The sequence below is a fragment of the Loxodonta africana genome, chromosome 16 (assembly GCF_030014295.1).
Source record: "Loxodonta africana isolate mLoxAfr1 chromosome 16, mLoxAfr1.hap2, whole genome shotgun sequence".
Taxonomy (NCBI): domain Eukaryota; kingdom Metazoa; phylum Chordata; class Mammalia; order Proboscidea; family Elephantidae; genus Loxodonta; species Loxodonta africana.
Window position 1 is genome coordinate 11,563,726 of NC_087357.1, and position 142,567 is coordinate 11,706,292.

A 142,567-nucleotide genomic window follows, 5' to 3' on the forward strand; every position below is an offset into this window, starting at 1 on the left:
CGTGTGACTGAGCTAAACGCTCAACCAGGAAAAAGAAATTTATTTAGAAGACACAGGTATTTCACGTATAGGGCTGGTGGTGCTGCTCTAAATTTACCAAGTCAACAGCTGATTTTTGCTATTGAGTGGGTTGTAGATCTTATGACAGCAGCCAGTAAGTAAAAAATGCTATCCCCGTAAACTTAGCTTATTGGCAAAATGTCTATTATGCAGCCAAAAACATCTATCTAATAGCGCTGCCCTTCAACCACTGGTCACAACAGAGTCTTAGGCACTGATAACAATGACAGTCGATCTTGTTTATCGGCGGAGGTTCTTTGTGTGGCCAATTACTGGTGATACGTTCGCCTGGGCCTCAGAGGCTGTGGGATAAAGAGTTGCACGTTCTGAGGTTGCTGTCATCACTAAAATCATTTGGGGTCCTTGTCTGGATTTTCCTTTTGAGGCTTCTGCCTGTGCATTTAGGGGGCACAGTGGTTAAGTGCTCGTCTGCTAACTGAAAGGTTGGTGGTTCAAACCCACAAGCTGTGCCTCGGGAGAAAGATGTGGCAATCTGCTTCCGTAAAGATTACAGCCTTGGAAACCCTATGGGGCAGTTCTACTCTGTTCTATAGGGTCGCTATGAGTCCGAATCAACTGGACAGCAATGGGTTTACGGAATTTCCATTGGAAGAAGCCTAGGTGGCACAAGCGGTGTGTGATTGGCTGCTGACCTAAAGGCTGGCAGTTCAGACCCACTCAGCAACTCTTCAGAAGGATGCTCTGACGATCTGCTTCTGTAGGTGATTATAGCCAAGAAAACCTATGGAGCACAGTTCTATTCTGTAACGTGAGGGGTTGTCATGAGTCGGAATCAACTCAACGGCAATGAGGAATCGTCATTGGTGGAGAGGACATTTGATTTTAGGAAATACTGAGTCTGATGGACAAGTCTATTGTCAGGCCAGGCAAGGCCAATGGGTCATTCTCCAAACATTGACTGTCTTCTGTTCCAGGCTCTGAGCTAGGGGCTGTGAAAGCGGGGACTCACGAGACCCTTTTCCTGCCCTGGAAGGGTTTACAGTCCAATAGGTCGGGCCAGACCCAAAATCCAGGCTGAGCCTCTGAAGCGAGTAGTCTTATTTTCTCACGGGATTTCTCGGGAGGGAACTCCAAAACTGGATTCTGGAAACTTGAAGCTGTGACAGTATCTTTGGAAAAAGCGTACTTCCCCTCAGGGGGACCCCGCTTGGGTAGACAGTTGTCACATGAACACGCCAGTTCTGATGCTTGATTAAAACCGGCCCTGTTTTTTCTTCACTGAAGTTTCAATGCAGGGTTAAAGCCCACGGTTTTAAGGACCCACTATTGGTTATTATCCTAAATCTGGTAGAGGTTTTGGACCGGGTGTAGGAAATTTTCACAAGAATCGAAATTTCACATTGATTTGTGATGGATTAGCATATCAAAATTAGCTTAAAGTGCACTTAATGGACGCATTACTGCAGATGGGATCTGCCTAACCATAGTATTTCTAAATTTATGAAACTGAAATGCACTTCAGGTTAGCGAGCAGTCTAAATTTGTCAAAATCACAGAATCAGAGGCAGGGTGTTCCTGGTGGCAGAAATCCCAAGTCAGGGACACCGAAATGAATCCGAGAGCCCATGCAATGACCCCGGAGGGCCCCTGGCAGCCAGGTACAGCCCTACCCAGCACAGAGAACTCTGTGAGCTCCCTTCCCCCAAAGCTGTCCCCTTGGAAACATCTACAAATCTCAGAATAAGGGGAAGGTGAATTGAAGCTCTTCATCCCAGCCCTTGCTAAAATGTTAACTGAAAATTAAGGTATCAGCTGGTAACTAAGGTTTTTTTGGGTCTAAATAGGTTTCGCTCCAGAGCACTGCATTCTGATTGGAGCCTCTTAGGGGACCCCAAACCCTCTGGTCTGGAAGCAGTGGTGCCATGACGGTGGAGTGCTGTTGAGCTGGACCTGTAAGGGGTGGTGCTCAAGGTCTGGCCTTCCCTCCTCTCGTCCTCTGTGGCCTATTCTCTCTGGGCTCAAATTATTGGACCCGTTCCCAGAACTGTGACATCTATCCTTTAGCTGCCTCAAAATCGGCTACCTCCAGCAATTCTCCTAAATTCACAGCTCTATAAAATACCAGATCTGGAGCCTCTGAGGTCATTCCCTCTAGCTGGGGAAACTGAGGCCCAGAGAGGGGCTCGAAGTCTCATGGAGCTGGTTGGCCGAGGCAGAACCTGGGTCTTGGGGGCCTCGATAGTTACAGAGCACCGAGCGTGTCTGAGGCACAGAGAGCAACATGGCTATGTCAACCTCTATTCTGCCCCAGTGCTTTTTCCTAACCTGTTTGCCACCACTAACTCAAATTCACTGACGTGAGTGTACACTAAAGGCACAGGAGTGGCCTTTAGCCTCTTCCTGTGTGTTTTGGTCTCTGAGCCTCGGTCTCCTCACCTGTAAAATGGGGATAGGTCATATTGACCTCAGAAGGATGTTGTGAGGGCCTGATGACACGGTATGGGAAAATGCTAGCTTGTTACATTGTGTGTGTGGGGGGCTTTGTAGGTCCCCTTCCTTAGAACAGGACTGAGTCTTGGTCATTTTAGTGGCTCCAACATTCAGTCCAGTGGATGGCACATAGCAGGTGTTCAGGTAATGCCTGCTGAGTGAATGAATGAAGGAATGAGTGAATAAACGTGATTTCAAGAATCATGGCAGGTTCCTGGTCTTCCAGCTTCCTTATGTCCTTGAACTGTCTCTTACAGAGTCTCTATTCAAATAATACTTGTTCACTGACTCAGTTAATCAATTAACATTATGTGCAATTATTACGTGTAACGCTACTATCAATAATAATAATTACTAATAATCACTAATGTAGCTAATATTAACAATAAGTGCTAATAACAGCTCTTAGTCTGCACCAAGAATTGTGCTAAGTATTCTTCAAACATTCTGTCATTAAGCCTCACACCAGTCCACAGAGGTACAGTATCCGTATCAGTCAGCTCCTGCCACAACAGAGCTGTGTGACAAAACTCCAGCACTGAGAGGCTGACAAGAAGAAGCGTTTTTTTTCTTGCTCCTGCATCTGCAGGTTAGCCAACGCAGCTCTGAGTCCAACTGTAGGTGGGGTGACTTGGCGTCAGGCTGCGTGTTGAGCACCAGTCTGCTCTGTGTGTGCGCATTCTGGAGCCTCACCAGAAGAGGCAGCGGCTACTCTGGGCACACTCTTCTTATGGTGAACTGCCAGAACACTAGAGAAAGCCCAGCCCTGAAAGTACATTGTAGGCATCTGACCCAGTTTCCCTTCCCTAATATCCCACTGTCCAAAGTAAGACACATGGCCAAGTTCAAAGTCAAAGGGTGGGGAAGTATAACCACACACCATGAGACTGTGACATGGGTGTAGCTGTGTAAAACCACCACAGGAGAAAGAAGAACTTAGGTCAATAATTCAGTCTACTACTGGTAGGTACTCTTGTAAGCCCCACACTGAAGTACAGAGAGAAGTGACTTGCCCAGGGTCACTCAGGTAGTAAGTGGCAGAAGGCGGATTTGAACCAAGGTAATCTAACTCCAGAGTAATGGAGGGCTAAGAGTGCATGCAAGGAACCTGGCAGTGGCGGTGGGTAAGCACTTGGCTGTGAATCAAAAGGTTGGTAGTTTGAATCCACTAGCTGCTCCGTGAGAGAAAAATGTGGCAGTCGGCTTCCGTAGAAAACCTGTGGGGCAGTTCTAGTCTGCCCTGTAGGGTTGTTAAGAGTCGGAATCCACTCAGTGGCAATGGGTTGGGTTAAGAGTGCACACAAGCAGTTCTTGGGTGGTGCAAATGGTTATGTGCTCCACGATTAGCCAAAAGGTTGGCGGTTTGAACTCACCCAGGGGCACCGGGAGACAGGCTTGGTGATCTGCTTCTGAGAGATCACAGCCTTGAAAACCCTATGGAGCACAGTTCTACTCTGACACACGTAGGGTTGCCATGAGTTGACTGCAACTAACAACAACAGCAGTAAGAGCGCACAAACAGGGAGGGTTATTTGTTTTCTTAAATTTTCTCATTTTTTCCACCCGTTAGTTGCCAATTCCATGAAGGCATCAGCCTCTCTCATGGTTACACGTCCATCTGTCCATCTGCCCATCCATTCACACACACTCCGTATTTGAGGGCTCTCTCGACTCTCCAGAAGAACAGGCCCAAGTGCAACTCTAAGACAATTTTTTGAAATTAATATTGAGGGGGAAAATATCTTCTTCCTGTTAATCTTAGGCACGTGTGTAAATACATTTGGAAAATCCCTGATGGAATAGATATCAAAGCAGCTCCGTGGTTTTACTTAAAAACAATTTGCTCAATGTCAGCTGTGACTTCTGACACCTGAACTTGAAAGTGATCTAGGTGGGCCTCTGGCCATCTCCATAAGCAAGTCATGTGTTTACTTGGAAGAAGGAAAGGAAAGACTGCGGTATGTGTGGCAGTGGAATAACGCTCCATGCACCCGTACAGGAGGGGGATTTCCTTTTTGGTATTTCCACAGAAGCTTCCCTGTGTTTGTTTAAACCTTTGCACACTCTGGTTTGACAGCTGCCTGGCCCAGGGCCTTCTCTGCAGACGCCCGTACAACCAAGCCTCTTTAATAGCACCCTGTGCTGTGTCCCCCGATGCAATTACTTGGGTAGACAGTATAAACCTTACTGAAAGGCAGGCTTTTCTTGGGAGCTAATAAATAATGCCCCAAAGCCACAATGTATGTAAGACCTTGAAAAATGGCATCATCATCTATTGGGAATTGTGAACCCCTGCAAAAAGCCGCTCATTGTATGTTCAGAAAAAGGTTTTTGTTTAAAAAAATAATAAAGAGTGAAATTACCCACTGGAGTCTATATGGAAAAAAGCAATCTAGTCTGAGAGTCTAAGGCTGGTCTCTTCTGCATTAATCTTCCCTTTTGTAGGTTTTATGTAAGAGGTATTATTTGCAGGAAAACAAGGCAGGGTTTTGAACAACGCGTCTCTCATCCAGTTTTCCCATCTGCAGCTGGAATCCTCTGATTGTGACCTCGGCATTAGTTGCCATGGATGCAGAGAAGTTTATGACCCCAGGGCAGGTTGTGCCTTCAGGGAGGTGAGATGAAGCCTCAAGCAATAAAGAACACGGTCTCAGGATAAGAGGAAAGGTAATGGCGCTGCCAGGAATCCCCTTCATACACGTCTGCCAGCACCCTGCGGTTTAGAAGTGCCCTCAGCTCCACTTCTGGTTGCTTCGAGGAAGAGGGTGCTGGACCCGCCCACGGGGATTTGGGCAGGCACAAGACTGCCGACCTAACGCAAAGATACTTGTCTGTCTCTTGGACCTCAGTTTCCTGACAGGCTAGGCTTGGGGCTCCAAGCGCCCCTTGAGCCCAGTCTTTCGAAGGGTCTCCTCTGGAACTGATGGCATCTTCAACCCAGAGCTCCGGGAATGTTCCATTGGTGCCGCTTCCTTGTCCTGGGTTCCCAGGTGTTTCTCTGGAGCAGCCGCCTCGCGGGACTCTGCAGCAGGCGGTCGCGCTGAGGTCCCGCCTAGCCTCCCTCCAGCAGAAGCGAGGAACATCCAGGGCCGAAGAGCCACGACCAGCCTTGGCGGGATGCAAAAATACAAGAGGGCGCCGAACCCACCAGCGCCGTGGCCCTGAATACCAATGTATGGGCTGGCTCCAGACCGCCAAGTTCCTTCAAAATGTCTCCTCCAGACTTGGGGGTTTCGGTTTGCATTTTATTCAGAATCAGCGCATCACCCAGACCTTGTTTACTCGGAAGGGCAGGGGGCGGGGACCCAACCCCCAGCTCGGCGCACTCGCCCTGATCACACATTCCAGACCCGAGCCGCTGCGTGTCAGCGCGACCTGGGGCGGGGGAGGGCTTTCTTCGGGGTGTTGCGTTTGCCATCTGCACGTCACTGCCAAACTTTTCCTCCCTGCGCTCGCTCGGGGAGTCAGGTTGACGCGTCCTAGATGCGGGGCTCGCGGAGCGGGCTGGGCGCGCTCCCGCGGAGTCGGAGCCGCAAAGGCTCCCTGGCTGGACTCGGCTTCTCAGGTGTAAGTTGGGTGCTAGGAGCAGGGTGGAGGTGGGGGCGAGGAGCGGCGGCGGGGGTCTAGCTCGGGCTCCCCGCCCGCGGCAGGTTCGGACCAGGCTGCGCCGGCGGCAGCTGGGCTGGGCGTAGGGAGTCGGGCCGGCGGAGGCTGCGCGCAGCCTCACTCCCCGCGGCTCCCCCGGCGCGGTGGCGGCGGCGGCGGCGGCCCAGGCAGACAATGAACTTGCGAGCACGCCGAGCAGAGGCAGGTTTGGGCCCCGCACCCCGCATCCTTCGGCCCGATCTCCTCGAGGCCACCAGCGTGGAGTGTCCCCCGCCGCCGATGGTGGTTGCGCTCCCGGCCCTGCGCGCCGGGAACCCCGCGGTAAGGGCTGCCGGGTGGCGACGCCGGGGCTCGCACGCCCGCTCCCCAGCCTGGGAGAATGCGGTCGGAGCCCGGGACCGGGCAAGGGGGGCGCTGCAGACAGCGGGAGGCCGGCGACAGCGCACGCCTCTGGGCTAGCTCAGGCCGGCTGTCGGGCGGAACGGCCCAGCAGTCGGAATCCAGACGCCCCGCGCTGCCCTGCTCCTGGAGCTGAAGGCGGAGGAGGGACCGACAGACAGACAGACAGGCGCTTTCCCGGTGTGCGCGCGCGTTAGGGGGAGGGGACGGGAATCCCTCCAGCCGCGCGCTCCGGTCCTGGCGCACTTCGGCGAAGTTTCCAGGCGCGGCCCGGGGCAGGTTGGTGGGCATCCGCCGTCCGCTCCCCCCGCCCCGGCTCCGAAACTCGGCTACAGCACAGCGCCGCTTGGGGCAGGGAGGCGGGGGTCCCTGGCGCCGACGTCTGCGTTACCAGGTTTCCGGAGGAGGACCGCGGGGCGGGCGGGGCAGAGCCGGGGCGCGGCCGGCCGGGCGGCCTGAACTTTTGCTCCCGCCCCCTCCTCCTGCGCCCGACCCTTCTCGCGCCGGTCGCTCTCGGGCAGCGGCGGGACTCGGAGGTGCCCGTGCCTCCCGGCGCTGCGGCGTCCCCAGCGGTTTCCCCGGCAGCCTGGCCGCGGCGAGCCGAGCGAGCAGGTCAGAGCTGGGCGGCTGGGGCGGGAGCGCATCGCCCCGCGCGGGGGCGATGGTGGCATGTTGACGGCGCGCGAGTCTGTGGGCTGTGGTTGTCGATGGGGAAGACACTAGAGTGTGAGAGCGGTTGTGGTTCACGGGACGGAGGTGTCGGGGCTCAGGGAGCCTGGCCTTTGGGGAATGAATGAAGCTCTGGCAGAGCCTTCCGACTCTCGGGGCGAAGCGATCTGGCGGCGCGCTCGTGTGCGTTTGTGTATAGGATCCGGAGCGCTGGGGTCTGGGCGCGGCTGCCTCGCCGCCCCGTCGCTTCCTGGGCCCGCATCGGCCGCCCGCCCTGCGCCCGGGGTCGACCAGAGCGGCCGGTGTAGTTGCGGAAGGCTGGTACTCGGTTGCCGGCTGCTGGCGGCTGGCTGGGAGTCCGCGCCTGGCGTTGGGAGGTTTGCGAAGGAGGTGCCGAGGCTGGGAGCTCAGGACTGGCTCCTCGGGCCTCCTTCCCGCGTTCCCGGGCCGGTGCGGGGCCGCGGTGACCGATGGTGGCTCCTGAGCGGCTCTTTCGCCGTCGTTCACATTGGGTAAGTTAATGGCGTTGAGTTTTCAGGAATGAAGTTGTGGCTTCCGGAAGCCTCAGGACTCCCCGCGAAGGACCGTGAGTGCCCTTCAGTGAGGCTGAGCAGAGGGCTGGCTTCCTCGCAGTGCCCTGGCCGCTTTTTATCAGCTGATTCCTGAGTGCTTCTGGAAGAGGCGCTGGGGTAGGGCACTGAAGGGTTCCTGGAGGAAACTGAGGCCTAGAGGTGTGCCCGAAGTTCTCAGAACTCTCACACCAGCCTGCTTCCTCCACCCCCAGCTTTCCTACCCTCCCAAAGTTGCAAAATCAGGCAGCTGCGCATTCCAGAACATGGCATTTATCAATATTATAAACTGTATGTTCAGTCAGGACCTCTTCATTGATAAATGCATATGAAACTCACTGCTGTCAAGTCAATTCTGACTCATAGCAACCCTATAGGGAGAGTAGAACTGCCCCATAGGGTTTCCAATTTTTTTTGTTTTTTTAATCTGTACACAGTTTTTTGTTCTTTTTTTTTTTTTTTTTAATATTTTCACAAGCAGACTGCTACATCTTTCTCTGGCAGAGCAGCTGGTGGGTTGGAAGAGATCTTTTAGTTAGCATTTTGGTTAGGAGCTGAGCGCCTTATCCACTGCGTCTCCCAAAAAAAACCAAACCATTGCCATCCATCCGATTCCGGCTCATAGTGACCCTATAGGACAGAGTAGAACCGCCCCACAGAGTTTCCAAGGAATGTCTGGTGGATACCAAAAAAACCCTAAATACTCACCGATCATATGTAACTGTGTTCAAAATAGCATGGGGGTAAAAATGCCTTTTAATTCGGTAGTTTTTACCAAATAACTTTCCTCCCCAATACTCCTGGAAGGTTGATAGAAGATGCACTTCTCTCCACCCCCTGGATGGGGAAACTGAGTCAGGAAGAGAAGCAGCTTGCTATGGTCTCTCCCCACCAGGCCACAGGTGATGGGAAGTGGAGCTGCAACCTGGTCTGCCTGTCGAGGTCCCCTAACCCAGGAGAGCCCATTCAGGGCCTCTGCAGCAAAGTCAGTAGGCGTGTGTGCCTGCGCTCTCTCGGGCATTGCCTGGTGGTGGTGAGTGTGTTGTGGGTGAAGTGTACAGGGTTAATTCACCCAGGATACCGTGTGTGGGCGGGGAAGCAATCGTGGAGACAGCCGGTCACAAATGTTCCTTGGTTTTCCTTGGTGCCTGAAACACTGCCCTGGCCGGGTACCCCAGCACTGTAGTTGTGGCTGCCACCCCGAGGGCGACTGTTTCTGCACCATTCTCGTCCCTTTTTGTTAATGCCCGTGGCCCGAAGGACAGGCGTCAGAAGAGGTGTTTGGTTTTCCACACTCCTGCAAGAGAGAAGATTAATCTCTGTTGTAAGAAGAGGCAGTTTTGCAGGAAAGGTTGGGAAGCTACGCCGTTTATTTGGCGTCTCAAGAGAAAGAGCAGAGAAGAAAGGCCACGGTAACTAGCTGGGCGACAGGAGCCCCCGGCCTTTGAACCTGCACTAGAGGAAGCTTTAGATTAGTGCTGCGAGGTTTTGGTTTTGCTGGGAAGGTGCCGCATGAGCATGAAGGGGAAGTTGGGTGAAGAGGGAGACCCAGGACTTTCATTGAACCCGTGAGCACGTGCCCCATCGAAAGGGGGCAGCCTTGGGCCAGTTGTGGAAGGTTTCAATTTTCAAGAGAGTTCTCAAGCTTGATATTTAGATGTGAACTCCAAGTCTAGAAACAGTAGAGGTTGGGGCAGAGTGCACCTTCAGGAGTCGGAAGCTGACATCTAGCTTCGGGTTTACATAGTGTGAAGTGTATCCTACCTGTGGAGAGAGGTGACACGCCTGATAGGACACAGGGGATTGCTCTCCACGACACTGCCGAGGGACCAAGAATTCGCAGGAGTCCTCTTGCCCGTGACCACGTGCCGGTGCCAGGCTCCTTCCCAGGCTTGTGTTATCATTTATTCATTCAGCAGCCATCTCATGAATTCTTATCATGTGGAAAGTGAGACTTTTCGTGAAACTCTACATATAATCTCATCTACCCGATGGACACGGGAGCCTGCTGGGGGTCAGGCACCACTGAGTCTCTGGGGATGATGACACCGTGGGGATAAGACACGGTCCCAGCCCTTGTGGGACTTGGGTTCCAATGGGGAGCAGACACGATGCCTCCATCAGACACATCGGTGAACTGTCTGCTGCCTGAAGTGCTAGGAAGGACTATATGACAAGGAGAGGGGCTGGAGGGGGCAGTTCTGGGGGAAGCAGTGAGGACATGTGGCAATTGAGGCTTAGAGCAGTTAAGTGACTTGCCCAAGGTCACACAGCTGGTAAGTGAATCATCAGCCCAGATCTCCCATCTCCAGCTCCTGAGCTGAGGCCTGGTGGAAATTCCCAGCTGAATGGACACTCTTCGTGGATGGCAGCTCAAGCTATTCCTGACCCTGGCATCCCAGACCCTCGCCCTCTTCCCTGTGCCTCAGGAGGCCTGGGATTGCAGAGATGCCATTTGGATCCCATTTATAGGGGAGGGGAGTTTTTTGAACTCTAAAAGCAGAAGCTTTGTTTGTAGCTGTTCTGGGAGTGTCATTTATCTGAGAATTCGGGCAGTGGACTTCTTTAATGTAGCATGTGATTTAGAAGTGACTCCCTCGCTGGTGAGAGTAACGGAACCTGCCTTCCCTGCTGGCCTGTAAGTTGGGTTGCTCTGGTGTGATACTGACTTGCTTCAAGGGTAACTTTGTGCCTGCGTTGCAAGTGGAAATGATTGAATTCTCACTTAGCGTCGGGTATTGGGAGACTGAGTGTTTTGACGTGCGCGAGGTATTTCTTGTCCTCGAGTATTAGGGCCCGACTTCTTCTTTATTGAAGTGGCTTCTTCTTTAAAATAAAGCCCTGGGAAAAATGGTCTTTGTGAGACCTATATTTTCACAGTATTAAAGGAAATATCGAGGTGGTTGTTGTCTAGGTGGCATGGCCAGTCTCCTTGTTGTGTGCCATTGAGTCAGCCCCCAACTCATGGCGCCCCCATGTGTGACAGAATAGAACTGCTCCCTAGGGTTTTCATCTTTATGGAAGCAGATTCCAGGCCTTTCTACTGTAGCACTGCTGGGTCGGTTTGAACCGTCAGCCTTTTGGTTGGTAGGCAGGAGTAAACCGTTTGTGCTACCCAGGGGCCTGTGTCCAGTCTAGATGTCCAGAGGAAAGTCAAGGTTTTTTGTTGATTTGGGCCGATATGGATAGAGCCCTGGTGGCCTAGTGGTTAAGAGCTTGGCTGCCAGCCCGAAGTTGGTCGGGAGTTCGAATCTACCAGCTGCTCCTTAGAAACCCTGTGGGTCAGTTCTGCTCTGTCTTACAGGGTAGCTATGAGTCGGGATTGACTCGATGGCCACGGGTTTGGGTTTGGTTTTGGGCCAACAGTGAATTTTTTTTTTTTTTTTTTGAAGTATAAAGTTGGGGAGCAGGACAGTTGATGATGACATATGCCATCTGCTGGGCCCCTGCTGGTTCCCTCTGGTCCTGGGCATGGAGGCTATTGGAGAGAACATAGACTGGGCTTTCAGCCACCAGGTACAGGAGAGGGGTCTAGGAACAGCAGTGGAGGAAGGAGGGGCAGGGGAGGTGGGCGAGTCGCTGTTGCAGAGGGTGCAGAAGGGGAAGGTGAGCTCCGTGAGTCAGCAAATGGTTGAGTTCGGCGGGGCGGGGCCGGGGCGGGGAGGAGGTGCAAATGGGAAGACGGTTTTGTCTCTGCTGGTTTCAGGAGGATTGTGGTGGTGGTGGGCAGCACCTGTTTACCCCAGAGCAGCTGTGGGCAGTATGTCTACATCCCCCAGGTGCAGGCCTCAGGCCAGGTGCCAGGGGCAGGCAGGGACCCAGTGCTCAGCACCCAGCGCAGTCCCAGGATTAGTGGGCGTGTCAGTTGCGTGACGCTGCTGACAGTGCCTTCCTTTGGGGCCACGGGCAAGTGCGGCAGGAGCCTGGCAGCGACTTTGAGACTGGAGTGGTCGGGGGCAGTCTCACCTTCTGCCTGAGAGCTGGCATCCTATACATGAGATAAGACCAACCAGGGGCTTGGAACAGTGCCCAGCATACAGTAAGTGCTCAGTAAGCATTGGTTCTTGTGGTTTTCTTTAGCTCCAGTGCTCACAGCCAGGGCTGGGGGATGTCTCTGAGCTCCCTGAGATTGCGTGTAGAATTGTACACATCTGTGTTTATTTCTTGGGGCGAGAGGGAGTTCACAGCTTCCAGCGTATTCTACCTCAGAGGGCTTCTCTGACCCTCCATAGGGCCAGGAGCCTTGGGTTCTAGCTAGGTGTCCTTAGGCAGGTTGCTTCACCTCTCTGGGTCTCTGTTTCCCCATCTGTGCAAGAAGCGGGGTGGGAAAACAGCTGCCTCAGAGACCCTCCCAGCTGACCTTGGGCGGGGGGTGTGTGGGTCAGCTCAGCTCTGCTTCTGTTTGATGCATTTAAGCAGATTGAGGCAGCCCTGGCTGCAGAGGTGCTGGTGTAGCTCGCTTTGAATGTCACGCTCTGAGCCCTGTCTGCTGGGGCAGGCGCTCCCTGACACCTATTTTACATTTTTACAACTAGCCCCAGCTCAGGCCTTGTGCATCTCTGAGGAAAGTGGAGCTGGCAGATCCTCAGAAGTAGAGGGTGTCATTATAATGGAAACTTGGACTCTTTCCAGAATTGTGTTTGCACTGAAAATACTGAAACAGGCTGCCCAGTCGCTCAGGTGCTCAGAAGGTACCCCAGCACTGGCAAATAAGACACAGGCCGGGCACAGTTCGCCCCCCACCACCCCGCAATATGCTGGTACCCGGCAGTTTAACATTTTGTCTGGAAATGGTATATGTGCCGCGGATCCATTTGGCCGCCTGTGCTCAGAGGGACAGTGGTGTGGCTTCCGAGGGTAAGGACACACCAAGAGAGCTGTCCCAGGTCTCAGGGGAGGTTCTGCCCTGCTCGACTGTCCTTCAGGAGCAGCCTCTAGAGACCGGGCCAGATGCCTTTCTTTACATGAGGTCGAAAAGTGGATTTCCAGCTGAAAGCCAGGAGAAAGTGCAAGATTGTCACCCCTGTGGAAGGGGCGCTGTGCAGCCTTGCCTGCCCCCTTATGACACCTGTTTCGTGGCTCACACTGATGTGCAGAACTCAGTGGTCATCTTCACATTTCCAATCAGGCAAGCGTTTGGCCCCCACCATGCAGACGTTCTTTTAGTCCCGTGTTTTGGATTCTAGAGGTTCCCGGAAAGGCAGTGTGGGGATAAGGGTGAACTTGGGTACCACTCTGTTGTCAGCTGCCATCGACGTGGCCTCAACTCCTGATGACCCCTGAACAATGAACCAAATACTGCCCAGTGCCACGTCATCCCCATGATCGGCTGCACATCGAACTGTTGTGATCCATAGCATTTTCACTGACTGATTTTTGGAAGGAGATCACCAGGTCTTTCCTCCTAGTCTACCTTAGTCTGGAAGCTCTGCTGAAACCTGTTCAGCATCAAAGCAAAATGCAGGCCTCCGCTGACAGATGGGTGGTGGCTCCGCGTGATGTGCATTGGCTGGGAACTGAACCTGGGTCTCCCACATGGAAGATGAGAATTTTATCCTTGGACTACCAATGACTCATGTCCCCACAATGACCTGAGATCAAATCTCTGCTGTACTTTTGCATTCCTTTACCATGACCTTGGGCAAGTCTCTAATCCCCTTTTCTTCATCTATCAAATGGGGTTGATAATCTCTACCTTGTAGGCTGGTTAGAGTATTAGAAATGGTATAATTTAGGGTTTGGGGAGCTCGCCAAATTGAACACTTCTTACCTGGCCAGGTTCTGAAGCCATGGAGAGATAGACGAGGAGAAAGACAGATAGTGATCAAAACCTGAAGCTGACATTGGAGAATGTGCTGGAAGCCTCGGACAAGTGAGCTTCTTAATCCCGTGCTGAGAATTAAACAACCAGGCCAAGCAACCCACCCCGTCACAGCCACCATCTTCCAGGGCAGCTCCTTGTCCTCACGGGTAGCGAGCAGGGTGAAGCATGTACTCCGTGGGGAAGGGCAGGGCCAGGCAACACAGCTAGGCCCCTCTTCCAGACTCTGCAGGGTGAGTAGGGTGGTGTAGACACCCTAGGAACATCATGTAGGTGATACTTCTCTGGGGGTATTGGGAGGAGCCCTGACAGCGGCAGGTAAAGTGCTGAGCTGATGCCTGCGCGCGGTAGAGGCTGGGTAATGGCATTGATGAGGTTTGCAGTCAATAAGGGTGGAAGGGGCCGATGTTAGGAACTGAGGCCATGCCAGCCACGTGCTGTTATCAGCTGTAGAAGATAATCTGGCTTTAAACGGAAGAAGAAAGGGCGATTAGCCAAATTGAGACCATGATTAGCTGAGGGCCTCATGGCCTGCGTGGTAACTTGAACATACTTCATACAGAGTGGAAGTGCTGGCTGACTCTTAGCCTGGACTTGGGGGACCTTTCCCACCTCCTCCTCCTGGGTCCTCCATACGGCCTGCACTTCTGCCAGACTGGGCCCTGCCCTTCCAGAAGGAGGCCCCTGACCGGGGGGCCTGGCCTTGGCTGTACTCAGTCCCCTGGGCTCTGGGGAGGGAAAGCCTCCCTGTGTCCCTGTGTCTGTCCTTATCCTTCGTCTCCTCATTCCACTGCCACCACCTGCAGGAATCCTTTGCCTCTCATCTGCCGTCTGTCCCACGTGCCGCCTACCTGTTACGCTTGAGTCGACTGAGACTGATGGCGGCTCCATGTGTGCACACAGAGTAGGACTATACCATAGGGTTTTCATGACTGTGACCTTTCAGAAGCAGATCACCTTTCTTTCACGGCACCTCTGGGTGAGTACCAGCCACCAGCCTTTCAATTAATAGTCAAGCGCTTCACCGTTTGTGCCCCCCAAGGGCTCTCAAACCCCCTGCCCCCAACGAAGTGTTACCTTCCTTCTCTGACCGCCCACAGTTCCACCCTATTGTAATTCTCAACCTTGAACTCATTCCAGGTGATAGCACCGCATTCCCCCGTTTCCAGGGTGCAGTCTGCTGGCCCCAACCTGGTGAAATTCTCCGGGGTGAGGGGGCCTCTGGGGCTCAAGACACTTTCACACAGCTGTGCCCACACATAGTTGCGAGGGACTGCCATGTGTCGAATTTATGCATCACTTAGAAATTGTTCTTTCAAAAGCTTGTTTCTCTTGGAGAAAGGGCTGCTGGGTGTGCACCCAGAAAACCAAAAAGAGTCTTAAATTTGGCAGCATAGTCCAGGAGAGTTAACATTTATCACTAAATTTCCAAAGAAGTCAAGACCTCAATAACCTTGGGTTTCCTGGCTTTAGGTTTAAAAGGTAGCAGCCACACTTCTTTGTGGCTTTAGAGTCTTCAGTATGGATTACACCTCAACATAAAGAAAACAAAAGTCCTCGTAGCTAGACTGATAAGCAACATCGTGATAAATGGAGAAAAGATTGAAGTTGTCAAGGATTTCATTTTACTTGGCTCCACAATCGATGCCCATGGAAGCAGCAGTCAAGAAATCGAATGATGTAGTGCACTGAGCAAATCTGCTGTAAAAGACCTCTTTAAAGTGTTAAAAAGCAAACATGTCACTTTGAGGACTAAGGTGCACCTGACCCAAGCTAGACAATCAATAAGGAAGACTGAAGATAAATTGATGCCTTTGAATTATGGTGTCGGCAAATAATATTGAATATACCGTGGCCTGCCAGAAGAACAAACAAGTCTGTCTTGGAAGAAATACAGCCAGAGTGCTCCTTGGAACGGAGGATGGTGAGACATCATTTCACAGACTTTGGACATGATACCAGAAGAGACCAGTCCCTGGAGAAGGACATCGTGCTTGGTAAAGTAGACGGTCAGCAAAAAAGGGGAAGACCCTCAATGAGATAGATTGACACAGTGGCTGCAGTAGTGGGCTCAAACATAGCAACGATTGTGAGAATGCCACAAGGCAGAGCAGTGTTTTATTCTGTTGTACATAGGGTCACTATGAATTGGAACCGACTCAATGGCACCTAACAACAACAATAACAGCAGAGTCTTGGGGACAAGTGTTATGGGAATTTTTTTGGTATTTCAGGAGTATAAGCAGGCGCCATCTACTCAGGCAAGAAATATGGGGACTGTTGGAGTTTCTTAGAGCCCGTATAAATAGCTTATCTTTACGTTCCATGAGCTTTTGTTTGGAATGTAAATATTTGCATTAAAAAGCCAAAGTATGTCCTGGCTTGTATTTATAGGGGCCATAATTTCCAAACCAGAAATCAGACTGTTGGTCTACAGAGGATTTCTTTTCTCACGTCTGTGAACCTTTTTACATAAAGAATCCTCCAAATATACATGCAGGAAGCCATTCTTGCTTCGTGTCCGCAGTGGATTGCCAGGGTTACAGAAAGTCGGGGTTGCCCTGGGCAGTTGGGATCGAGGGGGTGGTTGTCCTTTCCAACATGCTCTTCTGGTCATCTGCCTGTTAAGTTGCTGCAGTGCCGGGGATAGGAGTGAGGGGGCGTTGTGGCTAAGATCCCCATGGGATCTCTTGTGCCTGGCTCGTCTGTCTTCAGTATCATGGATGTCCATACTGGGATTTGACCCCAGCCGGCTGGTCTCTGTGTCATGGAACCAGATGCTAGATTTCTGAGTTGCTGTTGCTTTAGGAGGAGCCCTGGTGGTGCAGTGGTTAAGAGCTCGGCTACTAACCAAAGATCAGCAGTTCGAATCCACCAGCCACTCTTTGGAAACCCTGTGGGGGCAGTTCTGCTCTGTCCTATAAGGTCGCTATGAGTCAGAATCAACTCATTGGCAACGGGTTTTAGTTGCTTTAGGAAGATGTTGAGAAGAGCAGGTTTTGGTGTCCTTTCTGGGGTCCGATGGAGGGAGCAGAGGCTTCTCCTGCCTGGTTCAAGGTTGAGCTGCGAGGGCCTCTGTGTGATATCCTCCTCCACCAGATTCTTGGGGGCAGTGTGCCTTTCTTATTTGTCTTTGAAGAACAGATTTGCCCAACTCTTGCTGGAGGCAGAATATTATCACAGCTCTGGTGTCCGCCCTGCCCCGCTAGGGAGAGGTTTGGGCTGGGATTGGAGGTTGGACAGCAGTCAGAGCTGGCAGGGCCTCTGCCTCAGACATTAGGGGGGATTTGTTCTTAAGCCTCAGTGGAAATCCTCTGGGCCAGCGTCTCAACAAAAGGAGAAGGCCAGGGATGCAGAAGCCAGCTGACCAGCTGGAGATGGCTAGCCTGGGCTCCTCCCCATCCCGGTAGCCTCCTGAAATCGCAGGATGAAGGCCAGTGAGAGGGGGCAAGGAGGGTCCTGGCAGCAGACACCTCAGGGCCCCAAGCCCCCAGCTCTGACACCTTGGGTGGCTGGTGCCAAAGCCCATCCTTGTCCCTGCATCCCTGCCAGCCCAGGGCTCCTTCTCTAGGCCAGGGACAACTCTTCCATCCCACTGAGCACAGGGACTCTGCATCTTTCCTTCCCCATCTCCATCTTGCAGTGGGCCTGGGGTCCTGGCTGTGGGAGTCAGGCATCCTTCAGCTTGAGAGCCTTCCCTTCATTTGGGTCCCAGGGCGCTGAGCCCCACACAGAACAGGAAGCAAAGGAAGGAGGTGGCCCAGGATGAGAAGTGGAGGGCCTGGGCTCCAGCCCCCATTCTGCCCCTCATGTGTCCCCCTGTGTCCCGCTCCTTGATCCTTCCTTGGACTTATCAGTGAACATATCTTCTTGGAAAATCACTGTATGGGTGTAGCAACGCTGAGCCCTCAGGAAGGACCATCTTCTTGTGTGGTCTCAGTGTTCTCCAACCGTGGGAAACTCGCTATTACTTTTCCCGTGGCCGTCTTTAAGCTGACCCCCACCCCAGCCTCTTTTGCAGCATTTAAGAAAGATGACGTTTCACAGAGAGGCCCCATCCAATGCCACACCATGCCAGGAGTCTGAGAGCATAATTTCGAAAGAGGAAAATAGCTGCTTTTAGGCCATCCTGAACTTCCCTAAGAAAGTTCTCAGTACGAATGAATGAATGAGGGATGAAGGGACGCTCCGATTAACGAGCCCAGTATCAGCCTGACCTGTTTTGTCCTCCTGACTTTGAGAAGCTATTTATACCCCCTCTAGAGCAGCGTCTGTGAGAAATTAGACTGGAATGATGTAAGAAGGAGAAGGGGAGCTTAGCTTGGCCTTGTCGTCGGAAATCTCTTAGCTGATAGCTGAAATCTCGTATGCATTGTACCTAATTTGGCTCAGAGAAATAAAAATGATGTGTTAAAAAGCAGATGAAGCTTTGATAGGAAATAAATTTCCTTCGGGTTGTTAAAACAGAGACAAATCAATAGAAAAATACAGGCCTGCCCACTTTTGAATCAGCAGGTTTTTGGTGTCTGGAAGTGGGGAGAAGCTTTGCCTTGGAACATCACCTGGTACCTTTGGACCTTTGTGAAGCTGCGGAACTGTCCAGGGCTGTATTTTATGAGGTGGCTTTACTTCCAAAGATAAGATTCATTTTCTTTCTTTCTTTTTTTTTTTTCAACATGTTCTTGCCCCGACCCCATAGAAGAGTTGATTCGCAGATGGGGTCCTGATCCTCCTCTGGGTGATGTTGGCTGAAAGGCAGGGTTATTTGAATTTTAGACCTGGAAGGGCCGGCAGGTAAACAGTATGGCTCCATTTTATAGATGGGGAAACTGAGGCACAGAGAGGCCACACAGAGTCAGGACTGAACCCAGGTTTTGGGAGTGACAATCCAGTTCCTCCCAGGATCTTCCCTGAACTCTTAGTAAACCCCCCAGATCCCCTTCTTAGCTAGCGCTGGGGCGAGTGGGAAAGGCTAGTTGGGTGAACAGATGGAGACCACCATGCTGGATCCCACTGTCTTAACCCCCTTTGACCTGACAGAGGGCCCCAAGAACATCTCATCCTCCACCAGCTGCCCAGTAAGATGGCGGCTTGTGGCACCAGTGCCTCCTAGTTCATTTTCCCCTGCAGCAATGGGAGCCTGACTCGCTTATCCAGGGAGTAATTAAATTAGGAACCAATTCAGAGAATGAAATTTGATCTGATCTGGCCAAGCCCATAAACAAGGGGCTGTGACTGTGACTCCAGGATGCATTAGGAAGTTATTGTTTTAGAGAATTATGCTGGGCTAGAGCACTGAGAGAAATCTGCAGGGCGGCCTGGGAGATGGTCCGCAGCGGTAGGCTTGTGTGGTCTGGGGTGCTGTGGCCCCCCAACAGGCCTTTCAAGCTTGTTTCCAGGTTGCATTTGGATTCTGATTACGTAGACGCAAGTGTTTGTGGCTGGAGTGTTCTCTATGCTTATGGAAGTTCCTCCTGGATTAAGATCCTCCTGGATACGGGTCATGTTGTCGTTGACGTCAGAATGTACCTTTACAGTTGTAAGGAGGCAGCTTTGAAGGAAACTCGGTGGCTCTGAGCCAGGGGCCGCAGCAGAACCCCGTGGAGCCTTTTGAAAGACATGGATATATTCCCATTATACGTCAGTTCTGTTGAATCGGGGTTGCTGGGGGTGGGCCTTGGACATCTGTGTGCGTGTGTGTGTGCGTGCGCGCATGGGTACACACGTTTTAAGGTGTTTAGCGAAGAACCACTGATGGGACTTAACAGTGATTGTCATTATCCTGAAGGAAAGTTTCCAGTTCGTCCACGGCAAAGGTGAGGGATTATTGTCCCCATGAGCTAAGGATCGAGCCTCTTCTGTCCTCTCTCTGTGTTAGGATGTAGACCGTGACTCTCTTTGGGTTTCATGGCGAGACTCTCTGGATGTAACTAACATACGTCTTCATCACTGTGCAGAAACTGGGGTTTTCCCTTTCTCATGAATGGCCTCACTACTCATCCCTCTGTGGCTCAGGCCAGAGACCCAGCAGTCTCCTTTGACACTTGGCTGGTCAGTGCAGGAGCTGCCACCTTTGTGTCTCTGCCACTGGAAGTTTATCCTATTAGGTCAGGAAGTGTGTCTTATTCAAGGTTGTATCCCAGGGCTAGTCCATGGGGAAGAAGGATTGGATGGATGGACGGACGGAGGGACGGACGAGCAGACGTGTGGATGGATGGATGGACAGACAGATGGATGAACGAACAGATGGATGGTTAGACATATGGGCAGATGGATGGATGGATGGATGAAAGGAAGGCAGGTAAGAGTGGACAAGAATACTTACTGTACACTTAGTCCCATAGTTTAGGGATAGCAAGGGTCTTACAGATTGTCTGGTTCGTTTTCCAATCCTGGTCACCCCGCCTTTTATAGCTGGGGAAACTGAGACCTGCAGAGGCAGAGTGACTTGTACCTGATCATTCACCTTCATTAATAAAAAAAACACTTGGGAACCTGACCCTTCAACTTCTCCAACTCTTTTGGCTCAGGCTCTGCACCTCTCCTTGAGAGTCACCCTCTGGGGAATAATCCAGAACTATTTTTTTTGAGGGCCTGCTATGTGCCAGACTTTGTCCTAGGAGCTGGGTGTCCAGTAGTGAACAGGACAGACAAGTCTCTGCACTCATGGAGCACATATTCTAGAGGATTCTGCCTGACAGCAGACACGTTCACAAGCCCCAGAGAATAGAGAGTAATAAGGGCCTTGCCAAGAACTGAAACTGGGCAGTGTGATGGAGGGTGACCAGAGAAGCCCTTCTCAGGAGGTGACATCTAAGCTGACCCTCGAATGACAAGGCACTGCCGCCTGAGGGTTGGGAGAGGGCATCCCAGGCAGAGGAGACAGCAAGTGCAAAGACCCCCAAGGAGGGAGGGAGTCAGCTTGTGGGATGGACCCAGTTAGACTCTGCAAAGCAGTCGGGGGACTTAGCGGATTGCACACTTGGGTTGGTGCTGAATCTTTTTGGTTCTACATCCTCCGAAGCATCATTTGCGGCACCCCTCTTCTCATTTTCCTGTCTCAGGGTGAAGAATACTTCTTGTCTGATGCTGACTTCCTTACAGCTGCTGCTGAATTTCAGAAAACAGCAAGAAAAGAAAAAGCCCAGCCTCCTTTTCCTCTCACTTAGAATTTGGCTTGGGAGAACAAGTTATTTTTATGTAAACACGTGCTTGAAGGGGGAAGTCTGGGGGTGGGCAACGGAAACCACACTAATAAAAACAAGACCGGAATAGTGCTGTGAAATCTTAGAGGTGAGCACAGGGCTGTTAACTCCAATTCGGTGACAATTCCCAGCAGCCTGGAAGACGGGGACTGTTTGGAGAGGGATTGTTGTTAGCGGCTGTCAGGTTGACTCCAACTTAATGGTGAACTTACGTACAACAGGATGCAATGCTGCCCAGTTCTGCATCGCCCTCACGATTGCAGGCATGTTTGAGTTCATCACTGCAGCTGTTCTGCTGAACCGTCCCTCCAGGAGTCTCCCTCACCCTTACTGGCTGTCCACTTCACCAAACATGATGCCCACCTCTAGCGATCGATCCTCCTGATGAAATGTCCAAAGCAAGCGAGCCAGACAGTGTTCTGCTGTGATCCATAAGGTTTTCACTGGCTAATTTTAATTTTCGAAAGTAGATCGCCAGGCCTTTCTTCCTAGTCTGTCTTTAGCCTGGAAGCTCTGCTGACACCCATCTACCATGTGTGACCCTGCTGGTATTTGAAATACTGGTGGCCTAGCTTTCAACATCACAGCAACACACGAGCCACCAAAAAGTATGACAAGCTGACAGATAGGTGGTGGGGAGAGGGACTAAGGGACAGCAAACGCCTCTACCAGTTTGGCCTCTTCCTTGAGCATTGCTTTCCTGCCCCAGCCTTGACCAAGACCCTCCTTCAGGACTTGACTTCCTCTTGAGCCTTCTCAGGTAGAGGCTGCTCTTTCTACTCTGGACAGGAGGAGGGGTTGCCATCTTCCCCCCTCCCCACTGTGGCCTCCAGATATTTCTCTCCCATCCTCTATAGGAATCTCAGCTCCTCGAGGGCCCAGCCATTCACTGTCCCTCCTTCTCCTTCCCTTTGCTGAAGTCATCACCCCAGCTCCTAGGTAGTGGAGCCCAGGTTGCTTCCCACCCCAGAACCTGCCTCACCTAGGTAGCCATGGCCTCCATGGGAACGGCCCTTTCAGGCCTCGGGCTTCCTAGGCCCTCCACCTCCTCACTCCTTCTGGATACCTTGGACCGTGTCCACACCTGGACTGCTCCATACAGCAAGTAGTCAGTCCATGTTCATGATGTGCTAGTGACATGTCCTGGAAACCACTCCCAAAACACCAGCTGGTTGACCCTCCACACAGTGGGGCAGCAACAGACTGTTTCTATCAATTATTTTCATAAACTTTACATCTCTCTCTGGTTTTCCCTTGACACCCTGTCTTAGTTATCTAGTGCTGCTGTAACAGAAATATCACAAGTGGATGGCTTTAACAAACAGAAGAAGTTCATGTCTTCACAGAAAAGTAGGCTAAAAGTCCAAATTCAGGCCGTCAGCTCTATGAGGTCCCCCCTCTCTGCTCACTTCCCTTTCCTTTTGTCTCTTGTAAGATAAAAGGTGGTGCAGGCCACACCCCAGAGAAACTCCCTTTACATTGGATCAGGGATGTCCCTTAGTAAGGGTGTTACAATCCCACCCTAACCCTCTTTAACATAAAATTACAATCACAGAACTGAGGACAACCACACAATACTGCGGATCATGGCTCAGCCAGATGAACACACATTTTTTGAGGGGGACATGATTCAATCCATGACACACTGGTGAGAGTGTAACATTGCAGAGTTGTCAGAATAAACATCAGTTGTTGTAGCAATAATGCACATCTCCGTTTTATCGTTGTGAAAAGTTCCTTTTTAAACTCTAGACAAAGCGTTCATCTCTTTGTATTTCAGTAAATGGAGAGATGAAAGGGAAACATTTTTTTTCCTGAATTGTTTGATTTAAAATCATTCCAGATGTTCTTTCAGCATGTCTTCCCAAGTCCACGTGAGGCCACACCATGTGGACACTGGCCATGGAGACGTCGTGATGACTGATGGAAAGGCCCCTTGATCCATTGGCACCTCCTAGATGCTCCTTGGAAACCCTGGTGGTGTAGTGGTTAAGCACTACAGCTGCTAACCAAAAGGTCAGCAGTTCGAATCCACCAGGGCTCCTTGGAAACCCCCTGGGGCAGTTCTACTCTGTCCTGTAAGGTCGCTATGAGTCGGAATCAACTCGACGGCAACAGATGCTCTTCATAATTTTTGGGGGGGGTTTCTTTTTTTTTATCGTGCTTTAAGTGAAATTTTACAAATCAGGTCAGTCTCTCATACAAAGATTTAAATACACCTTGCTATACACTCCTAATTGCTCTTCCTCTGATGAGATAGCACAGTACTTCCCTCCCCTCTCTCTCCTCGTGCACACTGGGGTGGCTTCTGGACACCTCTGCCCTCTCATCTCCCCTCTCGACAGGAGATGCCAACATAGTCTCGTGTGTCGTCTTGATTCAAGAAGCTTGTTCTTCACCAGTCTCATTTTCCATCCCCTATTTTAGTCCTATCCCTGTCTGAAGAGTTGGCTTTGGGAATGGTTCCTGCCCTGGGGTAACAAGGTCTGGGGTCCATGGCCTCTGGGGTTCTTCCAGTCCCAGTCTGACCATTAAGTCTGGTCTTTTTACCAGGATTCGGGGTCTGCATCCCACTGCTCTCCTGCTCCCTCAGGGTTTCTCCGTTGAGTTCCCTGTCAGGGCAGTCATCGGTTGTGGCCAGGTACCATCTAGCTCTTCTGGTCTCAGGCTGATGTAGTCTCTGGTTTACGTGGTCCTTTTTGTCTCTTAGGCTCATAATTATTTTGTGCCTTTGATGTTCTTCATTCTTCCTTGTTTCAGGTGGGTTGAGACTCATCGATGAGTCTTAGATGGCCGCTTGTTAGCGTTTAAGACTGCAGACACCACTCACCAAAGTGGAATGCAGAATGTTTTCTTGATAGATTTTCTTATGCCAATTGACTTAGATGTCCCCTGAAACCGTGGTCCTCAAACCCCTGCCGCTGCTATGCTGGCCTTTGAAGTGTTCAGTTTTTTAAGCAAACTTCTTAGTTTTTGGATGGGTCCATTTTTGTTGACCTCTCCTTTATTGTGTATCGTCTTTACCTTCACCTAAAATGAAACTTATCTACTATCTAATAGGTGAATACCCTTCTCCCTCCCTCCCACCCTCTCATAACCATCAAAGAATATTTTCTTCTCTGCTTAAACTGTTTCTCCAGTTCTTGTAATAATGGTCTTATACGATATTTGTCCTTTTGCACTTGACCAATTTCACTTAGCATGATGCCTTCCAGATTCCTCCATGTTATGAAAGGTTTCACGGATTCAACATTGTTCTTTATCAGCGTGTAGTATTCCATTGAATGATATACCATAGTTTATCCATTCATCCGTTGATGGGCACCTTGGTTGCTTCCATGTTTTTGCTGTTGTAAACAGTGCTGCAGTAAACATGGGTGTGCATATATCTGTTCGTGTAAAGGTTCTTATTTCTCTAGGATGTAGTCCAAGGAGTGGGATTGCTGGATCGTATGGTAATTCTATTTCTAGCTTTTTTAAGGAAGCACCAAATCAATTTCCAAAGTGGTCATACCATTTTACATTCCCACCAGCAGTGTGTAAGTGTTCTAATCTCTCCACAACCCCTCCAACATTTATTATTTTGTGTTTTTTGAATTAATGACAGCCTTGTTGGACTGAGATGGAATCTCACTGTAGTTTTAATTTGCATTTCTCTAATGGCTAATGATCGAGAACATTTCCTCATGTATCTGTTAGCCACCTGAATGTCTTCTTTAGTGAAGTGCCTGTTCATATCCTTTGCCCATTTTTTAATTGGGTTATTTGTCTTTTTGTGGTTGAGTTTTTGCAATATCATGTAGATTTTAGAGATCAGGCGCTGGTCAGAGATGTCATAGCTCAAGACTTTTTCCCAGTCTGTAGGTAGCCTTTTTACTCTTTTGGTGAAGTCTTTGGATGAGCACAAGTGTTTGATTTTTAGGAGCTCCCAGTTATCTAGTTTTTCTTCTGCATTCTTAATAATGTTTTGTGTACTGTTTATGCCATGTATTAGAGCTCCTAACGTTGTCCCTATTTTTTCTTCCATGATCTTTATCGTTTTAGACTTTATGTTTAGGTCTTTGATCCATTTTGAGTTAGTTTTTGTGCACGGAGTGAGGTGTGGGTCTTGTTTCATTTTTTTTTGCAGATGGATATCCAGTTATGCCAGCACCATTTGTTAAAAAGATTATCTTTTCCCCAAGTAACTGACACTAGGCCTTTGTCAAATATCAGCTGCTCATATGTGGATGCATTTATGTCTGGATTCTCAATTCTTTTCCATTGGTCAATGTGTCTGTTGTACCAGTACCAGGCTGTTTTGACTACTGTGGCTGTATAATATGTTCTAAAATCAGATTGTGTGTGAGGCCTCCCACTTTGCTCTTCTTTTTCAGTAATGCTTTACTTATCCAGGGCTTCTTTCCCTTCCATATGAAGTTGGTGATTTGTTTTTCCGTCTCATTAAAAGATGTCGTTGGAATTTGGATCGGAGTTGCATTGTATACATAGATGGCTTTTGGTAGAATAGACATTTTTACAATCCTCATAATTTTTAAAACTTTTTATTTTGAGATAATTTTAGACTCACAAGAAGTTACAAAAGTAGTTCACAGTTCCTGTGTACCCTTCACCCAGATTCCCACAGTGATAATGTCTTACATAGCCTTAGACTCTTATCAAAGCCAGGAAATCAGTGCTGGTACAATACCATTAACTAAGCTGCCGACCTTTTCTGCTCTCTTCTGATTTTATTAAACCTGAGGCTCCACAGCAGTTTGGAAGCATTCTAGGATTTCATAAACTTCAGCATTGTCTTTTTCTTTAAGATTATTTTTGGATCCCTTCCAATTGGCCATCAATTAGGTCAACAAATACCTGAAGACGGGTTCCACGTGTTCTCGAGATGCATTGTGGGTACATCACCCCTGGTGTGTGCAAACGGATGACCTTCTATTCAGATCTGAGGGAGAAATTCCCAGAGATATGTGATTGTGAAAAGCAGTTTGATGTGATAGAACATAGGGCTGGGAATTGGGACACTCGAGTTCTGATAGTAGTAACCAGCATTTATTGAGCACTTAGTGTGTGTTAGGCTTTATCTGCATCACTTCATTTCATGCTCTTAGCAGCCTCTGAGGTTGTTGTTGTTAGGTGCTGTGGAGTCAATTCAGATGCATAGTGACCCCATGTGATGGAGTAGAACCACCCTTTAGGGTTTTGTTGGCTATAATCTTTATGGAAGCAGGTCTTTCTCCTGTGGGGCTGCTGGGTGGGTTTGAACTGCCAGCCTTTTGGTTAGCAGCCAAGCACTTAACCATTGGTGCCGTTGGGGCGCGTTAGACACAGTTAATATCCCCATTTTATAGATGTGAAAACTGAGGCCAGGGTGGTTTACCCTGCCCAAGTTCATGCAACCCATGAGAGGTAGAGTCGAGACTTGAACACAGGCAATCTGACTTTATAGGTTAGTTGCTCAACTTAACCACTGTGCCACCAGGGCTCCTTCTCCTTGGTACAGACTTACAGATATCTGGACCCAGCTCTCAGTGACTGCTGTGTGACCTGGGGCTGCCCACATGACCTCTCTGAGCCTCTGTTTCCTCCCCTGTAATGCGAGGGGCTTAGGTTAGACGATCTGTCAGGTCCCCTCCATTTATGAGTCCAGTTGTTCGGCAGGTGGAACAGTTCCACCAGTTGAGGTAGAAGTACCCAGAGATCCGAGAGAACATTCTGCCCTGTCCCTGGTAGGTGCTTTTAAGGTCGGGAGGATTTCTGCTGTCTAACAGGTTTGATGGGAGCCCCAGTTTCAAATGAATTATGCTCTGGTGTCTTTTAATTAAACTGTCAACACACGGATTTCCTAAAACCTTGGCATGTTGTGCCCGAACCCCCCGTTCAGCTCTGGAGTCAAGCGACGCTCGTAGTAACTGGGGAGCTGTGAGAGGCTGCTCACGCTCAGTCTCATGGGCAACATTCATTGTGAGAAACCACCAGAATGCCTTGTGAGGGCATTATCTTCATAGACTTAATTGATTTTGCTTTCCCCACAAATGAAGGTTAAAATTAAGCTTGTTTGTAAACGGTGTTTAAACTGCACAGTCTTGGGGACGGTTGTGAAAACTAACAGAGCAATCCCTCATTGGAGAGCTTAATTTCTTTTAGGTGGTGGATTGTGTAGCTCACTCATTGCAGGTAAAGATTTTCCTGTTGACGGAAGCTGAAGGGGCGTAAGCTGCAGGTCATAAATTTTGCGCAAGAGGTCCTCTTGAGTGTGTGTGAGATGGCCTAGACTGGGGGGCCTAGACGGGGGCGGAAGGTGTGCTCACAGTAGCCTGATAAATTAAAGGGCCCGTATTTTTTCAGTATTCAGGCTGAGTTATGTTAGAGATCAGAGCAATGATCAACAGGGTCAAGGAAGCTGCCTTTGCCAGCCTCACTCTTGAAATAGAATGGAAGATTCTGATTCTGAGATGCTCCTGCAAAGGTCTTAAAACCGTGATGAACACTTTCAAGGAACCCTTTCAAGACCTGTGGGACATACGGTATCCCACACCCTTTTTATGCCTCTGGAGTTCTTTGGGAAGGGAGTAGCCCAGAGATTTTAATGCTTTACCTCATTTATCCTCAGGTGGGAGCCTTTTCATATGGGTGAAACTCCAGAACCCTGAGTGGGAGCCTCATTTTTGTGTAGATTGAACATTGTCTTAGGTGATGGTTTCTGGATGTGTGAATTTTCTAGACTTCTGACAGGTTGCCTTTATTTCTGAGAGAGAAGCCTCCTCACTGTGTTTCCCAGTTACTGTGTTCTCGTGAGAATGTATTTATCGTGAGAATAGCTCTTGCCAGTCTTCATTCAGTCGTAGTGGCCATTTTCTCCTTGATGCCATTCATTGCTTTCAGGTATTACTGGCTCCCTTCTTTTCTAGCTTCTGAGCTATAAATAAATAATAACTTTCCAATCAGGAATAATGCACTGCAGTGGTACTTTTCAGAGATTGAACTCCTAAATGATTCTTACCCTGCATTCAACTTAGGGCCCAGTCATTGGTTCCACATGTAGCAGTTCTGCGGAATTCCAGGGCAGCTGTTTCTGCTTCTTAGCTGTTAGTACTGCTTTTGTCATAATGAAGAATACACAGCAGTGGTAATTTTCCTGAGATTCAAATTCCTTCAGTTTTATTTATTTTGCTTTTAAGTACAGCTTTTGAAGTAATGTAGAATGCCATTGTAGTGGTAATTTTCCTGAGATTGAAAAAAAAAATTCCTTGGCTTTATTTATTTGGGCTGTAAGTATTGCTTTGCAGTAAGGAAGAACGCCTTGTACCGTGTTTTGAAAAGTTTCATGAAAAATAACAAAAAGGCTAAGAAGGAGACTGGAATAAAGTGTATGTGAACTCTTTGCCAGGTGCCTTCATGTTTTACAAATTTTCAGGAAATTAAAACAAAACAAAAAAACCCTGATTTTATCATTGACTCATATCGGCAGGATTTCTGTTGTCCAGAGGCCACTGTGATGACTGTGCTTCCTGTTAATGGATATCAGAATCCATAACCCAGAAAAAAACTCTGAATTGGTCCTTTAGCCAGCATGCCTTCATTAGTGAAAACACAGTATCAACAAAAAATTCACTGGAGAAAATTATTGGGTCTCAAAAGGGTTATTCAACCCGAGGCGTAATGCCATTCTTAAGTGACTAGTTTATTATTTAGCTGTAACATATATGAAGAATAAGAAGAGCTCGCTGGATGTGATCTCTCTCTCCTTTTTAATCCTAACTATATAAACTTGCCACCACCTGTCTGCCTGTTTGTCACACTGTGGTGGCTTGTGTCTTGCTGTGATGCTGGAGGCTAGGCCACCAGTATTTCAAATACCAGACGGACTAGGAAGAAAGGCCTGGCAATCTACTTCTGAAAATTAGCCAGTGGAAACCTATGGATTGCAATGGAATATTGTCCAGTAGAGAGCTGGAAGATGAGCCCCCTAGGCTGTAAGGCACTCAGAATACTACAGCGGCCCCAGTGGTAGGCTCGAGCATACCAGTGATGGTGAAGATGATGCAGGACGGGATGAGGTTTTATTCTGTTGTATGTGGGTTGGCCATGAGTTGGAGCCAACTGGCCAGTGACAAACAACAATATAACCATTTAGGTTTCTCCAGAACCAGCTACATAAATTGCAGGGCTGAGTACAACATGAAAATGTGGGCCCCTTGTTAAAAAATTATTAAGAACATCAAGCGGGGCATAAAAAAAAAAAATTTGCGGGGGAGGCCTAGCAGAGCATTAAACCAAGGGCAGGGCCTTGGTAACCACCCAGGTCACACATCCATGGGGCTGACCCTTGGTGGTCTCGTATGATATGCAGCCTAGACAGACTCTGTTTATTGCAGCCATGTGAGTAGAGGGCTGTTAAGCACCTTGCGGGCAGGGGCTGCAGCCAGGTGACCTTGGTGCCCTCTGAGGGGTTGGTAGGGTGCCTGCCCAGGCACACACTTAGGAAATATTTGCTGAGCTGAATTGACTCATGGAACAGTTGTCGTGTTTGGCTGGTGGATTTCATGTGGCTTTCTTAAATCCCATGCTGCCACTGCCACCAGCTGCTGTGGAGTTGATTCCAACTCATGGCGCCCCCATGTGTTGCAGAGCAGGATTGTGCTCCATTGAGTTTTCAAGGGCTGTGATCTTTTGAAAATCGATCACTAGGCCTTTCTCCTGAGGCGCCCAGGGTGGACTGGAACCACTAACCTTTCAGTTAGTAGCTGAGCACTTAACCTGTGTGCCACCCAGGAACTCTGCACATCAGGAATCTGGAAAAATCCACCTCTGGGCTCTTCAGAATGGTCAGGGACAAGGACCAGAATTCTCTAATAGAACCGACTGTTCTGACAGTCCGGCTTTGTGAAGAAGGGAAAACCTGAATACACAGTCCTGCTAGATTGTGTGTGTGTGTGTGTAAACCTCAAGTCCAGGTAATTTTTCACTGCAGGAATATACAAGGCTGACAAAGTGTGACCACCCAGTACCCCTCAATGGTTAACGTATGTTTCTCTTTGTGGCTTTGTGACTTGGTCCCTAGAAGGACCTGCTCTTGGCTTTTCATCTCTGGTACCTTCCACGAGATAGATTGACACAGTGGTTGCAGTAATAAGCTCAAGTACAACAGCGATGGTGAGGGTGGCGCAGGATCAGGCAGTGTTTCGTTCTATTGTACTTAGGGTTGCGATGCATTGGAACCGACTGATGGCATCTAACAACAACACCTTCTGCTTGGGTTCTGCCCCTTCCTGCTCAGTGTGGTGCCCTGCAGAGAGCCCCAGCCTCCAGGGGTAGCCGCAGGGTCCCCTCGTTTCCCGATCATGGAGGAAGCCAGCTGGCAGACTCAGGCACAGCCCATCTTGGCAAGGACATGAGATCCGGTGCACAGGGTGTCCCTCCTTGGAGCAGCAGGCCACAGGGCCTGGAAGGACCTCCTCCTCCGTTGTGTTGAGTCTTTGTTCTCTCCCAGGGAGGTGAGCTGAGACTTGCAGGATCCCAGTGGCACCCTTACTCTGTTAGAAGCCAGTGGAGAAGCGGAGGTAGCTGCCAGGGCTGGTTGCCAGACGGGGGAGCTTCCAGCGAAGGAGAGCCGGGCTTCTCCAGGATTTTGATTGGAATGGGGATCTTGAATGAGGATTGAAGTTATTTGTACTGCGGAAGGAGGGCTTGAGAGGGATAGACACTTTGCTCAGGACGGATCAGCAGAGCTGCCCAAGTCAGCCCTCTGTAGAGTGGGTCTTGCAGGAGTCACTTTGTGCTGCCACAGGATTTTCCCCCATTTGTCCCCAGTGTATACAGAGGTCACCGGGAGACGTGCATGTGGAGGATGGGCCTGAGTGGGGAGGTGACACCGAGAAAGAATGAAAGAAAACCATCTTTTGTGCCTCCTGCCCAGGCAGGAATCCGGCGGTTCTGGATGGCCACTGCTCTTGCCCAGCCTGGAGGGTGGGCAGGGAATTTTGTGTTGTCTCAACTTCTGTGAAAGGAGGGCCTCCCCTTTGCCTTAACCCTCCAGATCGTGGGAGCTCTCAGGCAGTCCTTAACCCTCCCAGTAAATAGCAAAAATAGCTGCTTCGTGTTCAAGTGAAAGCTAGTCTTATTCATTTTTCCATGTTAAGACATCCACAATTATTGTTTTTATTTTGAAAGACAGTAGGAAGAAAAAAAAAAACCCAAAATATTCTCGTTACGTGATGTGGGAGGCTATGATAGCTTGAATAATATAAGCCTAGTTTTAAAACTCTTGGGGAAAAGTCTCGGTGCAGAAATCAAATGCAGAGAGAGAGAGAAAGGGAGAGAGAGAAAGAGAAAGCTGTACAATCTGCTAAAACAGCCCCTCTCCCTGCACAACATTGTAGAGTCCCACGGGCTGGGGATCTTGTCTGTCACTTTCAGCCACTAGACCCCCGTCCCTTAACAACAGTTGAGCTCTGAGTTGCTAACCAAAAGGTTGACTGTTTGAACTCGCCTGGCGGCACCACGGGAGAAAAAACCTGGCAGTAGGCTCCTGTAAAGAATGTAGCCTAGAAGACCCTATAGAGCAGTTCTCTGTCACATGGGGTCGCTATGAGTCAGAATGGACTCAACAGCACACAACAACAACAACACCCCCTCCCTAGCACAGCCGGCAGTTGATGAAATCGTTGGCGTCATCAGACAATGGCCTTAAATGGAAGGAAAGTACATAAAGAAAGTACAGAAAGAAAATAATACTGTCATTTTTGAGGCACTGCACTCTTTGCTTTAGATAACTCAGCTAATCTCCACGCCAGGCCTGAGAGGCAGCTGGCCTGAGACCTGTTTATAGAGGGGAAGATCAAAGCGCAGAGAGGTTGGGTAACTTGTCCGGGGTCACCCAGCTGGCTGTGGCTGGGCCGAGATTTGATTCTAGGATGTGCCTCTGATGGCTGTACTCTGCTCTTTCTGTGCTACGGTGGGGTGTCAGGGATGGGGGGGATTAACTCTGACAGAGGGCCAGGCTCTGCCTCAGCGACCCTACTCCATGACCCCTAAGACATGCCAGGCCCTGCCTTCAGGGAGCTTACAGTCTGGTGGGTGGACTGGTGTGAACAGTACTTAGTCAAGTATTTCATTTTAGCTGTGTTGTGTGCTACAAAGGAAAGACTTGGGGGGCCATGAGGGTACCTTTTGGTCGCTCGAGCCCAGCCTGGAGGCAGATGTGAGTGGACAGGGGTGGGCAGCAGTGGAGAGTTCCAGGTAATGGTGGGGGAAGTGTGGTGGGCAGTGGGGACACCAAGGAAGCTCTGAGCCGGGTTGGGGTGGGGGAGGTCCAAGGTCTGAGAAGGCCCCTGGGGGTGGAGTTTCCAGGACATTGGTCAGGGGCAGTGGCAGTGTAGAGGAGGAGCATGGGGAGGGTACACGGATCTCCCCGGGGGGGGTGCCTGGACCTTAGGGTCTCTCCTTCAGGTTCAGAATGGGCAGAGTCTCGTTGGTGGACACTGTATTGATTCCCCCACCCTGACACCCACCCTGCTCCACCCCAACCTGGATGCCTGCCCTGCCCTCCCTAGAATCTCGTCCCCACAGTGGGGGTGGCCCACGTGGTCAGGGCCTTCTGCCCGCTGCTTCTGGGGGATCTGGCTTCCTCATCGGGCATTGAAGGTTCCTGGGATGTATTTTTTTCTTTCTCTGTTGGAAGATTTGAGGAATTCTCTGGGAGTATCTTGCGGGGGGATGCTATCCAATGGAAGTGGCATGAGGATTTGATGTCTTCCCGCCCTGGGGGCCCTGGCCCTCCACCAATGTGAGTCCATGGATCCTGGGATGAAATGTCAGGTCACTGCCCCTGGGGTCCAGCAGGAACTGCTTGGGCTGGCTAGCGAGCAGGCCTTGAGGAAGTCTTACATGGAGAGAGGCTGAGAGAATGTGTCAGTGACAAGCGTTTTACAAATCCCACCTCAGGTCTCCTGCGCAGCTGCTGGCGGTCTCTGGGCTGGCAGACCCTGTGAGGTGGCTGGAGTGGGCCTGGGACTGCAGCTCCTGGGAGGGACCCTGTAAAACCCTGGAAACCCACCCATCCTGGCAACTGGAGGTCCTTAACTGTGTGACTGCATGCTGATTGTAAAATAAGCCCTAAGTGGTTATTAGCCCCGCTTACAGTTTTAAAATGCAGTAACAGTGCAGCCTTTGGTTTGGCGCCTCTGAAAGGAAACGGGCATCCGATCTGTGGGAGAACTGTGGCTGCCACGGTCAAGGGCAGGGCGAGAGGGCTGGTTCGCACTGGCTCACGCACGCGCTTGCCAGATGCCTGTGTGCACTTTGCTTTCCTAGTTTCTTACCAACAGAAACTTGCCACCATCCGCTCTTTCTTTCTTTGTGGATTTTTTCTTTAATGAAGTATAACATACATATATTAAACAGCACGTATCATAATCATACAGCTTGATGAATTTTCACAAATGCAATGCGCTTATGTGACCAGCACCCAAACCAAGTATGTTGATAGCACTCCAGAAGCCCTGGTTCCGTTCCGGTCACTAAGCACCCCCACCCCACCTAAGGGTAACCAGGGTGTCGACTTCTAGCGCCTAGACTCATTTCCCTGCTTTTGTACATGATTGAAATGGACTCATGCAGCATGTTCTCTTTTGTATCTGGTTGCTTTGGCTCAGCACTGAGATGCTTCCATGGTGTTGCTGATAGCTGTAGGTTGTTGGTCCTCATTGTGGAATGGTACATGCCCATTCTACTGTGGATCCAGACTGCAGTTCCCAGTTCGGGGCTTTACGAATCGTGCTGTGGTGTTGCAGCACATGGTTTGGGTGAGCACAGAGATGCACGTCCCAGGGTGTGTCCCTGGGAGCGGAATTGCTGGTTTTTGGCAACGAATGTGCTCAGCCTCAGTAGGTGCTGCCCGTTTTCCCAGTACTTCTGCCACTTACACTCCCACCAACAGTGGGGAGGTCTCCTGAGAGGAGAAATAAGGACCTGGGGGGAAACTAACTTGAGACTGACTTTCCTCTGCCCTCTGCCTGAAGTTCCCAGAAAAGGGAGACCCCAAGGGACAACACCTGACCCTTCTATGGGCATGTATTGCATGGATGAACTGGAGACCTAGCAGAGAGGTCTCTGAGATGCCCAGAAAGAGGCCCCTGCTGGGGTCTGCACTGCAGTGGTCATGGTACTCTGGAAGTTGATCTTGGTGTCTGAACATGGGGTCGGGGACTTGCTGGTCTCAAGGAGGAGTCCCAGAATCCTGCTTCTTACTCCCAGCCCTTTGAGTGTTTGCTTTCATTGAGGTAAAGTTTCCAGGCAGATGACAAGATGAAAGTGGCCGAACAGGGGATCCTCCCTCCTGGGAGGGGGAGCCGGGGAGGCCACCACTTAGTGGCCTGTCTGGAGAGGTCTTTATTTGCGGAGCAGTCCAGCCGCACGTCCGACCGGTTTTGCACAATCCCTTCTTTTGTGTGGCTTTGCCTGTGGGCCTTCCCACCCATTATAGGTGGGTTGGGGCTTTCTCCCCCCAGGGCTGAGGTTTGGTGTGACTAGGGGCCCTCGTCCAGGGCCTTGAAGAGGAAAGCGACATTTACCTAGAGTCCCTGCATGTTCACAAGGACTCTGAGCACAGGTGTGCTGGCCTCCCGTTATAGACGAGGACAGAAAGGGTCAGCAGAAAAGGACTCGCTGCTGTCCGCGAGTGGCAGAGCCCGCTGGGGTCAGCGCTGGTGGATTTCCACGGTGTTTGCTGCTTGTGGTTCTGTCAGATTCCTAATGGCACCTGTGGCTGATGGTTGGAGAATGGACCCTTGGAGGCAGCCTGTGGCCAAGGAACACAGCCCTGGGGGAAGAGGCCCATCTGTGTCTTGGTCGCCTCTGTAGTCCATTGTCAGCCCCTTTCTGGTCCTTCGTTTGATGTGATCCAACAAAAGCCACAGTCTGCCGCAGTCTGTGCTGTGGTCCCCTCTCCCCCACCCCACCTGTGAGCACAGTGCAGAGCTGGTGGTCCTCCTGGCTGCAGTGCCCAGGGGAAGGTTGTCACAGCATTTCCCCGAGTGGATTTACAGGGGCAGTTCCTGCTACCTGATCTCGCTCTGGCTGAAGAGCCTTAGGGTCATCTGAACTTAGAGCAAGCAGCTCGTACCTCCCATGCCTGTTGCAGGATTCTCCACCTGCCTGATGAAAACAGTCACCTCGGTTATTGCCCACCTGCGCGCTCTGCCCCTACCCCTGAGATTCAGTAGATCTGGGGCAGGGCCTGGAAGCCAAGTTTTTAACACAAGTCCTAGGTCGAGTCTGTTCCAACTTGTGGCAATTCCGTGTGTTACAGAGTAGAATTGCTCCATAGGGTTTGCTTGGCTGTAATCTTAATGGAAAGGAGCCCTGGTGCAAAAGGTTTGTGCTCAGTTGCTAACCTAAAGGTTGGCAGTTCAAACCCACCCAGTGGTATTGCAGGAAAAAGTCCTGGTGATAGGTTTCCATTAAGATTACAAACCAAACCAAACCGCTGAAGACAAGTCGATTCCTACTCTAGTGACCCTAAAGGACAGAGTAGAACTGCCCCATAGAGCTTCCAAGGCTGTAATCTTTACAGAAGCCGACTGCCACATCTTTCTTCTTTGGAGCGGCTGGTGGGTTTGAACTGCCGACCTTTTGGTTTGCAGCCGAGCGCTTAACCACCGTGCCACCAGGGCTTCTTTCCATTATGATTACAACCAAGAAAACCCTATGGAGCAATTCTACTCTGTAACATGTGGGGTCGCCATGAGTTGGAATAGCCTTGAGGGCAACTAACAACAACCAGACCAGCCTTGCCGCCGTTTTGGGAAACAATGGCTTCCCAGTGTTTCTTTGCGGGGGATGTGAAAGCGGGGAAGGGAAATAAAAAAAACAGACCCTGCCCTCAAGGAGCTCACTGTGCAGATACCCAGTAGAACTTTCTGCAGCAATGGAAACGCTCTGTGTCTTGTGTTCTCCAGGACAGGAACACTAGCCATGTGGGACCCATGAGCGCTTGAAATGCACCCCATGTGACCAAGAACCTGAAGTTTTACATTTCATTCTGTTTCAACTAATTTAAATTTTAAAAACAGATACTCGGCTTAGTTATTGGAAAACGTAAGAATATTTGGAGCCACGTGAGTACTATGTGGATCACTTTTTCAGCCATACATTTAATGAAATCTAAATCCAGGCCAAGTATTTCTGATGAAAATTTAACATCCAGGTTGAGATGGCCTGTACGTATAAAATACACAGCGGGTTTTGAAAACTTAGTATAAAAAAGAATTGCAAAAATCTCGTTAATAATTTTATACTGAGTACATGTGGAAATGATTTAATATTTTGGATATATTGGACTGAATAAAATACATTAAAGTTAATCTCATCTGGAAAATTTAAAATGATGTATGTGGCTCGCACCTGTTTTGTTGGGCAGCGCAGTTCTGAGGGCTCCCTTTCAGCTGGAGGCTGACCCAGAATGCCAGGGAGTCTGAGGAGAAGAGAGGAACCTCCAAAGCCTCCAGGGTTTTGCTCATGTGGGAGCAGGGCTTCTGGGTGGTCACACACCTGGCCCTTCGGTGGCCTCAAGGCCAGCCTGTGATGGAGTCTGCTACCCTGCACCCCCTTGACTCATGGTGACCTCACGTACAACAGAACGAAATGTTGCCTGGTCCTGCGCCATCTTCATGATCGTTGGTATGTTTGAGTCCATCATGTCAATCCGTCTCCATTGAGGGTCTCGCTCATTTTCACTGACCTGGTGGCGTAGTGGTTAAGTGCTACGGCTGCTAACCAAAAGGCCGGCGGCTCAAATCCACCAGGTGCTCCTTGGAAACTCTCTGGGGCAGTTCTACTCTATCCTGTAGGGTCGCTATGAGTCGGAATCGACTCGACGGCACTGGGTTACTATTACACATAGAGAAGAGAAACTTTTCTAGGTCCATTGTGTTTCTCTGTAGTGGGCACTCATGCACTGTCGTCTGTCATTTGCGCCTGACACATGCAGATGCACCTGGCTGACATCAGAAACAGAGTGGGCCACTTGTCCCAAGTTGCACCCCTAAAGGGTGGCACAGCTGAAACTTAGATTCAGGGGAACTCCTCTCCTGGAGGTGACTTCTTCGCTGTTATTGAATTTGACATTAAATCCAATCTAATGTGAACATCAAGAAGTCCTGGTGGCGCAGTGGTTAATCGCTCGATTGCTAACCAAAAGTCAGAGGTTCAGACCCACCCGGTGCTCCGTGCGAGAAAGCTGTGGTGGTTTACTTCTGTAAAGATTACAGCCTTAGAAACCCTGTGGGGCAGTTCTACCCTACCCTGTAGAGTCACTGTGAGTAGGGATCGACTCCACGGCAATGGGTTTGGTAATGCATACATCAGGTTGGTCTGGCTTGGGCGGGGGCGGGGGGCTGGGGGACGGACAATATTCCAGGCAGTGAGAGAGAAATCCACCCCTCCTTGGGGAGGCACTGGGGCCTGGTTTGGGGTTCGGTTTGGCAGGGTCTCACCCTGGCCTCTGTGCCCAGGTATCCTGTGATGGGAGTGTGTGGAGGGGTGATGGCCCTGGCTTAGGGGTCCTCTGTTCTGCCTCCCCCTCTTATAGCGAGGGACTGAAATTTCCACGAGCTGGAGCCCACACATTCATGGACCTGCTGTCTGCAGGGGAAACACCCCCCATCCCGCCAGCCTCCCCTGGGCACACACCCTGCATCCACCAGCCTCCCCAGGGCACACGCCCTGCATTGGCCAGCCTCCCCAGGGCACACACCCTGCATCGGCCAGCCTCCCCAGGGCACACACCCTGCATCCTCCAGCCTCCCCAGGGCACACACCCTGCATCCACCAGCCTCCCCAGGGCACACACCCTGCATCCACCAGCCTCCCCAGGGCACACATCCTGCATTGGCCAGCCTCCCCAGGGCACACATCCTGCATTGGCCAGCCTCCCCAGGGCACACACCCTGCATCCACCAGCCTCCCCAGGGCACACATCCTGCACTGGCCACCCTCCCCAAGGCACACACCCTGCCTGCAAGGTGTTCTTGCTTCCCCTTCCATGTAACCCTGGATGCTCGCCTACCTTAATATGGACATCACAGCATGGGCGGGGACACTGGCCTCCCACTGCCTAAGCCCCCGAGAACCAGCCCTGGCCTGTGATTCCTGCAGTGTGACACTGTTCTTATCCCGCCCTCATTTTCATCCACCCTATGTGGTATTGATTTGTATTTTAGCTGAACCTGCAGAATTCAGGTGAATCCAATTTTCCCCCTATTTGGCGTGTCATGGGAGTTTGCAGCTCTGCCCAGCGAATGCCGCAGACTAGCCATGCAGACTGGCTACCTCCGTGGGGGGAGCCTCTGGGGCATGATCCTGAGCTGACCTTATCTTCCCTGGCACCTCTGAGAGTCAGTTCTCACCTGGACGGGCGCTGGTCATGCCCTGCTCACATCTGACCGCAGTGTAGCCCAGAGCGAGACATGCTCAGACTTGTGTTCTGGGCCCTTCTTCCTAGCTTGCGTTATCATCTTGCTCTCCTTTCTCTGTGTACGAGGGACCCAAAATGCTGTAAGACCTAACATTCTAAATTGAAAAGGATGCCATTTTTATCACTTGAATTTGTGTTTCTTATTAAAATCGAACATTTTGCAGTTTTCACAAGACAGTCTTACTTTAAAAACAATTTGTTTCCTGTCTTTCTGATTTTTTTTTTCTTTCAGAAGCTGGTGTGCAGGATTTAAGAACAGGTGATATGAGGGAGAATTTTCTATCAGGGCGTAGCGATTCTTTCTCCATCTGACTTTGAAGGCATTAAAATGCATGTGTTTTGAGCTTGTATCAGTGATCTTTTTCTGGGTTAAAATACGAAGGATCAGTTATTGCAACAGACAGCAAAGTTAATTCCCTCCTGATTCAGTGAGCCAGCCTGCTAGGAGAAGAGGCCTGAGTGAAACGGAACAGTGTGGCACACACCACACCAGAAACCTGCCCTGCATGACAGGAGCACAGACCTGAAGGGCGGTGGTAATAGGAGTAATGACGGCGACAATGATGGACATAATGTGATTAAATAACAGACAAGCCACTTGCCATTGGGGCGACTGCAACTCATGGCGACCTCGTGTATCAAAGAACAGTGCTCCATAGGGTTTTCAATGGCTGATTTTTCAGAAGTCGATCACCAGCCCTTTCTTCTGAGGCACCTCTGGGTGGATTTAAACCTCTCACCTTTTGGGTAGCAGCCCAATGTGTTGTGGTTTGCATCATCCAATAAAAAAAAAAAAAAAATTTTTTTTATAGCCACCAATTATTTGAGCACTTATGGAGCGAGCGCCAGGCTCCTCGCTGAGTGCTTTGCGTGAATTATCCCTGTCCCCCTGCAATTCCATTAGGCCGGGTATTAGCACCATCATCCCCATTTTTCAGATGAGGAGCCTGAGGTAGGCTTGGTGTCAGGCAGCGGAGCCAGGACAAGGCCCAGGTTGTCTAGATGGCCCATGTGCCAGTGACCACTGCTCTGCCCCTGAGTAGTGAGCACGCAGTACCTCCCACCGTCACGGCAGGCACTGGTCTCAACCATCTCCTTGGCTCTCCTGACCCAGAGAGAAGGGGAGAGCTTGAGGCAGGATGCCCTTTTAGGGGGGTGGGGACAGAAGTAGGCCCCTTTTTGCATCCCTCCTCAGTGCCTAAGGAGCCCTGACCATGCAATCATTAAGCCCTTGACAGCTAACCAAAAGCTCGGTGGCTTGAACCCACCTAGCAGCTACGCAGGAGAAAGACCTGGCGATCTGCTCCTGTGAAGATTACAGCCTTGGAAACCCTGTGGAAGTTCTGCTCTGACCTACAGGGTCGCTATGAGTTGGAATCGACTTGACAGCACACAGTAACAGCAACACCTCAGTGCCTAGCATTGATTTCTGAACAACTAGGTCTGAACAAGTATGAAGATATCAGGCTTCATTGAATGATGTGGATGTAAATTTTTGGCCAGGAGATAGCCATAGAAAATAAATATCCAAGAGCTTCATGCTACCTTGAAAAATGTGTGTAATCTCTACTTCGTGATCCTTAAAGACCATTTTAAAGGGGCAGGAAGTCTGCTGCTTGCCTGATCCCCTGGCACGTTAATCATGTCCTCGGGCAGAAGTACAGGACGTGGTGTCTGCAGGCGCCGTTGCCTCGTCACTGAGGTTGGGGCCGCGTGGCCGGTGCTGCTCTGAGAAGTCCAACTGGCTGTCTAGGATGTGCAGATGATTTCGGCCCTCCAGCTGAAAAGCCTCCTTTTGGTGGGTGACAGCCTAGTAGGCGTGGGGGGTGCTGGGGCTCAAGGATGAGGCTGGGCCCTTAACATGGGTCCTGCTGCCCTCAAAGGCCTTACAGGGCTTCAGCAGCTGTGGGCTTGGTGGTGGGTGGAGCAGGTCCACCCCTCCGGGGGAAGGTGCTTAAGGGCCCAGGTACGGGGTGCTCCCTCCCCGAGATGAAAAGCCCCCATCAGTTTTTTACCCTCCAAAGTGAGTCCTACCGTACTGCTTTTGGTCATCCCCAGGGAAAAGCATCTTTGGGGGTAGCTCATTTATTACTGCTGAAGGTTTTACAACTACAAAAACCAAAGAACCAAAAAAACACCCAGCCAGTTGCCTGATTCCAAGTCATGGAGACCCTGTGTGTCAGAGTAGAACTGCTCCATAGGGTTTCCATGGCCATGACCTTTCAGAAACAGATCGACAGACCTTTCTTTCTTTAATTATAATATTTTATTGTGTTTTTGGTGAAACTTTACACAGCAAACTAGGTTTCCATTTAACAATTTTGATACAGTATTGTCATTGGTTACATTTTTCACAATGTGTCAACTTTCTCAGTATTTCTGTTCTGGCTGTTGCGTTTCCACTAATCTAGCTTGTCTCCTACCTTCCCATCTTTGCTTTAGGGTAAATGTTAACCATTTGGTCTCATTATAGATGGTTTTTAAAAGGAACACGGTACTCACGGGGGTGATGTTGTTTATTTTATAAGCCAACCTGTTAGTTAACTGAAAGGTGCGGTTTCACTACATAGTTTAAAGTGTATCTCAGGGCAATAGTCTCAGGGGTTCCTCTAGTCTCTACATAAGTCACCTTTATTTAAGAATTTGAATTTTGTTATACCTTTTTTTTCCCGTTCTATCCAGGGCCACCTGTTGTGTCCCTGGGCAGAACCATTGGTTGTGGTAGCGGGGCCACCTGTTGTGTCCCTGGGCAGAACCATTGGTTGTGGTGGCGGGGCCATCTGCTGTGTCCCTGGGCAGAACCACTGGTTGTGGTGGCGGGGCCACCTGTTGTGTCCCTGGCAGAACCTTTGGTTGTGGTAGTGGGGCACCATCTAGTTCTTCTGGTCCTGGGATAGGTGAGGCCCTAGTTCCTGTAGGCTGCTAGTCCTGTAGTTTCTTCTTTGCTCTAGACAATTAGAGACAACAGGCCTTTCTTCTGAGGCATCTCTTGTTGAGTTTGAACCACCAACCTTTTGGTTAGTAGCTGAGGGCTTAACCATTTGTACCACCCAGGGACTCCTTACAACTGCAAACAGGTGTGAAAACCTCAGAAAAACCGAGTCAACCAAAGACATCCCAGCCATGTTGTAAACAGTTTTGTCGTCAGAAGGTGAGACTCATCCCAGCTGATGAATATGTAGAAAAAAGATCATTTACTTTGTGGATGGTGTAGACTTGTTTCTTTCAGCCAGTTTCAGAAGAAGAGGACTAGGTCAGGCCTGGAGATAAACGCAGAAGCAGATCACAGAACCCGGCCTGGCAGTTGCTCAGGACAGCCCTGGGTTTGAATCGAAGAAGATGCTTGATAAATAGCAATTTTTTCTTCCCATTTTTCCCCCCTTCCTCTCCCCCTCAGGGGTCCCCGGGTGGCACAAATGGTTAGGCACTCGGTTAGTGATTGAAAGACTGGCAGTTCAAACACATGCAGAGGTGCCTCAGAAGACAGGCCTGCAGTCTGCTTCCGAAAGGTCACAGCCTGGAAAACCCTATGGAGCTCAGTTCTGCTCTGCACGTGTGGGGTCGCCGTGAGTCAGAATCGATGAAAGATGGTTTGGTTTTTTCCTTCTTCCCCAACTGGAAAGGAGCTTATACTCAGGACTGTTCCAGCTCTGACACTCTGTGATACAATGAATTATCTTTTAATCAAAAAATCTAGCCCTGCCACCCATAAAACCCAGTAAATCCCTCAAATTAATCAAACGAGCTCATTTAATCCTGTGGGTGATTAGTGTTTTGTCTCTCCTGAACACTTCTCCCCATGTCTCTTTCTGTTCACACTCCTCACAGTGGTGTAGAGCAGTGGAAAAGTCACTGAGGAACCAAAAAAGGTAAAAAAAAGAAAGAAAAGAAAGAAAAAGCAGCGAGAAAGGTAGTTTGCGTTTTTTGTTGATTCGGAATTCTTGATGTTTTTGAAACCTTTCCAGATTTCCTTTACGGGAAAGAAATGAAAATGATCCAAAGAGAGGACCATTTTCCGCTCAGGGCCTGGGATCCTGTTGCTGGCTGAAAAACCCTGTGGGCTGAGCACATTCCGAAGTGTGCCTGAAAGGGTTACAAGAACCAAGAATGGGTAAAAAAAAAAAAAAAAAGTGAAAACACAAACAAACCAAGCTTCTAGCTTCAGATAAGAATCCTATAATTTACTAAGACATATCATTTTGGGGTTTTCTTAAGCAGGAAAGCTAATTTTGAAAATTAGGAGGACTTTTGAGGTTGGGGTAATTGAGATACAATAACAGGGCCCTCCGAGCCCTTGTTTGGGCTCCCAGCAGAGCTAGGGTGAGTAGGGGTGGCTCGCTGTGGGTATTGGGGCCCCCAGGGCCAAGGAAGCGCAGAGCAGTCTGCTGGCTGAGCTCAGTGGTAGCAGTGGCCAGGGGACCCTGGATAGTGCAGCCAGTGAGTGACAGATTAACGGGAGAGAGGCAGGATTGCAAAACCTGCAAAATTTTAAATTCTATTATAAACGGAGGATCCTGGTGGCCCAGTGGATAAGCACTTGGATGCTAACCGAAAGGTTGGAGGTTTGAACCCACCATCGGATCTGCAGGAGAAAGATGGCAGTCTGTTCTTCTGTAAAGATTTACAGCTTTGGGAACCCGATGGGTCGCTATGAGTCAAAATCGGCTCGATGCCAGCGGGTGAGAACATAACAGTTGCCATTTCAGCGTTCTTTTTTTTTTTTTTGCAAGAAGAGTATAACAAATGTAATTTGCATACCAAAAGTGTACCTTCAGTGGTCAGAATTGTGCAGCCGTCACAAGTCAATTTTAGAACATTTTCATCACACCAGAAAGAAACCCTTTGCGCTTTAAAAATCACTTTTTTTTTAAATTGTCCGTTAGGTGACAGTTTACAGCTCAAGTTAATTTCTCATAAAACATTTATACACATATTGCTTTGTGACCCTGGTTGCAGTCCCTATACTGTGACAGCCCACTGCCTGTTTCCACCCCAGATTTCCCATGTCCTTTCAATCAGCTCCTGTCCCTTTCTGCCTTCTCATCCTGCCTCAGACAGGAGCTGCCCATTTAGTCTCGTGTTATCTACTTGAACTAAGCAGCACACTCTTCATGAGTATTATTTTGTGTTTTATAATCCAGTCTAATCTTTGAAGAATTGACTTCAGGAATGGTTTTAGTTCTGGGTTAACAGAGAGCCTGGGGGCCATGTTTTCTGGGGTCCTTCTAGTCTCAGGCAGACCATTAAGTCTGGTCTTTTTACCTGAATTTGAGTTTTGCACCACACTTTTCTCCTGCTCCATCTGGGACTCTCTGTTGTGTTTCCTGTCAGGGCAGTCATTGGTGGTGGCTGGGCACCATCTAGTTCTTCTGGTCTCAGGTTGATGGAGTCTCTGGTTTATGTGGCCCTCTTGTCTCTTGGGCTCATACTTACCTTGTGTCTTTGGTGTTCTTCCTTCTCATTTGCTCCAGGTGGTTTGGGACCAATTGATGCATCTTAGATGGCAACTTGCTAGCTTTTAAAACCCCAGACACCACTCACCAAATTGGTCTGCAGGACATTTTCTTGATAAACTTTGTTATGCCAGTTGACCTAGATGTCCGTTGAAACCGTGGTCCCCAGACCCCTGCCCCTGCTACTCTATCCCTTGACTATTTGGTTGTGTTCAGGAAACTTCTTAGCTTTCGCTTTAATCCAGTTGTGCTGTCTTCCCCTGCATTGTGTGTTGCCCTCCCCTTCACCTAAGATAATTCTTGACTGCTATCTAGTTAGTGAATTCCTCTCTCCCTCCCTCCCCACCCTTTTCACCATTAAATAATGTTTAAACCTTTTCTTGAGTTCTTATAATAGTGGTCTCATGCAATATTTGTCTTTTTGTGACTGACTGATTTCACTCAGCATAATGCCTTCCAGATTCACCCATGTTATGAGATGTTTTGCAGATTCATCACATTGTTCTTTATTGTGGCGTAGTATTCCATTGTGTGAATATACCATAATTTGTTTATCTATTTGTCCATTGATGGGCACCTAGGTTGTTTCCATCTTTTTGCTATTGTAAACAGTGCTGTAGTGAACATGGGTGTGCATATATCTATTCATGTGAGGGCTCTTATTTTTCTAGGATATATTCCAAGGAGTGGGATTGCTGGATTGTATGGTAGTTCTACTTCTAGCTTTTTAAGGAAGCACCAAATCGATGTACAAGGTGGTTGTACCATTTTACATTCCCATCAGCAGTGTTTAAGTGTTCCAGTCTTTCCACAGCTTCTCCAGCAGTTATTATTTTGTGTGTTTTGGATTAATGCCAGCCTTGTTAGGGTGACATGGAATCTCATTGTAGTTTTGATTTGCATTTCTCTAATGCCTAATGATCGAGACCATTTCCTCATGTATCTGTTAACAACCTGAATGTCTTCTTTGGTGAAGTGCCTGTTCATATCCTTTGCCCATTTTTTAATTGGGCTATTTGTGTTTTTGTTGTTGAGGTTTTGCAGTATCTTTTAGATTTTAGAGTTTGGACCCTGATTGGATATATTGTAGCCAAAAATTTTTTCCCAGTCTGTACGTTGTCTTTTATTATTTTGGTGAAGTCTTTTGATGAGCATGTTTGATTTTCAGGAGCTCCCAGCTATCTAGTTTCTTTTCTGATGTTTGTACATTGTAAGTTATGTTTTATATTCTGTTTATGCCAAGTATTAGGGCTCCTAGTATTGTCCCTATTTTTTCTTCCATAATCTTTCTTGTTTTAGATTTTATGTTTCGGTCTTTGATCCATTTTGAGTTAGTTTTTGCACATGGTGTGAGGTATGGGTCTTGTTTCATTTTTTTGCAGATGGATATCCAGTAATGCCAGCACCATTTGTTAAAGAGACAGTTTTTTCCCAGTTTAATGGACTTTGGGTCTTTGTCAAATATCATCTGCTCGTAGGTGGATGAATTTATGCCTGGATTCTCAATTCTGTTCCATTGGTCTACGTATCTGTTGTTGTACCAGTACCAGGTTGTTTTGACTATGGTGGTGGTATAATATGTTCTAAAATCAGGTTGAGTGTGAGGCCTCCCACTTTGTTCCTCAGTAATGCTTTACTTATCTGGGGCCTCTTCCCTTTCCATATGAAGTTGGTGATTTGTTTCTCCATCTCATTAAAAAATGTTGTTGGAATTTGGATTGGGATTGCATTGTGTCTGTAGATTGTTTTGGGTAGAATTGACATTTTCACAATGTTGAGTCTTCCTATCCGTGAGCAAGGTATGTTTTCCACTTATGTAGGTCTCTTTTGGTTCCTTGCAGTATAGTGTCCTGTAGTTTTCTTTGTATGGGTCTTTTACATCTCTGGTTAGATTTATTCCCAAGTATTTTATCTTCTTGGAGGCTATTGTAAATGGTATTGATTTGGTGATTTCCTCTTTGAAATTCTCTTTGTTGCCATATAGGAATCCAACTGATTTTTTTATGTTTATCTTATATCCTGATATTTTGATGAAATCTTCTATTAGTTCCAGTAGTTCTTTGGGGTTTTCTGTGTGTAAGATCATATCATCTGCATACTTTTACTTCTTCCTTACCAATTTGGATGTCCTTTATTTCTTTTTCTTGCCTTATTGCTCTGGCTAGGACCTCCAGCACAATGTTGAATAAGAGTGGTGACAAAGGGCATCCTTGTCCATTTCAGCATTCTTTGCATGTACAGTTTAATAGCATTAATTATATTCATCACGCTGTGTAACCATCACCATCCAGAATTTTCCATCACCCTCAACAGAAGCTCAGTCCCCTAAGCAGTGAGTCCCCTTCTCGCTGCCTCCCTTATCCCCACCCATGGTGACCACTGATAAACTTTGGTCTGTGTATACTTGTTCTAGGTATTTCATATCAGTGGAATCAGACAGTATTTGTCCTTTCGTCGTATCTGACTTATTTCACTCAGCGTGATACCTTCTCATCCTTTCACTTCAGGCTGTATTTGTAAGCTGTGAACAAAGGAGACACTCTCTCTTGCCTTCAGGGAGTTTATAGTCTCCTGGTCAAAGCAGGTGTCATAAAATAAGCTCACACAAAGAGATGGAAAAACCAATTGCCATGGAGTCTGCTCCCACTCATGGCGCCCCCATGTGTGTCAGAGCAGAATTGTGCTCGTAGGGTTTTCAGTGGCTGGTTTTTGGCAGTAGATCACCAAGCCTTTCTTCCAAGGGGCCTCTGGGTAGATTCAAACCTCCAACCTTTCTGTTAGCAGCTGAGCACAGGGACTCCTAAGAAATGGAAGGGGCTGTGAAGGAGAAGGGCGGGGCCTGACAGTCTGGGGCCTCAGGGAAGGACTCGCTGGCTGAGATCTGAATGGTGAGCAGGAGTCAGTGGACCAAGCAGGGAGATGATGGAGGCCAGGGAGGCTGGGGTGAGGCCGAGAGACAGAGACACAGGGAAGTGACAGTGAGGTGGGGCTGGCGAGAGGGGTGGGGACAGGCACAGGGGAGAGTTTTGTTTCCCCTTTAATCCTTCCGGCAACACTGAGAGGGGTCAGCTCAGGGTGCCTGAAGGCTGGGTGGCATCCACGTTCCCGTAGTTGGTGTGGTGGTTCCATTATCTGGTGGTGTGTACTGTGAATTCCTGGGGACTCCTAGTCCAATGCTCATTTGCTGCTCCGTAAACGACAGGGAAGACAATGTCCACATGTGGATTGTGTGGAGAGAAGTTCTCATTTGCTGCCTTTAGGTCTGAACAACTGTGTGCTTCAGCCAAATAGTTATTTTCCTGAAACAGACCAGAGCAGTTCTTGATAGGAAGTCAGCTACAAGAACTATTTTAAAGTCTTTTTTTTTTTTCCACTAAATTTGAGACTTTTTTTTAGCCCAGAAGGAAGTCGGCTTTCCGCAAACAAGCCTTGACCTTCATAATGAGCCCTGAATGCTTTCCAGATCTTTATGAAAAAGATTCCATTCTTCTGTGGCCAATTCGAAGAGGTTACTAATTTCTCATATGGTAGATCATTTGCTTTGTGGGGGACGGTTGTGCCCGAGCCAAGGTCCACTTATTATTTTTTAAACAAGTTTTCTTTTTTCATTTAACTTGTTTACATAGACGTGAGTACATGGAGCAGCTCTGGAAGCCCAGCTGCCCCATTTTATACCCTTTATCATTCCCTCTCTTTTCCTGCTCTGCCTTACCAGTTGTTGTCAAGTCCACCCCGACTCATGGCGACCCCATGTGTGTTGGAGTGGAACTGTGCTCCATAGGGTTTTCAGTGGCCGGTTTTTCAAAAGTAGATTATGAGGTCTTTCTTCCAAGGTACCTCTGGATGGACTCGAACCACCAGCCTTTTGGTTAGCAGCCAAGCACATAAACTGTTTGCACCACCAGGGACTCCTGGTTGCAAAAGGAGGCTTTCCCTCTTCCTGGGTGAGCAGCATTCTCTGTTCATTGAGAAGGTGAACGTGATTGTATTTTAAGCATTGTCTTACCTGTGCTCGAGAGAGCCATGGGAATTCTCAGAGAGCATACCTTTGTTATAACATTTATCAAAAGCTCACTTCTCTTACTTCAAATATTGAAACTTGGAGAGGTGTGTTTGAAAAAATCGTTGGCCACCAAACATCTTTAGAAAATGCCTGTACTTAATGGAGAAGACAAAAAAAAAAAAAAAAACCCATGCTTGGTGTCTTGGGTCATGTGTCTATAAATAAATACGTACTTGCTTGGCCTATTTTTACTGAGGGCGGGAATCTGGATTCCAGAGTTGAGTGAGGTTATCAGAACTGGGTCTGTTCCTAAAAGTCTAAAAGGAGAAGGAGGGTCTGAAACAACCACTTTTTAATTAGTTTCTTCTCTACGTCTTCTCTCCTTCCAACCAGAAAGCAGCTCTTGGGGCTGGAGTCTTCGTGACCATCATCACTTCAGCACGCAGCTCCTCTCCCACCTACTCTCGCCAGCATTGTTCAGACCCTTCTGATCTGCAGCCTTTGCAGCTTCCCTTCTTCCTGCCTTGATATTCTGCCTCCAATCCAAACTTGCTGGGCCTTTGCACTCCAGGTGGAAGCCCTCACAGCTGAGCCGAGAGCCTCAGTTTGCAGAGAAGGGCAGAAAGAAGAGAGAAGGAGGGTGGCGGCGGCTGTGGTCGCTGATGACTGGGCATTTGACATGAATCATCTCATTTCACCCCTGCAGCTCTCTGCGGTGTTGTTGTTAGGTGCTGTCGAGTCCCTTCTGACTCCTAGCAACCCTGTGCGCAATAGAACGAAACACTGCCTGGTCCTGTGCCGTCCTCACAGTCATTATGTTTGAGCCCATTGTTGCAGCCACTGTGTCAATCTATCTCATTGAGCATATTCCTCTTTTTCACAGAGCCTCTACTTTACCAAGCACGATGTCCCTCTCCAGGGACTGGTCCCTCCTGATAACCTGTCCAAAGCATGTGAGATTTAGTCTTGCCATCCTTGCTTCTGAGGAGTATTCTGGATGGTCTTCTTCCAAGACAGATTTGTTCATTCTTCTGGCAGTCTCTGCGATGGGTACTACCATTATCTCCATTCTACAGATGAGGAAGTTGAGCTTCAGAAGGACTTTGCCCAGAGGCACACAGCTAGTAAGGGTGGGTTTTGTAACTTCTTGTAGCCCCTGGTGCACCTCTGTGCACCCTAGGATCTACACACCCCAGCGGGGTGGGTATTCCTTTGCCTTTTGCGACGCTTAGGGAGGGCTCCTCTGTGGTTCCCTGGTGAGTGCTGGCCACCTGCAATGATACCTCGGAGACATCTTGTTGAATCTTATTATCGAACCTGCCTGAGAAGGCTATTGTAATTTAGCCAAGATTGTTCCCCTCTTTCCATCAAAAAGAAACAAATTCCAAGGAAGTGTTTTTAGGTGGTTCTGTCTGTTCAAGGGTTAACACAGTGCTTGTTATGCTTGTCTTTGGAAATAAAACAATGTTGGAAGCTACTCAGATCAGCAAGACCATCTGGCTGGGAATGCCCAGCTGCTCCTTCCATGGTGCTGCCTCTAATTTATTCATTCAGGGGCTCTGGTACGTCTGCAGCATCACTATTCGCACTTGGTTTTGAAAGTGTGAGCTGTGTGTGTGCTGGACCTTTCTTGTCTGCCGTCCTGGAGGACATCTGGCCGGGCTTCTGCAGCTCTGCAGCCTATTCTCCCTTCCTGGGATCACGTGAAGATGGCAGGCGGGTCCAGAGACCCCAATGTGGACCAAGCCTCCCTACTTCTGTGGCTCTAACATGTGGGTTCCAGGCATTGTCCTTGGAGCCACTTCTTCTTTTCATGCTTGTGATAAGGAAGAATTGTAAGAGAGCGATTAGAATCTATCACTTGGCTTTGGTCTAGCTGCACAAGAGCCAAAATGACCCTGGTCTAAAAACATGCCACATTTTCCTGGCAGTTAAGATTAAAACCCATTGCCATCAAGTCAACTCCAACTCATAGCAACCCTATAGAACAGATTAGAACTGCCCCATAGGGTTTCCAAGGAGCAGCTGGTGGATTCGAACTGCTGACCTTTTGGTTAGCAGATGAGCTCTTAACCGCTATGCCACCTTAGATTTTGCAAATGTTTGAAACCTTGAAAGCATTCAAAAAGAATAACTGAGTTTACCAAGCACCCTGCTCCCTGAGCTGATCGGCCCCTTGCAGTGCTGCTGCGCCTTCTGCATCTCCGTTGAGACAGAATGAGGCTGAGTGGTGAAGAGGTCCACGCAGCTGGTTGAGTGGCGCTGGTTGCTCAGCGCATCCCCAGGTCTCTCATTTTCCTCTCCTCTGTAAGTCAAGTGTGGGCCAAAGTTTCCTTACGTGTAAAATGGGAATAATAATTTTACTTTCCTCTTAAACAGGACAATCCATATAAACCCAAGCATGGTGCCTGGAAGGAGCCCTAGTAGTGTGATGGTAAAGTGCTCAGCTGTTAACCAAAAGGTTGATGGTTGGAACCCACCCAGCAGCTCCTCGAGAGAAAGACCCAGTCATCTGCTCCCATAAATATTATAGTCAAGAAAACCCTATGGGCAGTTCTTCTTTGTCACATGGGGTTGCTATGAGTCAGCATTGACTTGACAGCACCCAACAACAACATGGTGTCTGAACTTACAAGTGTTAGTGGCTGTCTCTATTATTGTTGTTATTAAGTGGATATCTGCTGGGAATTAGTGACGCTTTCTGCAGTTCCTTCCTTCACTCATTCATTCAGTAAATATCTACCGAACACCTACCCTGTTCCCGGACCCGCTATTCAGGGTTGAGCGTCACAGATGTGGCCCTGCCCTTGCCGACCCTACAGTCCAGCAGGAAGTCACTTAACTCCACCTCCGCCTCCTCACCTGGGAAACAGGTGGCCAGCGGGCTGGGTAACGTTAACCTTACCTGCCGCCCCGCAGGGCTGACTGTAGCAGCTCTGCTTGCCGCCGTCTTGCATGACGGGACGGTGCGGGAGAAAGATGACAGTTTTTGCAGCCAAACGGTACCTGTAGTCAACTCTGCGCTGCTGCTGGTTAGCTTTGCGCCTCAGTTTTCCATGTAAAAATTTAACTTGGGGATCGCATTGCTGACCTCAGGGTTGCCATCAAGAAGGGACCCAGTGTGGTGCTCAGCCCGTGGCGGATGCTAGAATGGTGTTAGCTCCTCCCCCTTCATTGTCTCTGGGGTTGCTTACATCCTGAAACAGTGTCCACGGTTTGAAGTCTGTGTCCCAGCCTGTACCAAGAGTGATACTTAAGTTTTAATTTCAAACATCCTAAAACAGGCTGACCATGGTGCCCTTGAAACACTTCACAATTATATGACTATCACCCCCTTGCCGCCCAGAGCCTTTTTGGTCAGCGTGTTTCTCTGCAAACCCTGTAAGCAAATCTTCAGTAAGTCTGAACTTATTGAAAAACCGCAGTCAGTAGATACACAAGCTTGAATGGAAACTCTAGTATCTACGTGATTTAAATTACTACTGGAAATAATAAAATGAGCATTCAGAAGTAGGTTTTTCCCCCAAGTGGTTTCAGAAAATGAAAATTATTGGTTGTATGACCAGGACCGTTAGTCTTTTGCGCACATTGAGAACGCTGGGTGACTGTTGCAGCATGAAAACTTTTGAAATCTATTGTCCACCTGGCCCCTTTGTAGGAAACCTGATTAATTTGTACACTTCAGGGAGACTGAGTCATCTGGCTGTGTTTGCTTATAAGCTGGGTGGGCACACGCAGGAGCTGGGGCAGATCACCCTAAGCAGAGTGAGGAGTGTATCAGAGAGAATATTTAGAAGATTCCATCTGCCCTCCTGCCGTTGCTGTGGGAGATCAGGCTGGTGGCTCCATGAATCATCACTGTTGTTAGAATGTGTTTTTGGCTTCTAGGAGCAGAGCTGGGTCTTTTGGGGTCTGCAGATTTGAAGGGGGCCCATGGTGGGCATTGGGGGTGTCTTTGAAATGAGATGGAGCCCTGGTGGCACAGTGGTTAAGAGCTTGACTGTTAACCAAAAGATCAGCAGTTCGAATCTACCAGGTGCTCCTTGAAAACCCTGTAGGGTCGCTATGAGTCAGAATCAACTCGAGGGGAAACGGGTTTGGCTTGCTTGTTTTGAAATGGGATATACAGTTCTGAGCGTGAGGGTTTTCCTGGAGCCTCTGGAACCTTTCTTCTGGTGTTGGATGGAATGTTCCAGCAGGCCTGGGCTGTGCTTCTTCATCTTTGAAGCCTCAGTAAACGCAGTGCCCTGCACATAGTGAGCACTTGATGAATGCGTGCTCAGCAGTATGTATGGACTGCCACCTGAGGAGAAAACTCTGGGAGCCTTTGGAGTCACTATGTAGTTGTTTTTTTTTTTTGTGTAGCACAAAGCAAGTACCACACCAGCTTTTCAATGCTCCTGGAAAACCTGGGCCTGGAAGACATGACAAATGGTGACAATGGGCTTTTATTAGGGTGAAGTTAACCTCAAATCATACACCGTGAGTGTTGGAGCTGAAAGCGTAGTCCCAACTCCATATTTTACGTATGGGGAAACTGAGGCCCTGGGAGATGAAGTGACTTGCCCAAGGTCACCAGCCAGGCTTGTGATCAATCTGGCCTGAGGCCATGCTGGGGAATCTCAGCTCAGGGGCCACACCCAGTTGGTCCTGGTCCTGTGGGAAGACAGCATCCTGCTGTATCTCTGAAGCTTCAAAGCACAGTAGAAGCGACACTGTGTGCTGGCTCAGCCAGCACAGAACACAGGCTTCTGTAGGAGCAGAAGAGGGGCTGGGAGCCACCACACTTGAGGGCTGCCTGTGTGCCCCGGCCGCCAGCCTGCGGTGGGTCATTTCCACGCCTCTTGACTGCCCAGGTGCAGCCTCAGCTGACAGCCCCCCTCCCCCTTCCTTCCTGCTTGCTTTCTGCCCTTCCTTCTCCCCACTCATACTTGGCACCAGGGCAGCCTTCACGCACCCCTGTTCCCTTACCCCTGTCCCCACCCTGGCTGCGTGCTCCTGCCGCCGTCACACTTTCAGAGGGAGCGGGGACAAGCCTGAGCAATGAGTCCAGTCTGGTTTAAGGTATTTTGGATTCAGTGTCCCAGGCTGGTGTGGTGAATGATGGTAGTACTGGCCCTGATGGCTGCTTCCCTGTGTGTACCCTCAGCTCCCTGCCTGGTGTCCTTGTGAGGCTGTGTAGCTGCCCTTCAGGAGGGACTCCTGAAGGGAGGAGAAGGGGAGACGCCAGAGCGTGGCTGGGCTGCTGGATTCTCCAAGGGGCAGGCTGGATGGGGTTCCTCCTAGGCATGAAGTGCGGGCATCTGTGTGTGGGACCCCCATATCTCTTCACCCCCACCCTTCTATCCACATTGGGCCTCAGCTCTTCAGCCATCAAATGCAGGCTGAGCAGGTTCCTACTGGGGGCCTGCGGTGATGGGGTTTATGATTCCCTCTACCCTGCCCCGATGGGGCCCGGACCCTGATTGCCTGCCATCATTTCTGAGATTTTCCAGGTTTTTCCTGTTGAAGGACTGCAGTCCAGCCCTCAGGGGTCCACCCTGCATTTCCTTCTACTGCCTCTCTCCCATCTGCAAAGAAGTGCCTCACTCACCCAGTCCATCGGATCTTTGGGGACTGGCATGTTTCTGGAAAATTGACCTTCCCCTGTTGAGCACTGAGATAATTTATAGGTGGGCACAGTCATTCTAACTGGGCTCAGCTACCTGTCCTGGAGATTGAGACACCTCTGCTTTGTAGTACCTTGTTTCTACTGTAAAGGTGGCTGTCACTTCCTGGGGTCTCTGTGCCTGCCTCCAGCTGCCACCTGTCTCATCTCATTCATTACTTCTCATCGGTTGTAGACAGGAAAATTGGACACCTATGCCTAGAATTGGAAACCCTGGTGGCGTAGTGGTTATAGTGCTACGGCTGCTAACCAAAAAGGCCCAGCAGTATGAATCTGCCAGGCGCCCCTTGGAAACTCTATGGGGCAGTTCTACGCTGTCCTATAGCGGTCACTGTGAGTCGGAATCGACCCGATGGCACTGGAGTTTACTTGGTTACGCCTAGAATTATATATACGTTGAAAGCAAGTAGACCTTGGATAAGCACCCAAGGGCCTTGCCTATAATAATACAAATAACGTTGTTGTTGTTGTTGTTAGGTGCTGTCAAGGTGGTGCTGACTCACAGTGACCCTGGGTATAACAGAACAAAATGCTGCCCAGTACTATGCCATCTTCACAATAGTAGGTATGTTTAAGCCCATTGTTGCAGCCAGTGTGTCAGTCCATCTCATTAAAGGTCTCCTCTTTTTCGTGGACCCTCTACTTTACCAAACTTGATGCCCTTCTCTAGGGACTGGTCCCTCCTGATAACATGTCCAAAGTACGTGAGACGTAGTTTCGTCATCTGCGCTTCTAAGGAGCACTCTGGCTGCACTTCTAAGACAGATTTGTTTGTTCTTCTGGCAGTCCATGGCATGTTCAATATTCTTTGCCAACAGCAATAATATGTACCGTTTACTGAGGCATGCTGTGTGCCAGATATGACAGTAAGCATTTTACGTATATTGTCTCATTTTGTCTTTACCTTTCATCCTGGGAGGCAAGGGCAGTTTTAATCCCATTGTACAGATGAGGAGACTGAGTCACAGAATGGTTAAGTGAGTTACCTGAGATCATAAAGTCAGATTGAAATGCAGGTCTGCCTGACTCTGAAGCCTTATCTGACCCTCTATTTTGCTATGTCCCACTTTTCTACTGAGTAAGTGAGGAGCCTGCTGTCTATTGTGGAGATTGAATCTCAGTCAAAATGCCTGCTTTTTAAGGATATGTTTTATTGAAAGAATTAAAGCTTATATTTTTGATACTGTTGAGCATGTTTTTTGTTGTTGTTGGGTGCTGTCAAGTCCATTTTGACTCATAGCAACCCCATATGACATGAGTAGAACAGCCTCATAGAATTTCCTAGGTTGTATAGGGTTGGTATGGGTCGGAATTGACTTGACCGCAACGGGTTTGGTTTTTTTTTTTTCTAATGTTTAAAAAAGGAACAGATCACAAGGTCTCTTCTTGGAGTTGCTGGTGGGTTTGAACTGTGGCCTTTTGGTTAACTGCTATCTAGTTATCTAGTGCTGCTGTAACAGAAATTCCACAAGTGGATGGCTTCAATAAATAGAAATTTATTTTTTCACAGTTGAGGAGGCTAGAAGTTCAAATTCAGAGTGCCAGCTCTAAGGGAAGTCTTCCTCTCTCAGTTAGCCCTGGGAAAAGTTCCTTGTCTTCAGCCTTCCCCCGGTCTAGGAGTTTCTCAGCAGAGGGACCCCAGGTCCACAGGACACACTCTGCTCCCAGCTCTTCTTGGTGGTAGGAGGTCCCTTTCTCTCTCTTTTGCTTCTCTCTTTGGTATCTCAAAAGACAGTGACTCAAGATACAGCCTAGTTCTGTAGATTGTGTTCTACTTCATTAATGTAACTGCTTCTAATCCTGCCTCCTTAACATCATGGAAGTTAGGATTTACAACACACAGGAGAATTACATCAGATGACAAAATGGAGGACAACCACACAATATTAGGAATCATGGCCTAGCCAAGTTGACACACATTTTTGGGGGACACAGTTCAATCCGTAACAGTAGCCAAGCGCTTAGCCATTGCACCACCAGGGCTCCTTGTTAAGTACGTCAGGCAGTCGTTATGAACAGAAGTAATGTTGCCGATGAACTTGATGGAAACCGAAGTGTGTTTTAAAAGCAACTTTTAAAGAATGCCTGGGTTTCACGTGGCACACGTTTTGGGCCTCCGGGAAGATCCTGCCTGTCCGGGTTTTAGATACTGTTAGACAAAGCCCGGATGGCATGAAGGTAAACATGAAGGTGTCCCAGTCACCCGGAAAGATGGAACCTAGCAAGGAAACCTTAAGGAAGTGGGTTACGGAAGGGCTTGCTCAGGAGAGGAAGCCAGGAAGAAATTATAGTAACTCTTCATCAGGAAGTGGGGGGCGGGGGAGTCAATTGTCCAGATGATTAAACACAACAGCTGTGGTTGTCATAAACGCACATTTTGCCAGAAAATAACCTGGTGTGCAAAGTTTGGGGCAGTTGTGTCTTGAATTGAGAACAGCCCCCATCTGGGTTTCCAGCATTATTTTGGAATGTCTGCTTCTGGTATTAGTCAAGGAATTCAAGAAAGAAAAATCATTAACTGATGGATCTATGGATGAGTTGCTTTGGCCTGAATTTCTCATGATTCACTTTATTCATACAGACACACTTATTGGAACTATTAACCTACAGTTATATCGGTTTCAGTTAGTGACATGTGCTGTTTATAACCTGTAGTACTGTGTATCAGTTATCATGGCTGTCAGTTGATTCCGACTCATAGCGACCCTGCGACAGAGTAGAACTCCCCCAGAGGGTTTCCAGGGCTGTCATCTTTACGGAAGCAGACTGCCACATCTTCCTCTGTGGCTAGTGCGTTTGAACCGCCTACCTTTCAATTAGCAGCCAAGTGCTTTAACCACTGCACCACCAGGGCTCCTCTATGGCATAACAACCACCTCCCCCCCACCCAAACTCTGTCTTAAAACAGCAGCCATTTGTTATTTCTCCTGCTTTTGTAGGGCTTGGCTGGGTGACAGCAAAGGTGTAAGAGGTCCAGCAGGCACGTAAGCCTTGTAACCTGGGCTTAGAACCAGCACGTTGTCACTTCTTCTTTCTGTCTGCCAGTGGAGGTCCCCAAAATCAAGTCAGAGGACGAGGAAATATATTCTACTCCTTTAGTTGGAGGAGCTGCAAAGCCTCGTGGCAAAGAAGGTGACTACAGAGAAGGATAGGAAATGGGGACCAACGGTGCCATCTACCAGCAATAGTAATCAATTACTGTTTATTAACTAGTTACTGTGGGCCAGAACTCTACATATAAAATGTTGTTATTGTTAGATGCCACCGAGTCAGTCCCGACTCATGATGACCCTACATACAACGAAACAAAACGTTGCCCAGTCCTGCACCATCCTCACAGTGGTTGCTATGTGTGAACCCACTGTCGTAGCCACTGGATCATTCCGTCTTGTTGAAGGTCTTCTCTTTTGCTGACCCTTTTCTTTACCAAGCATAACGTCCTCCTCCAGAGACTGGTCCCTCTTGATAACATGTCCACAGTATATAATAACTAACGTTTATTTAGCACCTATTTATAGGGTAGCCATGAGTCAGAATCGACTCAACAGCAGTGATTTTTTTTTTTTTTTTAATGGACCAGCCAGAAACCCTGGTGGCATAGTGGTTAAATGCTACGGCTGGTAACCAAAAGTTCAAATCCACCAAGTGCTCCTTGGAAGCTCTATGGGGCAGTTCTACTCTGTCCTGTAGGGTCGATATAAGTCGGAACTGACTCGATGGCAGTGGGTTTGGTTTTTGTTTTTTTTATGGGCCGGCCACTTTTCTAAGCACTTTACATGAATTAGTTCACTTAATGTCACAGCAGTGATAACCTATATGCTGCAATTATTCCCAATTTACATGCAAGAAAATAGGGAGGAGAGAGGTTTAGTAACTTGCTCAAGTTCAAACCCAGGCAGCCTGGCTCTAGCACCCAGACTGTTAACCATAATGCGATCTGTTATCAACAAGGCATTCTTTTGAGAATATAACCAAACCAGTTGCTATCAAGTTGATTCCGACTCGTGGGGACTCCATGTGTGTCAGCGTAGAACTGCACTCCGTCAGGTTTTTTCAGTGGTTGATTTTTTCAGGTGTAGATCGCCAGGCTTTTCTTCAGGGGCACCTCTGGGTGGATTTGAACCTCCAACCTTTCGGCCAGCAGCTGAGCCTGCTGTTTGCACCACCTAGAGACTGCTGGGTTAAGCGGCTTTCTAAGGCCACTACGTGGACAGAAGTTTGAACTCCTGGTCTGAGTAACTATGCTGATGGTTCTCTCTACAAGACTGCAGGCCTCTCTGTGATAATCAAGGGATGCAGCTTTATTCTGTTTACTGAATCGGATGTGATCAAAAGCAAAATAAAACTTCCGGTAGAAGATTTAAACTGCTAATTTGTTGTTTGTCCAGAACTCTCCAGTCTCTTGGCTTATTTCTCTCGGTCTCAGCAACAATCATTTTATATTTTTGAGCAAAATGTGAATAATGTTCTGTCTTCCATTCGTTGATGAATATTCCTTTGGGGGAAAAAAAAAGTATTTCCATATGTGTAGCCCAGAGAGAATGTCAGCATTTAGAAATACTAATCAGAAGAAGGCTTTGTGTCTGGGTAAAGGTTAATTAAGATCCGTTGAATTTTTTTCTTGAAAACGTAAAAGTAAAACAATGTAATTAGTTATTTTTTCCTCCCCCCTCCCCGCCCCAGAAGGCAGCTGTAAATGTTCTACCTAAATGAAGCCATTTACATAAATCCATCCCAGTTTCTTTTGAGGTTTCATACATCTTTCTCCTGCGATATCAGTTTATAGCTACAATCATTTTATCCGTTTTTCCTAGAGTGAAATTGGATGCCCTTTATCGATCTTACACAGAAGGGGCATTCAATTACTTAATCTAAAGTGGTATTTCTGGGTCTCTCAATGACAATTTTGTTATAAATGGTTTGCTAATGATGCTTGGGGTGCAGAGGTTAATAGGGGGCGTGGAGCAAGGACTGGTAACTGAACACTTTCTATTTTGGGAGCAGTTTCTGATCTCATACAGTGGCACCAGGGTCCCAAGATCATGGTGGCATCTGTAGGCACAGCAGGGAGCCCAGGTTGGGAAGCCGTCCCACTGAATTGTACACCTGAGTATGCTGTGGTTTCACACAACAAGAATGGGAGTGCCAAGGGTCCTTTCCAGCCTGACTCCTGGCACCAAGATGTGGGCATTCCAGCCAGATGAAGCAAGGGTACGGTTTCTGAAGGCCTGTTCTTGGAAGAGTTTGTGACAATGGAAAAGGGCAGTTAAGGAACACGATAGCAATCCCTTTTGCTTTCAGTACAGTCACGTTCATCTGATTTTTATTCACCGAGTTTTGTTATTTAATAGCTCCCCGTGCGTTTCCTAGAGCTGCCGTAACAAAATACCATAAACTGGATGGCTTAAGACAACAGAAATTTATTCTCCCAGCTTGGGAGGCTGCAAGTCTGAACCAGGTGTTGGCAGGGCTCGGTGCTCTAGGGAAGAATCCGCTCCGGCCTCTCTCCCAGCCTCTGCTGGTTGCTGGCCATCCACGGTGGTCCTTGGCTTGCAGACAAATCACTCCGATCTTTGCCTCCGTCTTTGCATGACTGCCTCCTCTCTGGCGTCTCTGTGTCTCCAAATCTCCCTTTCCTTATGAGGACGCCAGTCATCGGGTGTAGGGCCCACCGTGATCCAGTATGCCCTCACCTTAACATGATGACATCTGCAAAGACCCTATTTTCAGTAAGGTCACATTGTAAAGATCCTTTGAAAGAATGTGCAGCATGCATACCTTTTTGTACATGGAAAAATTCCTCCCCAGCTGTGTCCTTCAAGGCCCCAAAGGGTCCAGTCCTGTCTCCTGTCCCGTCCATGGTTCCTACCCTCCTCCTGCCCCTTGCTTCCAAGGGTCCACCGACCAACTTCTCTCGTGGCTTTGAAGCCCAACTTCTCTCCTTCAGGGGGCCTTTGTGTCCCCGAATCTCCATGTGACTGGCTTTATTTTTGCCATTCAGGTTTCAACTCAAATGCCTCCTTCTAAATCGGGTCCCCCTGGTCCCCCATCTATCATACCCACCCCTTCCTCCAGGGCAGTGGCTCCTGGGGCTGTTTCACCTCACAGCGGATTGGGCAATGTCTGGAGAAAGTTTTGTTTGTCATAACGGGGACATCCAACAATGCACAGTGCACCCCCTCCCCACAACAGAGAATTATCTGGCTCACATATCAACAGTGCTGAGGTTGAGAAACCCTGCTCTCATGGTTTTAGCGTATTATCCCTTTTTATGTTCTTCAGAGCATGACCAGCATCTGAGATGAGGTTTTTTCACTGGCGACTTTTTATTGGCTATGGCCTTGTAGCCCGTGACCCCCGCCCCCCAGCCCTGGTGGAATACAAGCCCCAGGTAGGAGAAGGGCTTCTGTCCTGGCCCACCTGTACCTCCCGTCTCTCCATGGCCTCAAAGGAAGTTTGCCTGGAAGGCTTGAAGCTCTGGCTCCCTCATCTACATGGGCCCCTAGCAATGTATTCATATGGTCATAGGCTTGTTATTCTTCATCAGCTTTATCGAGATACATTTTCCATAATCTACAGTGGTCATGCCATTTTGTAAAAATTTTAAATAGTTTTCTGTAAGAATGTTGCCCTCCTTTCCCCCCGCCACCACCTGTTGCCTTCACCTTGCTTTGTATTGGCCTCAGGCCTCACACACCTCAGTCTGCCTTTCAGGCCCCACACACCTGGATCTACCCTTCAGGCCCCACACACCTGGATCTGCCCTTCAGGCCCCATACAGCAGGATCTGCCCTTCAGGCCCCACACACCTGGATCTGCCCTTCAGGCCCCACACACCTGGATCTGCCCTTCAGGCCCCACATACCTGGATCTGCCCTTCAGGCCCCACACACCTGGATCTGCCCTTCAGGGTCCACACACCAGGATCTGCCCTTCAGGCCCCACACACCTGGATCTGCCCTTTAGGCTCCACACACCTGGACCCAGGGATTCGCACTGGTTCATTCCGCTCTGGCCACCTGCTGAGAATTTGCCTTTTTACCCCAGGTATACTGAATCAGAATTTACATTTTAACCAAATCTCCTGATGATTCCAGACCCCATACACGTGGACCTGCCCCACATCTGAAGCAATTACACTCCCCCCGCCCCCGTCAGCCTTCAGAAGATACTTGTTGAATGAATGAATGAATGAATTTTAAAAGTTGAGAAAACCCAGTAATGGAATGTGTCTTAGTTCTCTAGTGCTGCTATAACAGAAATACCACAGGTGAATGGCTTTAACAAAGAGATGTTTATTTTCTCGTAGTAACCAGAAGTCCAAATTCAGGGTGTCAGCTCCAGGGGAAAGCTTTCTCTCTCTCTTCTCATTAATCTTCCCTCAGAGGACGAGCTCTGCTCCTGGCACTGCTTCCTTGGTGGTATGAGGTCCCCAGCTCTCTGCGTACTTCCCTTTCCTTTTATCTCTTGAGAGATAAAAGGTGATGCAGGCCACACCCTAGGGAAACTCCCTTTATATTAGATCAAGGATGTGACCTGGTAAGGGTGTTACAATCCCACCCTAATCCTCTTTAGCATAAAATTACAATCACAAACTGGAGGATAACCACAGAACATTGGAATTCCTAGCCCAGCCAAGCAAATACACACATTTTGGGGGGACATAATTCAGGACAGAGTGTTTCTTTACAGCATCTTGAATCGTCTCCCCAACTTCCTGCTCCCCATTTTATGTTTAAGAAGTGAGGCACGGAGAGGGAGGCCTGGCTCCCACGCCTGACCCTGTGGGAGACCCCATTGCCGTGGGCCTCTTGTTGAGACTGTTAGCTTCCCCGACTTCCCAGGTTTATTTATTTACTTTGCTTGAAATAAAATACCTTTGTCCCTGTTTAGCAATGCTTTGCCCATTCAGTTGGGCTCAGATCATGTACATTTTTGTATTGTACCTCCAGAGTCTCATGTTTTCTTTTCTTTTTTTTTTTAAAAAAAATCTAATTAGGCCTTCTGCAGCCAGAAAGATGGTGCGAATTCAGTCCCCACTGCGACCCTGTTGGAGTCTCATTTTTAACCTCAGCTTGGCCTTGTCTTGCATGTAGAAAAATGTTTTCCTGGCTTTGCTGATGGAATTTCCAAGTAGGGGGCCTTGCCCTTTTGTTTTATTGGTTTGGAGAGTTGTTTGTACCAAGTGATGGGTCAGGGGTGGTTGAGCAAGTCTGAAGCAGAAGTTTGACCTGGAGCTTCCTGACATGTCCCTCCAACTGTCCTCACGGATGCTGATAAGAGCAGGAGGGGCCCTGTGGGGGATGGAGCCTGAGATGCTTGTCCTGCTTTCTCAAACTTTCTTCCCACATGCCTCTACTCCTTTGCTCTACTCCAAACTGCCCACAACTCCTCCACCTTACCCATATCTCAGCCCTTACTGATCAGCATTTCTCAAACTGCTTCCTTGAGACGTTTCTTTGGTCAATTATGTTTTGGAGTTTTGTGTATTATATTCCTGTTTTGTGGATTAGAGTTTATTAGCTATTCTAAAAACCAAACCAGTTGCTGTTGAGTTGACTCTAACTCGTGGAGACCCCATGTCTGTCAGGGTAGAACTGTGCTCCACAGGGGTTTCAATGACAGATTTGGGGGAAGTAGATCACCAGGCCCGTCTTCCAAGGTGCCTCCTGGTGGATTTGAACCACCAGCCTTTCAGGCAGCAATTGAGTGCATTAACTGGTTTGCAGCACACAGGGACTCTATTACCCACCCACCCCCCGAAAAAAACATTGTCATCAAGTTGATTCTGACTCATAGCGACCCATAGGACAGAGTAGGACTGCCCCACAGGGTTTCTGAGGAGCAGCTGGTGGATTTGAACTACCGACCTTTTGGTTAGCAGCCAAGCTCTTAACCACTGTGCCACCAGGGCTCCATTAGTCTTTTAAAATCCATTGCTGTCAAATAAATTTTGACTCATAGCGACCCTATGGACATAGTAGAACTGCCCCTTAGGGTTTCCAGTGCTGTAATCTTTACGGGAACGGATCGCCACGTCTTTTCTCCCACGGAGTGGCTGGTGGGTTCGAACTGCTGACCTTTCAGTTAGCAGCTGAGTCCTTAACTCCTGTGCCACCACAGCTCCTTATTAGTCTATTAAAGGCCCTGAAAAGTCTTGCTGTGAAGAAGTCTGTGTGGTTTTGTTTATCCCAGCTTTTCTCCACATGCTTCAAGCACAGAACCATATAGACAACAAGCAGAATGCTTTGTGGAGGACATTTCGGGAAACGCCACTTTGCTCTTGCTTGGCCAACATATTTCAAGAAAACATGGATTTTTCTTTCCAAGGGAAGTCAGCACTTCTGCTAGTGAGTTCAGATTGGATCTAGTCCTTCAGCCAAAATGGGGAGGCTTTGATACAGGGTTAGTTAAAACCGTCTTCTCTGGTAGGGTAAGGATTGTTAGATGTGTGTCTGTGTGTGTGTGTGTGTGTGTGTGTGTGTGTGTAGAGGGGGCATGGCCTACGTTCCTTGGGTAATTCTCAAACAATGAAGGGAAATAGTGTGAAGTTGGATCTCCCATCTTTGATTCTACTCTAGATGTTCTTGGCACTCATCGATAATTAAAAATTATGATAGTAGTGATAGTTGATGTAATTTTGGTTAATGTCTACCATTTTTGTGATGCTAAATATGTATCAAGTGTTATGCAAACTCTTTGCACAGGTTTACTAATGTAGCACTCCTTACAGACACACAAGAGAGGTACTCCTATTACCCCAATTCTGCTGGTGAGGAATCACAGCTCAGAGAGGTTACTTGCCTTGTCACATGTCACACAGCTAGTTAGTGGTGGCCTGCCACTGCTAGGAACTAAGAAGGTCTCCTTTTTGCTAGTTCCGTGCTCTTTTTACTGCATCTACAAAGAAAGCGTCTTTTGGGCAACATTACATTTTATAACCACAGGATTCTATTAATGGATTTTTAAGAATCATGTCTTCCCCAGGATGGTGAAAATGAAAAATGATTTCGGGGTCTGAAGTGTTATGTTACTCAGAGGAATATTGCATATTGGATTTAATTGCTTAATAACTTAAAGTCAAAAAACCTTTTTTATATATATAATACACTCTGCTGGAAGAGAGAATCATTTCCTTGTTTCTTAGTTTTCATTAACTCTTCTTTCCAAAACGGTAATAAAGGTTAGCTGTGGGTAAAAGAGTATGGATGCTGTTGGGAGGGAAAAAAGCATTTTCTCCGTTTGCTCACATCCTAACCATCCTCCTTCTTATTACTCTTAGGATTTCTCTTTGATTGAAAAGTGCTGATAATTCACTTCGCCCCTCAAATTCATTGTCACTGACTGTACAGAACTGAGAGTGATTGCATATTCCTGGGATTTGGGGTTCTGATAACTTATATGTATCAAGGCAGAGGTATTAGAGGAGAAAAAACCAAGCTAGTTGCCGCCGAGTCGATTCTGACTCATAGTGACCCCATGTGTTACAGAGTAGAGTTGCATGCCATGGGTTTTTCATGGCTTTGACCTTTTGGAAGTAGATTGCCAGGACCTTTCTTCCAAGGTGCCTCTGGGTGGGTTTGAACTGCCAGCCTTTCAATTAGCAGTTGAGCGCTTAATGGTTTGTACCACACAGGCAGCTTTAGTAGAGGATATGCAAGTTAAAAAGGGGTAGGGTGGAATTGTGCAAAAAATGTGAGGTGTCTGGTGGGGTGCTGGCGATGGTGTTTGGGACCACATCTTGGCTGAACTAACACCCCAAAGACGAGCACCAAGGACCAGAAACCTCTGGCTTTACCCTATATGGCTTTCCACGACTTGTTGGTAACCAAGCAGGCTTGGCTGACAGCTTTAGTGGAAAAAAGAAGTGAACATCTCCACTTGAAAGATGGTCTCTGGGTTCTTGCTATTATCACCTAATGTAATAAAACTTCCTTTCTTTTTATTTAGGTCTTTTGACATTTGAAAAATTTTGCTCCCAATGAAGAGGGAACATTTCAAAGGCACGCAGGATGTAAAAGAAGAAGTCTTCATGGGCATCTCCATGGACGGACACCAACCCATTGGTCAATGGGAAGACAATGATACCTTCCAACCTTCCGTGTGTTTCCGTGCCCTCCAGTGATAATTCTTTCACTTTATTTTGTGCCATGGGAAAAACCTGAAGCGCAGGCACAATTGCTCCTGAACTTGCAACTTTCCCCCTCAATTCTAGTGACCTTTCTAGAACATGACCATTGGAGATCCCGTTCTCATGTCATCTTTCAGAGCCTAACCAAAGAAGGCACTTCCTCATTCTACGGTGCTTTGGCTTCAGCTTATTTTTCCATTCATTTCTGTTGCTTTTGCCTTCAAACCATCTTACATAATCACAAGACGTCCATCAAGTTTTCCAGGGCCATTTGCAGGCATCTGGACTCCTAGGGGGCTCGCCCATGGCCCACTAAGCCAGCAGTCAGAGGGCACTAACATGAGGCACTGCATTAATTGCTGTATACAGCTGTTACCCAACGAGGTGTGCACACAGCAGCTTGGCTGCCGAGGAGGCCACCATCCCAGCCACCAGGCGTGCACCGAGTGCACAGGCGAGAACAAGATTCTGTTCCGCGTGGACAGTAAGCAGATGAACTTGCTTGCTGTTCTCGAAGTGAGGACCGAAGGGAGTGAGAGCTGGGGTGGGTTTTTGCGCTTCAGGAAGGGGATGCGATGTAGCCTCGTGTTTGTACTGGTAATCATGACCTTGGTGATGGCGTCTTACATCCTTTCTGGGGTCCACCAGGAGCTCCTGATCCCATCGCCTTTCCATTACGGAGGCTTTCCCAGTAACCCCGGTGTGATGGACAGCGAAGGCCCAGGTGACCTAAAAGAGCACCACCACCAGCCCTCTGTAAATAATATCTCATATGTGAAGGATTACCCAAGCATTAAGTTAATTATCAACAGCATCACGGCCAGGATTGAGTTCACGACCAGACAGCTCCCAGATTTAGAAGACCTCAAGAAGCAGGAGTTGCATGTGAGTAGCCTGGTGCTAATCTTCACTTACTGATTCATTTGTAAAGAATGGATGCCTCCCTTTTGATCACCATCTTTGGGAATTCAAAAGGTAAATGACCAAAACATATCTCAAGTGTAACAAGGATCATGGAGCCCTGGTGACACAGTTGTTAAGTGTTCAACTACTAGCTAGAAGATCAGCAGTTCAAATCCACCTGCTGGTCTTTTGAAACCCTTTGGGGCAGTTCTACTCTGTCCCATAGGGTCGTTATGAGTTGGAATCAACCGCAATGGATTTGGTTTGGTTTTAACAAGGATCGTTGGACAGCCTTACAAATCAACACCAAGGAGACTCACGGCCTTCATGGCACAGCTAGAAATGCTCAAGGACCGTCTTCTCATAACTGCATTCCAGGACTGCGTGCCTGACGTGTGATCGTAGTGGTTCAAGTTTGCTCTTGCAGGTCACTGTTGTTTGCAATTTTAAAGTTTGGGTTCCATTTGATTTCCTCTTTCTATTCCGTCCTAATTAGTATTTTTGTCTCTAAGGACCATTTAAATATCCAACAAGTAAAAAGATTCCAGCTGTTTAATTTAATTAGATTTCTTTCTCTCTCTCTCTCTCGGTGTGTGTGTAAGGTCAGTCACTGTGGAATGGATTTTTTTTTACTGTGGTGGGTGGCTCACGGTGCAGCGGACGGGACAGCCCTCCCTGCCATGGGGAAGGCCGGACATGAGGCAGAACACCAGGGCAGCAAGCGGAGGCGGTCCCACTTGGTCACAGGTCCCTGCCACCACCGACGCTGTCCGTGAGGCAGGGCGGGGGCAGGCAAGCGAGGTCGAGCTGGATTCCGCAGCCCTGCCCTTCCACGCAGCACCAGGAAAACACGCCATTTCAATGACTCGTCCGTGTACAATTCAGTTACGCTGCCTGCATGCTTCAAGATGTGCAGCCATTCTTGCTCTCCTTTTCCAAATCAATGGGAGAATGGATTTTAATTAAACTTTTATCTTCATTCTCTCCAAATTTTATTTTTATTTTGAGAAAAGGAGAGTCCCTGCCTGTTTTTGCTTTATTTAGTATTTAATCATTATCAAATGATATTTTGAATTTGGACATTGCAATAAATATTAGGATGTGTCATATTGTGGTTACAATGTGTTTGTGTCTGTCTCTCTCTTTTGTTGCAGATGTTCTCAGTAATCCCCAGTAAATTTCTCCCAAAGAGTAAGAGCCCATGCTGGTATGAGGAGTTTGTGGGCAGGAACACTACTGACCCCTACCTGACCAACTCCTACGTGCTCTACTCCAGAAGGTTCCGATCCACCTTCGATGCCCTTCGAAAGGCCTTCTGGGGCCACCTGTCCCACACCAATGGCAAGCACTTCCGCCTGCGCTGCCTGCCCCACTTCTACATCATCGGGCAGCCCAAGTGCGGCACCACCGACCTCTACGACCGCCTGCGGCTGCACCCTGAGGTGAAGTTCTCCGCCATCAAAGAGCCCCACTGGTGGACCCGGAAGCGGTTTGGTAAGTGAGGGCAGGTCCCAGCGAAAGTGAGGGAGGCCTGGCAAGCATAGGGGCCTTTCACTGCTTCACAGAGCTTCCTGTTACCTCATTCATTCAGCAGGCATTTGGAGCTTGGGGTGTGGGGGAGCCTGCTGTGTGCCAGGCTCTGTGCTGGGCTCTGGGCCACTGCTCTGTGAGGGAGATGGGGCAGATGAGACGAGAAAACATCCCAAGAGACCAAGAGGTTAGATGGTTCCTGTGTGAGGGAAAGGCCCCACAGGTAAAGATCCAACTGGCTGAAACCCAGTGCCCAACCACCAGTGAGCACTTATGGAGTACCAGCTGTGTACAGAGCAGGGGGAACAGCACAGAAATCAGCAGCTCTTCTTGCCCCTGAGAGCCCTGGTACACGGTACCAGCCTTGAGTAGGAAGTTCGCAGTGCCAGGTGGGTGGGCTGCAAGAAGAGGTGTGTTTATCTGGGGGTGTCCGCTCCCAGCTCTGTGCTTTTGAGGCCAGAGCCCCCATTCTGGGAGGGAGAGAAGGAAAAAACCCTCTGCATATGGCCGAGTTTCAGCTCCCTCCCTCACTCTGCCAAAGGACCATGAGCACGCTTCACTGCAGGGCTCAGCTTCTCTGGCCTGCCCCATCTGCCTTGCAGGGTGGGTGTGAAAACCAGAAGGAGATCATTCTGCGGGACCTTGCTCCCAGCACCCCTGTCCCCAGGGATGCCCCCTGCAGTCTGGTTTTGCCCCACCCCCACCTCCGGGCACCTCGCATCATTGTTTCCTCTCCCTGACCTTTCCCTTCTACCAGGAGACATTTGGTCACCCAGACTGAGATGACAAATGGCCTGGCGTTGGCCAGAGGTGGACGGTCTCTGGGTGTTTCCCATGCAAAGGTCTCAGGTGGCTAAGAAAGGCATCTTCAAAGCTCCTTGGTAGAACATAAGTTTAGGCCAGCCCCTAATGTGTCTCCTGATGGGATCGGGTGTTTGACCCGTTGGATGTTTCTCTTGGAGGGAAGAGAAGTGTAAACTGCTCTTAGTGACCACAGCTGTCGGGCCAGTGCTTCCTTGCCATACGTGTCGGAACACACTCTCCTGCTATAGAGGGCTCTCCCCTTAAAGGTTTTCTATTTTCCTGTAATGAAAACCAGTGTCCCACGGGCAGGGAGGAGGGGGAGCAGGGGTGTGCCTCTGAATCAACTGTCTATCACCTTTGTGCAACCTGCAGCCTCTTGCCTGCGTCATGGGCGCTCTCCACTTTCCCTTAAACTTGGGTCACTGTGGTGTGTATATAAGTCTGAAAGTAAAATTTACCCATTTTAAGGCAAAATGTACATTTTGGCTCTAAAAAAAAAAAAGAGCCATTGCCGTTGAGTTGGTTCCGACTCATAGCAACCCTATAGGACAGAGTAGAGCTGCTCCGTAGAGTTTCCAAGGAGCACCTGGTGGATTTGAACCGCCGACCTTTTGGTTAGCAGCCATAGTGCTAAACCGCTATGCCACCACGGTTTCTCATTTTGGCTCTATGTGGCAGATACCAGAACAACTAATGAGTTTAACCCAACCGTCTGTCATGGGGACGGTCCAGTCCCCTTATTGTTGGGATGAGTGGGCAACTGATGGAAGAGGTCAGATGCAGAACCTCAGAAAGATATAGCTTGGGCATTGAGGAAGGAGGATGAATCCTGAGGCTCTGAGGATGCTGCTGTCCTAGGTGGCTGCCTTCCTCCCCTTTTCCTTTTTGATATGACAGTGTGTATCCTGGGTGGCACTGAGTCCTGGCCATTGAGGGTCTCACTCGGTGCACATGTTGACCAGCCCCAACTCACTGGACCTCCAATGGAAGTATGTTTACAGTGAAACCTGTGAGAGCCAGAACTTGATGAGATTGCCTTATTTTCTGGGGTCTCTTGAGTTTTCCATCCTTGACAAGGTGCAGTCGTACCACTCTTCTATCATTCATTTTCGTGGAAAATATTTGTGTTTTCCTTCTCTGACAGGTTTCCGCCATCCGGCTTTTGCAGTTTTTACTGTAGTCCTTGAATAGGTTTACCATCCTTTGAACTGCTCCTACACAATTTAAAAGGGCCTTGGGTGGCGCAAACGGTTTGCACAGATAACCAGAGGTTGGCGGTTCAAACCCACCCAGCGGCGTCACAGAAGAAAAGGGCTGTCAATCTGCTTCTGTGAAGATTACAGTCAGGAAAACCACATGGGGTTGCCCAGAGTCGGAACAAGACAGCAACAAGGACCTGGTTTCACGGTGTTGTCTTCCACCACTTAAGACATTCATTGGTTAAAAGAAGGCAGCCAGTTTACAGAGGCCAGCCCCCTTAGCTCCCCTCACTTACCTGGGCTGAACCTTTTGCTGGTGTATCCTTGCGCCTTTCCAGCCTTCTCTGGTCACTCCTGGAGGCCGCTGCCCGAGTGATAGCAACTTGGTCTTCAGTAACTCGCCCATCTTGGTTCTCCTAGGAATCGTCCGCCTGAGAGATGGACTCCGAGACCGCTACCCTGTGGAAGATTATCTGGACCTCTTTGACTTGGCTGCACACCAAATTCATCAAGGACTGCAGGCCAGCTCTTCGAAGGAGCAGAGCAAGATGAATAAAATCATTATTGGTATGGCTTTTGTGTAGCTCCCACCAGGGTGGGATGGCCTTCCCAGTGGGCCCTGCTCATGTGCCTGGCCAGGCCCAGCTTTGCTTCACCTGCAAAACATTTGCAGGATGGCTGTAGACATCTGTTGAGTGTCCACGTCCCCACCTGGCTGTCAGCCTCACACCTGCCTAAAACGTTCACGTCACTGGTACAACTTCTTTAAAGCAGAAATGCTTAGTGGGTTTTCTAATGACGTGGAGACTCAAGCACAGCTGATGGGGATATTTTTTTTTTCAAGTTACCGTTTCTTTGGACACTCCTATTTTCGTTTAAGCACTCATACTTGACTTTTTACGACCTACTGATCTGAGTAAGCTTGGTTGTAGGATCATAAATGCGATTAACTGATGAGTCGTCAATTTAATACTTGAGGCTTTTATAAGCCCTGGTGGTTGGGACCAGAGGGAGCTTCTCCTGGGAAGACCAGGCCCTGAGACATCTTCTGTGACTGTTTGCTGTTTAAAAAGCCTAGCCCTTGTCAACTTAATGTCTTTAGATATTGAAGATGAGGTGGTCTGGTTTATAATCATTAAAATATATATAATATTGTTATGTAAAAAAAATACATATTTTTACACTTTTACTGGATTCAGCGTAGTAGGAGATGCTTATTCACTTATTCCCTCCTGAAAGAGAGAAACGAAATCATGTTTTGCTTAAATTGGTCTTTACCTGTGACGCTTGTGTCCAACGGCACACGCTTACGTACCTATGCCCAGGTTTATTTATTCAAGGTTACTGCGAGCCAGGTGAGATCGTGCCCCACCCCGGGTATGAACTGGCTAGTTGCTGTTCTCCTGCAGCTTTGAGGGTCTAAACACCCCTAGTCCCAAGTCTAATTAATATTTGAGTGTGACTCTCACCCCATATGTCTCTGGGAAAATTGAACGTTCTTATGAAAAAGCTAAAAGTATGCACCCTAGGGCCAGGACACGGAGACAAAGACAAGGCATGAAAAGGGAAAGCCTTAGTTTGGTTTCCTAATTTTAATTAATAGCTTGACTGCTAACCAAAAGGTTGGCAGTTTGAACCCACCCAGTGGCTCTGCAGGAGAAAGACCTGGTGATCTGTTTTGTAAAGATTGTAACCTTAGGAAAACTTACGGGTCACTTCTGTTCTGTCACATGGGGTTGCTCTGAGTTGAAATCGACTACATAGCACCCAACAAAAACAGATTAAAAAAAGAAGAAAGAATGAAATTGTTGTTGTGTTGTTAAGTGCCATTGAGTGGGTTCCAACTCATAGCGACCTTATCAACAACAGAACAAAACGCTGCCATTCTGGGCCATCCTCATGATCATTGCTATGTTTGAGCCCCTTGTTCCAAGCCACTGTGTCAGTCCATCACCTTGAGGGCCTTCCTTTTCCTTGCTGACCCTCTACTTTACCAAGCATGATGATCTTCTCCAGGGACTGATCCCTCTTGTTAACATGTTCAAAGTACGTGAGACAAAGTCTCTTCATCCTTGTTTCTAAGGAGCATTCTAGCTGGACTTCCTCCAGAACAGATTTGTTCATTCTTCTGGTAGTCCGTGGTATAGTCAACATTCTTTGCCAACACCATAATTCAAAGGCATCAAATCTTCATTCTTTCTTATTCATTGTCCAACTTTCACATGCATATGAGGCAATTGCAAATACCCTGTCTTGGGCCAGGGCCCACCTTCATCCTCAAGGTGACATCTTTGCTTTTTAACAGTTAAAAGAGGTCTTTTGCAGCAGGTTTGCCCAATGTAATAGGACCTTTGATTTCTTGACTACAGCTTCCCTGGGCTTTGATTATGGATCCAAGTAAAATGAAATCCTTGATAACTTCAGTCTTTTCTCCGTTTATCATGCTGTTGCTTATTGGTCCGGTTGTGAGGATTTTTGTTTTCTTTATGTTGAGGTCCAATTCACATACTGAAAACTGTAGTCTTTGATATTCATTGGTAAGTGCTTCAAGTCCTCTTTGATTTTAGCAAGTAAGGTTATGTCATCTGCATATTGCAGGTTGTTAAAGAGTCTTCCTCCAGCCCTGATACTGCGTTCTTCTTCATATGGTCCAGCTTCTCAGATTGTTTGCTCAGCATACAGATTGAATAAGCATGGTGAAAGGATACAACCCTAACATGCACCTTTCCTGACTTTAAACCACACAGTATCCCCTTGTTCTGTTGGAACAACTGCCTCTTGGTCAGATTCCTCATGAGCACAATTAAATGCTTTCAATTCCCATTCCTTGCAATGTTATCCGTAATTTGTTATGATCCACACAGTCGAATGCATTTACATAGTCAATAAAACACGGGTAAACATCTTTCTGGTATTCTGTGCTTTTAGCCAAGATCTACCTGCAATCAGCAGTGATATCCCCACTTCCACGTCCTCTTCTGAATCTGGCTTGAAATTCTGGCAGTTCTGTCGATGTACTGCTGCAACTGCTTTTGAATGATCTTTAGCAAAATTTACTTGCATGTGATATTAATGATATTGTTCTATAATTTCTGCATTCTGCTGGATCATCCGTCTTTGGAATGGGCACAAATATGGATCTCTTCCAGTCGGTTGGCCAGGTAGCTGTCTTCCAGATTTTTTTGGCATACACCTGTGAGTGCCTCCAGGGTTGCATCCATTTGTTAAAACATCTCAATTGATATTCCTGGAGCCTCATTTTTGCCAATGCCTTTGGTGCAGTTTGACTTCTTCGTTCAGTGCTGTTGGTTCTTGATCGCATGCTACTTCCTGAAGTGACTGAATGTCGGCCAAATCTTTTTGGTACAGTGACTCTGTGTATTCATTCTATCTTCTTTTGATGCTTCAATTTACCTAACACAAATTTTGGTGAGTTGTATGGTGGCGTTGTGGTGGGATAAGCAGGGTGGAGAGGCCTGTGGAGAGCTGGGACGTACCCCTGACTGTACTACAGGTAAGTCTTTGCAATATGACAAGGCAGTCTTTGTGTTCCTGAACTCAGTGTGTGCATCTATAAAATGGGTTTATCGCACCAGATCAGTTCCCAACTCCTCTCAGCCCTGAAATATGATTTAGCTAAGCCTCTCTTCCTCTGGTTAGATGCTTGTTAGAGGTGTAAGTTTCTTAATCATCTTGGGCCCCAGGACCAGAGAGGCCTGTTCCTCAGTGGTCTTTGCTAACAGCTGGAGTCACACAAGAGCTTCAGACATGTTGGAAAGCTCCTGGTTCTGCTCCCATGGCACCCTGCCCTGGGACAGCACCCTCGAGTGGTGCTGGGCTTACTTGTTGCATTGTCTGTCTTCCCCTTGATTGTGAGGTTCAAGGAGGGAAGAGCCATGTCTATCTTGTGTCACTCATATATCCCCAAACCCAAACACAGTGCCATATTAGATGCCAAATAAGAACTGGGTAGATGGATGGATGGGTGGATGAGTGGATGGGTGGATGGATGAGTGGGTAGGTGGGTGGATGGATGGATGGATAGATGGATGGGTAGGTGGGTGGATGGATGGATGGATGGGTAGGTGAGCAGATGGATGGGTGGGTAGGTGAGTGGAGGGGTGGATGGGTAGGTGAGTGGATGGATGGATGGATGGATAGATGGATGGGTAGGTGGGTGGATGGATGGATGGATGGGTAGATGAGTGGATGGATGGATGGGTAGGTGAGCAGATGGATGGGTGGGTAGGTGGGTGGATGGGTGGGTAGGTGGGTGGATGGGTGGGTAGGTGGATGGGTAGGTGGGTGGATGGATGGGTGGGTGGGTAGGTAAATGGATAAGTGAATGGATGGATAGGTGGGTGGATAAATGAACAGATGGATGAAAAAAAGCTTCTGTGGTTGTAAAATCAGTTATTTTTTGAGATTGAACAGAAGTTGTGACAATTTTCTTTTAGATACTTGTCTTTCATATTTCCTTATTCATCGTGAGTAGAACTTTCAAAGGACTCCTGATTGATCTGTCTTTTCTATATCCTAGGGTATTGTCTCTTTAAAAAAAAAAAAGACTGGAGCAGAACTGTTCACCTGGATGTAATTACATCCAGTAGAATAAATAGGACTCTGTCAACTTCCTGTATTATTGTGATGCCCTTATCACTGATCAAAGACACTTAATCTTCTGACTCACATTTTCCCTGAGTAAGGGACTTTGAGTTGTATTGTCCTGCGTAAAATGTCGAGAAAGTAGTGTGTAATTGATTGATTGATTTGCCTTTCTTTCTAAATCTCTGGAGATTGTCCTAAAAAAAGGAATTCGTGCAATTATCTGAGAAAGTTCTGTGTTGTTGAGAACGTCTGCGTCTTGGCCTTTTCCCCGTCCTAGATGGTGTGTTTAAAATGTTCACTCATCAGTCATGTGGGTCATGATAAAACAGGGGCTAGAGCCAAGCCCCTGTCCTCCAAGTCAGCACTGATTGAGTGCCAGCCGTGTGCAGGGTGATGGGGTCAGAGACCGTGTAGGTGATAGGTAGGTGATAGATAAGTAGGTGGTTGTGTGGGGTGATAGGTGACCATGTCGGGTAATGGGGTATGTGGTTGTGTGGGGCCATGGGGTAGGTGACCATGTGGGGCAGTGGGTATATATGTGTGTGTGTATATATATATATGGAAACCCTGGTGGTGTAGTGGTTAAGTGCTACGACTGCTAACCAAAGGGTCAGCAGTTTGAATCCACCAGGCACTCCTTGGAAACTCTATACGGCAATTCTACTCTGTCCTATAGGGTTGCTACGAGTTGAAATCAACTTGATGGCAGTGGGTTTGGCTTGGTTGTATAGGGCAATGGGTAGGTGACTGTGTGGGGTAAAGAATCTGAGACTGAGTTCCTGTGAGCCTTCAGGCAAAGACTTCCTTTTCACCTCGTCCCAAGTTTTCCTGTGACTAACTTGTTACTGTTTCAAGGAAAGACCCATGCAGGTTGTATCTGAATTCCTATTGAGGGTTCACTTCCCCACTCCTTTGCCCCTGATGCATTCTGAAGAAAATCACCTAGTGCATTCCTGGTGGGCCCTTAAATTGCCACATAGTTGCATGCCATGAACAAAGTGAACTCTTGGGAGATTGGGAGGCCCGATGCTGGGAAAGCTTTTGTGCTCATGTAGGAGAGAGGAGCTGGGGGACGAGGGACCCTTGGTGTGGTGTAGACCACCTCGAGTTCCAGACAGAGGTCTTTGGGTTGTGTCTCTGTGACAGCAGGTGGTCTTCAGCCCCCCTCTTCTGGAATCCCACCAGCCAGCGTTGGATGACTGGCTCGGGGCCACGGCTATTTAAGAGATGGGATCCTGGAACCAGTTATGCCCTCCGTAACTCATGGGTAGTTTTCCCCTGGGCACTCGATGACAGCCAATACCCTAGCAATTGCTCATGTGCGGTGCTTCCATCTCCAGGGGAGGCCAGCGCGTCCACGATGTGGGATAACAATGCCTGGACCTTCTTCTATGAAAACAGTACGGATGGCGAGCCACCATTTCTGATCCAGGACTTCATCCACGCCCTCCAGCCCCACGCCAAGCTGATCGTCATGCTCAGGGATCCCGTGGAGAGGTGAGTGTAGTAGGACTGAAAGGAACAGGCAGTTTTTTTCCCTTCCTCCCTCCCTTTTTCCCCCAAATAAAAGATCTCATATGTTTATTACTGAACCAACCTATTAACACAGAAACATAAAAACAGAGGTAAAAAACCTATCCAATTGTTCAGATACTGGTGAAATCTTCAGCTTGCTCTGGTAAGATGCTGGCGAACCTGATAGTGAGTACATGTGCCGTCAGAGGCGGGACTTCTTATAGACCCAGCTTGGTTCTTCTCAAGGAAAAGCCCATTGAAAAACATTTATTTTGGTAAAATCTATATTAAAAAAAAGTTTGCCACATTAACCATTTTTAAGTGTACTATTCAGTGACGTTATATCACATTCACCATCACCTCTATCCATTTCCAAGAGTGTTCTGTCACCCCAACAGGGACTCGGGGCCCTTCAGCATTGCCTCCAGTTCCCTCCTCCCTCCTGCCCCTGGTGAGCACTGATAAACTCTATGCATTTGCCTGTTCTAGATATTTCATATAAGTGGGCTCATACTGTTAAAACAAAAATCATATCAAGCCAATAATAAAAAATGAAGTTAATTAAATATATATTCTTTGCAAATTGTTTAACAGAAAGCCTCAAGTCTGTGAGACAGGCAGCAGGCTGGAGGCTTCACTTGACTCACATAGCTGCAGGGGCTGACAAATTCAAGCTCAGCAGGTCAGATGGCAGGCTGTTGGCTCATGGGATGCAGAGGTTGACAAACCAAACACTGGTAGGTCAGATGGGAGGCTTGTGGGCTGCAGAGGCTGACCAATCCAAGATTGCAGGTCAGACAGTAGGCTGTTGGCTCAAGTCCCAAGAACTGGAGGTCAAATGATGACAAGCCGAGTGCAGGATCCGGAGCAGCGCAAAAACCAGCAAGCTTTGCCAGAAAGTTCATATATATTGGATGCAGGGCACAACCCCAAGGAAACAGCCTTTCAGCTGATGGGCTGCTGGTAGCAGATCTCATCGTGGGGGTGATTACATCATTACATGATTGCAGACTACATCATAACAGCCAAACCTCTGAGAAGCACGCCCAGCCAAGTTGACACAGAGCCTTAACCATTGCACGTAGCTCCAAGTCTGCCCCCAGAGTCTGTACCCCAAAACTGACTGAATTCTTCAGTCTTACTAGTTTCTTTGACTGAAAAGTGCTTTCAGGAACTAGTTTTTTCAAGGCTCAAGGTTCAAAAGGACACCTAAGGGCCTTTGTGGGTTACCCCAACTTCCATGAAAGCCAGAAATCTGGATTCCAGGGGAGCTAAAACAGTTTCTCAGTACACTGTTTGTCCCTTTATGTCTGACTTAGTTCATTTAGCATCATGTTTTCAAGGTTTGTCCATGTCCTTAGGGAAACAGAATTTTGTAGAGCAGTCTTTTTTCTCATCACCAACAAGATTTTGCCTTTCTCTCTCTTTTTTAAATAAACAAACTTAACTTGCAATATTACTGCTATTTCTTATGTAAATGTTATTCTTCGGGCAATCCATACTGTGTTTAAACAAATTGTGGATTGTTTTCTTAGCCATTCTGACCCTTGGGCCTTCAGCGTCTGGTGAATCTAACCTGGGGACATGGGAGGAGTCCTTCGATTTTGTCAGGACTTGGGAAACACTGGTATGTGTGTGGGGGGTTTGCTGTTGTTAACTCCTAGAATTCTGTATCTCCCGTTGATTAGCAGCTTTGGGTCCTTGTTAGCTCTGCCTGTGAATCTCAGGCTTTTCCTGAGAAACCAAAAGGGAGAGAAGTAGAAGAGAGCCACTTTGTCTTAAAGATCAGGGCTGGCCCAATATGGAGGAGGCAGAGTGGCAGGTTATTAAACAGCCAGCGCTGAGGTAGCCTGGCCAGTGCCTGGCAATGCTGGAATCATCGTGATGCCTGCAGGGGCTGCAGAATCTTGGAAAAATCATTTCACCCAACCCCCGCCCCCCAATACCACCACATCAGAGATATGGGCCCCCAGTCTGTTCCAGGACCCAAGATGACCCTTCCAGCTCTGAGAGAAAGTTCTTCCTTATTTCGAGTCCAGGTCTGTCTTTGGGGAGCGTCCGCACATTAGTTCTGTTTCTTCCCCACAGACCAAGTCTTAGCCTTCGAGAGCCTGCCTGATACACAAAGACAGCGGCCTTGGCCCTTTGTGTCTTTTTTCCTTCAGGCTTAACCCCCAGCCCCCATTCCTTCCTCAGATGGCCTGCCCCTCCGGCCCCACATACTTGCCAGTTATAAAAATAATGCGTGTTTGTTGTGGAAATTGTAGATAATACAGTAGAAAACTACAAAGGAAACATTTTTAAAAACACCTATAATCTCCTACTCAGAGTTAAATATTATTTATATTTTGGTTTTTTTTTTTTCACATTTTTTTTCTTTGCAGATAAATATACTGAGGAAGTGTGTGAGAGAGACAGGAGGAGAGAGAGAGAGAGTGTGAGAGAACTCAGTTGTGTGAATATACGGTTTTAAAAGTATGCTTCTTTCATTTAACAATGTTGACCTCAAATGGCTTTAAGGTGGCCCTGGTCATTTGTCCCTGAATTTATCTCTGTGTGCACCCTTTTTGGAGTTCTCAGAACAGACCCCATTGAATAGCTGGATCACCCCCTCCCTCAACCCCTACCCCAGCCTCCATTAAGCTGCTTGAACACACGTTTGCTCCGTCGGGGCCATGCTGTCTGGCTCTCACCTTTCGGTGTATGCTTTCAGTCTCTGCTTTCTGTATGCCGTCCAGCCTCAGGAATCCTTTCTTCCCTCTGTTCTGGCCCTGGGGCAGCTCCCCATTTCCTACCTGGTGGTTCCCACACACTCGGAGGCCAGGACTTGTCCCTTTCCTCACGGAGTCGGCTGGTCTCTTTCAGAGAGAGGACAGTTGATACAAACCAGTGGTGCTCCCATGTAGACACGGTTACATAACTGTCAGCCTCAGGGGGAAAGGCCCAGTGACTGTGCCCGCCCCTCGCCGCCTGCTGAGGTGTTTTCACAGCTGCTTTGCCCCCTCCCTGAAGCTGTCCTTAGCTGAAGTTCACAAGGCTGGAACGTCTTCTCAGGAGTGACTTTCTTTCACACCTCCCTAGGCCTCATTCTGAGGAGGGTCAGGCTGGCCTCCACTTCGGAGGGCCATGAAGAGAGGCAAACTGGGCTGTCTGTAGCTCTATGGGCCAGAGAAATAGGAGCTGGTCTGTCTCTGGACTTAGCATAATGACTGTGCTAGGCATGTGCAAACATGCCAGCCTGGTCTCAGCCGTGGGGTTACAGGGCTAGCCAGAGAGACAGGCATGGCTGTGATATGTTTTGGTCCCACAGATTCATCAAGAGCCTTATGGAAGGAGAGAGAGGGTGCTGAAGAGAAAGTGAGCTCCGTGTGGGAGGCCCAGGAAGACTGTCCTAGAGGGGCCTGCAGGGTGCTATAGGATGAACTGAGTTCGTCAGGCAAATAAAGGACAGAACCACACTGAGCAGAGAGAACGGCAAGAACACACTGTCTTGCTGAAGAGTGGCACCAGGTTCCCCACATGTGCCTTTTTCTTCCCAGAGTTCTGTTTCTACCTCAGGACAGGAGCACCGTGAAGGGAAGACTTTGAACAGGGAGGGTGGCTGGAGCCGTCCAGGTTCAGACAGCTGATCCAGAAATGAGGTCCCAGCCAAGGGTGCCATCTTGTACAGAGACTCTTGGTTCATGACGTGGTATCCCAAGTGGTCGTCATGAGGTTTCTTTTCTTTTTATTAGAACAAAACTTCTATTTATGCTAAGAATTGGAAGTGAAGGTTTCTTGCCTTCCTAGTCCTCAACTTAGCAGAAATAGTTCATTGATTCAGTATTTATTAAGCCCCTACCAAACTGGGCCAGATGCTGAGCAAACACACCATTGTGACTTATGAAGGACACCCCATGCCTGCCCTCTGGGAGTTGCATGTTGCCAGAGAAGTGAGGCATTGATTCTGGCACGACAAATTTGTGCTGAAAAGGAGTAGAGCAGGCTGCCACACAGATCGTGTATCACGGAGCCGTTGTCCCATCCTTCAGTTTGTGGTACCGTGGTGGCTTGTGTGTTGCTGTGGTGCTGGAAGCTATGCTGCTGGTATTTCGAATACCAGCAGGGTCACCCGTGGTGGACAGGTTTCAGAGGAGCTTCCAAACTAAGGTAGACTAGGAAGAAAAGCCTGGTGATCTGCTCCTGAAAATTAGCCAATGAAAACTATAGATCACAACAGTACATTGTCCCACTGGCATGCGTTGGACACATCACGAGGAGAGAACAGTCGTTGGAGGAGGACATTGTGTTTGGTGAAGTAGAGGGTTAGTGGGGGCAAGGAGGACCTGTGATGAAATGAATTGGCACAATAGCCACAATGGTGGACACAGACATGCTGGTGATTGTAAGGATGATGCAGCATTGTACAGTGTTTTGTTCTTTTGTACATAAGATCACTATGAATCATACTGGACTTGATGACAGCTAACAGCAACAACCCAGTCATGGGGTTGCTTGCTGTATCAGTTATCAATTGCTGTGTAACAGATAACCCGAAAATGTAGCAGTTGAAAACTACACACATTTATCATTTCATAGTTTCTGTGGGTCAGGGTAGCCAGGTCCTCCTCTTCAAGGTCTCTTGCAGGCTGCAGTCAAGATGTTGGCCAGGGTGGAGGTCTCATCTGAATGCTTGCCTGGAGAAGGATCCACTCCAAGCTCATGTGGCTGTTGGCAGAATTTGGTTCCTCAACAGCTGTTGGAATGCGAAGTTCTATTCTTTGTGGGCTGTTGAATGGAGGCTATCCTTAGTGCCTTGCCATGTGGGCCTCTCCAACATAGCAGCTTGCTTCATCAACACCGCAAGGGAGAGAGTCTGCCAGCAAGTCAGGAATCACAGTCTTTTGTAACCAAATCATAAAGTGATGTTGTATCACTTTTGCCATATTCTGTTGGTTACAAGCAAGTCACCAGGTCCAGCCCACACTCAAGGGGAGGGGACTACATAGTGTGAATACCAGGGAGTAAGATCATTAAGGGCCATTTTAGAAGTCACCTGCCACACCTATTCTCTCTGTTCCCCTCCCTGGTCCTCCCGGAAACTGGGGCCCTGCCCCGCAGCTGGGAGAAGAGGAACGCCCAGCATGTCTCCACCACCAGCAGCTGGTCTCCACATGCACAGTGGAGCACGTGTTTTACGCATGTATTTTCTGTGTGTGTTTCTGACAGCAGCAGCTGCTTCATCGCTTTTTAAGTACGTATAAAAATATGTAACAATAGGAATTTCTTCTTTTTTGAGATTCATGGCTCATGGCCTGTGTGAAATGGCTGGCGCCCTCCCCATCCCAGACAGATAAGATGATAAATTTTGTGTGTTTAGGCCACTCTCAAAGAAACAAGAAGCTCCAAGCCCAAGTGTAATTCCAAGCTCATTAGTATAACTGGATCCTGGGCCATTTGCCTGTGTCAGTCATCCATGACCTTGAACTTCTGCAAGTGGGAGATTCCTTGGGCTGCTCACTGCTGGTTGGATTGGGCCAAATTGTTCTTTTCCTTCTACAGTTTGGCCTGGAGAGAAAAAAAATTTATTTCTAGTTCTATGTTCACATTTAGATAATAAGTCAAATGTAGGGGGTTTAAAAATGTTGGAATTGTTGTTTTCATATGCCGTTGAGTCAGCCACCGACTCATGGTGACCTCATGGACAGTGGGATCAGACCATGGTGATCCATATGGTTTTTCATTGGCTCTCTTTTGGAAGTTGATTACCAGGCCATTCTTCCTAGTTTTGTCATAGCCTGGAAGCTCTTTTGAAACCTGTGCAGCATCACAGCAACACACAAACCTCCACACACGACTGACAGATAGCGGTGGCTGCGCACAAGGTGCGTGGGGTGGGAATCGAACCCAGGTCTCCTGCATAAAAAAAAATCATAGAAGGCAAGAATTCTACCACTGAACCACCCCTGACCCGTTGGAGTTGTAAACAAAGTCACATCAATTGCATTTGAGTGTCCAGAGAGGTATGCAACCAATTAGTCCTTTTTTTTTTTTTTCATTCTGGAGGAAAACAGAGGCGTGATGGAAGGAAGTGGATGGGATGGTCGCTGGCCCAAGGGGCCAGCCAAGAATTCATCCTTTGCATTTCTTTGTGCAGGAGATTATAAGAATTTAATACTAAAGTATGTCTACACTAAATTGATTCAGTTAATTAAAAAGAAGCTGCCAATTACAAGCAGGATTTGTCTTCATTTAATCCGATTCTTAAGGGGAGAAGACTGTTCTTTTCCAATGTTTCTGACAGTAGCCTCCTGCCTCTTCACATGTGAGCTGGTTGATGGAGTTGGCCTCTTAACTCAGAGGCTGTTACAGCACCGGTTGGATGTGAACAAATGGCTGGCCTGTGCTGACCCCTCCTGCCTAGTGGCACACTTCTTTCTTTCGGGGGACATTTGGAGGGATCTTGCGCCATCTGTTAGGGGTTATACAGGGCCTGTGTTCTGGTTTTAATTCTGCCTGTAGCCTTCTGTGTACAGAAACCGACACCAGGAATGGGTTGTTTCCACGTTTTATGATGATGAGTCAAGAGGGAAGGAGAACTCAGCTCAGTTAAGAATTAGAATGAGATTTCAACCCAAACCCCTTAAGCCTTGGAACCTGTAGTTGTTTTCTTCCTCTGCTTATATAAACGGATTTTTTAAACAACCCACTGAACTGGTTAAATAATTAATCTATTTATGACTATAAACCATGAACAGAACGAGGCTCTTAATGAAATGCATCCATGTATATACGCAGTTTGTCATTTGGACCCAGCAATGATCGGGCCTGAATGTTTGGACAGGAAGTCTGCTTTCTTTGGTTTCTTTCTGTCAGGAGAGTGTGCAGTGGGCTGTGTGGCAGTGACGGGGGGCTGCAGGATCAAGGCAATAGGAACACAGCCTTGGGGCCCAGAGGGCTTTTCAGACCCCACCTCTGCCACTCAGAGCTCTGTGACCTCCGGCAAGCTGCTTAACCTCTCTGTGCCTCTTTTCCTCTTCTGTGAAGTGGGGGGAAATACTACCCCAAGGGCTTTGAGAATTAAACGACCTCATAGTTAACCAAAAACCAAGAAAACAAACCTGTTGCCGTCGATTCTGACTCATAGAGACCCTATGGGACAGAGTAGAATTACACCATAGGGTTTCCAAGGAGCAGCTGATGGATTCGAACTGCTGACCTTCTGGTTAGCAACCAAGCTCTTTAACCACTGCACCACCAGGGCTCTGACCTTATATATAGAATGGTTTAATAGCACTGGCCAAGTGAAAACCTTGTAAGCATTAGCTACTATTATTAGGGAGCCCTGGTGGTGCAGTGGTTAAAAGCTCGGTTGCTAACCAAAAGGTCAGCAGTTCGAATCCACCAGCCACTCATTGGAAACCCTATGGAGCAGTTCTACTCTGTCCTATAGGGTCGCTGTGAGTCAGAATTGACTCAGTGGCAGCCAGTTTGGTTTTTCAGTTTATTATTATCAGGTCTTCTCTGTAGTAGCAAGTAATTACCAGATTTATTACCTGCTTATTCACTCACTTAGTATTTCTGGAGCACTCATGATGGTGATGTGCTAGACGCGGTACCGACACAGAGAGCAAATGCCATCCTGCCTGTGTCCTCGTGGAGGTTACGTGGAGTCGAGGGGCCAGGGCCAGGCTGTGTGAAATGAACACACATTATTGAGCACTTATGAGGCCTGGCTCTGCCTTTCTGGGCATCGCCTCATTTGCATCTTCCATGAAGGCATGAGTGCTGTTGTGATAGCTGGTTTGCAGGTGAGGCTTGGGCTCAGTGGGGTTGTCATCCACCTGTGTGGTTAGAAGTGGCCAGGGCATTCGCTTCCATGTTGTCTCATGTGAAGTCAAGCTTCTTATCCCTACCTAGGCCAGTTCCCTGGGACACAGATGGAAATGGCCAATGTGGGTACAGGAGGATTATTATGAGGAATGTTGATGGGCACTGTCCTACGTGTAGGGTCACGGGAGATAAGACAGACAGAGGAGGGATTGGGCTGTCATGCCATGGTAACAGAGGCCTCAGCCCAAGCCACAGAGAGCTCTAAGCTGGGGCGACCCTTCAGAGTGGTCCACGATTGAGGCATCTTCCACTGGCCATCTTCAGATGTGGGCTTCCCTGGGAGGGGCGTGGCCTTGGGCAGGTTTTTTCAGCCTAGGACTGGACTGTGGGCTATCAGCACAGGACTCCCCAGTTTTGTGGAGTTCTGTGAACAGTAAGAACCCCAGGTTTTTCAAGTGCCTAAGCCTGGGCCCATCTGAGCTTCTGTTTACCCATCTCCAGATCAAAGAGCAAGATGGCGCCCCAGGGTAATAACCACCACAGATAGGAGGGGACTGAACTGAGCTTTTGAATTACAATAGGCCTTTGACTCAAGGTGCAACTCTGTCCTGCGACTCAACCTGTGCTGGACATCCTTCTCCAAACGGCTCAACCTGGGGAAGCCCCCGTTTAATTCCGTAGATCCGTGTTCTCAGGCAGTAGAGGGGAGCCTGGTACTCAAAAAAACCACACAACACTTTCCCTGCTAGAGACTTGCACAGGTATTAACAAGCAGACTGGCCCTCAGCACAGGTAGATTACTTATTAATATAAACGATCTCAAAGGGAATCTAGGAGAACTTCCCTGTGGGTCAGAGATGGAGGAGGAGAAAGGGCCCTGGAATACAAAGGTGACAGAAGGCACACCTGGATTTCTCCCTCCTCCTTGCTCCCTCACTCCAGCCCTCATGCTTTCCTTTTCTTTTTTAAGACTATGGAGGATTAAAAACTGCACATATCTGCCTTGAGGAAGACTGCAGCAGAGTGTCTTTAAGCTGCCTGGTAATTGCTTGGTGAATTCGGGCAATTTGTGTCTCAGAAGCTGCCTGTTTGGGTGTCATGGACACACCTTTCTGCCGGTGCGAAGAGTGGCATGAGGTCACTTTAATAGGGCTGAACTGTGGAGCCACCCAGGGACAAGGGGGTGGCCTCAGACTACAGGGCAGGGAGGGAGACCCCAGAAGGACAGCTCCGGCCTTTGTAAGGTGTTCCATGAAGTCTGTTCAGGGGTAACCGCTTGTGGAATGCCATGTGTGTTCAACACTGTTTTGTTTGTTTGGGAAATGTTTATAAAGCCATTGGCAGGCCTGTGTATCCCCACATGGATTGTTTGGAAAGGGTGGTTCTCTGCAGAAGGAACAACTGGGTGAAAAGAGAGATTGTGCTGTCTGGGCTGGGATAGCAGAGGTACTAAGCATCAACTCTGGGCCAGCCAGGTAGAGCGCCAGGACCCTGCATCCCAGGAGTGCTGGGACCAACCAGAGAGGTGGAGGTGTTGGAGGGATGGGGGAGGGGATGTTGACAGTACATGTCACGCTGGCCAGCCCTGATGTCTACAGTACATGTCACACACTGGCCAGCCCTGATGTCTACAGTACATGTCACACACTGGCCAGCCCTAATGTCTACAGTACATGTCACAACCTGGCCAGCCGTGATGTCTACAGTACATGTCACACACTGACCAGCCCTGATGTCTGTAGTACATGTCACGCTGGCCAGCCCTGATGTCTACAGTACCTGTTACAACCTGGCCAGCTCTCATGTCTACAGTACATGTCACATGCTGGCCAGCTCTGTCTGGTGTCCCAGGGCTGCTGTAAGAAAGTACCACCAAATCACCACGAGTTCTGTCTTAGAATGACAGGAATTTATCGTCTCACAGTTCTGGAGGCCAGAAGGTGGAATTCAGGGCCTCAGCCGGGCCTTGCTCTCCCCAGGCTCCGGGGAAAGCCTCTCTTGTCTGCCGTGCTCCTTGGTTTGCGGCTGCAGCATCACCCCAGTCTGTGTCCCAATGCACACTACCGACTTACCCCTGTGTCTGTGTCTCTGGGTCCTTCTCTTTATAAGGACAACACTCGGATTGGATTTGGACCCACCCCACTGTGGTATGACCTCATATTGACTGACAACATCTTCAAAGACCCTGTTTCTGAACAAGGTCACATTCGTAGGTCAGAGCTTCAGCATATCATTTGGGGAGGAGCAGTTCAATCTGTAACACCTGGTGTGCATTGCCAGTTGGTCTGCAGTGAGGGTCCCTCAGCCTGGGTCCTGGCCTGACTTTGCTGATGCCTGTAACCTTAAAACCCGTTGCCATCCAGTTGATTCTGACTGACAGCGACCCTATAGGACAGAATAGAACAGTCTCATGTGGTTCCCAAGGAGCGGCTGGTGAATTCAAACTGCCGACCCTTTGGTCAGCATCCTTCCTAGCCCTTAACCACTGCACCTTAAAAAAAGCCAAAATCAAACCCACTGCTGTCGAGTCAATTTGACTCATAGTGACGCTGTGGGACAGAGTAGAACTGCCCCATAGGGTTTCGAAGGAGCAACTGGTGAATTTGAACTGCTGACCTTTTGGTTAGCAGCCGTTGTAGCTCTTAACTGCTGTGCCTTAAACCCATTGCCGTTGAGTCAATTTCGACTCATAGCGACCCTATATGCTCTGTGCAGCTGAGCGTTCTCACCCGTGGAGTCGCTTGCTCTCAGGATCACTGGCCCTGTAAGCCGTGACTGGCTGGCAGATACGAGGGACGCTTGGTATTCCTGCAAGAGGCTCTGCCTTCCGTTCCACGAACACTGACTGAGGACTGTGGTTGAATGCTCCAGAAGAAACAGGTAGACCAAGAACACTCCTTGTGCTCAAGGATCTAGTGGGGAAGAGAAGACCCCACCCAAATGCCCAGGTCAACAGGAAGAAGGTTGATGAGGTCTGCACCTCTGGACGTTTTTAGGCCCAAACATGGGTGTTCCATCAGGCAGGTAGTGAACCTCACCAGTGTCACCTACACGCTGGGGCCTAAGGTGTCCTAGAAGCTTCCTCCAGTCAGCTGGCCTAGCCACACCTGCTCCATGGCGCCTCCCGGTGGGAAGTTCACGGTTGTGATTCATTGAGACAGAAGGACCTTTTTCCCAGCCATGGTTACTGGCCTTTTTTCCTGGTAGGAAAAATACATATAATTATCATTGATGACACCATTATCAGAGGTCGAGCAGTTATTGATTAGTGATTTGAATTTGGAAGCCAGCAGATGGAGACTAATGAGGCGAGTGGCTTGGGCTTTCTTTTGTAACCACCTTTATTTAGACCCTGCACGTGGCCCAGATGGCAAGACATCACAAGGAGGGGGAGTTGGGGGACACAAGTGTGTCCCCCTCCTTGGGGACCCTGGCCGAGGAGATGTGAGTGCTCGTGTATGCACTAGGAGCCTACGGGAGGGGGGCCAGCATCGCCTGGGGGGACAGCCTGGAGCAGTCAGCTGCTTCCAGCCATCCACACCTTCAGCATCTGCCTCAGGTCCTTTCTGGCAGCTTGGAAAGCTCTGTGCATGGAGCAGTAACTGGAAGAAGCGTTGCAGCTCCAGAGCACCGAGAACCTGCGTTCTCCTGTCTTGAACCTGAGCGTAAAGCTTGTGCTTTGAACCTTTTGAGCTAGGTGACGGTGGGCCTCTCTGGGGACTGACATGTTAAAAACCAGCAGAGCAATCAGGGTAGTGGTGACGTTTGCTCGACTTTGTGAATATCCTAAAAACCACTGAATTGTACGCCTTGAATGGTAAATTTTATGGCATGTGAATTACCTCAATTTAAAAAATAGTAAGAACATAACTAACACAAAAGGAGGGGAAGACCAACCTATAGGGAGAGTTCTCACTGAACTGTGACATCTGAGCTGGAACATAGAGGGAAAGACTAAGGAAACCATTATTTAAGAACCTAAACTGTTAAAATCTAATGAGCTATTGCAGTAACCCTGAAGATTAGCTTGTTGTCATTCGGTGCTGTCGAGTCGGTTCCGACTCAGCGACCCTATGCACAACAGAACCAAACACTGCCCGGTCCTGAGCCATCCTTACAGTCGAAGTTATGCTTGAGCTCATTGTTGCAGCCACTGTGTCCATCCACCTTGTTGAGGGTCTTCCTCTTTTCCGCTGACCCTGTACTCTGCCAAGCATGATGTCCTTCTCCAGGGACTGATCCCTCCTGACAACATGTCCAAAGTATGTAAGATGCAGCCTCGCCATCCTTGCCTCTAAGGAGCATTCTGGCCGCACTTCTTCCAAGACAGATTTGTTCGTTCTTTTGGCAGTCCAGCTGTAGTCAATATTCTTCGCCAACACCACAATTCAAAGGCGTCAACTCTTCTTCAGTCTTCCTTATTCATTGTCCCGCTTTCACATGCATATGATGAGATCGAAAATACCATGGCTTGGGTCAGGCGCACCTTCGTCTTCAGGGTGACATCTTTCCTCTTAGACACTTTGAAGAGGTCCTTTGCAGCAGATTTGCCCAATGCAACGAATCTTTTGATTTCTTGACTGCTGCTTCCATGGCTGTTGGTTGTGGATCCAAGTAAAATGAAGTCCTTGACAACTTCAATCTTTTCTCCGTTTATCATGGTGTCGCTCATTGGTCCAGTTGTGAGGATTTTTGTTTTCTTGATGTTGAGGTGCAATCCGTACTGAAGGCTGTGGTCTTTGATCTTCAGATGATTAGCTTATCTAAGTGATAAAAGATCATGCAATGTGTTGTTGTTGTTGTTAGCTGCCCTCGAGTTGGCCTCTGACCCATGGCAGTCCCATGCAGAACAGAACGAAACTCTGCCTGGTCCTGGGCCATCCCCGTGATTGATCAGGGATTAGACTGTTGAGATCCATAGAGTTTTCATTGACTAGTTTTTGAAAGTAGATCACCAGGCCTTTCTTCCTAGGCCATCTTAGTCTGGAAGCTCCACTGAAACCTATTCGGCATCACAGCAACACACAGGTCTCCATTGATAGATGGGTGGTGGCTGCGCAGGAGGTGCGCTGGCTGGGAATTGAACCCGGATCTCCCGCATGGAAGGCGAGAGCTCTGTCAGTGAACCACCATGGCCCCAGTGCAGTGGCTGCAGGCCTTATTACAGGTACTGAATATTGTCATTTACACCGAGCATGCTGTCCCACAAACGCCTGCTTTTCACGGTCGCGACAATGAAGTTTCTCATGTTTATCCTGAAGGCGTGTTTGCTGTCCTGTACCATGCTGTCGCTGTTTGTCCGTCTCCTGTAACTCCTTAACTAATTCCTTATCAGAACTGACTTTTGGTTGCTAATTAACTCTGCACCTAAAATAAGAAAACATACACACACAAGGAAAAGGAAGAAAACAGCCCAAATGGGTAGCATCCAACACCGTGGTTGTTGATTTTAATTGTTGATTTGTCTCTTTTTTTTTTTTCCTAACCTATGAGGCTGGGACCATGTCCTGTTCGGTCAGTGGAGTTTGGGGTCAGGCAGACCTAGGTTGTTAGGGCCCCAGCCCTGATGCCTCCTGAGCCATGTGCCTTAGGCTAGGTTCCCTGGAGAATCAAAACGAGTAAAGTGTATAAATATGTATATCTAGAGAGAAAGAGAAAAGACAGAAATATTCATATCAAGGAAATGGCTTACACTGTTGTAGAGGCCAGAAAGCTGCTCGCTCAAGTCCCAGGAACCAGAGGTTAGATGAACTGAAGCCATCTGCAGGATCCAGAGCGAGCTTTCACAGAACATCCACCTATATTGGATGCAGGCTACACCCCCAAGAAAACTCCCTATCAACTGATTGGCTGCCCATAATAGACCTCATTACGGAGGTAATTACATTATATCAGATCTCATTATGGAGGTGATTACATCATTACATGACTGTCAAACTACATCATAGCTGCCAAACCACTGAGAATCGTGGTCCAGCCCAGTTGACACACAGCCTTAACCATTCCTTTGTCCTTGTGGAGAGAGACGTGGTCACTTTCAGTGGCTCCACATCCAGCCCACTCCCCCTCCCAGCAGGGTTACAACCTGGGACCCCTGCGCTCCACAGGAAAGGCAGCCGAGCAGCCCCTCCATGAGTGCCGGCCCACCATAACGGGTGTGCACCAGCGCACTCTGAGATAACCGCAGCACAGAAGGCCCAGAATGTGTCTGGACTTAATGTTCGGACTGGCTGTTTCAAACAGCCTAGCCAGATGTTAACACCCATCTGTGTGGATGGTTCGAAAGTACGAGAAGGAGGTGGCTCTGTAGGAAGGGAACGGGCAGCCTCAAATGTTGGGGCTGGGGAGGGTGTCAGGGCCACCTGGGCCTTGCTTTGCCCTGGAGGGCGCCCCCTCCCAGTCCAGGCTGCTCTCACCACCCCAGTTCCTCCCTTCACGCTGGACTGCCCTGGCTGAGAAATTTCCCTCACATCAAACCAAAGCCTTTCTTCCTGGACCGTCTATCCACTAGCCTGTCCTTCAGGAGTAAGGGAAAGGTCTCCTCCCGCTCCGAAACACCCTTTCAGCTGCTTGAAGATGGAGTCCTTCCCACCGAGTCTACTCCTCCAGGTGGAACAGCTCCTTTCAGACTCTGACCTACCTGCATGGAGCACAGAGCCACCCTCCCACGTTCTCGATGCCGTGCCTCTGTTAATGCATCCTGAGATTGCATTAGAGTTTCTGCGGTTCTGGGATGATTCGTGATGAGTTTATGTCAGCTAACCCCGTTGAGCATTTTTCACGTTGGCCTCACTCCTGTACCTCATCTTTTCTTCATTATTTTAAAGACAAAAACGTAGACGTTTAGGTTTATCTCCTTACGTTTCAGCTTGTTACATCTGTGTGCCTCCTCCAACTTTTACAGGTCCATTTGGTTACGGATTCTTGATACATCTGCTGTCTTCTCAACATTTGCTTTTAAGGCATTTAGGATCACTGACTTGCCCCCCTTGCCCCTAGGGAGTTGTTGAGGGGGACGGAAGTCCGAGCCTTATTCTTTGGGAGCATCCAAACAGTGGTTCCCTGAAAGCAAGACCACCATTTTGCTCTGGACTTCCTTCTCACTTCTCCTTGGGGGACCCTTCTGCAAGTTCTGGGTCACAGTTCCGGGGTCTCGTGGAAGGAGAGAGATGCTGACGAGAATAGCTCCTCAGGCTTCCTTGGAATTAGGGTTTAAAAGCCAAATGGGATGTGATGGCCGTTCATTATGGTGAAGCAGGTCCTTATTCAGATGTTTGCTGACAAAGTTCCTGAAGGATTTGCTGATGTCTCTACAGACAGATACTCACCCCAGCACTCACGTGGGCCCTAGGGGACCCCAAAACCCATAGGTGACTCTGTGGGCAGAGTACCTGGAGGCTTCTGAGGGGCCAGGAAAGTCTCCTACCCACTGGGGAAGAGGGCCTGACCTCACTCTACCAGGCTGGGAATTTGACTCTTGGAAGGTAGGGGTCATGAGTTCATTTCACTGCATCCCACGTGGATGTAAATATCCAACTGCTGATACGTCCATGGTCCCATAAGGTTAAAATAGAGTTCAGAAATCCGGATGGGAGAACGGGACATAGTGGACGTAACCAGAAGCAGCGAACGCAACAGCTTCCCACATGTAACACAAGTATCTCATGCCTTTTGTATACAAAGCCATTGTGCTGCCAGGTGTATAATGGTGCAGTACGTATATAACCTATGACACAGACATCTCGGTAGTCATAATAAACCCTATGTTATGGCTTATGTATGTACTGTGTTGTACTTTCTATCACTATTTTAATGTGAACTTTTCCTATTTACAAATAAAAAGTTTACCGTATAACAGCGTGTGCTTCGACTCATAGGCAGCAGCAACCAGTCTCGTGTATCACACATCTCTTGAGTGTTGTAGTGTTATCTCTGTTTGATTTTCATCCGAAAATCTTAATGTGAAGTGCATCATAGTTCCTAAACACCGCAGAACCAGTGCTGGTAATGGCAGCAGCAAGAAGCAAAGGAGAGGTATCGATTTGGAAGTGAAACGAACAGTATCCCATAGAGCTTTGTTAAGTATGTAATATCGTGTTCACACAACGTCCAAATCACATAACGTCCTGTTTCACAGAACACGTCACGAATGTTAAGTGACGCGTAGCTTTCGTCTCACCCAGGGTGGGGGTGGGCTCAGCTAGCTGCAACATTAGAGAGTTCGCAGTTTTTTTCTCAGGGGTTGCTTGTATACTTAGGAAAAATTGCATAGAACCAGCAGATTCTTTATGAAAGTCCTTTGTATTTAAAATGAAGGCAAGCCTAGGTGCTTTTGTTTTATTTATGAGGCAAAAATTGGCAAGAAATGTTGTTAGCACAAAGAGGGATCTCAGAATGGAAGCCTTGAGCCGGTGGTAGGGTTTTTTATGCAGTAATAATTTACGTAATAGAATTTCAGTTCCTCCAAAGAATTGGCTTGCTCTGTGGAAGTCCTTGGGAAGAACACTGGACTTGGACTTCTCATTAAACATAGGTTCTGATGACAGGTTGAGAGGCATCGTTACTTCTCATTGACAGAGCTCCTTAGACTAAGCCACAGCACCGGTAGGACTGTTAGGAGCTGGGTGAGACCAAGAAGGGCACCCAGCAGACTGCCGTGTGAGACCCCTCGGCATATACCCCTGAACCGCATTCTGCAGTCCACTCGGGTCTAACTGTGGCGCTTATCCATTCGTTGTTTAGGTGACAGCAGTTACAGCTGACCCTACAGTGACAGATATGGTCTGTCAGTCTTGATGTTTGTCCTCGTTTTAAGGGAGAAAAGAGCACACACAGCTGATGTTGGGGACACAGAGATGGGCTGAAGTCGTGTCACTGTGGGCAATCACTGGGACGAGCATGGCTCTGCGGGAGGATCTGCTCACTGCGCTGGCTAGTCCTGAGTCAAGTCCGCGGGGGAGTCTGGCCACCCGGACTGTGATGCACAAAACGCTCATTCCTGTGAGCCTGTGGGCTCCAGGGCCTCTGTGGGGCCTGTAGGTGTCCACTGTGGGTGTCGGCTTGGATGAATTCTAAAGGCCTGGGTTAGAGGCAGAGTCCTGGGTGGCACACATGGTGAAGTGCTCAGCTGCTGGTTGGAGGTTCGAATCCACCTAGAATGGCTCAGAAGAAAGGCCTGGTGATCTACTTCCCCCCAAATCAGCCACTTGGGGCTCAGTTCTACTCTGACCCTCACGGGGTCGCCACGAGTCAGAGCGGACTCGATGGCACCTGATTTACGTCTGGTTTGGGGGGTAGGCCCTGTGCCAAGAGGGACACAGCATGGAACAGGACTGGTCCTGTCCTTAAGAACCTTCTCCGCCTGCTTTGGCTGTGACCCCAGGGAGGGGTGCAGGGGAGCAGCATTGGCCCCGGTTCTCGCAGGCGCGCGCGGGGCTGAGCGCCGGGGACGGAGCCGTGGGTGCCAGGGGCAGCGCTGAGTAAAACCCCCAGACTTACGGGACTGCAGTGAGATTCTCAGAATTATCCTCCCCGGGAAAAGGGGCTCCAGGCTGGGGGAGCTGGGGGAATTGAAAGTGAGGAGCTGAGAGGAGAGAAGCGTGAAGCCGCAGAGCCCTGGGCCAGGTTCCACGTCGGCCCGGTTTCGCCCTCGGCCTGGAGAGGCAGATGCAGCTGGGGACTTGGTGTGTGCGAAGGGGCTGGGTAGAGTAGTGGGGGTGCAGGCAGCCAGGGAGAGCCCTGAGACGGGCACAAAGCAAACAAAAGGGGGTTTGAAAACTGAAAAAGGGTAACTACCCTCTCTGCAAACAGAAGGAGAAAAAGGAGTAGAAAACTCCACGTAGTTCATATCCTAAAACGTTGTTGTATATACTTGGGTGGTGTCTATATTAAACTATCCCTGAGTGGTGCAAATGGCTAAGGCACTCCGAGTGCTTTGGAAGAAAGGCCTGGCGATCTACTGCTGACAAATCATCCCTTGAAAACCCTATGAAGCATAGTTCTACTCTGACACACGGGGTGGCTGTGAGTGGGAATCAACAGTGACTGGTCCACGGGTAAATGTTGTAAGTCTACAGGAGTTTGCACACACGTGGGGGTGTTTGCACACACCTGGGGGTGTCTACACATGGCACTCCCTGCCAATCTAGAAGGCACATGTCACAATATTTTAAATGTCCGGAGTGTCTGTGGAAAGGGCCAGGAATTTTGCGTGGAATTGCACAGGTGTGCTTGTTTTCCTTGCTTCCAGTGGACAGAAACCGGAAGATGTATAAAATTTTCCCGGCCTCTCTTTGCTATTGAACAAATTTTGTGAGCTGGTGCTGTCAGAGCTCGTTCCTCTGAAAACAGAGCCACGGCTTGAGGTGACTACAAGAACAAAAACACCTGCTGGGGGCTTGTGTGGCACCAGTGTAGACGTGTTAGAATCCAGCAGTGCTGGAGAGTGGGGCGGTGGTGAAGGGCGGGGAGGTAGGAGGTGGCGCTTCTGCACCGAACGAAGAGCAGTCATCGCGTTTTAATGACAGTGCAATTGCCCTGGATTTCCATCGTCACCCAAATGGCGTGATTTCACATCCAGGGGTGGTAAAGACGCCTGTTTATTCTATTCGCAGGTTGTACTCAGACTACCTCTACTTTGCGAGTTCGAATAAATCTGCCGACGACTTCCATGAAAAAGTGGCAGAGGCTCTGCAGCTGTTTGAAAACTGCCTGCTTGATTACTCCCTGCGCGCCTGCGTCTATAACAACACGCTGAATAACGCCTTGCCTGTACGTAAGCGCCGCCCCAGGACCCCTGTCCTAATGGGCTGTTGGTGGTTGTTATGCAAATGGCATTGTGGCTCCGGATTTTAGCATGTAAATGCAGAGAGTGCTTTAATGTGCAAATGCAGCCTACATCGCCTTTGAGAGGCGGCTAAACGCAGACCCAAATATTCATGGCTGTAAAAACGGGAATGCAGATGGGCCCTTTCAGCTGATTCCCTCCTTTCTTCCCGGCTGCTCACCCCCACTCATAATGCTGCCTCCGCCTTCTGAGAGGGAGAGGGCGCATTTAGGAAGATAACCATTTAGAGCAACTTGGAAAACACACCCAGCAATTAGAAATTGGCAGGCACTGGGTCACGCAGCTCTTAGATTGTCTGAAGAGTGTTCTAGCGAATGGTTGAGTGTTTTGTTGCTTTAAAAAATTACCCACCAGGTCTCAACTGAAAAATATTACCCATGTTACCTCTTGTCTTGTTTCCCCCACCAGGAATGTATCTGTAGGTCTCTTGCCTTTGTGTTCGTGTTGCTTTACCTTTGTTTCATTTTTAGCGCACAAGAAGCTGTTAACGGCGAGCTCAGCACGTCTTAGCCGGGCAGTGGTTTTCCTCTGCCCGGGATCCCCTGGGCTGTTGTAAATGTTTCTTCTGCAGGGCCACGTGCAGCAGGTGACCCCTCCGAAGTGACGCTAATGCAGTCACCTGCCCAGGGTGTGGCTTTACAAGCCCTGCTCTGTTCAGCATGACCTGCAGGGTGAGCCGTGAACGGACACGGTTTGAGGTGGAGGCTTGGGACTCCCTGGGGACGGCGGGGGTTCAAGGTCAAGAGGCTTTACTCTGTCTTGTTTGTTGTCAGGGACATCTTATCTGAACAGCAGGGCACTACCTCTGGGCAGGATGCAGAGAGGCAGCAGATACCATGCTAGGCTGTCCTGCAAGAGTTTATAGTTTGGCAAGGAAGATGTGACAGTCCTACGGATAACCACAGAATCATGCCGAGGAAAGGGGGTATTGGAGCCAGATGGTGGTGTGGGTTCAATTCCCGGCTTGGTCATTTGCTAGCTGGCAACTCTGGGCAATTAGCAGTTTCTCTGAGACTCTTATTTCCTGAGCCATGAAATGAGGATAATAATACCGCTTTACTAGGTTGCTGTAAGGTTAGAGATTGTCGGTTGATTGATTCATGCATTGATTCTACGTTCCGGGCCTGGTGCTGGGTCCTGGGCCTACAGGGTGATGGGACAGGTGTGGTCCTGGCCATCTAGGGTACCTAGCTATCGAGAGTGAGATGGGAGCCAGGCCAGGGAGTTCTGGCCACCAGCAGAGGCCACCTGAGACCAGTGCATCAGGGACAGCTTCCCAGAGGAGGTGATGTCTCTGCTGAGGCCTGAAGGATGAGTTGACAAGAGATATTCGAGGTAGGGAATATGGCAGTAGGTGTCCAGGTGGAGAGAGCCACACCTGCCAAGGCCTAAAGGGACTGAGGAGCTTGTGGGAGAGAAGCGTTTCGCTTGGCTGCGGCACAGCCCACGTGGCCGGGTAGTGGTGGCTGAGGAGGTGGGAGCAGGGGAGGCTACCTGTGAGTGAGGCTCTGTCCCCAGGAGCTGGATGAGCTGTGGAAGAAGACTGGGCTTTATCTAGAGGGATGAGGGGCCCCGCAGAAGGGTGTGAGCAGGGGGTGTTTGTGGAGGTTCTTATTTTAGAAGATGGGAGTGCATGGTAGCGGTTGACTCGGGATGGGGCCCTGGAGGGGTTGGTTGATGAGCCCAGGACAGGGAGGCATGGGGTGGGGGGCGAGGGGGGAGTGGGGGTGGCTGAAGGAATTCCCGCAAGGGAGGTGGTGGCAGAGTGAGGGCTGTGGCAGAGGGCTAGAGAGCCTCGGAGGTTTCAGGAACAATTAGGAAGAGTAGAAGGGACTCGCTGGTCACTTGGATCAGGGGCGGGAGAGAAGGGAGAAGCCAGAGGCAGGTGTGTGTTTTCTGGCCTGCAGGCCTTGGCCAGCTTGGGCCATGGTGCCCTCGCCTTGTCGTTAGCGGCCATCGAGTCAGCTCTGGCCCACGGGCGACTCCATGTACAACGGAAGGAAACATCGCCTCCTCCTGCACCATCTTCATGATCCTTGGTGTGCTTGAGTCAGTCCATCTCATTGAGGCTTCACTTGCTTGTGTTGGCCCTCTATTTTACCCAACACTCACGTACTTAGTTTATTATTATTGTCTGTGACACTCATGTCCTTAGCTATTGTTTATTATTATTGTCTGTGACTGTGATTGAAGGCCAACTGTGTGGGGCCTAGAGTAGTGAAGAGCCATGTCCAGGAGACAGTTCCTGGAAGAAGTAGAGGTGGGGCCCCATTCACAGTAGGGAGGACTTCTGTGGGCTTGATTAGTTTCTGTGGGCATATACTGGGTACCTACTGTGTGCACAGCACCAGGGTCAGTGCAGGGAGAAACCACAAGCCTGCCTGGGTCTCAATGCTCAGTATTTCTTCCCCCCTCCGACCACTGCCAGCCCTGAGACCAGTGGCGCTAAGCCCTGCCCAGGCCTGACTTGCTCTTGGTGGGGCCAGAAAGTCTGTCTTTTGTGAGTAGCTCCTGGGTCAGGGCTGGGGCTGTGATGGCCAAGCAAGAAAAATAATGTCAAGACCGTGCCTGTGTATCCCCCGTGTGTCCCTCTTGTGTCCCTGTGTGCCCCCGCGTGTGTCCCCTGTATGCCCCCATGTGCCCCCCGTGCATCCTGTGTGCCCCCGTGTAACCCCTGTGTGTTCCGTGTGTCCCATGTGTGTCCCTTGTGTGCCCCGTGTGTCCCCTGTGTCCTGTGTGTCTCCCATGTGTCTCCCCGTGTGTCCCCCATGTCCTGTGTGTCCCTGTGCATCCCATGTGTCTCCTGTGTGTCCCCTGCATGTCCCATGTGTCCCGTGTATCCTGTGTGTCCCCTGTGTATCTTGTTTACCCTGTGTGTCTCTCGTGTGTCCACTGTGTGACGCGTGTGTCTCCTGTGTCTCTTGTGTGTTCCTTGTGTGTCCCACATGTCCCCATGTATCCCATGTGTTCCCGTGTGTCCCCCCGTGTTCCCTGTGTGTCTTGTGTGTCTGTGTCCCTCGTGTGTCTTGTGTGTCCCCTGTGCATCTTGTGTGTCCCCCGTGTGTCCTGTATATCTCTCGTGTGTGTCCCCCACGGTCCCTTGTGTGCCTCCTGTGGTCCCTATGTGTCCTCTATGTGTCCCCATATGTCTCCCTGTGTCCCCGTCTTTCTCCCATGTGCCCCTCTATGGTCCCCTTATGTCCTCTGTGTGTCCTGTGTATCCCTTATGTCTCCCCTGTGTCCTCCATGTGCTCCCCATGGTCCCCTAGTGTCTCCTGTGTGCCCCCCATGTGTCTGCCCTGTGTCCCCTGTGTGTCCACGTGTGTCCCCCACGTGCTCCTCATGGTCTCGTTGTGTCTCCTGTGTGTCCCCCATGTGTCTCCCCTGTGTCCTTTGTGTGTCTCCCCTGGCTGTGGAGCCATCTCAGAGTGTCACAGAGGGTGCCACGAGGCACTGGTGGGCTTGTGCCCCAAGGGCAATCGTTGCTGGCACAGAAGCTCTAGTTTGATCATCTAGCATTTATAAAATTCTGTGCAGAGAAAATTAGGGAATTCCTGAGCATTATGAAATGACACGATTTGAAATCCCAAACAGCCTAATTGAAAACCTAAGTTTGCAACGTCATCAGGAGAACGATGTTGCTGGGCGTGTCTAAAGCCCCCCCCCCCCAAAAAAACCAGTGCCGTCGAGTCGATTCCGACTCATAGCGACCCTGTAGGACAGCGTAGAACTGCCCCATGGAGTTTCCAAGGAGCACCTGGTGGATTCAAACTGCCGACCCTTTGGTTAGCGGCCGTAGCACTTAACCACTACGCCACCAGGGTTTCCATCTAAAGCCCCGGCACCTTATAAACTTGAGGAGGGGCTTTAGCCTGCTCTAGTTGGGGGAAGTGGTGGTGATATAGGCCACTGAATTGTACGTATAAAATGGTTGAAATGACAGATGTTTTCATATATATATGTGTATATATATGTATATAAACCCATCCTATATCAAAGACCCAGGTTCTTTCCTTCCAGAAAAGCCTGGCGTAGCAAGGGCAGATTCTCTGATGATGTGAGCCTTGTCGGGCTGCTTCCCCAGCTGTGGTCCTGCCTGCCGGGTGTAAGCCTGAGAGGGAGAGGGAATTGACACGCTCTGCGAGGCTGGTGACTGAACAACGCCACGTTAACAATGCCTCCACATTGGTGGCGACACCTGGTTATGTTCTGAGACTAACACGGGCTCCTTCTTTCTAGTTTTGGCCCAGCTTGAGGTGCTAACTATGAGCTCGTCTGTAAGGTAACCAAGTGTGAGTTGGATGCAGCTAATGAATTTTGGAGACAACATATCTCCTCTAATTGTTTTTCTTCCTCCGTGGCCTCCTACACAGTTAGAATAACGAAATGAAGGAATAGCAAGAGATGGAACTATTTAACATTAGTACGTATTTTGTCAAATGTTCCATAGCCTCATTGCTAACACTGTTCAGCAATCCCACCAGAGAACCCTGTGGATCATCGGGGTGTACTCCCTGGGCTGGCTGAGCAGGTGGGAAAGCCACGGTCCCTGTCTTCAAGGAGCTCAAGGTTGAGCTGGAAGAAAAGGGAACATTAGGGGAGAGGTCTGTCTAAACAAGTGGAAGGCAGGGAGCTGGGAAGTGGTCCACACAGAAGGGGATGAGCTTGCAAGCTCAACCAGACCAAGGACTTTCTGCACATAGAGGTCGTTGGAGGTTTGGCACAGGGGCTGGCTGTGAGGGGTCAGTGGGTTGGAAAGCTGGTGGCAGGTGAGGGCTGGTTTGGAGCAGAGAGATGGAGTTGGAGGAGCAGTTAGGAAGCCATGACAGTGCCCAGGCAAGTATCGGAGAGTCCTGAACCAGGCAAGCGGCCCTAAACCAGGCAGAAGTTGGAGACAGAGGGAGCAGGGTCCCCGACCACGTGGGAGGAGATGGGAGCAAGAGTGGAGGTGCTGGAGAAGGGGGGCTCAGAGAGAAAGGGGAACAGGCTGTGTTCTTGGATCATACAGTTTGGCATGAGATGGAACAGGAGGAGGACAAGGACCAGGACGTGTGTAAGTAGAAGGGAGAAGCCGATGGCTCCGGTCAGTGCTGTTTAGCTGTGCACACTCACAGTCATGATGCTCCAGGCGTTCAGAGACCCCTCGAGACAATCACACTTGTGTCTTCACAGCTTGTGTGTGGCACTGGGAGCTGAGAGGCAGCCATGGGATCGTGCAAAAGAACCCTTCCGTCATCTTCTTTTGGTGTAGCCTTGACCTCTCAGTCTCCTCACCCCTGAAATGGTGTGGTGCTACCTCCAGGGTTCCTGTGAGGACTAAATGCGGCTGGGTGGTACACACAGTTAAAGGCTTGGCTACTAACTGAAAGGTCAGTGGTTTGAGTCCACACAGAGACACCTCACAAGAAAGGCCTGGCGATCTAGTTCCAAAAAATCGTCCATTGAAAACCCTATGGAGCGCAGTTCTACTCTGAGACACAGGGGTCGCCACGAGTCGGAATTGACTCAAGGGTGACTGGCTCTGTGTGTGGAAGTGCTTTGTACCTGTAATGCAGAAACCCTCCATGAAGAAACACCTTACCTTAAAATCCACCTCTGAAGGCAATCGTTTGCTAGTGTAACTCTTTTGTGTTGTCTGATAATGAAACACCTTAACACTGTTTGTCACATGTCTTCCAGTGCAAGGGGAGGGGATCTTTTCCTGAAATAACGTCACCATCTCCTTTGTCGCAGGTGAGGCTCCAGGTAGGGCTGTATGCCGTGTATCTTCTGGACTGGCTCAGCGTCTTCAGTAAAGAGCAATTCCTCATTCTTCGCCTGGAAGACCACGCGTCCAATGTCAAGCACACCATGCAGAGGGTCTTCGAGTTCCTGAACCTGGGTACGCATGCTGAACTTCAGAGGAAGAAGCGGAGCGCGAGTTTGTGGGCGCTGGCTCTTTCCGGAGCCCCTGAGTCCAGGGTAGACTGTGAGCGGGTAGGGGCAGCCACGCTGGGAGGCTGATTCAGCACCTGTTTCTCAAGCCTCAGCTGCTCATGGTGCTCACGTGTGTGAGGGCTTCTCGGAGGAGGGAGAGAGGAAGCCTCAGCTCAAATAGCTGGAAACTGGGAGGAGGAAGTGGGGGGAGGTCAGCATCATCGCAGGTGGTCTGTGCAGCAGAATTTGGCATCATGGCTGGCTGAAGACATTCTGGAAAACCTCATGGCAGGATGGAGAGGCACTCAGTGGGCGGCAGGGTCGGTTCTGCAGGGGACCTAGCACTTGGAGGAGGGAGTGGACAGGCCATTGCATGGTCTCAGGTGTTATTGGGGATTCCTGGTGTCAGAGCTGGGTTTTGGCTGCTGGCCACAGCTCCTGGGCCTCTGTGGAGAGGGGGAGCCTCCCCCAGCCCGAGTACCCCAGTTCCCAGTGTCCTGAGCGGCCTTTATGGGAGCAGATCGTGCGGCTGACTATGGCAGTGGCTAGGAGGCTAGGGCACAGCATGCTGCCCATGGGAACGGTGGACGGGCACCTGGGGTTGCTGGAAAGGCTGAGGCAGAGCTGGGTCAGAGCCAGACACATCCTGGGCCTAGACCGGTTACCTCGCCTGAGAATCTTGTTAGCTGAGTGTTTCTTAAAGCCTGTGCCCACCCTGGGACTCCGGACCCTTTTGCCATTTTCTTTTTCCTTTTTGGGAAAGCTGGCAATTACTTCTTTTCTTCTGAGACATAGACCATTGTTCTTGGATTGGGGAGTCCCTGGGGGCTGCAAGTAGTCCATGCACTCAGCTGCAAACTGAAAGGTTGGAGGTTTGAGCCCACCCGGAGGTGCCTCGGAAGAAATGCCTGGTGATCTACTTCTAAAAAATCAGCCATTGAAAACCCTATGGAGCACAGTTCCACTCTGACACACTCTTGGGGTGGCCATGAGTCAGAGTTGACTCGATGGCACCTGGTAACTGGTAGACGTGGTAGCATCAATGAGCTTGTCTGTGGTCCCTGTGATGGTTAGCCAAGGGCTGGAAGGCCAGTTCTGTTCCTTCCATTGCAGTAGCCCAGGGGCCCTGGGAGATGTCTTTTCTTTGCGTGGGCTCAGGGCACTGGCTGGACCTGAGAGCCAGGGCAGAGGCCTGGGCAGAGATCTGGTGGGGTAAGTCAGTGAGATGTGATGGTCCAGAGGCTGTGGGTGGAGGTGGCAGCCTCAATGTCACGGGGTCACAGGCCACGCAGGGTCTGGTGGCTTCTTGGGCCTCTCCTCACTGGTGTCCTTGCTGGAGGTGGAGGTTCAGCCAATGGAGTCCCCTCCTTCCTGTAACCACACCAGAACAAGACACACAGGGTGAAATATGGCCCGGGCCACGGGGCCTTTGCATTGGCCACCCAAAAGTAGACAGGAAGCTGGCAGAATCCCATCGGGCTGGTTAGCAGGAAAATCTCAGCAAAGAGATGGCACGTGGCAGGTCTCATAGTAATCCAAGGGCAGGCTGACACCTCGAAATCAGCCCATTAAGGGGGTGATTGGAAGTGAAACCAAGGAGGTAAGCCTCAGGTGAAAGCCGAGTCACCAAGTACCAGCTCCTCTCCTCCAGGGCCTGCCTTAAAATTGGCAACGCAACTCCATCACTCTTCAAAGCCGTCTTTCCTCCTTCCACCCCCAGCTCCTCTGAAAGGGATCCAGCTCAAGAATTTTAATCTCAGAGCCCGTTCTTCTTACAGGAAACTCCTGCCTTAACATGATGCAGAGCTGGTATTTTTGCAAAGAGCTTTTTATTTCCCGTCCTGCCTTCTGCCTCACGGGCTTCTGTTCTTATTCCAGGGCCCTTAAGTGAGAAGCAAGAAGCCTTGATGACCAAGAGCCCTGCCTCAAACGCTCGGCGCCCTGAGGACCGGAACCTGGGGCCCATGTGGCCTGTCACACAGAGGATTCTGCAGGATTTCTATGGGCCATTCAATGCCAAGCTGGCGCAGGTCCTTGCTGACGAAGCGTTTGCGTGGAAAAAGACGTGAGGGCCGAGTCCACGCTGCCAGCCCTGTGCTGAGGATGACGTTATTGCTATTATTTTAACATCTCCCTTTGCAGGGAACCGTTTTATTCCCAGTGGGGAGAAAACCCCAGGGTCTGAGGTTTCCTCCCCTGGACACTTCACGTTTCGTTACAACCATTGCGGGATTTCCTCTGGGACGTTTGATAGCCCAGTGATCGTCTCCTCATGAAGCTTCTCAGCCGAGGCCATTGGAAACCCACTTCTGCAAGAACTCATGTTTGCTCCCCAAGAATGTGAGGAGCTTGGGGGTGAGGCAGGCCAGCAAGGCACCGCGTGTGGAGAGGGGAGGAAGCATCTCGAAGGTGCAGCCCTGCCTGCCTCCGGGAGAGCCCAGTCAGGGATTTTCCAGTTCTGGGGTTGGATTAAGCAGCCAGAGGTCATACCTCAGGGCTTGCGAGAAACTAAGCTTCACGTTCAGTTTTGAAACACATTTTGCTTAGCTCACTTAGACTCATTTGGGCGGAGGATGGAGGCTCCTTCGTTTTTTTCCCTTTTGCTCCAGGGGTAGCCCTTCAGTCTCTGGGATGTAAGGCCTGTTAACGTCACCGTTTAGCGAGAGAAAAACATGAGTCAGTGTTCGGTAGCGCATTCCTCTCTTGAACCCCTCCCATCCTGGCCTGTAGACTTTGCCTTTCTGTATTGACCGTAGAAAATGAATGCGTTTAAAACAAACCACTGCCTGCATTTAACTAGCCATAGCTCTTTTGTCTATCACTTTAGATGTTTTCTCAAGAAATTCAGTTTATAGGTGGAAGAGAAATTTTGACTGCCAGTGCCAGAACGAGCAACTTCCTGGAATTGAACTTAATGGAAATTCTAGGTAACTCAAGTCCTCGGCATGTGCAGAAGGTCATTAAAGAACTGGGTGGGTTCTCAGTGTTTACTTCTGACTGGTTACAGGCCAGCCTCCCCCTTGGAAGGTGGGTAAGAACCCACATTCTCTGTCATGCTGTGGCCACGCTTCGTTACTCGTCCAACAAACTACAACATACTTGTATCCTGACTCAGAAGCACGATGCGTGAACTCCACTCAGGCTGAACATGGTGTGCTCGCATTTGGAAGGTGACCAGTAAGAGCTATGTTCTTCACTGAAGATTCTGGGCCACTTGGCATCTTGGTTGGCCAGTGGCTACAGATCTTGTCATTCCTTGGAAGTGGTGGGACAATGGAAGAGAACACTTGGGCCCATGTGGCACACAGCCCCAGGTGGAAACCCAGTGAAGCTTTGCACTTAAGTGTTGTCAAGGGAAGCTTTCTGTGAACCAAAGCTCTCAGGTCAAGTCCACGGACACCAAAGTCAGAAAGTGCAGACGTCTATATGCTGAACTGCATTTTGGATGTCCGTGACAGAGGTGGGGCTCCCGTGGCGTAAGGATTTGCAGTCCCTTAGCTGTCCAGCCGTGGGCACTTGTCATTTCACCATCCAAGGTGGGGTGCACAGCCCACTGGAAGGCGTGTGGAGGGCTCTGCATACTGCCCCGGCTGGGTTATTTCTGCTACTAAAGGAGCTGGGTGTCCTGAGCGCCCTTTTCAGGGACAATCCCCCTCTTTCTTTCACAGCTGGCAGTTGGAGCAGCAGCCAGCAGGGAAATCTGGCTGGAGCACAAAGATGCTTTAGGGAGCCCTCACTCGGATGTGTGTGTATTTATTTGCAATATGTGGGGTGTGTGTGTGTGTGTGTGTGTGTGTGCGTGTGCACGTTTTCTAGTGGGGTCACTCCATTCTGATGAGACTCCTCTGATCTGGATACAACGCTTTTATAGCTCAGTTTCCCTGCCATTAACTTGTCTCTTTAAGCACACATCTGCTCTTCCACACCAACCTTAACCACCACGAGGGGTCTTTCTTACGCACTCCTATGCATGTGAATAACATGTAGTATGTAATTCTGCTTCTTAAAGAAGTATTACCGAATTGTATTCTTTCCAATATTATTTGGTTTATAATACAAATCTTTTTATACATGCACGCCTGTCCCTTCTGTGCCATCAGACACAGGTTCTCTCAAAGGCCATTCTCTGAGGGTGACCCCACTGCCGTGGAGGCCTGGTCCTCACTGGTGGCCAAGGGGCCATTCGGGGCACTGTTTCTCTCGCCTGTCATCCCAAACCAAAGTGCAGTGGAGCATTTCTCACGACCTGGTATTGACGCTACTCTGTGTTCCCAAAACCTGTGTGTGGGGTTGTATTAAACCGTACCCCATTAGTCGTGTAAGGTATGGTAAGTGAGCCACGGTTACGTGTACTTTTATTAATATTTAACATAATTAAATACGGATCCATACAACTGTTGCCTACAGTGTGGGTGCTTTTTCTGCTCATTGTAAGCGCCCCCTGGTGTCCTTTCCAGGGGCCCTAAGTGCATGAGGTGATGTGTGGAAGTCTAGTACCTCACCTGTGACTGCTGGGTGCCCCCCATGTGAGGGAGACCTACCTGTGATGGGAGGTCACATATGAGAATGCCAGTACCAGGCAGAGAGAATGCCAGGTCTGCTGTCTCTTGTGGGTGTGAGTCAGCCCACAGGCCTGGTGGGGTGCTCAGACATTTGAGCTGGAAGGCCAGGGGGTGACTCATCATTTGCTTAGGTACCACAGGCCCTGCTGCCCCTTTGGTTCCAACATGGTTGCTTCACTTGTGTGTGTGGCCTGCCTGGCTCCTAGGGGTGGTGGGTTTGGACCCCTGGTGTCACTGGGTGAATGTCATTGTCACGAGACAATGAGGGCTGCAGCCAGGCAGACGCCCACTGGCTACCACTCGGGGCAGGCAAGCCTGACGGAGGAGAGGGGTTGTCTCGGGCTTAGGGGTCTGGAGCCCTGGGCCATCCTGGGTATAGTGGGTACCCTGGGTTCTTGGGGTCACGGGAAGCTTTGGGTTGGTCCCCAGTTCTCGGAAGACCTACCCTGGGTGTCATAGTTACCTAGGGCTGCTGTAACAAAAAGTACCACAAGGGGGTGGCTTTGAAGAACTGAAATTTGTTTTCTCGTAGTTTGAGAGGCTAGAATTCCAAATTCAGGGCATGGATCTAGGGGAAGGCCCTTCTTTGCTGCTTTCAGCTTCTAGTAGCTGCTGGCAGTTCTTGGCGCTCCTGAGCTTGTAGGTGCAGCTGTTTCCCTCGTCACATGTCCTCTGTATCCCCCCAGTGTGTGTGTGTCTGTCTTGTTCTGTTTGTAAGACACCTCTCAGAAGTTATTTAGGACCCTCCCTACTCCAGTATGACCTCGTAAACATAAGAAACCCCAAAAAACTTTCCAAACAGGGTCATATTCACAGGTACAGGAGTTAGGAACTCCACAATTCTTTGGGGGGACACAATGCACGGTACTGGGAGATCCTTAGCTCCCCAGTACTGCCTTCCATGGTGGTTTGTTGAGGGGCTGTCGTTCCAGGTGTAGGAACAAGGACAACCCCTGTTGCCATGGCACAGGCAGGAGTGACCTTGCCCAGCAGAGAGAGAATCGCATCTGTGAGGAGGAAGAGGAAGTGGGGTGGGGGGCAGCACAGGCTGGCATGAGCTTGTGAGGGTGTGTAACACCCCCCCTCCCGAAGCCTTTCCAAACCCTCTGGTGTATGGCCGCCCACCACATTCAGGACCCCGCTCTCAGGGAAGACTCCGATGGGGCTCATAGACTTCCTTCATGGAATGCCTTTGCTGGTGCTTTGCCCCATAAGCCTTGACCTTCCCATGGAGGAGTCTCAGGTCTCCCTGAGCAAGGAGTGGTGCTGTGTGTGGGTGGGCATTTTTCTGTTGTCCAGAAATCTTATCACGTGCAGCAGCCACTTTGCCAGCAGGTGAGGCAGATCCTGTTGAGACTCGTAGAAAACATCTCTTTGATGAGTTGGATTTCCCAGGACCTCACCCGGCAGGTTCCTTGTGGAGCAGCGATGAGAGAGGAGGGTCTGTGGGGTGAGACCCACTGGCAGAGCAGCTGTCAGCCCCGTGGGTTCCCTGTTGCTGCTGTAACAATGATCACAAACCTAGTGGCTTAAAGGGCCTCTGGGTGGTACAGACAGTTTGCCCTTGCCAGTAACCAAAAGGTTGGCAGTTTGAATCCAACCAGCGGTGCCACAGAAGAAGGACCTGGCAATCTGCTCCCATAGAGAATACAGCCAAGAAAACTTTTTGGGGCCGTTCGACCTGCTGTGACACATGGAGTCGCTGTGAGTTGGAACTGGCTCCATAGCAACAGGTTTGGGCTTTTTTATGGCGGGGCGGGGGTTGGGTTAGTGGCTTAAAACGATACAAAATTATTGCCTTACGGTTCTGGAGGTCCAAATCAGTCTCTTAGGGCTAAAATCGAGGTGTAGGCAAGGCCGGTTCCTTCTGGAGGCTTTCATGCCTCATCCAGCTTCTAGAGGCCACCCACATTCCTTGACCCGTGGCCCCTTCCTCCACCTTTGAGACGTAGAATCTTCAAATCTCTCTCTGGCTCTGCTTCTCTCTGCTTCTGTGGCCATATCTCTTTCTCAGGCTCCCTCTTATAAGGACCCTGCGATGACATTGGGCCCACCCAGATAACCTAGTATCATCTCCCCATCTCCAGATCACATCTGCAGAGTCCCTTTTGCATGTAAGGTGACATACTCACAGGTTTAGAGATTAGGACGTGATGTCTTCGAGGGCTGGCATTCAGCCGCTCCCAGGAGGATTTTCCAGGGAGCTGGCTGGGCTGCTGAGGGATGGAGTGGGTGCCACCAGCCGGCCCCTTAACAGCTCTGCTGTGTGGCCCCAGCAGGTCTGAGGGGGCGGACAGGCTGCCCAGCAGAAGGTCAAGCTTCTGGAGGAGTCCGTTCGCGTCCTGTGATTAGCATGGTGGGGGTGGGGAAGGCGAGGCAGGGCAAAAGATGCACATTTCTCCCAAATCCAGGTTGCAGATCGCTCCTGTGTCGTTTCCCTCACGGGAGGTCGTCTGGTCTCACCATGAGCCAAAAGCCCCCTGTCGTACAGAACTATTTCTCCAAATCTGGGTAGAAGAAATCTGGAGCACGTACAGGTTATTTTCTTACAGGTGAATTTCTCGGGTCCCCAGGAGACCCCCCTCTGCCACACAGACAGTTCTGAGTTTCTGAAGTTCAGCTGAACCGTGCTCAACAAGAGACTGTTTTCCGGTCCCCAAAAGCATCCTGGGGACGAGTACCCTCCAGCCTCGTGTGACGACCTTGAGGGCTGACCTCTGACCTGACTTCCATTGGCCCCAGGCTGGACTCTGCTCTGCCACCCTCTCCCTATCCTTGCTCCCAAACCTCAGCTGTCAGACCGGACCCCTGCCCTAGCCCTCCCGCCCTGACTGGCCCCTACCCCCTAGTCCTCCACCTTTGCAAACCTGCTCCTGTCAGGTCTCAGGCAGATAGAGAGCCGTGGGCAATCCTGGGCTCCTGAGGGCCGCACAGGCTGCTGCCCGGGGATCTGATGGTGTAAGCACCAAGCCCAGGGCCGTAGAGGTGGAACTTCAGGCTGCCGCCCGTCCGTACAGAAAAATGGGCTGAGGGTTGTATGCTTGCCACCATCGGGTGCAGTGTGTTGTGTTCATTGTTGAAGTTGGTGGCCGAGCAGGAGTAGAATCAGCCCATTCTGGCTGGTCAGCATTGCTGGTGCCCTGTGGGGCCCGGCCCTTGTCTGGGGCATGGAGGAGAATACAGAAGGGGCACCTCTCCCTCATGATGGCCAGGCCTCCAGCACAGGTATTTTCTGAGGGGTGAGTCGCCTGGTGAGAGTAGGGCTTTGGGTCATTAATTTGGTGTTGTGTAGAAGAGCCTGGAGGTGGAGAGGACAACGGGTCGACTTTGTGGTGGAAGGTGCAGGGTCACAGGGCTGGGAGTAGGGTGGATAAGTGGGGACACATTTCAGAGACACTGGGGAGGGGGCAGGGGGGTGTAACAGCATCCGTAATGGTAGCAACCTCCACTACCTTAAAAATAGTGGACTTTTGCTGAGAGCTCATTGATACGTAGCTTATAAGTAATTTCCCATTTTAGAGATGAGGCGGCTGGGGCTCAGAGACGTTCGGCAACTTCCCTAAGGTCACACAGCTACCAAGTGCTAGAACCAGCATGGGAATCTAGCAAGTGTGACTTTGATTCCATTCTTGTGACTACCTGAAGAAGGGGACAGGCAATGGGGGGTGGGGTGGCAAAGGCAAGGGCCAGGCTTGGAGCTGGTCCAGCCCGAGGAGAGGGGACCATTTCCTGTGGCTGTAGAGGATGGGGTGGGTTGGGTCAGTGCTCCCCAGTGTCTGTGATTGTAGCGTTAATCAGGCAAGTTAGATAACTGGGGAATCCTACTTAACATACACATTCTTTAAAGACCGTGTTTTTACTTAAAATATTCCAAGTGCATTTGTCTGTCTTTTGGCATAGGGCCAAAGCCTTTTCTCTGAGCGTGCCAGTGGGAGTTCTGGGTCATTTTTCTGCCATCCACCAGGTCATAAGGAACCAGTGCCGACTTTCCATTTCCAGTGTTGGTTTCTCTAAAGGGGGGTGGAAACGGGAGGGTGCTGGGAAAGCAACCTGACATCGGAGCCCGTCATTATTTGTGGGATTACTTCCCCCAAATATTTACATTGCCTTGCCCCCATTCGCGCTGGGACTTTGCAAAGCTTCCGCTCTGGTTTTCAGAGAGCAGCTCTCCTCCTGTTCATGCTTCCTTAGTTTACATTCGCAGTTCTCAAAGGGGGATCCAGGAATCCCGGGGGGGCTCTGGAGACCCTTCTGGGAGTCTGCAAGCTAGAGCTCTCCTGACGATCCATCACACCAGCACATGGTTTGCCCCTTCCCTCTTGCTCTCGCATGGATGTACTCTTGGAGATTTCCAGAGAGCACACCCCCACTCCAACAGCAGATGGAGCATGTGCTTGTGTGCTCTTTAATTTCTCAGCCTTAATTCCTAACATGGTAAGTATCCATCGTTATAAACCACATAAACAAAGGCTCTTGGGGATCCTCAGTCATTTGAAAGGTTGTGAGCTGCCAGTTTATGTAATATTTAATTAAACCATGCATTTTTACAGTAGTAGCAAGAACAACTGGCAAAAATGGTTCGGGAGCAAACATCTCTGATTAGAGGTAAACATGCCCTTCACTAGCGAATGCTTTGCAGAATGGCCACGAGGCCGGACACTGAGCCTGCTTCAGCATCAGCCCGGCTGTTAGGCGATGTAGAGCCTCAGTCAATCCAGAGGCTGGATAAGTGATGAAGACAGCAGTGATGGTGTGGTTACTTACTGGGTACACACTGAGTGCTAGGCCCTGTGTTCAGAGCCCCTAGGGCCTCATTTGACCCTCCCCACGGCCCCAGGGGAGTCTATCATTATTCTCAGGAAAGGTGTTGGGGCTGAGGCTGAGAGGGGCTGGGAACGTGCCCAGGACCCCCCAGATGGTCAGGTTGGAGTCAGCTCATGACCTCACATCCATTGATCTCTAGTGTCTCAACCTCATTTCCTCAATTTTGAGTCACTAGGGTTTCTAAGGAAGCCGGTGGCAGAGCCACAGGTGGAGCCACTGGGTTGCAGAACATTCCAGAAAGAGCCCAGGGCTGGGGGGCCAGGCGAGGTCACCTCCAGTTGTGAGGGCCAAGGTCAGGGCCAGGTCCTGTCTCCTAGGTCTTTGTGGAAGCAGCAGAACTGATCCCCAGATGGTGGGGCCTCCCCTCCCCTGTCCCTGTCGGGTGTCCAGCCTCCCTGCTCTGTCCAGACCTCCTCGGGTATGTCCTTTGCTGCCTCCCTTTCCATCCTGCACCCACCTGGACAGCAGGAAGTCGAGTTCCCTGAGTGTGCTGCTGGCCATGGGGGAGCCCCCTGACTTGTTCAGGAAGGGGCAGGGGTACACTGGGGGACTGGCTGCTCCAGGGTCCTTCTAACCCAGAGGGTCCAAGGCTATCTTGGAACCCAGGGGCCCCAGCTGCTCCCAGGGCAGGTCTGTAGTAAGCCCCTGAAGGTTGAGTCACAGTGGAGGAATGGGGCGTGGCTGCTTCCCTCCCAGGCCTAGTTAGCCTCCAGATCTCCAAGCGTCAGGACCACGTCTCCATGGAAACCACTTGTTGACTCCCATCCCACATGAGATAATGCAGAGAACTGCCATGTTCTGCGCTTTCAACATAATGGAATTCAGGAAAATTCCAAAGCCGGGCCAGCCCCCAGTTCTGGGTGCCAAGATCTAGGCAGCCTCCAAGGGAGTGCCTGCAGAGTCCCCTGTCCCACCACCCCTCCTTCCCCTGAGAGGACATGCTGCACCTATACCCAGGTTTTCTGCCTCCTGCCCTTACTCAAATTGGTCCCAGGTGGTGCAAACAATTTGCCCTTGACTGCTAACCTTATGCCTACTCCCAAGAAAGGTGATCCAACCAAATGTAGAAATTATAGAACGATATCATTAATGTCACACGCAAGCACAATTTTGCTGAAGATCATTCAAAAATGGCTGTAGCAGTATATTGACAGGGAACTGCCAGATATTCAGGCCTGTTTCAGAAGAGGAAGTAGAACCAGGGATATCATTGCTGATGTCAGATGGATCCTGGCTGAAAGCAGAGAATAGCAGAAGGATGTTTACCTGTGTTTTATTGACTATGCAAAGGCATTCGACTGTGTGGATCATAACAAACTATGGATAACATTGCGAAGAATGGGAATTCCAGAACACTTAATTGTGCTCATGAGGAGCCTTTACATAGATCAAGAGGCAGTTGTTCGGACAGAACAAGGGGATACTGATTGGTTTAAAGTCAGGAAAGGTGTGCATCAGGGTTGTATTCTTTCACCATACCTATTTAATCTGTATGCTGAACAAATAATCTGAGAAGCTGGACTATATCAGGAGGAACGGGGCATCAGGATTGGAGGAAGACTCATTAACAACCTGCATCATGCAGATGACACAACCTTGCTTGCTGAAAGTGAAGGGGAAGCACTTACTAATGAAGATCAAAGACCACAGCCTTTAGGATGGATTACACCCCAACATAAAGAAAACAAAAATCCTCACAACTGGATCAATGAGCAACATCATGATAAACAGAGAAAAGATTGAAGTTGTCAAGGATTTCATTTTACTTGGATCCACAATTAACAGCCATGGAAGCAGCAGTCAAGAAATCAAAAGACGCATTGCATTGGGCAAATCTGCTGCAAAGGACCTCTTCAAAGTGTTGAAGAGCAAAGATGTCACCTTGAAGACTAAGGTGCGCCTGACCCAAGCCATGGTATTTTCAATCGCATCATATGCATGTGAAAGCTGGACAATGAATAAGGAAGACTGAAGAAGAGTTGACACCTTTGAATTGTGGTGTTGGCGAAGAATATTGCATATACCATGGACTGCCAGAAGAATGAACAAATCTGGCTTAGAAGGAGTACAGCCAGAATGCTTCTTAGAAGCAAGGATGGCGAGGCTGCATCTTACATACTTTGGACATGTTGTCAGGAGGGATGAGTCCCTGGAGAAGGACATCATGCTTGGCAGAATACAGGGTCAGCGGAAAAGAGGAAGACCCTCAACAAGGTGGATTGACACAGTGGCTGCAACAATGAGCTCAAGTATAATAACGATTGTAAGGATGGCTTGGGACGAGGCAGTTGTTTCGTTCTGTTGTGCACAGGGTTGCTATGAGTTGGAACCAACTCGGCCGCACCTAAGAACAACAACACTAACCTAAAAGTTGAGGGTTCGAACCCACCCTGTGGCACTGTGGAAGAAAAACTTCGTGATCTGCTTCTGTAAAGATTACATTCAAGAAAACCCTATGGGGCAGTTCTAGTCTGTCACATGGGGCCACCATGAGTTGTAATCAACTCAACAGCAATGGTTTTTTGGGGGGATGGACTTTGTTCAGGCCATTCTCCACCCGGAGTGCCCACCCTCCCCATCGTTCATTGCTGTTCATCAGAGTCAGCTTCTTACTCCATCCCCAAGGTCAAGCTCAAATGCAACCTCCTCCAGGAAGGCCTCCTGGGTTTGCCCTCCCTTCCATCTCCTGACCCCGCATGCTCTCTCCTATCTCTTGTGGCATTGACCAATGTCTACCTGACTGTGTGGCCACTTGTGTATTTCTCTCTCTCTAACCAGACTGTGAACCCCTGGGGACATGCATACTGCCCCACCCCCCCGGGGCCGGGTGTTCAACAGTGGATTGATGCCATCATGAGGGAGGCAGTGGATATCTGGGGAGAGAACGGAACTGGGAGCCAGGGAGCTGGATGCCTTTGGGCCAGCGATTTGGCCTCTCTGAGCCTCAGTTTCCCCACTACTGAAAGGGGCGGGAGGCTGGAAGATTCCAAGCAGCTCATTCAGATCTGCCTGTTTCCTTGGTGCCTTCTGTCTTAGTCATCTAGTGCTGCTGTAACAGAAATAACACGAGGGGGTGGCTTTTCTTTACAGTAAAGTAGGCCAAAAGTCCAAATTCAGGGCGTCAGCTCCAGGGAAGGCTCTCTCCCTCTGTCGGCCTTCTCATCAATCTTCCCCCAGACTAGGAGCTTCTTCAAGCAGGGACCCCAGGTCCAAAGGACACACTCTGTCCTGCTGTTTCTTCCTTGGTGGTTAGAGGTCCCCAACTCTCTGCTTGCTTCCCTTTCCTTTTTATATCTTGAGAGAGAAAAGGTGGTGCAGGCCACGCCCCCAGGAAACTCCCTTTACATTGGATCAGGAATGTGACCTTAGTAAGGGTGTTACAATCCCACCCTAACCCTCTTTAACATTTAACAGTCACAAAATTTAACATTTAACAGACACAAAATCCAGGACAACCACAGAATACTGGGCCTAACCAAGTTGATACACACATTTTGGGGGGGACATAATTCAATCCATGACACCTTCCGAAAACCTGCGACGTTCTCCAAGATGCTTAAGTTCCTGAGGCATTTCGAGAGGAAGCATGTTGAAGGGTGCGTTCAAGTCACGGGAGCAGGGCGTGGCAGCCCCCTCCCCGCAGCTGTGGGTTTTGCAGGCCAGCTTGACAAGGAGGCCGGGAAATGCAGCCCTGCGCTGCCCCCTGGTGGCCTGCATGAGCACTGCGGCCAGGAAGCCACCTTCTCACTGGACCTTTCATGGAGCATCTGGAATGCCCGCCTCACCCCCGCTGTCTGCCCAGTCCACCTCCCACCTGGGCCAGAGCACTCTTGAGGGCCAAGGGTAGCCCCAGCAAGAGGGCTCCCAGGGTGGAGGGATTAAATTCTCAGCCAATCAGGAGTGTTGCTCTGAAGGCCGCTGAGATCGAGGAGGGGGGGTGATGGCAGCCCCCAGAGGCGACCCCCACCTGCTTCTCGGTCTCAAAGCTTTGCCCACTCACTGGCCAGGCATGATGAGCCATAGTACCCACGGGAAAGGGAGGCTGGGGAGGGCAGGTCTCTGGCCTGGGCTCCAGGGGAAGTCCCCGGCTCTATCTCCCACCTCCAGAACAGGGCTCCTAGTGGGCTGAGCAACACCTCTCAGCCCTTTGGAGCTGGTAGTGGTCCAGACACCGCCCCACCCCACCTCCCCCGTTCCTCTCCTCATCTCCACCCCTCCCGCACCCTTCCAAACACCCTGTCCTGATTCCACCCGTACTTTGGCCTCCTGCACCCTCCTGGGACTGTGCAAAGCTGAGGAGGTCCCCAGGGGCACCACTACTCCCCTCCTGGAGGTGGGGGTGTTGGTGATGGTGGCGGGGGGGGGGCCCTGGGCTGGACTGAGGTTCTATCTACAAGTCCATCAGGACCCCATCCTTTACCTTCCCCATCCTGTCTCTGCTTCCTCTCTCCCTCCCGCATTCTGTCTTCTCTGGCTTCTCTCTCCTCCCTGCAAACTGCCCACCTGGCCCCAGGCCTGCCTCCTTAACCCCTGCACCTGTGGCTCCAGTGGCCACCCTGGTGGAAGTCTCCAGGAGACATGGCAATGCCCACGGAACTCAGCATGCACCTCAGTGATGCCAGGTGGGACTGAGACCAGAGGGTGTTTCCACCCTGCGGGGGCGGGGCAGGGGGAGGCAGACCCTGAATTTTGCCCAATTTAAACCCAAAGTGACTAAAGAGTCCTTGACATGTGCCCAGAAGTGACTAGATTCCATTTGCTGTTACAGTCACGTGTGCTTAATGTCCACCATATGTTCTGTGAAATAGGACGTTATGTGATCTGGACGTTACGTGAACACCGTATTATATACTTAGCAAAGCTCTACGGGATGCCTTTTGTTTCACTTCCAGATCAATGTTTCTCCTTTGCATCTTGCTGCTGCCATCACTAGCACCGGTTTTGCTGCGTTTGGTAGCCATGAAGCACTTCAAGATTTTTGGAAGAAAATTAAACAGAGATAATGCTGTAACACTCAAGAGATGGGCGATACACGAGATTGGATGCTGCTGCCTACGAGTCGAAGCACACACTTATACGGTGAACCTTATTTGCAAGTAGGGAAAGTTCACACTAAAATAACAATAGAAAGTACAGTACAGCAGACACATAAGTCCGTAACATAGGCTTTATTATGACTATCGAGACATATGTGTTATAGGCTATATATGTACTGCACCATTATACACCTGGCAGCACAATGGCTTTCTATACAACAGACATGAGATACACACGTTGCGTGTATGAAGCTATCGCATTTAGTACTTCCGGTTACGTCCACTATGTCCCGTTCTCCCATCCGGGTTTCTCAACTCTATTTTAACCTTATGGGACCATGGACGTATACGCAGTCAGATGTTGCCCGAACGGATGTTATGAGGTGCACGACTGTGTTAAGTCCAGTTATAGAAAAATAATTCCTTGTTCTGCCTCAGGCACCATCTCATTGTCTCTTGCTCAAAGACTAAACCAAACCTGTCGCTGTCGAGTTGATTCCGACTCATAGTGACCCTGTAGGATGGAGTAGAACCACCCCATGGGGTTTCTAAGGCTGTAATCTTTATGGAGAAAACCATGGTGGCCTAGTAGTTTAGTGCTACGTCTGCTAACAGAAAGGTCGGCAGTTCGAATCCACCAGGAGCTCCTTGGAAACTCTGTGGGGCAGTTCTACTCTGTCCTATAGGGTCGCTATGAGTCGGAACCAACTCGACGGCAGCAGGTTTAGCGGGGTTTAATTTTTACGGAAGCAGACAGCCACATCTTTCTCCTGTGGGGTGGCTGGTGGGTTGGAACAGCTGACCTCCTGGTTAGCAGCTGAGTGCTTAGCCACTGTGCCATCGGGGAACCTTACCGCCTGCTTTGTGGCATGTGAAGTGCTATAGGTACCAGCCTGTGGTGGGCATGAGCCCTGGGTCCTAGTTGAGGGAAAGCACAATTGTATTTTCTGTCACAAATGCTCAAGTAACAGTCAGCAGCCGACTGGCAGCTGAGAGGCTGGAGTTTGTTGGTGATTTCCACTTGGGTAAAGAAAAGACGCAGAACAGCTGGGCTTCTGACGCTCCTTAACTGTCTTACAGAATGGCCTTCTGACGCTCCACAACTTCTTACGGAATGAGAGATTTTATAGCAGCTGACCAGGGGTTTTGAAATGTCTAGGCTGACTTCAACAAATTTATCAGGAGGGAAAAAAACAGCCATCCCTCAGTTAAGCAATCCGCCATTTTCTTAGCAGACTTGACTCATCCTGTTCCTGACTCTTGAGTGTTTGGGGTAAGCCCTGACTCGAATGCTAACCGGCCAGCTTCCGCCTCTGGGACCTGAGCAATGGCCAACCCCAAATGGCCCCTGATGAAGGGCCAGCCACCATCACCTGGTCGGGGATCTCACTTCTCTTTTTGTCCAAGTGGACTTAAATAGGTGCCAGGGCCCTGAGGTGGGCTGGTGATAAATAGGTGCCAGGGCCCTGAGGTGGGCCGGTGACCTGGAGCCCAGCCCTGTCACCCCTGCCCCGACAAAATACGCTACTCACCACTTCTACGGAATGTGAGCAGGGATTTAACAGACGGGCAGAACATAACCCCAAACTTCTCATTTCCAGTAAGTGACCTGAGTGGGTAAGCAGCACTCTGATGAATGACTTTGCGAGTTGTCACCCCCAGTTTATGAATGTGGTCCTGAAAGTGGCATCTGAAAACTTGCAAAGACACCAACTGGGGTGCCTGAGTCCAGGGCAGCCACCAGAGGGCAGGCTGGGCCTGGGAATGAGTCCATGAAGGCCGCGTCCACACCAAGACTGTGATGCCCTCTGATGCCCAAAGCCCCCCAGCGCTGCCACCACCCACTTTTCCCCATTAGAGAGAAAAATCTCTGGGGGTTCTCGGCTAGGGCCCACAGTGCCCTCTTCTCTTCGTCTTTTTCCCTCCTGGGGGCTCTGGGCAGGGGTCTTGGGAGAGGGCTTCATCCCTCCTGCCTCCCCTTTGGAGCCAACCCGGAGCCCACCCGTCACCCACCCTCAGTCCTGGACCAGGCCCTGCGTGGACAGCCCAGCACAGAGGTAAGACCTTGGGTTCCACACCAGCCTGGGCCCAAATCCTGGCCCAGCCAGTTAGTAACATTATAAACTTGGTTCCCTGTGCCTTAGCTTTCTCATCTGTAAAATGGGATTAACCAACAAAACCCAGTGCCCTCGAGTCCAGATGAGTGAATATTTGAGAAGTGCTTAGAACAGTGCCTAGTTTCTGGGTCCGGGTGTGTGTGTGTGTGTGTAAATGGAACCAAATGAGTTGCCGTTGAGTTGATTCCAACTCACGGCGACTCCACGTGGGTCACATTAGAACTGTGCCCTATAGCCTTTTCAGTGGCTGTGGTCTTTTGATAGTAGACTACCAGGTCTTTCTTCCAAAGTGCCTCTGAGTGGACTCAAACCTCCAGCCTTTTGTTTAGGCACTGAGCGTGTTAACCTTTTGCACCACCCAGGAATCAAAAACCAAACCCGTTGCCATCAAGGCAATTCCGACTCATCACAGCCCTATAGGACAGGGTAGAACTGCCCCATAGGGTTTCCAAGGAGTGGCTGGTGGATTTGAACTGCCAGCCTTTCTGTTAGCAGCCGTAGCTCTTACCCACTGTACCACCAGGGTTTACACACGTCTACGTAGATGTATATAAATGATTTTCTGAACCTGTGGAAAGCTCTTTTCTCCACTTGGAATTTTCAGTGCATCCCAGTATCCTGAGGTGGGTGGGTATGGCCCGACCAGGCGGCCAGTGTGGTGCTGAGCTCCTCCAGCCGGGAGGCAGAGCAGCTACACTGGGCCCTCCTGGCTGGCCTTCACCCAGCACTTTATGCTGTGTTCTGTTTGGAGGAGATCTTTAACTACAGTGCTCGCCTCCCAAATGTGCTATGGAGGGAAAGAGGATCGAGTTTTCCTGTTGTTTTTGTGAAATGTTTAGAGGTTGAGTTTCAGCCCCAGACCATGGAAAAGTAAGGAAACCCTCTGATCATCCGAGGCCCCCAGAGACAAGCAGGGCTGCTGAGAGCCACCGGGGGCCATAGAGCCACCCTGACTGCCCGCCTCACCTGCGTGGGTGGGATGTGGGCCCGGGGAGGCAGGGGCAGAGGGTGCGGGGTCCAGGGAGGTATGCTATCCTCTTTTGGGCCACAGCACGGGACACTGGACCCTGAGCCCTCGCGGCACAAGGTGCCTTCACCTGTCTTCGTTCCCAGGCCAGCGTTTGCTCCCGAGGTTCAGCAACGCCCCCACCCCCACCCACCCCCACTCCATTGTGGACAGACCATTCTGTCTAACAAAGACCACCAGGAGCAGCCGCTGTTTCCCTCTCTGCTTCAACAGCCTGGGTTGGCCTCTGCAGCGTCTGACCGTGTTTAATAGCCTTTTAATTCCAAAATGATCTAGGGCGTGTGCATTTTGTGAATTCCAGTGCAAAATCTTCTTGTTTTTCTCATCCTTGTTCTGTCTGGCTTCCTCTGACTCACGTAATCAGTTAAAATATTAATTACACAGAGCTGGCTGGAGCTGGGGATGAGTAGTCAGCCTCCTTCACTTAATCCAGGGCGGAGATATCTGGAGTGGGCAGGGCTCGCCCAGACCCCCAGTCAGCCCACCGTGGAGCTGGGTTCCAACCCAGGCTCCTGAGCTCCATCCCTGGTCAGGGGGCTTTCTTCTGTCTGCTGCTGACTGGGCTGGTACTGAGGTTTCTGAGGGCAGAAATTTCCAGGTTTGGGGTAAGTGAGGAGCCTGGCCACGTCTGACATGCAGGAAGCACAGACCCACCGTGTGCTGAGGCCATGGTTAGTGAGAAGGTGAGGATTTGGGTAACCGGTGTGAGGAAAAGCTCAAAAGTTCCCAGGGCCTTTTGCAGAAGGTGGATGTTAATCTCGAAGAGGAGGTGTGTGGAGAGCCCAGCATGGATGTGCCACCCACACCTCCGCCCACGGCCTTTTCTACCATCAACCCAAACCAACCTGTGGAAGACCAGCAGTCCCTCGCTGGTGGGCACTGGTCTTTCCTAAACAAACCCAAATGGCCATGACGGGCGGGTGCCATTCTCCACACCTTTTGGTGTGGAACGAGCCCTGAGCTGGAAGGTCTGGGACACATCCCACCCCCCAGCAGAGCCCCGGATGCGGGACCCTCTCCCTGAGTATCTTTCTCAGCTCCCACCTATGTCTCCTGCTCTCAGACTCACCTACCTCCCTCTTCATTTCCCCCCTTTTTTTTTCTCCCCTTGTCTCCCACCCCCAGGCACTGGCTGGCCAGCCCTCTCACCCAGGGCAAGTGGAGCCTCCAGGGAGGGGACAGCGTATGGGGGAGAAATGTCAAGGCGAACTTGGTTCGGGGTGTCTGTAGGGGGCAGCATCTCAGTGATGGGGGCACATGTAATGGCTCCAAAGTTAGAAAGAAATGGCATCGGAGGGTCAGGGGGTACTGCGGGGGGTGCAGGCTGCGGCCTCAGCGAGCTTGGGAATTCAAGAAGAGTCTAGTCTGAACCCTGCTATCACAGCCCCACGATCTTGGGGGCTCCCTTCCCCACTGGGGCTGCAGCTTCCTGTCCGCTATCATTGACCAAAATCACCCCTAAATTCCACTCCAGGCTCTGCTTTGGGTACGTTCAAGCTGCCCGTCTTCTTGGGGTGGCTGGAGTTTGGGTCTCTCAGAGGACCCTGGGTGCTCCAGGTGGGTACTTTGTTCTTCCCCGAGGATGGGGGGGCGCAGTTCAGCCCCTGCCTGTACCCATCAGGGCACCCCTGGTTCATCTGCATGTCCAGTGCTTTCCATGTTAGTTTGCAAACGAAAATCCACGGCTCTGATGATCAGAGGATTCCCCTGCCTCTGACATCCCGTGATTCTGCAGCAAGCCCTCATTTGCCTGGGACTGGGCTGAGGGTTCCCGGGGATGTGGGACTCTCAGAGCTAAATAGGGAGAGTTCCAGGCTAAGCAGACAGGTTGGTCAGCCCACCAAATTCTTGCTCTGGCATTTAGAGCTACACCTGCTTTGGTGAGGGGAAGACACCCTATCTAGAAAGCCCCCTCTCTGCTTGTGTGCCATGGGACTTGGAACTGGTGACCCAGACCAGCAGTCACGCTGGGTGGAAGGGAGGACTTATCCCCATCTGTTTTTGAAGAAGCAGCATTTACTTCAACTTGCACGTCCCGAGCGGCAGTCCCCAAGCAGGCTGGGAAACAGATTGGGGCCAGGGCTGCTGTGAGTGATGGGAGCAGAGGAGAAGGAGGAATGTTAAAAAAAGAAGAATTTCACACTGAATCTCTTCATCCTCTTACAAAGAGGCCCATAAAATCTTAATATAGCCCCGGGACTGTCATGTTTACAGACATCAGCCAAGGCAGCAAAGGCGGTAGTTTGGAGTGTAACCAGAAAGTTTGCAGGCCAAATGCACCAGGGATGACTTTGATTAAAATAACTGAGCAGCCTCCAAGCGGGATAAGGCAGGAGATATTTGCATCTCCTCCGTTTCCCCCCACCACGCGGAGGACCAAGCTACAAACTTGCGTGAAGCTTCAGTTCAGTTGCTCTTATCTAAACTGTTAATCCCTGCCCTGTTCTGAGCCCAAGTCCTTTGGAGGGAGAGGAATGGAGCCTAAGCCTGGGGAAGACCCCATTGCCCCTAGAACATTATAATCATCAGTGGTTCAGTGGCAAGATTTTCACCTTCCATGTGGGAGACCCAGGTTCAAATCTCAGCCAAGGCACCTCGTGCATAGCCATCACCTGTTAGTGGAGGCTTGCATGTTGCTATGATGCTGAATAGGTTTCAGCAGAGCTTCCAGACCAAGATGGACTAGGAAGAAAGGCCTGGCGACCTGCTTCCAAAAATGAGTCAATGAAAACCCTATGGATCACAATGGTGCAATCTACAACTGATCATTGGGATGGCACAGGACTGGGCAGGGTTTTGTTCCATTGTGCATGGTGTTGCCATGAGTCAGGGCCAACTAGATGGCAGCTAACAACCACAGAGGAAGAAAGACAGATGTGTCTATGCCGGTATGTGACAGGTGCTAGCCCTCATCCAGTAGACACACCTGTGATGGGTTTGAGACTGGCCTGAGGTAGCTGAGGAGGAAGTGAGTCTGGCTGGGTGGGTTGTAGAAGCTTGGAGGAGAGGGAGGTTCCTGTGGACTGTGCTGCCCAGACAGGGCTTCCTGGGGAGGGAGCTGAGCTGGCCTTCAAAGTGTCTGGGTAGGTGGAGAGGGAGCGCCTTCCAGAGGCCGAGAGCAGGATAGGTACCACGAGGGTTTTGTCGGGAGGGGACAAGGTGAGCTTTCCCTAGTCCTGGCCCTGGAGATGAGAAGAAGAAAAAAAAACAAACCAAAATATTCGTCATACTAGAAGAGCTTACTCTCTAGGCTCTGCCTGGGGCACACGAGCTGGGAAGCTGAGCAGATTCTGACCCAGGTGCAGGAGTGAGCATGTCAGTGGTAGAGACTGGGGTGACCCACAGTGGCCAAACATCCAGATAGAAGTGAAACAGCCACGTTGAAGGGCCAACCATGCAAGTCTATTTCTTGTCCCTTTTCACCGTGTACTCACACCAGCCGCCCCTGGAATCGGGGAACCACACGGCTCAGTGTTGACATGATGCCTTTTTAATTTTTTCCTGTTATGGGCTTTAAAAGACAATGAAGAGAGAGTGGCTTTTACTGGTCTAAGGCAAAATGAGAAAAGCAAAGAAAATGTAATGATTTTTTCATAAAGCGAAGTTTGTTCAATTGAAAGGAGTGTCATTTCCTCTGGGATTATGCTGTTCTGATACTTTTGCTACTAAACTGGCTTTCTTCAGTGACATCCCGGGGACACATGCATGGTAGTTCTTTGTTGTTGCAGTTTTGTTTTCTTTTAAGCTGGCAACCCAACGTCAGTCCTTGAACTAACGAAAATTGAAAGTGCTGGCTCCGAAAACCCCAAAGCTGCGAGCCACTGTTTAGACCTCCAATTGTCTCTCTGTCTGGAATGCACGCCAGTGTAACTTGGGCTCTTGATAGGTGGGCGTTAGCCATCAGGAAGAAGGAAGAGGCTGGGCTGCAGGACACGAAGACCGAGCTGGTGGGGCTGTAGACCACGGTCCCTAACAGCAGGAGACCTGCAGCCTTCCCTCCTGCCTCCTTGGTTCTGTTCCATCTTGCAGCATCTTCCGAACCCCTCCCAGCCTGTGCCACGGTTGCTAACTGTTGTGAGCTCCCCCAGGAAATGGTTCTGGCCCGTTACTTCACAGTCCCGAAGCTGTGCTGCGCACACTAACTTTGTGGTGCATTTCTCTGGAGTTTGAGCTGGCCTTCGAAGCTCACCAGATATATAAAGAGCGTGTAAGACAGAGAGACCAAATCCATAAACAAACAGAGGAGGGAAAGGGAGGAAAGAGAAAATACAGGGAGCAAAGAAAACTTAAAAAAAAAAAAAAAACCCAAACCTGTAAGTAATGTTTTTAGAGAATGTATGGTGTTTTTCTGTTGTGCATGGGATTGCTATGAGTCAGAACTAACTTGATGGCACCTAACAAAAACAACATAGTGTTTTTCAAACAAAAGCCCAAGCAAACTGGGTTGCTGTTGAGTCAGTCCCAACTCACAGTGACCCCAAGTGCCCCATGCGTTACAGAGTGGAACCAAGCTCCATAGGGCTTTCTTGGCCATAATCTTTACAGAAGCCTTTCTTTCGTGGTTTCGATGGGTGGCTTCGAACTGCCAACCTGTTGGTTTAGTCCATTGTAAACCATTTGCGCCACCCAGGGACAGGCAGCTTAACCAAGGGAAATTGCAAGAAACAAAAAGAACTCTTGGAGGTTGAAAATACGGTAGCATTAATTTTTTAAAAAATCAGAAAAAAAGGGGAAGAGAGAAAAGATAAGAAAGTTAAACAATCAAGTTAGAAAGTCTAATATCTGCAGAGGAATTTCAGAAAGAGAAAACAAAGGAAATGGAGAGAAGAAAATGATCAAAGAAATAATTCTTGAATTCACCTGTTAATAGGATATCTTCATCTGGGTAAAAAAAAAGCATGTCAGTTCAATGGACAAAATGGCACCACTGTGGGACCAGGGGAGGTGGACCTGGGAGAGGAGGTGTGAAAATGGCGTGGCAGGGTGCCGTCTGACCTCCTCTAACTTCACGAGGCAGGAGGAGAACTAAGATCAACAGCCCATGGCTGATTCCTGTGAGGCAAAGGTCAGACATACCTCCTCTCTCCACCATCTTTACCAATTCTGACACCAACCATCCCTCCCACGGCATTCTCTACTTCTTTGCTGGGCTCAGTAATTCATTGCAATGGCCCCACCACACAGAACTCACAGACAGTACTCACGACTATGGGGTTTATTACGGAAGTAACAGGTTACAACTCAGGTTCAGGGATTCTCAGGGTGCAGTTCTTCCATTTGGACTACTGTTTCTCAGCCATGCCAACAGGCAGGCCTCTCTCTGGCCCTTGGCCTCTGCCCTGCTCAGGCAAGTGTTACAAAGCTCTTTTAGCTCTGCTGATAAGTGCCCCGAGGCATCCCACTCCACCAGTGAGCCTCTGACGGAAGACACTCAGCTCTAGCTCTGTGGATTGGCAAACCTAGCCCCACCAAGTGCCCGGAGGCACCCTATTCTGCCAGCAAGCCTCCTGCTGGAAGGTGCCCAGCTTTCTGACTTCTTGGGCCAGGAAGCCCACCACGCTGTCTCTTGCTGTCTCTCCTGCTGCCATTTCTCTGCCACCGCTTCTTGCAGTCTTCAATGCTACAGATCTTTCTCTCTTGGTCTCCTGGTTCCAGGAGCTTCTCAGTGCAAGGATCCCAGTTTCAAAGGACATGCTCTGCTCCTGGCTCTTCTTCCTTGGTGGTGGTGAGATCCTGTCCTCCCACCTCTGGGATGGCTCATTTTAAGCATAGAAAAAAAAAAAAAACTGGTTGCAGTCGAGTCGATTCCGACTCATAGCCACCCTATAGGACATAGTGTAACTGCCCCATAGAGTTTCCAAGGAGAGCCTGGTGAATCTGAACTGCTGACCTTTTGGTTAGCAGCTGTAGCTCCTAACCACTATGCTACCAGGGTTAAGCATAGAGGGATGGCAAAACTGACCAATCCCTTTTATTAAGGTTCCATTGACCTTATTTGCATGGTCTCACCCCCGAACAGTTGCCATGAACTTTATCTGCATTATTAGCAATTGTGGGCCACAATTACCTTCTTTGTATAGTCCCACCGAATCACTTGGGTAGGTGTTGCAAGATCATGGCAAGAAAATCATATAAAAGTGATCCATCACACCACAGGAGACAAGGGCTGGCTTGTCGTGTTGTTGTCCAAGATCGTCTTCCTGACTAAGGGAGACTGCTGGAGGCCAGGCAAGGAGAGAGAGCAGATCTCAGGGGCTGTGGGTAAGGGTCTTTGTTGATGGCCACATCCCTTCTTGACACTGGACAAGGAGGGAATCATGGCCCCAAGCAAAGCACAAACTTGACTAGATGATTTTGTGCCTTTTGCTCCTACCAGTTTCAGTGGAGCCTCTAGAATAAGACAGACTAGGAAGAAAGGTCTGGCAAGCTACTCCTGAAAATCAGCCTGTAAAAACTCTATGGCTCACAACAGTCCAACTCCACTGGGGTCGCCATGAGTCGGGGTGAGCGCAATGGCTGCTCACAACATAGCAATAGCTCCAACCCACACTATTTTTAGCAGATAACTGAGCCAATTCCAGCTGAGTAATAAACACAAAAGGACCAGCATAAAACCTAGGCAGAGAAAAAACAAGAAGGAAATGGATATAGAAAAAGTCAGAGGGATGACATATTTTGGAAAGGGGATTACCCAAAGAAGGAAAGGAAAAAATCAAATGAGTTCCCCTAATTCAAGCTACAGACGTAATGGACGGAAAAACAGACCTCAACCGAGATCCATGTAAATTCCAAGGAAGAGATTTTCGGACACTAAGAAGAGACAAAAGGCAAGCTGGCAGAGCTCAGGGAAGAGGGGAAGAGAAAAACAAAACTTCACAGAAACAGAAACCATATGAAAAGCATCCAAAATCTGAAAACACAAATTTGAAGAAACCATGCAAAATGAACACGCACAAATGGATAGGCAAAAACGATTTGCACAGAAGACGACAGATAACTGGTGTTTCCGAAGAGGAAGGCAGAGTAAAGAACAGAAAAAGCATTCAAAGGGATGCGAGAAGGAAATTTCTCAGAGGCAAAGATGGACCAGAATCTCCAGTTCAAAAGAGTATGCTATACCTCAGAATAAAAGAGAAAAATACTCACAACATGAGCAATGCTGAAACACACCACTGCTTAGCTCTTGAACCCCAGGACAAAGGCAGAATCGTATAAGCGACAATGCAAAACAAAACAAAAATGCCCGGGCAGCAATCAGTGCCGGAAGATGGTGGACGAGGTCTACAGAGAGTTGGAGGGAAAGGAAGTCAGTGGCCTTTTCTTAGGCACCATCGAGTTAGCTCTGACTCATGGCGATCTCATGTATAACAGGTGAAACGTTGCCTGGTCCTGTGCCATCCTGATGGTCATTGGTATGTTTGAGCCCATTGTTACGACATTGTGTCAATCCATCTCACGGAAGGTTTCCTTCCATTTTGCTGGCCCTTCTTTTTACCATACAAGTCCTTCTCCAGCAATTTGTCCCTCCTGATGATGCATCGAAGTAACCAAGTTGAAGTCTTGAACAGTGGTCTGTGACCCATAGGGTTTTATTGGCTAATTTTGAGAAGTCGATTGTCAAGCCTTACTTCCTAGCTCTGTTGAAACCTGTTCACCAGGAGTGACCCCACTGGTATTTGAAATACTGGTGATATATTTCCAGCATCACGGCAACACAAAAGCTACCACAGAACAGGTCCTAAAAGCCTTTTTTTGAGAAAACTCTGAGGAATCAAAATCCAGGTATCAGAAATGAAGGCAGCATGTGGAAAAGAAATTTGGTGGGCCCAGTGTCCACCGGTTATGGAATTAAGACTCAACAACTCTTGGAGGTATGATGTAGAACATGACCTAAGTGTTATAAACCTGGCCCATGTAGGTAACGATGGGAATAACCAATATCAGAATGTTCCATAGAAATTAGGATGGTGAGACTTTGGCTCGCTTACTTTGGATGCATCATCAGGACAGACCAATGCTAAGAAGGACACCATGCTTGGTAAAGTAGAGGGTCAGCAAAAAAGAGGAAGACCCTCGATGAGATGGGTTGACACAGTGGCTGCAACAATGAGCACAAGCATAGCAACACTGTGAGAACGGTGCAGGACTGGGCAGCGTTTAGTTCTGTTCTATATAAGGTCACTATGAGTCAAGCTGACTTAATGGCACCTAACAACAACAAAAACAAGAAACAAATTTGTTGGGGAGCGGAGGGGAAGATGGTATGTCTTTTGTCTTTCATAGCAGGAAGTCAAACCTGAAACACGTAATCATATCAGAATATAAAAACTTCAAGTTCTTAATGTTTTTATCCTCTTTTTTTACCCTTAACTTTGAAGGGATCTTTTGATACTTTTTATATTGCTTGGATTTCTTTTTTCTTTTTTTTTTTATGAGCAGATTTTTTTTTTTATTTAACCAAGAAAAGTCATTATTCTTGAAACATTTCGGGTTTTCTTTTCTCCATCTGGTTTGCTTCATTTAAAAAAAGAAAAGGAATTTCCATGTCTTTGAAAGGCAGCTGTCCTAATTCAAAGTCCCCAGGGCAAGGAACCAGCTGAGGGGCTGCAGACTATAGCCTGAAAAGGGTAGGGACCCCCTGCTTCCTGCTGAGGGGGCTCAGGGGCCATGGGCCAGGCCCCTGGGTCTCTGTGAACATTCCACTCTTAGAGAAAGGGCCAGTGGCAGGCCAGGCCCTGTGCTGGGAGTCAAAGCCTGCTTTGTGGATTGGCTTTGGAGGCGGGGGTCTCAGCCCTTAAAGCCTGAGACCAGCACTGAGGCAAGAATCAGGAAAGGGGTGTGGGGCCCCCCCAGGAACTGATGGCTCACGGCTGAACTCTGGGAGGCGGGTGAAGCCCACGATCATCCTTGTAGCTGATCTGGATGGTCTCCTAGAGCCCGGGCTTGAACTGGTTCCAACCCCTGCTGAGAATTTGCATTTCCATCCCAGATATACTGAATCAGAATCTACGTTTTAATAAGCTTCCCAGGTGATTCTGACATATAATAAATTTTGAGACCCACTGCTCTACTAGAGGTTCTCAGAATTGGTCCCTAACCAGCAGCATTAGCATTGCCTGGGAACTTGTTAGAAATGCAAATTCTCGGCAGGGGTTCGAACCGGAACAAACCAGTTCAAAGTCCTGCCTAGAGCCCTTCCAGCTCAAGGAAACTGAGTCAATAATCAAATTCATCTATTAGATGAGGTTTATTTGGGCAGAGGATTCTCGAATCCGGTAGCACCAAACTGAAAGTGGAAAGGTACTCCACTGAGCATCAGCGGTGACTGGTTTTTTACTGACAACACTCGGAAGCAAAGATGCTTATTCCTGATTGGCTTATATAATTTACTATTGAAACTCTGTCGGGATCTCATTGATCAATGAAGGTAGCCTGATTTACAGGAAAGCTAGGCTTAAGTTTTGGTAAAGACAAGTCCGCTGAACCACCAATGCCGTTTTGTCAACCACAAGACTTCATTTTCTTTTCATTTAAAATATGTAATGCTTAAAATTTAACGTCATGGATCAAACTGTGTCCCCCAAAATACGTGTCAACTTGGTTAGGCCATGATTCCCAGTATTGTGTGGTTGTCTTCCATTTTGTGATTGTAATTTTATGTTAAAGAGGATTAGGGTGGGATTTTAACACTCTTACTAATGTCACATCCCTGATCCAATGTACAGGGAGTTTCCCTGGGGTGTGGCCTGCACCACCTTTTATCTTACAAGAGATAAAACAAAAGGAAGCAAGCAGAGAGTGGGGAACGTCACACCACCAAGAAAGTAGTGCTGGGAGCACAGTGCATCCTTTGGACCTGAGGTTCCTGCACTGAGATGCTCCCAGACCAAGGGAAGACTGATGACAAGGACCTTTCCCCCCAGAGCCAAGAGAAAGAGAATGCCTTCGCCTGGAGCCAATGGCCCGAATTTGATCTTCTAGCTTACTAGACTGTGAGAAAATAAATTTCTCTTTGTTAAAGCCATCCACTTGTGGTATTTCTGTTACAGCAGCTCTTTTTTTTTTTAGATGACTAAGTCATGTAGTAATATGTTACATGCTATCCATGTACTCTTCCAATCCTTTCACAGGTATCATCTCATTTATTCCTCACTTTCTTATCCCCATGTTATAGATGAGACAATTGAGGCTTAGAGGAGCCTAGCAAAGATGCCTGAGCCTGGGTACTGCTAGCTCCAAATCCCTTACACTCAACCACTGTATTGGTTTGAGTATTTGTGACATGTTTAAATATCGATTTTTTTCCCCTCTCCAACTGACGACTGACAAAGCACCGAAAGGGTCAATTCATCGAGAAAGGGAAGGGAAAGAGAATGTCATAAAGGATCAAGTCAGAGACATCTGCCAGTGCCATCCCTCTTAATTGTGGAAGAGTTTGGAAAACAACCCCCTTTCTACAGAAGACCGGAGAACCTGCTGATTTTAAAGGACACAGCTAATGCGTATGTGTACAAGCATGGAGGTACAAGAGTGTGTTACGTCTGCCTTTTCATTTGTTTTCTCCGGATTTGTCTGCATTTATAATATAACAAAAGGCCTCCGTTGTGGCCTGTTTCTCATTTAATGGAAAAAACAACAACAACAAAAATTAGAAACTCAGTATAGAACAAACAGCTTTTAACTCAGCAATTTCATTAAAAAAAGAAAAAAAAATGGAGCCTGGCTTGCTAAAATAGCGAGACTGTCACAGTGGTCCCAGCCTTTCTCTCTTATTACTCAGTCAACAAAGCCTTTCTGGCCTCAACTTTGAAGTATTTGCTTTGTGGAACATAGAAAGTGCTTTTTTTAAAAAAAGAAAATATTTTTAAAATTGTACTTTGGATTAAGGTTTATAGAACGAACTAGATCCTCATTAAATAGTACACATACTATTTTTTGACATTGGTTACCAACAACATGACATGTTGACAGTCTCCTTTCTTGACCTGGGTTCCCTATTACCAGCTTTCCAGTCCCCTCCTGCCTTCTAGTCCTTGCCCCTGGGCTGGTGTGCCCCTTAGTCCCATTTTGTTTTATGGGCCTGTCTAATCTTTGGCTGAAGGTGAGCCTCGGGAGTGACTTCATTACTGAGCTAAAAGAGTATCCGGGACCACACTCTCCGGGTTTCTCCAGCCTCTATCATGCCAGCAAGTCTGGCCTTTTTTTGTGAGTAAGAATTTTGTTCTACATTGTTCTCCAGCTCTGTCCAGGACCCTCTATTGTGATCCCTGTCAGAGCAGTCAGTGGTGGTAGTCGGGCGCCACCTAGTTGTACTGGACTCAGTCTGGTTGAGGCTGTCGTAGTTGCGGTCCATCAGTCCCTTGAGCTAATCCGGAAAGCACTTTTTATAGAGAGAATTCAGATACCTGACCTTTTGTGCGAAGACGCATCTGGAGAGTTTTCACCATTCTGGCATAGTGAAAGATTCCAGGGCCCTGGCTGGTCTCAGTGATGGTGCATTTTAATCTCTGTGATGCTGCTAAAAAAGGGTGTTCTCTCAGAGACGCTCAACGCATGCTGCTCACCAGCAGTGCTGGCAGGGGCCAAGCGCTCTATGGATATGTGTTCAGGCAGAGGGAACAGGGTGTGGAAAGACCTGGAAGGGCACAGTCACCCGGTGACTGGGGACTCTGAGTGGCTGGTCTGAGGGTGTCTGACTAAGATGATGTTATGGATTGACTTGTATTCCCCCACAAACAAACAAGCAAACGAACAAGCAAACAAACAAACAAGTAAAAGATATGTAGAAATCCTAAACTCTGTGCCAGTGAATGTGGTCTTGTTTGGGAAAACAGGGCTTTTCTTTGAAGATATTATCAGTTAAGTCAAATTGGAGTCAGGTAGGCCCTAATTCCTCCTGAACGTGTCTTATAGAAGGGGAAAACAAATGGAAACAGAGTCATACACTAGAGCGTGTGTGGGGGGTGCAGATGCCACGTAGAGATACAGCTAAAAGTCCAGAAACATCAAGAAACGCCCAGGGCTACCAGAAGCTGAAGGAGGCAACAGAAACACCCAGGGCTACCAGAAGGTGAAGGAGACAACAGAACCGCCCAGGGCTACCAGCAGCTGAAGGAGACAAGGAAGACACTTCCCCTAGAGCAGACAGAGTGCACAGCCCTGTCAATGCCCTTAATTCAGAAACCAGGACTGTGAGACAACAAATTTCTGTTCTTTAAAGCCATTTACTTTGTGGTGTTTTGTTACGAAAGCCTTAGAGCTGAGACAGATGTTAAGAAGTGAGGTCAGAGAGTTGGGGGCTTGAAGACCTCGAAGGCCTTTAGGTGTTACACCTAGGACCATGGGGTCAGCTGTGTGGGTTGTATACTGTGTATCCTGGGACCACTCTTAAGCTTGTAAGTGCAAAAATCTGAATAACTGGACAGGGTGACCCTGCTCTGCTAAGAGCGATGAGCTTTAACCTGAGGGCAATGGGAGGCCTTCAGAGGATTTTAAGCAGGGCAGTGACATGGCTACAAATGTGGGTTAAAAATATGGTGTGGCTGTGGATATTGGTTGGAGGAGGAGGGAAGAGCAGACACAGGATGAGCAGTTAGGAGGAATCTGGGGGTCATCTAGGTGAGGAGTACCAGGCTGCTCGGAGGCAGTGCTGGGGGAGAGAAGGGTGGCTGGGGCCGTGGTGGACTCCACCACAGGGCGTGGGGCAGCAACGGCCACGCACAAATAAAGCAAATGCCCAAGCATTGTAAGCAGTGTCCCTGAACAGCCACGTGGCTAATAAAATGAGCTCCCGTTTGTGATCACGCCACAGAAACTTTCCCAGATTTTTCTCCTCCACAGTTGCAATGATTCTTAAGAAATTGCTTTGTTGTAGGTCATGTGCCCATTTAGGACTTTTCTTTGTTTCGGCGCCTCTTCCATGCTAGTGTTCAGTGCCTTTTCTCCTTTATGACTCAAAGGCAGTACCTGGCTCCTGCGCCCACACTCCACCTTGGCTCTGGAGAGGCAGAGTAACCTGGAAGCTTGAGATGGAAAAGGTGGTGTTCCTCGCATGCCTGGGGTCACATCTGCACTGCACCCCTCCCCCAGGTGGTGCATTGGGCCCAGTGGCCTTAGCTGTGCCCAGGCCATGGTGTAGAAGTGGCAGAACCCAGGTCTGAGTTGGCTGGATGAGCAGCAGAGGGTGTATGTGAGGGGCCTGGGGGTCATACACCATAAGCTGAGGGCCAGAGGTGACCTCAAGGACATGAATGTAACTCAATGAGATGGATTGACACGATGATTGTGATTGTGAGGATGGAGCGGGACTGGCCAGCCATTCATTCTGTTGTACATAAGGCCACTATGATGAGTTGGTGCCAACTCAATGGCATCTAACAACAGACCAGGACCACAACTTGTCAGTTTGTGTACTGTGATGGCTTGCATGTTACTGTGATGCTAGAAACTATGCCACTGCTATTTCAAATAACAACATGGTCACTCATGGTGGACGGGTTTCAGTGGAGCTTCCAGACTAAGACAGACTAGGAAGAAAGGCCTGGCGATCTATTTCTGAAAATCATCCAGTGAAAACTACATGGATCACAGTAGAGCATTGTCTGAGTCACTTGCTTTGGGCATATCATCAGGGGGGATCAGCTGCTGGAGAACATCATGTTTGGTGAAGTAGGGGGCCAGCAAGGGCAAGGGAGACCTCGGTGAGATGGTTTGGTGCGATAGCTTAAAGGATGGACTTAAACATGCTGGTGATCATGAGGATGATGAGGGGCCGGGCAGCTTTTCGTTCTGTTGTACATGAGGTCACTGTAAGTCAGAGTCCACTCAATAGCAGCTACATATCTACAGATCAGGAGAGTGTATTTTAGGGGGAAAAAATAATGTGCCCACATTCTCGTAGCGAGTTTGAAAATCCTATTCTCTACTATATCCCTACTCTATAGGGACATATAACCAACCAGCAGTCATCTATCAATAACAGAAACTCGGGCAAGGATTAAAGAAAGGAAAAATTCACATATACTTTTGCATTGGCACAATAGCTGCAAAGATGGACTCCAACATGCCAGCAATCGTGTGAATGATGCAGGACTGGGCAATGTACACAAAGCCACCGTGAGTCTGAGCTGATGGCAGCTAGCTGCCCATCTGCCTGTCTGCCTACCTATCTGCCTATCTGTCTTATCTGTCTGCTTGTTTGCCTACCTATCTACCTGCCTATGTCTTATCTATTTATCTAATCATCTATCTACCTATCTAAACTATCTACCTATCAATCTAATCTACCTATCTACCTACCTGCCTACCTGCCTACCATCTGTCTGTCTGCCTGCCTGCCTGTCTATCTATCTATCATCTATCATCTATCTGTCTATCTGTCCGTCCATCTGTCCGTCCATCTATCTATCATCTATCTGTCTACCTATCTAATCTATCTACCGATCTAATCTAACTACCTTTCTACCTACCTATCTACCTATCTATCATCTATCTGTCTATCTACAGACCAGGAAGGCGGACAATGCAGACACTATCCAGATCCTGGGAGGCAGGGAGACTCCATTGGAATGTGGGTTCCAGTCAGTGGAACAATTTAAAATGCACTTGGAGCCAGCTCTTGGGAGGGGCCTTCTGGGGGCTTCTAAGGACACCCATTTTTCGCTTTCAGACTTTCACATTGGAGCGTACTGTTGGCTCTACATCATCATAGCGCAAAGCCTGGAGGCTTACCTCTTCTCCATCCGTGGACTAGTCATCAAGGGAAGAACGACCTCCAGGAACGTCCTGGTCTGGTAGGAGAGGGAGAGGCTTTGTGCTCTGGCCCTTTGGTAGCATTGTTGGTGCCACCAGTTCCGGCTGAAGAGTCGTTCCAGCGGCAGGCTGGTGAGTTATTTAAGGACACGTCTCGCCTGGCTCCCCTTGATTCTCAGCAATGTTTTTCACTTAGCGTTTTAAACTTTGGCTGGAACAGGAGGCTCATTCCTTGGTGGACGTGGTGTGTTTCTGAAGCCAGAGAATTCCATCGCCTGGAACCATCAGCGAAGCTGCCCACGCTGACACACAGCCAAGACCCCACACCTGCTCCACCAGCCATACTTCGGTCAGAGAGGCCTGAGAAGGGCCGAGCATCGCAATGTGTGAAAGAATTGCTGTCGCCTTTCCCCTTTGAAAAAGGAATGTTGGAAATGCTGCGGGGATTCTGTCTGCTCTCCAGAGGGAAGGGGGCCTTGTAGAAAATTCTGCAAAGAATTGCAAGGAGTCACCCCCAGGTTTACTCTGTCCATCTAGGAATTCTCCTCCAATGGCAAAGAGTCTCTTTGGAGTGTGCCAGGAGGAAAAGAGAGTAGGAAGCAGGGGTGGATCACCCAATAAGCAACATATGCACAGGCTTAATTGTGCTTACTTACTGATCTGTAAAAACTGGGTAAAGTTGGTCACTACAGATTAGTAAGAAGCAGAATTAAGCCTGTGTATATATTTTTTTTATACCATGCTTTTTTTTTTTTTTTATAACGTGCTTAAAAAATATATATATAAGATTAATCCATCCCTGGTAGGAAGAGCGGTTTGCTGGAACTTTGCAGTCATTTCTTAGAAAAGTGAAGTCCTGGGGTGGTGCAAACAGTTCACACAGTTGGCTGCTAACCAAAAGCTTGGCGGTTTGCGTATACCAGAGGTGCCTCAGTAGAAAGGCCTGGCTATCTACTTCCAAAAACCAGCCAATTGAAAACCCCAAGGAACACAGTTCTACTCTGGCACACATGGGTTGCCATGAGTTGGAACTAACTCAATGGCAACTGGTTTTCTTAGAAAAAGCAACTCAGTTTTTCCAGGTCCTGAAAAAGAGAAAGGCTGGATGCTAGTATCCCATACCTGATTCCAGTCCCCTTGTTTTAAAGACAAGCAAACAGACCCAGAGAGAAGAAGTGAGCTTCTTCCAGAGCCAGAAGTAGAGCCTGGGTCTTTCGAGGTTGGCAAAGTCTTGTCTGGTGCTTTGAGTGTTACAGAAGACCGTATATTTCCACCCAAGAAGGAAGGGTGGGGACCTAATATTTGGGGAGAAGCTGCCCTGTGCTGCGCAGGCCCTGTGTTTAGTCTCCTGTATGGACTGAGTCCATGGAGAGGTCCTTAATGGACGTTGAGTGAAGCACCTCCCACCAGCTCACAGAGCAGGCAAGGGAGATGATTGGGATTCAAATCCAATTCAGCCTCACTCCCAAGCCTGAGACTTTTGCACAATCTTGTTACTATGGTTGAATTGTGTCCCCCAAAGATATATTGGTACCTGTGAACATGACTTTGTCTAGAAGTAGGGTCTTTGAAGGTGTTACCGGTCAAATCAATGGAGGTCGTACCAGAGTAAAGTGGGTTGTAACCCAGTCTGAGTGGTGTCCTTTCAAAAGAGGAAAAGAGACACAGAGCGGGAAGATGGCCATGCGAAGATGTATCTACACGTCCAGGAGTCCCGGGGGCACCTGCTAAAAGACACAAGGAAGGATCTTCTAGAGCCTTCTGAGACCACGTGATGCCCTGAGTTTGGACTTCTGACCTCCAGAACTGTGAGACAATACATTTCCATCATTTTAAGCCACCGTGATTGTGGTGTTTTGTTAGGGCAGCCCTGGGCCACTAATATACTTGGAGATAAACAGTGCTCTCACATTTTAATCCCATCCCAAGCTGTGGAGTGCTGCAGGTGGCCTCCGTGGGAGCAGCAATATGCAATCGTGGCCATGGGCTTCTTCACTGAAAAGCCATAAAGGGCCTGCCCCAGACTCAAATCTGCACACAGATGTGCCTTCTTAGGGCCATCCATCCCACGGGACCTCCTCTCTCCCCACGGGGCTATTCCAGGGGCAGCAGGGCTCTGTCTCCTCCATTGGATGGATCATGAGGGCGGCCTCCCTCCAGGTGCAAGGTGGAGTGCTTGTCGGTGCAGGTGGACTCATCACGCCGCACAGGCCCGTCATGGCCTTGGCACTGGCCCACTGCCCCTGGGGTACTGTTGGTAATGTCTAGGCAGCCAGTCCCCCACAGTACAAGCAGAGGTGCTGCTTCTATGACCCTGTTTGCTGTTTTTCAGACCTAGCCTTATTGCTCTGCACTTCATGGGGCACGCCTGGCCTCCCAGCAGCTGAGGACCACCTGGAGACCCGGCTGCTGCTTATCACCCACGTCCTGCCCAGCCGGCAAAGGGCTGTCCCTGTGAGATTTGGTTAAGGTCCCAGAGCCTTTGAGTAGCGAGTACTGATGCTATTGTTGGGGTTGTTGGCATTGTGACCATACCAAAAAAAAAAAAGAGAAAGAACTAAACAGTTGCCATCTGGTTGATTCTGACTCACGGCGACCCTGTGTGTTTTAGAGCAGAACTGTGCTCCATGAGGTTTCTAAGGCTGTGATTTTCAGAAGCAGATCATCAGGCCTTTCCTCTGAGGCACCTCTGGGTAGATTCAAGCCGCCAACCTTACAGTGAGTAGTTGAGCACTCAGTTTTCCAGGGGCTTGTGAATCCCAATGTTTTGTTCTGCTGCCCTTGTTAAAAGGATAATTTTTTTAAAAGGTAAAATCGTGCCTCCTGTACAAATATAGGAGCCCTGGTGGTGCAGTGGTTAAGAGCTTAGCTGCTCAACAAAAGTTTGGCAGCTCAAATCCACCAGCTGCTCCTTGGAAACACTATGGGGCAGTTCTACTGTGTCCTATACGGTTGCTGGTCTGAATTGCCTCGACGGCAACAGGTTTGGGTTTTTGGGTTTGGTACAGATATAAAATGGAGACATGTCAAGGATTTTATTCCACTTATCATTTAATGAGGAAACCAGTTGTAAATTACAATCAGTTCAAAGGAAAAATGCAAAGACACATCCATCTATGTAGGCAATCAGCGACGTTGAGGTGAATTTAGAAATAGATGCAAAACTGGCCCATAACCACAGGGCAGCATTAATGGTGTTAAACCAGGACAAACTTCAACTGCATCTCTGTGGACAAAGATCATTTGCATTACTGGAAGTTTTCTACAGTTTATAGAGTTGTCACATAGCTCAAAGACACTGAAAGGCACCAGCCCCAGGAGAATCACAATCTTTACGGAAATAGACTGTCACATCTTTCTCCTGAGGGCTGCTGGTGGGCTCTGACTGAAGACCTTTTGGTTAGCAGCTGAGTGCTTAACCACTGCACCACCACGGCTCCTTTTCTGTAAAGATTACAGCCTAGGAAACCCTATGGGGCAGTTCTATTCTATAACGTGGGGTCACTGTGAGTCAGAATCCGCTCCACAGCACACAACAATGACAACAACCCTCATCACAATGAAATCTAGGTATGCTGGCCTCAGGTTCTGCAGCTTTTGGGCTCTTTCCCAAAGTGTCCCCAAGGGCAGAGGCGAGTGGACGACTTCTGGGCCAGAGCGTGCAGCCTGCTGCAGGCGTGAGGGTCTCGGATTTTAGCTTTGCCGCTCCTGTGGGTTTTACTTTTCATTCTCTCCTTTCTCCATGTGGGTTTAAACAGGAATCCAGTGTTTTAGAATTACTCACCGTGGAGAAAATGGACTGTCCAGGAAGAAGTTCCAGGCTTGACCTGTGGCATTGAGGACTGCCCCCTCCCCACGGTACTGGATCCACTGGTGGGAGAATTCGGGTCTAATCCATGATCCCAGAGGGAGACACGCACTATGTCTTTTTTTATCTCCAAAAATTCATTGTTGGCTTTAAATGCTGGAAGTTGGGAGAGAAAAGCCTGTCTCTGGGTGGTAGAAATAGTTATATGCACGCTCCAGTGGACCCAGAGCCTCCGAGAAAGGGTTGGTGATCTACTTCTGAAAAACTGGTCGTCGCAAACCCTGTGGAGCAGTTCTACCTTGCATGTGTGGGGTCGTCGTGAGTCGGAATTGACTCCGTGGCAACTACAACAACTGGGTGATGCAAGTGGGTAATGGGCTCGGCTGCTAACCAAAAGGCTGGAGGTTCAAGTCCACCCAAGGGTACCTCAGAAGGAAGGCCTGGTGATCTACTGAACAACCAGCCATTATAAAGCATATGTAGCACAGTTCTACTACACGGGGTCTCCGTGAGTCAGAATCCGCTCGGCGGCAGCAAGTTTACTAGGTGGTCACTGAGGTGTATACAGAGAACTTGAAAAAGAGGGAAAGAAACCTGCTCTTCGGTGTCACAGCTAAAACGGATGCACGTAGAATTTAGATCCGAGCTGTGCAAACTCGGCGGGAAGTGAAGGGTGATTCCAGGCCTGGACAGTCATAACCAGACAGAATTCCTGAGCGTATCTGGGGAATGTCTGTGTGTATCAGCAAGAGGGTTCATTAGTCATGAGATGGGCCAAGCAGAGCCGCTGAGGCAGGGGTGGGCAGCCCCTCCCAGGAAGAAGGAGGGAGGCTATGGGCTGTGAGTCCTCCTGGCCCCGGTGGTGGGGGTCAAGGCGATCCAGTGAGAAGCGGGGTGCAGGGGGCCTTGGGAGATTTCTGATCCCCATAGTGAGGGCTGTGGAGTACTTTGCAGTCAGGAGATATGGATTCAGGTTCTGGGGATGAGGGTGTCTTGATGGTGAGATGGGGCCCCTTAGCACCCTGTTTTTCTATACTTCCTTGTTCCCGATTCTGTGATAGTGCACTAAGCCACACAGGCTGCGTGTGGGGAAGGAAAGCGTCCCTCAGGTCCCTGGTCTCTCCCGTGGCTCCTCGTGGAAAGCCTGGCTTCCATAGCACTGGGCGGTCATGCACACACTGAGCATCCCCCACCTCCTGGCCCATGGATACATGGGCTTCTGTGCTTCCCTTCATCTTGTTTGGGGGTCAGTTGGCATGAATCTGCCTGTCAGGGCCTGATAAAGCCACATCCAGCCAGCCCCTCCTGAGACACGGCCCCTCCACACCACCTGACACTGGTCTCTGCTGACCTCTGCACCAGGCCCTGCTAAGCCTTTCCAATGTGTGGTGTCATTATAATCCCAAAAGCCCTGGAAATTAGATATTATGCCCTCCCCCAAGCCCATTTTAAAGATGAATAAATTGAGGTTGAGAAAACTCAATCACTTGCCCAGGTCAGCACAGGGGCAGGGTTGGAACCCAAGCTGGCCTGACTCTGAAACTGGGCTCCTTCCTGCGGCCACGTGGCCTCACTGGGACCCCGCCAGGGTGACTGAGAAGGGCGTGATCCACCAGAAAGCCAGGATGAGAGGGACTTTCTGAACCCGCCTGCCCACCATTCACTGGTCTTGCTTGGTGCCTCTTTACTGGTTTGGTTTACATACCTGGGTCCTGTTACCAAACTCACTGGAGGCAGGCCCTAGAGAAAGCATCACCATGGTAACCCTTATTAGCAAGGGCCAGCATGTTGCTCCTGGAAAAATAATGTCTCGGTTCCCATCACTGAGCGCTCTGTGGGTCTGAGGGACAAGTTTAATTGGCCCTGCTCACAACTGGCTCAGCAGATACACTTTGTAGTTTCACGTACCCATGTGGTATCCTGGATACCGGCAAACATAGAATGTTTGCTCCTAGAGATGAGGGGGAAGGGGGGGTCTGAAAGTCAAGGGGTGGGTGTGGACTCACATTGGCTCCAGTTTGTCAGATCAGAGGGCTTGGCAGGGCTGGTGCTCCAGCTGGGCTATGGAGGTACCTGGGCTGTGTTCCTCCTGCGTCATCCCTGATGAGGGTCACCTGGGCTGTGTTCCACCTGTGTTGTCCCCAACAAGTGCCACGTGGGCGGTGCTCCACCCGCGTTACCTGACAAGAGTTGCCTCCCACTGCTACCTCCCAGTCCATGCTGAAAACCTACCATGGCCCCTCTCTGTCCACTGGCCCCAGTACACTAGAACATATGGGGGTGGCTGTGGTAGATATTGCAGGCCAGTTACCCTGAAGTCATCCGCCTTTCTTTCATACTGAAAGGATCAGCCATGGTGACCTCACACCCCTTGCTAGATGTCCAGTCTCCCAGGGTCCCTTGCAGCTTCAGATGGCTTTGAGACAGTGTCCCCCAAAAAGTGTGTCAACTTGCTAGACCATGATTTCCAGTATTGTGTGCTTGTCCTCCATTTTGTGATCTGATGTGATTTTCCTATGTGTTGTAAATCCTAACCTCTATGATGTTAATGACGCAGGATTTACTCTGCCAGGAGAGAGCTGCTGCGTTGTCGTTTGTGCTGGGAAACCTTGCTTTGGCCAGTGCGAATGGACCGAATTCAGGCAGAAAGAAAAGAGACTAGGAAAAGGCCTTTTCTCCCCGGCTGCTTTCCCAATCTCTTACTATAAGCTAAAACTCTGTCGTTGCTCATCTGGAAGGATACCTGCACCGCGATGTAGTTTTTCAGAAGAAGCCTTGCGTGGATTAGAGACAGTTATTTTAATGAGGCAGGACACAATCTACAGGATTACGTTATACCCTGAGTCGATCTCTTCTGAGATATAAAAGAGAGAATCGAGCAGAGAGGAGAGGGATCTCCTACCGTGAAGAAAGAAGGGCCAGGAGCAGAGCTCATTATTTGGCTGCAGGGTCCCTTCGATGAGGAGCTCTTCAACCTGGGGAAGATTGATGACAAGGACATTCCCCCAGAGCCAACAGAGAGAGAAAGCTTTCCCCTGGAGCCTGCATCTTGAGTTTGGACTTCTAGCCTCCTAAACTGTGAGAGAATAAACTTCTATTTATTAAAGGGCGTCCATTTACGTATTTCTTTTATAGTGGCACTAGATAGCTAAGACAGACCCTATTTTTGATTTGAGTAGTGCTAGTCTAAGACGGAAACCCTGGTGATGTAGTGGTTAAGTGCTATGGCTGCTAACCAAAGGATCGGCAGTTCAAATCCACCAGGCGCTCCTTGGAAACTCTATGGGGCAGTTCTACTCTGTCCTACAGGGTCGCTATGAGTCGGAATCAACTCGACGGCACTGGGCTTGGTTTTGGTTTTGGTTAGTCCAAGACACTGCTGAGAACTGGCTTTTGCTGGAAATTCATCTCATTTGTGGTATTTTTGTGTTTACGTCTCGTTGAGCTAGGAACAATGAAATCTTAATTCTATTCAAGAGGAAGATAAATCTTCCCCCTCTCCCTACAGTCCTTCACCCCACCTAGCTCCAGAAATAGACATGGGGGGTTCGTGGGGGCCCCTGCAGTGGACCACTGTGAGAGGCAGGGGGCATTTGCATTTTGCTCCTTGTTCTTTGGTTCAGACCTTCCCTCATCTTCTCTGAAGTCTGACCTTTAAGTTTGGAAAGATCGAAATATTTCTGCATGTTCAAAATAGCGCCCTGCAAAATATAAAGTGTTGCCTGAGGCTTTTTCTTTCAAAAAGTTTGTTTGTCTGCTCAGACCTGAAGTCTGGAGACTAGGAAAAGAGAATTCATTATGAATTTTAGCTTTGAGAAATTGTCGGGAGGCTTTGTGGAACGGGAGAAACGGTACTTGGTTCTTGGAGGTGCATGTGGAACTCAGATCCTGGTGGAAAGGGTTTCTCTTCACAACACTAGAGTTTTAATTTTTTTTCCCCCTTCCAACCGAGCTAAAAGCTGGTGAAGTATGTTTGCTAACAGACATTTGGGGAAGGGAACTTCAGAAAGGTTTCCCAGTATCATAGCAGGAAGGCCCTTTTGCTTCCACTCGACGCCTTCTTCCCTGTGCCCCTATTATGGAAAGGAAAGCCAAGCTCCGAGGGGAACGTAGATTTCCTAAGATCCCACAGCTGGTAACTGGCAGAGGCAGGCCCAGAACCTAAGTCCAGAGCTCTTTTCTCCACTTGTCAGTGCCTCCTGCCCCAGCCCCGCCGTGACCACTCTTGAGTCTACTCATCAATCCCCCACGCCTAAAAACAAAAAATGTTATCATTAAAGAGGGTTATTACTAGGAGGAACTTCAGGGTCCCCTGGACTTCCTTTTCATTTTGTCAAGGAAGCTGAGATCCAGAGAGGAGGAATAGCTGGGTGCTCAGTATTTGGCAGGGGAAGGTCTCACCTTTGCCTCCTTCCAGCTGTCATTGACCTCTCTAAACCTCAGTTTCCTCATCTGACTGAGGTGGGGATAATAAGGGTGTGATATTTGCAACCTTTCCTGCCCTTACCTCCTAGGGCCCACCCTTCGCCTGTCCCACTTGAATGCTGATCTTTGCCTATGAGTGGGGTGGTGAGTGGGTGTTGGGTCGAGAAGCAGAAGCAAAGAAGCCAGAGGGATGGAGTTGAGTGCTACCCACAGAAGAGAAGGGAAGGTCAGGGAGGCAGGAGACCACGCACAGAGTCTGGGACGGACAGAGGAGCCCTAGAAGGGAGGCAGGGTAGGAGAGAGAGAGTGAAAATGGAGGGGAGCGTGGAAAAGAAAATGGACAGTGCTGTTGGGCATGAGATTTGAGGGAAGAGTAGAGAAGGCTTTTCTGTGTAGTGTGATGTAATTCCTCCTAGACACAAGACATTCAGTCAAGACCTCACTCCTTTTCAAAGTGCATTGGAGCTGCGTTTTCATTTCACTGGGAGACATCGGTGCTGACGTGCTCAGGGTGGCCTTGCTTTACTTGGGAGACATGAAAGTGTAGGTATAACACCCCCCGCCCCGCACCTACACGGTTGCGGCCCAGAGGCAGAACCTGGAGACCAGCCTGACCCACCACACCGCAGGTGGCCACAGGGGTTACCTGTGGCCACTTAGAAGTCTGGACTATAAACTGAGATATTATAGCCCATGTAGTGTGGGACATGGCATCAGGAAAGACCAGTCCCTAGAAAAGGACATTCTGCTTGGTAAAGAAGGGGGTCAGGGAAAATGAGGGAAACCCTCCTTGAGATGGAGTGACACAAGGGCCACAACAACCGTCTCAAACATACCAGTGACCCTGAAGATGGCGCAGCACCAGGCAATGTTTTGTTCTGTGATACACAAGGTGGCTGTGAGTTGAGACTGACTCCAGGGCAACTAGCAGCAGCAGTGCGGGTCAGTTTCGCCGGCCCGTGCTGGGGTCTGCCACTGTGGAAATGAAGCGTCGATTAGCTCATCACCAAGCTCTGGAGGCTTCCTCAGCCACTCAGTGTCTGTAAGGTGAAAGGGTTATGATAATGGAATATTAAACTATCCGATTAAAATTCACTTCAGGAAATGCTGCTGTGGGTTGTTTTTGAGGCATTCTTCTAGTGGCTCGGTGGATCCACTCCTTGGCCATCTCTTTCCTGCTTTTACCGGAACAGGGAAATTAAAAGCACATGGCAGCTTCGGATTATGTTCTGAATTTGCAACTCCCGACTCCCTAACTGGAGGTCTGACTAGCTCGTTAACCTGTCTCTGCCTGGTGTCTTTGGGAGATTCCGAGGGAAGTGGAAAGCTAGGGTTGCCGTGAAGCCATCCACAGAGCTGTGAAGCCATCCACAGAGCTGCAGGCTCCGATTCTGGCCCCTGTGGGGCTCAGGAATCCAGTGTAGGTACCGGCAGGAAGCGCAATCACTCCAGCCTCTCCTCTAGGGCCAGAGCTGGCAAGGCGAGGACTGCGTTCCTTTGGAATGTTCCAGGCCCAAGATAAACTAAGCAGGAGCCACAGTTTGTTTTTATTCCACCCTGGAAAACTGGACTGCCTGTCTTCCTCGAGGTTAGACAGGGCTGCAGAGAGCAAACTCCAAGCAGCAGCTTGAAAGCCGGTCTGGGTGGCAGGTGGTGGGCTTAGAGGAGGGGCGCGGAATTGCCTTGGTTGTTGTCAGTTGATTCTGACTCAGGGTGACCCTCCCTGTGCAGAGTAGAACTGTGCTCCTAGGGTTTTCTTGGCTGTGATCTTAGAGTCCCTGGGTGGGTTAGAACTGCCAACCTTTAGGTTAGCAGTCAAGTGCAAACCATTTGTGTGACCTAGAAATTGCCTTACAAATTCCATATGTGCACGTGGACACAGTTTTCCCAGATAGTTGATGGAACCATCAAAGTGTTTAGCTGCAAGGCTGCCCTTTGGGCTGTTTTATTTGCCTGGTGTGAGAAATGGATCAGGGTGGTCGCTGCCTGGAAGAGTGGTGGCTGGGGAGCCGGCGCTTCTCAGGAAATACAGCCAGGGGTGGTCGGCAGCCCCTTTCAGGTGGATGCGTGGGAGGGAAGTTGATGGGCACGTTTGTCGGCTTCAGGAGGGGCTCTAAAAGTGGTCCCAGCTGTGTGCCAGCTGAGGACAGCGGGCAGCCCCTTTCAGATGATGCTGCTTTCATGTCTCTGGGGCTCCCCTCCCCTGCCTTTTCATGAGGTTTCTTGCAGAAAGAACAGGGTAGGCTGGGTCACCCCACTGTGGCTGGGCTCACAGGATCTGAACCTGGCTGCACCTTCCATCTCTCACTGCCTGGGGTCTGCTCCGCCCCTCACGTCTTGTTCTGTACCAGGTGCTCACTAGGACCCCAGGTTCCT

At 49.3% G+C, this 142,567-nt stretch overlaps 1 protein-coding gene across 6 annotated transcripts; it reads left to right on the top strand.

Moving 5' to 3' along the window:
- Positions 1-5,326: 5,326 nt before the first annotated feature.
- CHST15 (carbohydrate sulfotransferase 15) lies at positions 5,327-101,842 on the top strand. 6 transcript variants are annotated; one of them, XM_064269214.1, is made up of 9 exons: positions 5,327-6,078; positions 53,855-53,942; positions 64,328-65,393; positions 66,566-66,905; positions 69,365-69,511; positions 74,893-75,049; positions 93,493-93,649; positions 99,459-99,606; positions 101,520-101,842. In XM_064269214.1, the coding sequence occupies exons 3-9, from the start codon at positions 64,848-64,850 to the stop codon at positions 101,708-101,710; spliced, it is 1,686 nt and encodes a 561-aa protein (XP_064125284.1). In that variant the 5' UTR covers positions 5,327-6,078; positions 53,855-53,942; positions 64,328-64,847; the 3' UTR covers positions 101,711-101,842. The 6 variants fall into 6 exon arrangements, with proteins under 6 accessions (XP_064125284.1, XP_003419716.1, XP_064125286.1 ...); XM_064269215.1 differs by lacking the exon at positions 5,327-6,078 and adding an exon at positions 7,111-7,128; XM_003419668.4 differs by lacking the exon at positions 53,855-53,942.
- The last annotated feature ends 40,725 nt before the right edge of the window (positions 101,843-142,567 follow it).

What these genes read in the sequence shown, in the direction of transcription:
- CHST15 (XM_064269214.1), top strand. Translation starts at nt 64,848, where the DNA reads ATGAGGCACTGCATTAATTGCTGTATACAGCTGTTACCCAACGAGGTG. An exon ending in GTGGACCCGGAAGCGGTTTG is followed by an intron (nt 66,906 to 69,364) that starts GTAAGTGAGGGC and finishes TGGTTCTCCTAG; the next exon opens with GAATCGTCCGCCTGAGAGAT. An exon ending in GATGAATAAAATCATTATTG is followed by an intron (nt 69,512 to 74,892) that starts GTATGGCTTTTG and finishes TTCCATCTCCAG; the next exon opens with GGGAGGCCAGCGCGTCCACG.